Source organism: Protopterus annectens, chromosome 5.part0, assembly GCF_019279795.1.
Source record: "Protopterus annectens isolate FY-2018-M chromosome 5.part0, PAN1.0, whole genome shotgun sequence".
Taxonomy (NCBI): Eukaryota; Metazoa; Chordata; order Ceratodontiformes; family Protopteridae; genus Protopterus; species Protopterus annectens.
Window position 1 is genome coordinate 1,700,817,213 of NC_056735.1, and position 144,179 is coordinate 1,700,961,391.

Consider the following 144,179-nt stretch of genomic DNA (forward strand, 5'->3'; position numbering starts at 1 on the left):
ATTATTTCTCTTTATCATCTCATTAACCCGTGACCCCCAGATTACGCTGACCATGGTTTTAGTCTCCACCTGTGAGGCAGAATTATTCAGTTGGGGCCCTCGTGACATTGTGAATATCATTACCTCCAGATATGAGAAGTATTATATATATTACTTAGTCATTTGCTTTTGTTCACTGGGAAGATCTGACTTGGCCATGAGAGATCTCTTTATGGTGGATGCTCAAAGTGGAAAGCTCCAAAAACATTGTCAGATAATATATTGTAAAATGTTTACAGTAGTAATTCATATATTCTACAGAGAAACATGCTATATCAGAGCAACTTAGGAAAACCAAAGGTTGTTACAGGGATAATTAGATAAGACATAATACAGTATTTACACTACATACAAAAAGTAATGTAAGAAATCATAAGGGAGTACAAAAAATATTTTCACTACATATGTGGTACAAGGGAGAGCATACTAACTACTGCTAAGAGTATAGAGAAGAACTGGGTTATGGACATCCAGATATTCTGCAGGGAGCAGGAGATGACATATTAGGAGGAAGGATATTAACAGATGTTGATAAGAGTAAGGAGTCTCAGTCAGGAGGTAACAAGTAAGTACACAACCAGGAGTCTAGTAGATGGGATTTAAAGTGGGCTTTGAAGAGCTTAGTATTTGCCAATTGACTAATGGATTAGGGTGAAGAATTCCATACTTTGGATATGAATGTGGAACACAGGGCATCTGTATGGCAATTGAAAGTTATTTGTTAAGAGGTAAGGTATTTATCTTTAGAACACAAGTGTCTAGTGGGACTGCACCATTCTATGGTTGGAGTTATTGCTGAGCACTTCTAAGGCACATTTCCCTGTCATTGCAAGTTGTTTGCAACCTTCAGTTGTGAGAAAGTTGGGTAGTTAGAAGTTTAAAGTTCTTAGAATATTGCCATGATGGGTTTTATTTGGTATGGTGAAAACAGATTTGAATATTTTGTTGTATTATTGCTCTGGTTGGTTTAGTTGAGTGATCTGGATGTTTGTAAGGACTGGAGACATGTATGGTAGGTTTGGTAGGAGGTAAGCTACTGCAGTGGTTGTTTGGGCTTGCGCTGTCTGATGATGGTCTCTTCTGGTGAGGAAATCTAGTTCGTTGTGGGTTTGTTATTTTCTTTTGGTATGTAAATGTCAGATTTGAATTTGCTGCCAGTGAAAACTCATAGGAGTTTCGTTGGGGGCAGTTTCAAGCAATATATTGTTTAAGGAATAAATATGGAAGTTATTCTGTGACTCTGACAGATTTAGGGGTGAAGAGCAGAAGATTAGTTTGATGCTGGCATTGAACAGTATGTGATATTGGTCAAACAATTTCCCTGTAGAAGAGAAAAACTGTTGTGAAAAAAACTGTTGTGAGATGTCTTATGGCTCATGAATGGTGGTGGCACAGCAAATGAGTGTGGAGACACCTACGTACTGTATGAGTGTGGTCTTTCTACATGTTCTATATAGGTTGCTTATGAAGAGGTTAAACAGAGGTGATCAAAGATGGTGACTTGTGGCACTCAAGTTGACATAGGCCAGTATGCTGAGATTGAAGATTTTCATTTGATGCATTGAGTTTCATTGGAGAACTAGCTGTTGAACCAATTTAAACTGGAGGCAGCAATACCTAGGTGAGTAAGGCTGTTTAGCAGGACTGGATGTGATTTGGTGTGAAATGCTGTAGAAAGGTCAAGGAATATAGAAAAGACAAATTTCATTCTGGTTTCTAAATTGATTGTATCTAGGAAAGACAGGACTAGTGTGGCTGTGCTGTGATTTGGATAAAACTTGTGCAGTGAGGATGAGTGCAGTGTATTTAAGTGGTTTTGCAGTAGTTGTGAATATCTGCATCTTTCAAAGATTTTTTTAATTGAATGGTTTATTGACTTTTTATATTTAAACAAAGGAATGAACAGAACAAAACAACTAAACTCACTAAATATAATTTTAACAACAAAGAACCTTTGTAAATACTGAAACTCGATACATTGGTTCAAAATGGGTTAAACTTAGAAGTTAACGGGAGGTTTTTTTTAATATAATTGTTTGATTACTTGAGTGCTAATAACTTAATGAGGGTGTGTATATATGGCAGGTCGGTGTTTTAAAAAAATGTACTCCTTCAAAGGTTTTGTCAGTCGAGACATTAGAGACAATAAACAGTGTGTTATGGATAGCTGGCTGGTTGTTTTTTTGAATTTATAAGATGGTCTAGTGGGGTGAAGCTTGATGGCCAAGGAACAATGGGCCCCCAAAAACAAGCACAGATCTTTGAAAAGTTATAAAATAATATAAAATAGAATATTACTGTGCTCCCACTGTACTATCAGTGAGCAAATGAAAAAAAGTCATGCAGTAAAGTAAACCATACACATATTACACTCTAGCAGGATTAAAACAATGAAATAAGCAATCTATATGATTAAACTGATCAAATCAAGAACAGGTGAAAACACAAAGCATAACTATATTCATTATATTACTCTATGAAGTGAGCAGATCAATTATTAGCAATATGGGGTAGAGACAGAACATTGATAGGTCAAGTAATGCATTGTAAGATAGGGCTTAACTAAGCTTAAGGTGGAAGTTGGGTGGAATTAAGTCTAAAGTGGAACCTCGTAGAAGAACTACATTGCCAAGCACAAAATTCCTAAAATATAAAAATGATGAAATCACAACTGCAAGTGTTTATTTATTTATGTATTTATTTATTTATTGTAGGGTACACGTCCAAACACACCTGAATTCATATAAATCAATTCTACAGTCACACAAAATGAGGAAGGGAGAAATATCCCAAAAAAGCAGTCACTGAGAGCACATAATTAGAAACTACACTGGCTGTGATCTCCTATGAAATTAATTCAGCATTCTGTTCTTCGGCATCTTGAGATTCGAGCACTTGATGCTCAGGGATCTAATTTTGACCACCAGTAAATATATACTAATGTCAGGGGTGTAGTCCACAATATGCATTAAATGTAACAACATTTATTATGACACTAAGGCGTAGCTATTAAGCTGCACTGTTAATTCATTTTGCAATCTATATGGGAATCTTAAGAAAGCATATAAAGTGCTATGCCAAAGAAAAGCTTTCCTCAAATACAGTCATGGGTGCCGGAACCATAGACCCAGGGGGAGGGGGAGCCCCCCCACTTTTACAGCTGCAAGACCTGTCAATAAAAATTAATGAAGTGGAGTTTTCACGCTAACATGGATTCACACGCAAAAGTTAAACTAACTAAACTAGCTGTTCTTGTTCTCTTATTGCTCTGTGTGACAGGAGTCATGCTGCCGTTGTTCTGTTTGTGCTGCCAGAGTCATGCTAGTAAGGAGAGTTTTGTTCTTTTATTTGCAGGAGTTATGCTGCTCGTGTGTGTGTGTGTGTGTGTGTGTGTGTGTGTGTGTGTGTGTGTGTGTGTGTGTGTGTGTGTGTGTGTATGTAAAATGCCCCAGTTAGGTATACCTGGTGGTTAGTATTACTCAGGTTCAAACAAGAGCCTAAATTCTCCACCCATACCACCAGTTGTGATTCAGGGAGTTGAGGCCATAGCTCTCAACTGTCCAGATTTTCATAGAATATTTGGCTCATACGTTTGGTCTGTTCCTCTTAAAATTTGTTGTTTTCCTATAAATCAGTGGGAACTGAATTTACTAAAGAATGATAGCCCTTTATGTTTCAGTCTTCCTATCTTTCAGAAAAGATATGGTACCACATAACACTTTATTTTAACAACTTTCTAAGATTATACAAGCAATATTTAAAATGTGTCCCTGTTTTTTGGCCTTTGTCCCCCCCAAATAAATTTTGGCTTTTTCCAGATTTCTTATGCTGCAAAGTTGAGTGATTTAGTTGAGTGTCAAGTGGATTTTACAAGGAGCTGAGAGCTTCAGGGGAAGAGAAGTTTAGTGCTACTTATGTTAAATGATTTGCATTGTTAGTAGCACAACAGGTAGTACACTTGCATTTTGATGCAGAAGGCTGTGGGTTATACTCCCACAGTATGCAGATGGATCGCTGAAACTGTACTGTGTTGTACTTTAAAGAAAGTGGATGCGGCAGTCCTATGAATGTCATCCTTTGGAGGAGTTACCTAGTAACTATGTCTCTGTTATCAGTTTGCCATCCATTTCCCATTGCAAAATTACTAGCTTATCATTTTTTTTTAATATAGCATAGGCAATTTATTCTTCAAGAGAATAAGTATATTTTGTGATTATTCTGCACTTTTTGAACTGTACTTTACTGAATTGCTGCATTAATTTTGTATTTTTTTACTGTTTTACTGTTTGTGACTGCTTCATTCTCTGCACTTGATTTTCACTTTTCAGATACCTAGATAGAATAGACTAGATACAAACCTGTTATTGATACACTTGAGCAATAAACCAGTCATTTTACATTAAGAAAGGCTCTGCTGCATCCTTGTGGCAGAAGAGTGTGTATCCTGTCTTTTCTGAGCTGGAGATTGTCGAGGAAGGTTCATTGTGTGCTTTCCTATTGGTAGTTTAGCTTAAAGGTGTTTAATTTCACCTGTATTTAAGCCTCACATTTGTGCATCATTGTGCATCTTGCAGTGGGGGTTAATTGTGCCCTGTATAGACACAAACTCCTTAAAACACAATTTTTCCCTAAACATCTGTCAGTGGAATCCTCCCAAGCTTCCCTGTTGCAGTATGGGAAATCCAGTTGCACACGGAGCAGTGTTGCCACACTTATCATCGATAGCATTCAATATAACAAGTCCTTTGTTAGTCCTAGCAAAAAAATTGGTCAAACTACCCCTCTCCCTTCCCTAATAGTATATATGGTAAAAACCTGCTGTAATGGACAAGTGGTTTCCCATCATTTCTCTGACCAGCCTGATTGACACGGGCATCCTGAGGCAATGTAGTAATTGCCTCATGTATACTAACAACTACTTACTTCTAAAACATATATCCACTACGAGAGATGTAATTACACTATGAAATTGGAATCAATTCTCTCACATAACAACAAACCGGACATGAACCAGGTTGTCAGCACATGCACTTCACCTCTCACACAAAATAAGGTCATGACACATAAACCCACATATGCGGAGGCACTTACTAGAAGCCGACCAAAAGTTTAGAGACCTGCCAAATATAAACCACTTGCACACACTGCTATGGAAATAGAAACCACTACACATAACAACTCATACACCAGTGTCTCAGCAAATAAGCCTCAAAGGCAAAACACCTCAAAACCAAATGTCTTGGTCATAGGCAACTCCATATTGAGACACACAGATGTTCCCCTCGCCAGGCTGGACAAGGAGAAAGTCACGAACAGCTTCCTGTCAGGTTCCCAGATCCATCAGATCATGCACGCACTCAAGTTACTCAATAACAAGTACCATTATGTCATAGTCCATGTTGAGGTGAATAATTTGAGACATACCTCACTGGATTATATGAAGAGGTACATAAATGAATGCTCATATTATGTGTCCCAGGCAGGTATGAAACTAGTCCTAAGCAGCATTCTACCCTCACCCAGGATGATGCCACGATATAAACAAAAAATGATTAACTTCAACAATTGGCTTAGCTTCTGGTGTCATTCCAGGGGATCCAGTATCTGTCAGCCTGGGAAGTCATGATCGACAGTCCACACTGCTTTGCCAGAGAACATCTGCATCTGTCTCCTGTAGGCTTTTGGATACTGGCAAAGGTGCTTGCCTTCCTTATAGTGCCTTGTTTAGGCAATATCAAAACCACAAAATTTCCAACATAACAAATACCACTCAGGACAAACCCAAGGTTCTGCTGCTTATTGCTAGGAGTCTAAACATGAAACTGTACTCCCTGGAAGCACTCCTTACCGTAGAAGATGCTGATGTCTGTGCAGTCATTAAGACATGGTTCAAGGCCACAGAAAGGATGCATTCCAGCTGTGAAAGGCTTCAATGCCTTACAGACATTCAGACCTTAAAATGATCATGAAAGAACCAAGGTGGAGGTGTATCCATCTTCATTAAAGTCAAGTACACCTAGTGACTGGTCAAACAGTATGACTCTCTTGAACTACTCCATGCTCAATCAGCTATAGGCAAAAAACCCTACCACATCATTGTTAGCTATAGGTCCCTCACAATGAACCAAGAAAAACAAACCACCTACCTGGACATACTGGAGTCACTCACCATAGAGCCCAACACCTTAGTCATGGGAGATTTCAACTGTCTTTCCATCAACTGGGTGAACTATATGAGCACAAATATGCTTACCCAGAGGTTTCTGGATTTTGTCAATAGAAATGATCTAGAACAGATAGTCTGCACCATCACAAGGGGCTGAAATGTCCTAGACATAGTACTCACCAACATGGGGGGGGGGGTTGGTGCACTCCTCCCTGTGTGATACCCCCTCTGGTAAGGTTGGACTATAAATCAGTCTCGTTTGAATTAACTATCAGTCTTGACACCCTCACAGGAGCAAAAAAGCTAAAAATCTTTTCCAAAGCAAACTGCAGCCTAATAAGATTTGGTATAAAAAGTTTTATATCTCCACAACAATGACTCCTGTGCCAAGGTGTACACAAAGGCCCTGTATAAACACTTAAGCAACTGTATAGACTTGGCTGTATCTGACCAGATCAAAATCAGATCCTCCTGAAAAAAACAAGCCACCCTGGTGGACCTCAAGTATAAACAGGTTATATAACGAGCAAAATAAACTGATGTCCAAGAAAAAGAGGGAACTTACTCAGCAGAGGAACAATCCCCTCCACAGCTTGAACAAGCAAATCAGAAACCTTGTAAAGCCCGCTGAAGCTAAATATGAAGCTAAAATAGCATCCCTAGCTAAGAATAATCATAAGGCATTCTTTAACTATGTCCATAATCTAAAAGTGGATGCCCAACTATGTGCCAAACTGGTAGTAGATGATACCACTCATACTATACCAGAGGAAATTGCCAACTTGCTAGCTGATAGATTTTAATGCAAACTTCACCCCCTGTGCCCACCAGGCATAGCCCAAAGTGTACATGACACCAGTCCTCTGTCTAGAATCTGTAGAAGTCAGGTCATATCTGCACTCTTCAAGGCGAAAACATGTCCTCAGTTGGGCAAGACAACATTACAGATTGCTTAATAAACAATCTAAAACAGGACCTTGCAAGCCCACTTGGGGTTCTGTTCAATCATAGTCTGAGAACTGGCTTTGCTCTAGCAGAGTGAAGAACAGCAACATGAATTCCCTTGTACAAAAGGAGGCCATCAACTGACCCTGGGAACTATAGACCCATAAGTCTCACCAGCCTCATCTGCAAGGCCATGGAAAGAATCATCATGGCCCTTATCAACAAAGACATAGGTGACCTTCAAATTCTAGACCCAACACAATTTGGCTTTGTTAAGGGTAGATCATGCTTATTAAACTTAGTAGGCTTCTTCAAAATAGTCAAATCCCTGGATGAAGGCAAGACAGTGCATACTGTCCATCTTGACCTATCCAAGACCTTTGACATAATCCTCCACTCAGGTATCAATGACAAACTCTCCCAGCTTGGGATTAACCCTTATATCACTAGATGGGTAGCCAGTTAGCTCACTGACAGAACACATACTGTCAAAGTTGGTGACTCCACCTCTACCAGTAGATCCATCATCAGTGGTGTACCAAAGGGATCTGTGCTGGGCCCTTTACTGTTTGGAATTTATTTCTCGGAAGTCCAGGCTAAACCAGATGGCCTTTGACTCACCAAACTCACTGATGTTTGTAAGTTGGGTGCAGTCACTGAGTCCTGCAACAATGTTAACATGTTACAGGAGGGGCTAACACAGACAAATGACTGTTGCCAATGCCACAGTCTAAAACAAAATGCAAAGAAGTGCATTATTATATTTTTTGACAAAGTGGAATTCCCTGCTAATTACAGTATTGACAGTGGTGTGAGATCTTGGAATACAGGTAGACAGCAATATGAACTTCAACCACAAAGCTTACACAGTAGTAAGGAAAGCCTTCTATGTTGCACATCTCATAAGTAAGGGCACTGCATCCTGGTCTAAGGATGTTATAACTCCAATGTACCTTACCCCCATCAGACCGTTAATAGAGTACAGTGCTCCCTTTTACATGTACCTCCCCAGACACTTGCAGCAGCTGGACAGGCCACATACATTTCTCACCAGGAAAACACAGGGCCTGCAAACCATGACTTACATGGACAGACTGAAAGCCCTGGCACTGTACTCTGTATCGTATAGGCTGTTGAGAGGCAACCTGTGCCTGCCCAGATAGAAAAGCTGCACATCCACAAGTCAAATGACACAAGAGTGTCACTCTCTAGGGATCTTAACCTACCATGTGACATTAACAGAACATGCTGGAGAGACAGATATATCTCCCAGAGATTACCTCTCCTCTGGAATAAACTTCCAATTTATGTGAAGCAGAGCTCCTCACTGACCTTATTCAAGTGAAACCTAAACAAATGGATGGGAGACTACAAATTCACCCAAGGGGTGGAACTCATGTCCCTTATAGTCAGTATAGACCATAGACTCACCCTGCAAATTATGTGCATCTAACAAGGACAATTGGGCAACTCAGGATTAAGAACATAAACTTGCTATGTGAATTACATGCATCTAACCAAGAACAATTGGGGCAACTTGGGATTAACATGGTTAGGCTTGTAAGGGCTCAAGGACACATAGCCTAGTAACCTCCAAAGAACCTATGTAGAACTGTCTTTCAGTCCTTATAAAGCAAAGTATTTATTTTTCTCTATTCAAATGTAATTTAGATGAAGTAATGGGTCACTGCAAATTCATCACTGGTTTAGCACCCCTGTCCCTCATGGATTGAGGAAAAATGTAAATTCCCCAGCATATACTTGTTTGGCCCATCCCTGGGTTTTTGTATGCAAAATATAAGGACTAAAAACTATCATTGGAATGTAAAGCTGGGTTTCTTAAGATCCTCACAGATCAATAACCTAATGAGTAACTATGAACTTATAACTACATACATACAAATGTGTATATATTTATATAGTGAATGTATACACATAGATATTTACATATATATTTATATAGATAAATATTTTACACACAAACGCACACCAAAAAAACACACGTGCACACACACAGACACACACACACACACACACACACACACACACACACACACACACACACACACACACAAATAAAGATAGATAAGTAGATTGATAGATAGGTGGTTAGATAGACAGATGTGTATTCAGATAGACGACTAGTTAAAATTATTTGTTTAACAGTCAGGTTGCTGTTTTTTTTATTACACCCTGGCATATTGGTAGTATGAAAGAAGTTAAGGAAAATATTAGGGTCTAGATGAAAGAAACAGCACAGGGGGTCACTGGTTAAAAGTTCTGTATCAAAGATTCAAGGTTAGAGGTTTAATTCCCCCCGTCCAGATTACTGTGTTGATGTTATAACATCTCTGTGTGCCTGATTGCAGATTCTTTAGTTACACTGGTCTCCTTCCACTTTCTGAAAACCTGCTGGTTCATTGAAAGCTATAAATTGTATTGAAATGGTTTCTAGCTGCAGTAATAGGTGGTCTAGTGAGATGATAGCTTCAATTACCTGCCAAGCCTTTAGTTAAGAAGGAGCATTCTGAGGCAGAGCTCCCCTAGCACTAGTCAGAGTGCATTATCATTTGTAAAACACTGACACTGAAAGTTTCCATGTAAAGGTGAAGCAGTAGAGCTGTAGCCTGTTCAACTATGTTATGGTTATGACATGCTAAATCGTGCATAATGACTCGCCACATACAGCTAATTAATTTATTGAGACACATTTCTAGAAATATAGCCCTACATCTCAGGATATTTTTTAATGACCAAAATCATTTGCAGACAATGTCAAGTTAAAGCCACTCTAAGACCTAAGCTTCCTGCAAGGGTAGTCATGATTTTTGCGATCTGTTATTCGCAGTACACATTTTAAACCTCACCTTTAGAATTAGCTATCAATTTCACATAAACCTGAACATCAAGAAATGTATAAGCATTATATTTATCACTTAAGGTCTTTTATATATTTTTTTTATGCCTCACAAAATGTCTATAGCTATTCTTGCCTGCAGTTTCATTGTATTACTGTAAACGTCATGGTTTGAAACAACAAAGTGTGTTAGTTCTCTGGCGATGCATGTAAAGGGAAACCATTTGCATTATTTCACATGAAGTAAACATACTGATGTTGCAATAGTATGGCTCAGAGGAAGAGAAACTTTCATGGGGAAAGACTAGTGGAAATGCTATAAATCATGCAGGATTTTAGAATCTGATGACAAACCTAATTCCTTTCTGAAAAGAGCGGAGTTATCCCTTACAACTGTCATCAGTGCTGGCCCATAAAGATCACAGCTGTCACCTAACCATCTCTGGACTCCAGGGAACATGCCATCACCAGGTTCATCTGTTGTGTTTACAGCCAAATTTGGAGAAGCTGCAAATTCTAGTTTATATGTTGTCAGAGTTCTTGTTGGTGTATCTGGTCAAGGGCATAACTCTTGTAAAAATCACGTGATCTTCTTTTTTTTTTTTTTTTTAAAAATCAAAAAATACAAAAAAAAAATGAAATGTTCAAATGAGAAATAATACCCTTTAATCTTATGCTGATTATAACTCAATGGTGTAATGAAGTACTTAATGACATTGAGCTAAAATCTGTTATGGCTTATGCACTGTGTATGCATGAATGCACTTACACAAAAAGTTGAAATTATCAGGCTAGTGCAATTACTTTAATGAATTATTAAATTTTACATGTTTAATGCTTTAGAGTCGATGAAAAACTAAGATGGACTTAGTAGTATGACATACTCTATCATTTGAAAAGCAAGAAATCGTAAAAAAAAAAACTTAAAAATTCCCCCTTCTTTGAGAAGAAGCATAGCTGAAGTTGCTTATAATATAAAGGGGTTGTAGGAGTGGGTTTACCTTTCCTCCCATGCATATAACTTGCTAATAACTGCATTAGATTTTCTAGGTCTGTACATGTTGTTTCATCTGGTAGAGTTTTTCTATTGTCCCATATGTAGTATCAACCTACATCCAGAAAGCTTTCCTAATAAATGCAGATGTGGACATTGAATTCAATTTGCATGTTTGTAACCAGTAATGAATGGTAAACTATTCAATATGCATGTTTGTAACCAGTAATGAATGGTAAACTATGAATAAAACTCCAAGCATACCATCCACCTGAAATACATCTATCTACCTGTGAACAATTTAAGCATGTAAAGTATTACTGCATTAAACAAAACCAAAAGAGCAACTCCAGACTAATTATTTTGGTTGTATTTTGGAGGACAGTTGTTAAAATAATTTTAAGTGTTTCACATTTTAACAGTTATTTGTTAAACTGCTCACTTAAAATAATGTTATTCAGAACCTAGTCTATTTTGAGTATTTGTTTTGATTTTAAAATATGAATTCATCCATCAAGTGCTACAGTGTAATATTTTATGTTTCTCAGTTTTATTCATCTTTTTAGTAAATTAAAAAATACTTGAAGGCTGGCATGAATATGCGGATTTTGTTTTGATCTTTTGTCTTGAAATGTTGTGTGGTTCAGTGTGGTTCAGATTTAGAAATGTTATAAATCTTGCAACATGTTCTAAAGAAAGTCATTTACTCTTCCTGTGCTCCATTCCTGTGTGTTAAAAAAAGTCAAGCTGCTGAACTGTTACGCATTATTGAGGCATTGCCACACAAGCCATGCAAAAATGGCTTTAGTAATATGTACTTCGTAAATTTAGGTTATCGTACGTTCTCCATACACTGCATATCTGTATACTGTATTTGCCCTTCATATCCCAGCCACATGACATATGATATATGAGTGTATTTTAAGTGACAGACAGTAAGACCTCAGTGCAATGCCAGAGTTGTAGAACAGACTATACTATACTCACTTTCAAGTTTTGTAGTGCTATCACTGCTAATGTCTGTCAACACTGATGCTACAGTATTCTGTACACTGAAAGTTCGTTTTTGATTTTTCTGTACACATGAGTGCATTGAAGAATAGAATAATTTGAGTGGCACTGTATGATTAGATTCATTTAATTTCTTTTTTGTTTATTCAGTCTAAGTACATTTTAGCTAGCTAAGGACCCTCAAAGTGTATTTATATTGGCAAACATGGTCAGGACAATTGGGAAGCTATCTTGTTTTTCTAGCACAATGTATGTCTGAGCCTATCTGTTAATTAAGTTCATTTAAAGGGAATTTGCAGTATAGAAACATGAGCAGGAACATTTCCAAAAATGAGGAGTATCTGTAGAATGATGACATTCTTAAAAAAAGTTTGAATCTTTACTATGAATCTATAGCATCGGTAATCACCATAGCAGAAGAAAGATTTCTAAGTCAGAACTAACCCCACCATGAGACATATTTCCACCCCAGACCATGTATACACATAATTTATCAAAACTGTATTAACAGTATGCATAAAAAAATTAAATATTTCAGAGAATGAAACTGATGCAGAAAAAAGAAACAGAGAAAGGGGAGGTACTAGATACGGCTGCAGCACTGAGGTGGAGATGGGTGGGTGGGGCAGTTTGGGAGGTACAAGTTTGACACAATAAGGAAAGGGAATAGAACTGCCAATCAGAATCCCAGGTACAGTCAACCAACACATGAGATGAGTTAGCAACAATACCCAAATAGAATGAATTTAATACCCAAATAGAATTAATTTCACCGAATCAGAGATAGAAAATTTTGTAGATGTTGTTAGCGAAATATCCCTATCCTTTGCATTTATATCAGGAGCAATTGGTGTCAGGCTCCAGCAGAAGAATAAGTTGCAGGGGTCAGACAGATACCATGAGGGTAAATTATTGTTTTTGGAAGTGCCACAAGTTCAGACAAATTCACAATCCTAGCAGATCCATGGCTGCTCAATGGTTTTCCAAGGTAATATTCACACTTTTGCATCGACACAACAGATATGATTAAATTAGTTATTCCTTAATCACAAACTGATATACATAATCATAAACTGTATTTACTGTGGTGGTTGAGTTCCTCCCTCTCTCTTGGGCCAGGTTCTAAAAGAGTTGTTCTCAGTTTGTCTACCCTGATTCTAAAAGACCTGCTCTTAGGGTAAAGGACTTACTTCAGTGTAAGTCTTATCTTTAAACAGGCTTACTACAGAGACCAGATTCCAAAACACCTGCTATCAGTGTAAGTGGTCACTTACACTGAGAGCAAGTCTTTTGGAGTCAGGGCAGCTCTCTTTCACACACACACACACACACACACACACACACACACACACACACACACACACACACACGCGCGCGCGTGCGCGCACACACACTCATACACACATGCGCAAACATACCTCATGAAGAGGAACATTGTTGGTGGAGTGCCTTATTTAAACAATTTATAAGATTGCTACATTTTGGAAAAAGAGTAGCTTCCCCCCGTAGCAGTTTTTAACTAAATATCCACTTGTTAAAGTAATACTAGGTAACTACTGTATCAATGAGTTACACAGCTATCATTTTTTATCTAACAATGGAACACAGTGTCAGGTGCAACTTACCGTGGATACTAGATTCAGTTTTGAAACTCTATCAAAGAATGACAATTATGGAGCCAAGGTATGTGTTATTATTATTTCCTTTAACACACAGTATAAAATGTGACAGCAACTTGAACAACTGAATGAATGATGCAGTGGATACAAAGCAATTATTTCATAGAGAAGTACAGTTCATCTGATACCTAATAGAAAACTGATGAAATATGCACGGTGGAATTAAACTCAGACAAAAACCTTTATTGCAGAAAACAGGAAGTTGTTGTTGTTGTTGTTGTGTCTTTCGGCTTTCCCCGGTTAGGGGTCGCCACAGCGGAACTCTGGTCCGCTAATGATTGGCAGTTGAATTTTTACGTGCTGAATTGCCAGCCCTGAAGCACAACCTTCAACGAAGGTATGCCATTCACGCATGTCTCCATGCAGAAGACGCGCTAACTGAAAGTCGAACCGGACAGTGTCTCACTGTGAGACGACAATGCTACTGCAGCACCACCTCCGCAGTTATTGCAGAAAACAGGAAGTACTTTTATAAAATATGAAAACTGCAGGCTGTTCATTTCTTCTGGTACCTATACATATAATTGTTAATCTTATGACATGGTTTATAAATTCACATTATAATTTAGATTCCATTTTAATAATGACACAGTAGATATAAAACAGTATTATAAAATCAGGAGAGTCCCCTTTACTTTTTATTCAGGTCATCCTGCAGCTGACAAAAGTGTGGTAATACAGGAAGTGAAACACCACATTTCTGTTAATTTATATGTATAAATCAGGGAATAGAACATCCAGAATGGGTACAATATATCAGGGAATAGAGTATCAGCAATAGGTAATATATATAGATATATATATATATATATATATATATATATATATATATATATATATATATATATAGTTATATATATATATATATATATATATATATTGATATATTGATATATATATATATATTTATATGTGTGTGTGTGTGTGTGTGTGTGTGTGTGTGTGTATGTGTGTGTGTGTGGGGGGGTGTTCAGTGGGTGTGGGAGACTTGCTGCCCTACACTGGGGTGGAGGGGGGCTTGTTCCCCTGCAAAAACACATGAAATGTGTTTTCTTCTGCCACTTTAAGGGGGTAGACTTTGGGGATTCTGATCTTCAACGGGCTGAACTTTGTCCTCTCTTAGCAGAAGAAGAAACAAACATACATATGGCACTGTCAAAATAGGTTTCTGTTCTACCTTTTAACTTGAAAACTCAGCAGCTCAGTTGTTAGTTTTTAAAAGCTGATTTTCAGATAGTTTGATAATTATCAGCAGGTTTAACAGTTAGAATTCTGTGAAGTAGAGCTCAGTGAAATGGCTGTCAAAATTATGGAACGGATTCTTATTGATTTTTAGAAGGATGTTTAGTGACTGCATTTTACAAGATTTCAGAAGTAGTAGGCAAAAACAAAGAAAATAACAAAACAGACAGAGCCACAGATACTGCTCAAAAATGTAATGGTGTTCTGGTAACTCGGCTAAGTGCCTTCAAAGGAATGACTTTACAAACACCCAGCAGGTAATTTATATATATTCTTAACTGATTAACAACACATTAATCAAACAATCAGATAACTGCACAACCCTTAAAGAAACAATATAAAAAAGTCATCCAAAATGCATATGTTCAAATAACAAATTAAACATTTAAATTAATGCCCAAATTCAAACATCTAGGTGCAAGTGTTCTGAAATTTAAAATAAATCTACTTTCTATCTTTAATAGATTTTGTGCAAAATTGCTCCCTCTTGACATTGAGGCTTAGCTAACAGACTAAAAAACAAAGTATCATCATGTCCCCCATGTATTTTATGAAAATGATCCACAATAGGACTATCTAATTTTAAATTTCAAATGTCGCCGAGATGTTCCAAAATGCAAACTTTCACCATTCACTTAGCCTAACCAACATACCATTTAGGAGTTGAACATCCACATCCACAATGTAGACCACCCGACAAAAGTGACAATCAAAACAATCTTTAGCCACATACTTAACACCATCAATACTCATAACATAAATATTATTGACCCTCATACAAACATTACATTTTTCACATATACACATCCCTATATGTTCCTTCATAGGCCTCCATTTCCTTACACCATGTATCTCTTTAAAATTACTATACCTCTCATAGGAAAAAGTGACCTTCTTTGGGAAAACAATATCTAATTCATCATTAAAACATACAATAGGCCATACACTTTCCACCAAATTCTTCATAGTACGTGAAAAAGGGGAAAATTTAGTCACAAAAAGTAACTTTTCCCCTTCGTCCTTTTTTTCACCAAAAAAAGGCCTAAACGATTCATTCCCAACTAACTTTTATACAGGGAATTTGGAGGCCACCATCGAGCGAGCAAAAAATAAGCTGAATGATGATCAGAATAACCTTAATGCTTTAGTGGGGAATTCATTTGTTAGGCCTGTTTTTTTTTGGTGAAAAGAAGGATGAAGGGGAAAAGTTTTTTTTTTTTGTGACTAAATTATTTCAGAACCTTCTTATATGTTTGCATTATTATTCTTTTCTCACTCAGTTTTTCTTCTATTTCTACTACTTCTAAAATGTATTGTCTTTGTTCATTTTCTTTTTCCTTGCTGTTTTTTTTAATTTTTGCAATCCATCCATAAATGCCCAGTTTTGTTACATTTATAACATTTCATTTCACATTGTCCTGAATCATGTCCCATTTCCCCACAATATAACATTTTCTTTTGTCACAGTTACTTATCAAATGTCCTTCATTTCCACAAAAAATACACGGTTTGGGTTGTCCCCATTATTTTACAATACCCCCTTTTCCCTTCCCCATTTATCATGCTTGGTATAAGTATATATTTTTTGTCTTTCTTTTATAATCCCAGACACTAGTCTGTAAACCCCTTTTGTCATAAATGTCTGTAGTCTCCAGTACTTCTTTACATAAAGCTTTCAAATGTTCTTTGAAAGTCTCTTTTTCTACCTCTGTTTGAAACTATACATGCATCTTCTTCTTTGTTTCCCTTTTAAATGTTTTTATCACATAAAGATTCCATGGGTAGTAGTCTTTCTTTTCTTCATATTCTCCAAGAAAAATTTCCATTGAAAAAACAGTCTCAAATATAATGTCAAAAAATGTCTCTTTGTTAATAAGATTAAATGTTCTTATCTCATGTGCTTTTACAACCAAACAAGCTACTAAATTGTCCCATACTTCATACCTGTCCATTTCTTTGGCTTTTTTACTTTGAATCCTTACCATGTACTTCCATTTTTTTATTTTCTTCTGACTTCTTTTCTGCTGCTCCACATTTGTATTCTTTTACTTTCTCTGCATATGTTTTCTTTTCCATCTCACCACTATTCTTCAAGATTGTCTCTGCATTCTCCTTTTATATTTTCTCCATCATATCCCCCAGCAAACATCTCCTTCATTTTCTTGGCTCACTCTGCACCATCATTTATTTAAGTAAATCATCCCACAGTCCTCCTGAGTAGGGGGTTGTAATTATACATTCATCATTTTCTGAGTCATCTCCATCAAACAGGTGTCTTTGAAACATTTCCTCAGAATCCTGCACACATTCTCCTGTCTCAATATTTGTTTTCTCCTTCATTTCTATCACTACTCCATCATCTTCTTCTCTCACAGGAAATACTCCTCCAAAACTGGTCCCACTCACAACAATGATGAGTAAGGGATGTTCCTCCAATGTCCTTGCCAAATTTCCCCCAGTACTATACATACCATCTTAAGTATACCCTGAAAAGAGGCTACTAGCCTACTGGGACTAACCCAGTCAACTAAGAGCAAATATAAATAAATTAAATATTAAATATTAAAGAAATTGCAATAGTGAGTGTTGCTGTCCATATGAATGACTGTTTGCAATAATTTATTTGCTTGAGAAATGTATTGGGTATGACAAAATACAGACCATTTAAGAGATTTTATATATTTATATCTATCTATCTATCTATATATATATATATATATATATATATATATATATATATATATATACATACATAGTTATAGAAGTATATAAAATGTGGGCTCAGTGTATTTCACCGTATGCCCATCACATAGAACATTTATTTTGAAAGATTGTTTTGTCGAACTGCCGGTTCATCACAGAATGTTGGCATTTGTTTTACAGAATTGCTGTACAGTGGGGAGTGGGAATATACCCTTTCCCTACTGTTTTACAATCACAGAGTTTGCATATATAACTAGCAGGGGTGTGGTGAGTGCAGGGAGGCTACCCCCTGTATAAAAAATTGTTTCTTATTTTTCATTGACTAATATTTGACAATTTGTGATTGATGTACTGTATGGAGATTGAGTGTGTCATCAACTATAATCATATTATATTACTTGCTTCATTGTGTGCATTTTGCCCTGGTGGCCAAGTGGTTCCCTATCTGGTGAACATTTTTGATGGTTTAATAGTTCACTTTTGATATTTTGAAGTAGACCTATAGATATATATATATATATATATATATACACACACACACACACACACACACACACACACACACACACACACACACACACACACACATATATATAAATATATATATATATATGTGTGTGTGTGTGTGTGTGTGTGTGTGTGTGTGTGAATATCTATGTATAAATATATAAATATGGGGTTCCCTTTATAATTTCGAAATACTGAAATACTGAATTTCAGTATTTCAAAATCATAAAGCTGGAAACTGAAAATCGCACAACTGCATAATCACGAATTTGAATATCTCAAATTCGCTGTTATGGCTTACTGTATGGGGCGTGCGATGTTGGGAGTGTATCTTGTATGGATGTAGGTGCAATTGAAGGTGAGTGTTTTGTAAGGGTTTTGTGTGGGAGTTTGAGTGTGTCTGAATGTGTGGCTGTATGTATATATGTGATATTTGTGTGTGTGCGAGAGACTGTGAAATGTGTGGGTGTCGTTGCTAGTATATATAAGTAGGGGGGGTGTGGGGGGCACAGCTCCCCACATGGGGGGGTCCAGAAGAGCTTGCCCCCCTGCTTACATGTAGTGTAGGTTTGTTTGTTTGTGTTTTTGTGTTTGTGTGTGTTTTGTTTGTTGTAATGTGGGTTGGACGATGTATGTGTTGCGTAGTGTATGGTTTGTATGTGTTCATGATTGTGTGTTTCATGATTGTATGCTGTGGATTATGGACGTTCAACTTTATGATTTTGAAATACTGAAATTCGGTATTTCAGTATTTCAAAATTATAACGTGAATCCCTATATATATATATATATATATATATATATATATATATATATATATATATATATATATATATATATATATATATATATATATATATATATATACATATATATATATATATATAGATATAGCACATTCAACTTTATGATTTTGAAATACTGAAATTGCATTTCAGTATTTCAAAATTATAACGTGAATCCTATATATATATATATATATATATATATATATATATATATATATATATATATATATATATATATATATATATATATATATATATATATATATATATATATATATATATATATATATATAGATATAGCACTTTTCCGTTATTGGGGCAACACTTGCAAAGAGCACTTAGAATGGTAGAATGGGCTCACAAGGATATCACAGCTGTCACTGATGTGGTTACCACACAGACAGTCATTTCCCTGTCAGAACTGAACTGTCAGATATTATCTGCTTGCTGACATTTATCCTTTGTAAGTTTTTGTTGCTCCTTGCTTTGTTCTGGATGCATAACAATCACAGACAATTTGTTTTCTAAGATATGAGATGTGTGTGGAGCTAGTTCAGGAAACTCATCTTCATAATTTATAACACAGCAGTTGTTGACAGTCTGTATGCAACCCTCCTTTGAAGATTTATAGGTCTTGTTTCTGCTTTTGTAGATACATAGGAAGACCTGGGTTGTGATTGCCTAAACTTATTCCTCATCAAAGTATGAAGTGTAAAAGAGCAGCGCTGAAATCTGTTTGAATTAACTGATTTCCTTGCATGTTACTGCTTCTTTGTAAAAGTCGAGTGTACCAAATAAGCTGTGTTATTGTTGTACGCTATGTGGTGTTGCTCTGTCTTCTTCAATGTACAAGCCCCCACTGTCTTTTCATAACGATCGACTCCAATCAGCATATGCTCATATTGGAGTCTCGTTTCACAGGAAGTTGACAGGAGTGCTTGGATTTCAGGATCCCAGTGTTCTAGCTGTAGTCGGAGTTTAACTAACACTTCATGATTATGTTTAATGACTAACTTCAAAAATTGTAGGGTGACATTATTAAAACACTGCACCAGTTTGTGAAAAAAGAAAAAAGGAATCATCCATGCTGACAGCATTAGGCACTTTCAAAATACAGAGACCCTTTGGCACTCTCCGTGTTGTAACACAACTTTCAAAATAGTGGCTCTCCATAATAATGGAACAAGATTTTTACAGACCCTTCTCTAAATTAGTTAACACCTCATCCATGTTCAGACTGCCCCACCGACCTTCGTCCACTTCATTGTCCAAACAGAAAGGGTAATAACCCGAATTCAAAACCAATTTCACATCTTCGTAATTACTCAGCGGATGACAGTCTGTAGCAGAATAATCTAAAAATTCAGTAGAAAAATCAGAGAAACTGCCTTTACCAGCCCCCCCTGAGATGTTTTTGATTCAATGAGTACACTAGTTTCTTCTGATTATCCTGAAGAGAATACCACAAATCATCAAAGCATCAGTGGTGAAATCCTTGCAAGCGCATTCTACCATTCTAAGCGCTCTTCACAAGTGTTGCCTAATAACAGAAAAGTACCGTATATATATATATATATATATATATATATATATATATATATATATATAAAAATATAATTATATTTCACTACATTGATGATCTCTCTCTCTCTCTATATATATATATATATATATATATATATATATATATATATATATATATATATATATATATATATATATAAATATATATATATATATATATATTGTCTTTTGTCGAACATACATTTCGATGAAAAAGGCAAGGGGCATTAGAGATTGTTAAATGTTTGGATAGTCGAACATAGGACATCTCAAATATATGTTTCATTGACACAGGAAGGTGAGGTTCTTGCTTGCTGAAGTATACTACTATACATTTCTTGGCATTCAGTTTTAGTCCATGGTTTTGTCACCAGCAATTGATTTGGGAAAGTCACTCTGGGAGAATCATGGTGGCCTCTGGGGTTTTTATGATGCTTCAAATTTATGGTCATCTGCAGGCTTAGTCAGCCATAAACCCTTAACAGTAGCTTTGACCCCCATGAAGGAAGTGTCTAAAAAGAGTGGCTGATGGACTGAACCCTGGGGTACACCACTAGTGACTGGTCTTTTGGATGAGGTAGAGTAGTCCACTCTAATTTTCTGGGTTCCATTTGCTATCCTGTGAGTTACATAGGTATTCTTGGGTGCTTTCTTTATCATACTTGAGTGTGTGAAGCTGATAAATGATTTTACAGTGTCTAGATATGCAGTGTATAATGAGATTGCCACTCATCTGGAATAAACTACCAATTCATGTGAAGCATAGCACCTCAATAACCCTACTCAAGTGCAATATAGACAACTGTATGGGAGACTGTAAATTCACCCAGGAGTGACACATATGTCCCTTATGGACAGAGGCAGTCTGTGCTGATCATAGACTCGCTCTACACATAATGACCATCTAACCAATGTCAGTTAGGAAATACGGGTATAACATTGCTAGGCTTGTAAAGGCCCTTGGACCATTAGCCTAGTAACCTCCTATGAACACATGAACCTATGAACCTATAATGATTTGCCCTAATTCATTGCTTCAGCCACCTTCATAAAGAAGTCAACCAGGAAAAGCAGGAAGAATCTGCCCTTAACATATTCCAGGTGGCTTGGGTGGAAAGTTTGTAGGTTACCTATGTCCTTTTTTTAATTAATTCCATGATGATCTTTTCCATAGACTCACAGACAAAGCTGATCAGACTTATGGGTCTGTAATCTCCTGGGTCACTTGATACCCAACCTTTGTGTAAGAGGATAACAGTTGCTGTCCTCCATTCACCTGGCACAAAGCCTGTTTGGAGGTTTACAATAAAAAGTCGCTGTAGGGAGGCTGACAGGTCCTGTTTCAGGCTGGCCAGTAAACAGTCCAGTTTGTTATCTGACCCCACAGAAGCAGTGTTCTTGGCAAAGGATTGTGCTTAGAGGACTTGTTCATGAGAGATCTGGAAGAATATGAGGGGTAATGTTAGAACTAAATGTATCCACTAGTAGATTTACTATGTCCTCTTGGTCCAAGTATATGATATCACTTACTTTGCCTGGGTGGCTTGGGTGGCAATCTTTACATCATTTATGGCTTTGGTTTTACATTTATTTTTACATGCAATGAATGCTTCATTTTTATTATAGAGCTTGTTTACATCTGGGTTCTACCATAGAAGGTTATTTTTGAACTCAGCATTGTGTTTACTTCATGGGGGAACAGATGCATCTGTGCAGCTTTTCAGATGTGCATAAAATTCATCATAAAGGATTCTGCATAAGCGGTGGAGTCAACAATTCAGAAGGGGGTGTCAAATTTAGCCAGGTAATTACTGAGTTTCAGTAGATTAGCTTTGACATAATGTCTGAATGCAGAGATATTTGAGGAAGCTTCTGGCTTCACTCCTAAGGTAAATGTGTCTGATTTGACCAGGGACAGTTACAATTGGTAGGAAGCAGAGCTGCCCCATACTGGTGAGGACCATTCCAGGATTTTATCACCCCAATTGGGGTTTGGACTAACTGATCCAAAAAGTTTGTATAGAAGTCCAGAAATTTCTGGGCATACATGTTAGAGGATGCATATGCCTCCATTTTAATGAAGGAGTAGTTGAAGTTCCTCTAGGAGAATGATGTTTGGCCTAATGCATAGGGACTTCATACTAGTTAGGTAGGACTTATAGGCCATGGGGAGGGTCTTATAACTAGCCATGATATGGTAATGGCTCTTGTTAATCGAAAGATGGACATGGATGAATTCCAAATTGTTATCTTGTTTAACTAGTATGGAGGTGAAGTGTTTTTTTTTTTTGTTTTTTTTTAGATATGGAGACGCCACCACCTTTAGTGCTTCATCTAGTGCAGTGGGCTAAAATACGTGATAGGTATTTAAACCCTGCAATGATGGGATGCTTTCAGTGGTCTTGAACCAGGTCTCCATAATAATGCATATATCAATGATTTCCAGGATAAGGAGTACTTGAATGGAGTTGAGTTTTTTTTGTTTAATTCTCCTACATTGAGCAACAATATCTTTATGTTTCCAGGGATTCTGTTTTTTTTTTTCCTGAAACTTTTAAGGCTGATGTTGCCTAAAAAAGGCACAATGGGAGTAGACAAAGTTTCAGCCAATATACAAAAGCCTTGGGGGGGTAGGTACAGGCCATCCCTGGCCAAGCAGTTAGAACTATCAACCATCTCCTTCGAGGCTCAGGAAATTTGCACTGTGACATCATTATTGTTGATGGTAAAATGCTGCAGAAGGCAAGGTTCATACCTGCATGTCATACTTCAGGAGTTAAGCTTACTGGCATTAACACCACAGTCCCAGTCCATCACTAGAGTTAATGAGCAATGGTTCAGCAATAGCGTATCACAAGGTAGAAACCAGCTGTGAACAAGCAACAGTTAAGGCAGCACTATCACTAACAAGACTTCACTATCAGCAGGAACTCCTCAGGCTCAAACCGCACGGTAGTGCGGGCAGCTTTCCACACAATCAAAAGCAAGTTTAAGTACAAATAGGAACGCTGTACTTTAGAAGTGTATACTTACCTTTCTATGGAGCAAAGAGAAAAGCACAGCCTTAGCTACATCTGCTGAGTTGCATCAAATGCAGACAAGAGAACAAGCAGAACTGCAGCAGATGAGTGATGTGAGGCTGCTAATAGAGATGAGGCTGATTTAGTATGCAAAGACAGTTTAGCTAGTGTACTGCTGAATCAGTCATTCATCATGTCCGAGGTCAGTGGTCACGTTAGGCACTTAATTCAGATTCCAGTTGGGGAAAGGGTTTGATTGTAGGGCTTGTCTGCTCTCTTACCACATGTTGATCAGGCACCAGGGAGTGTTGTCAGCACCTCAGCAAAACGGACCTCTGACCCATGCAACTGTTCTTATTTTAAAGACAAACATTTGCCACCAAAACAGGAATCAGCTAGTCAATAATCATATTCAGGAAGACCCACGGCAGAACTGGCAAGGACAGGATCTCTTCTGTTCCTCCTATCACTAGGAGCAACCACTAACAACAGTGTCAGCCTAACACAGATGTAAGCAAATAGGTCCCAGAGATCACTTCAGGTGTCTATTTCAAGTACATGGTGGAAAAAGAGCTTAATTAATTGGTCTTTTCTCATATCTTTTTTCTATCACTTTTAGAGTCAAATGCTGAAGTGCACAGTAGTCACCTACTCTGCAGACATAAATAAACCCATAAATAGAAAATAGTCACAAAACACTTCTACTTCACAGTTTTCAGAACCCCAGGACCGCACCACACATTGACATAGGGAATCGTATTACCTGGAAAACTGCTGTGGATAGAATGTACTACAAACATTGAGGCTGTACTAGGCAGAGTAAGAATTGTATTTGTATTGGTAGAAGACGATTGCTTTGCCTAAATGAAGTTGTGAGCTCAGTTAGCAAGGTCAAAGGTTCTACTCTAGCTGTGCCCGTATGAGGAATGCTGAGAATAATATTGGCTAGTCAATGTTAGCACATAGAAATGAAACTGAATTGCAGTAAGCCCAGAAACAAATCTCACTTAGGAGAGTGGTAGCTTTTCTGTTGTGCCCCACCTCCAATTCCCAGATAAAATTTTCAAAACAGAAACAAAGAAAAGATAAGAGTAAAAACTGATCATGAAAAACAGAGCAGACAAACACAACAGGTCATCTTTTCAAGGTTAAAGGAAAGGGATGAGTAAGTTATCAGAAAACACTACTGAAGCAAAGCACCCGATGTCAAGTAAAAGGCAGAAACAGTTTTCAATGACTATTTCCATTCTAATAAGTCATTCTAGCAAAATTAAGTGTTCCTCAGTAGTAACAAGATAAAAAAAAATGAAAGAAAAATACTAACAGTACTACTAGGTGTATTTGAGTACTAATATTATTGTACATTCTGAATGTAAAAGCTTACTTGAGTAAAAGGCAAACATTTTTGTTAACCTTTAAAACATATTCAGCAGAGTGCTACAACAAAGGCACAAATGTAAGCAGATGGTAATATTTCAGAAAAAAAAAAAAAAAAAAACACAACCAAGGAGACATTGAATAAAATTTAAATACTTAGCAATGATAATATTAAAGTTTTAATTTTAGACGAGATCAACCAGTAATGAATCCCTGGCAAGAAAATCTCAAATATAATTTTGCTATTTTAATTCCCAAAAATGGTAAGCCCTGACTGTTCCATAACCTGTAAGACAATATGTAATAAAAAGCTAAGCCTATAATCTATAAGCCATTAAGTAGTACACGTTCAGTAACCAGAGAATTAATCAATCATGAGTGCCAAACTAGGACACACACACACACACTGAAAATTGTATTTGGGGAGCACTGCAATCTGTGAGCAGAAGTGTAGTTTGTACTTAAGACTGAAAATGGAGCTACTGAAAAGAAATAAAGTCAAATCTTGATTAAGGGAATTGATCCCATGGGACACTATTCTACAAATAAGAAAAAGGTGCATCAGTTATGAACAGCACCAATTACAAAATCAAGGAATTTAAGCAAACAGGCCTGAATGAAGTGATAAACATTAAGAGCATACAGTGAACCTGCATGCAAAAGCCAGCAAAGCCAAAAGGCGATTATACTCCTACAATGAAGCACCTAAAAGGTATACTTGAGGGGACACTTTCACTGGAGTAAGACCTCTGATGTAAAATGCAATTAATGTTTAGCAGAGCACATCTCTGAAGAAGATTTTAGCAGGAAAAACAGTGAAGTGACAAAGCTGTCTGGAAGTCACACAGTGCACCAGGAAAAGCTTAAACTAGTAAAAGGAAATGTCTCACTTTAAACTTGCAAGGGAATTACAGAGTTAAAATTCACTCAAGCAGGACAAGTACTGTCCTTCTTCTTGCAAGTGAACTGTGATCTGCAAAGGTAAACAAGGATATATGTTGGAAAGAGCATTTCAAATAACAAACTTACAGAGCTACAGTGCTATAACAATGATGCAGAACCTTTAAACCAACACTACATTAATTGGCCGGTGTTGCTCTAAGTGAATTTATACCTGTCCACTGTGTGTTATTTAAGGTTGCCATTCCAAAAATAATACTAGCCAGTACTGGTAATGAGGACAGACCAGGTAAGAGGGCAGAAATATATGGTGATGAAGCTAGGGATATTACAGAACTATATGATTATCTACCTATGTTCTTCTTCAGCGTCATCACAGCCTGTAACCTAATATAATCTGCCACAAATGCCAGTCTCAGAATATTACAGAGGCTGAAACACACATACTGCACCATTATATCACATAACTGGTTATTATAACATCAGGGGGCAAACAACCAAAAACTTCTGTGACCCAGTCACAGAAAACTATTATTTATTATATTTCTTAACCAGAAGGCATACATCTCAGTACCACAAATTTTCACAAAATGTTCAGATTTTTGTCTCATATTTTTGGTCTTTTCCTCATAACATTTGTGGACTGAAGTCACTAAATAATGAGAGACATCTGAGTTTCAGACTTTGCACCTTGATAAAATCCATGCTAAAGCAAAACCTGTTATTCTATTCTAAGCACAATATTTAAAACCTGTCCCTAGTTTTGGGCCTTTGCCCCCCCCCCCCAATTATTTTGGCTGTGTCCAAATTTCTTGCTCAAAGAAGTTGAGAGATATGCCAGATCTCACTAAGAAAATGGTTTGTATACAAGTAAAACATGATTATTAATAGTTAGTATTATGACAAAGGTCAAAGAGAACAGATTATGGTGGTTCAGGTACATATGCAGAAAATCAGAAGACAGTCTGGTAAAGTAGATTTGGGACAGACAGAAAGAAGGCATGAGAAAACGAGGATGTCCATCAAAGAGGTGGATGGATTGTGTGAGAGAAGACCTGTGACAATCAGGCATGAATGTGGAAAAAGGCAGCAGACTGGCAATGAACAGAGAGGGATAGCAACAGCTGATATAACACCCAGACTCCATGCAGAAAATGAGAAAAAGGGGGTTGATGATGATGATGATGAGGATTATGATAAATCAGTTCTGGTACTGCGTCACTTAACATTATGTGCATGCTATGTGTATGCTATAAAATGCATTACAATGACAAAGCTTAGTACAAGGCTACAAGACAATTAGGACCTAATATTCAGGCCGTATGCTGTAGTATGAAGTCTGCTGTCATACCTTCAAAACTAGGCTACCTGAGTCTTGAACTCTGGTAGTCAGTTTTAATAACTACTTTTGATAACAACAGAGATTTCAACCTCTTATATCCAAGAAAAGGTATCAAAACACACTACTGAATAAAAACACTTGAGGCCAAGTAAAGGGCTGAAAAAAATGCTTCATTGACAAAATCTTTATTCTACTGAGTCAAGAACAATCAGAGACAATTTTTAAAATATTAGTACTAATAACCTGAGACATTGACACAATAAGAGAATGAGAATTAACAGGCATTTTCTGAAGTGAAAGACATATGTAACTCTAATTATTGTCATTATTTATTAAGTGTAATCTACCACCTTTTCTCCCATAATTGCAGGTTGAGGAGAGTCTAGGAAGGACATAGCAAAATTCTGAGCCAAAATCAGGGATGTTCCTAAAAACTGTGGAAGGCTGAGATGTAACAGGCAAACTTACAGGATACTGAGCTGAAATAGAGGTAGACCAATATAACCAGAGGTAGTTCATCTGGCACCCCATGCAGATCGCAAAACTGGAAGCCCACCCCTCAACTTTGAAACACAAAAGCACTTCTCTACTCTTGCTACTGTAGCAAGCTGCTTGCTAAAACTGTAACAAGCAATTTGCTACAGTTGCTACACACACACACACACACACACACACACACACACACACACACGCACACACACACACACACACACATATACGCACCTCAAGCTACAGGCTTCAGCACTTCAGAACTTTAACCTCAATGTGATTGCAGTATAAGCATTCACTTATGAAGCTGTGATATTCGCTTGGCTTCATAAATCAATGCCAATATTCTTCATTAGATCAATTATATCACTACTGCAGTAGCTTTAACTATATGGGATAGTCTGCCAAGGACTGAATACGTGGCCAGTCTAGCAGCTTTGGTCTCCTTCCTTGTAAACCTTACATCCACCCTTAGGGCAAGAGGATGTGCTGGTGTAACAGGAATATATGGACATAAAACTCAGAGCTTTCTTGCTGTAAGTAGATTTAATCTCAGTCATTTAATGTCTTTCTTTACAGAGACCTTTGGTTTGGAAATTCTTCAGAAGTATTAAAGGAACTGGAAGAAAGGAGTAAGTTGATACAATGTGGAAACAACTCTTTTTGTTTCTTATTGTTAGATATCAAAGGAATTATTTGCCTTTTGCCTGTCCTTTTTTTCAAAAATGCTTTAAAACCTTCCAACAAAAGTAAGGTAGACAACAATGTAAGAAGAAATGTCAGGAAGATTCAAAAAGGAAAGACGATGGACTCCCAAGGATCCTCCTTTCAAAAGTTATCAAATTGACAACCTTTGCCACCGCATCTTCTTTTTCTATGCATGTAAATTCTGCCCAAATTGCAGGCAATGCCTTCTGGTGCCTTAATTTCTATAATAATATAACTTAAGTTGCCTGGGTTCTAAAAATAATCAAGTATGGTTACAGAATTCAGTGGAAATCACTTTTGTCTCAATCAGGGATCCATTATTCTCCCAAAAATCAAATACATCTGTTTCTTCAAGTTTTCTCAGAATTAATGTGCTGGGGTATAACAGGACCAGTGACTCCTAAAGGGGCAAAGGGTATTATTACAGAATGTTTCTGGTTCCCAAAAAGAAGGCATATGGAGACCAGTTTTGCATCTTTCAAAGCAAAGTATTAATCTTTTGGTTCCAAAGATGAACACTTTACAAATGTTCCCTTGTTTCCCAATATGTTTCTATTAACCTTGGACCTAAACAATGCCTACTTTTTTTTCCAAATCCATAAAATGAACAAACAGTTTCTAAGATTCTTTGTCTTGGGACTGCAATTTCAGTTTATGTCTTTGATTTTTAGTCTTTTATCTGCTTCAAGAGTTTTCACAAAATGCCTGGTCCCAGTTACAGAATTTTGCAGAAGTCAGGGCATCCATATTTTCCATATTTAGACAACTGCCTTATCTCAGGTCCATCAGCCCAAGTAACCTTAGCTACTCATCAGTTCAGCAAAAATCCTTTCAGTAGTGTGGGGTTCAAGTTAAATCTGAAAAAAATTGGTTTAAATCTTTCTCACAAGTTAATGATTTAAGGTTGACTACTAGACAACTCCCTATCCATTGCATATCTCCCACCAGACATTATCATCTTATTTTGCCCATTTTCTGAATGTGGCCCCTTGCAGCATGCCTACTGCAAGAGAGTCTCTCAATATTCTGAGCTTTGTGGCTTCCTCCATCCTAATGGCTCAATTTGCCAGGCTGTACTTAATGTTTGCAGATGACATTGTGATCTGTAGAGAGAGTAGGGAACAGGTGGAGGAGACCCTGGAGAGGTGGATATATGCTCTAGAGAGAAGAAGAATGAAGGTCAGCAGGACGACAGAATATATGTGTGTGAATGAGAGGGAGGACAGAGGAATGGTGAGGATGCAGGGAGTAGAGGTGGTGAAGGTGGATGAGTTTAAATACTTGGGATCAACAGTTCAGAGCAATGGTGAGTGTGGAAGAGAGGTGAAGAGAGTATAGGCAGGATGGAGTGGGTGGAGAAGAGTGTCAGGAGTGATTTGTGACAGACAAGTACCAGTAAAAGTGAAAGGGAAAGTCTACAAGAGGGTAGTGAGACCAGCTATGTTATATGAGTTGGAGACAGTGGCATCGACAAAAAGGCAGGAGTCGGAGCTGGACATGGCAGAGTTAAATATGTTAAGATTTGCACTGGGTGTGACGAGGGTGGACAGGATTAGGAATAAGTATATTAGATGGTCAGCCCAGGTTGGAAGGTTTGGAGACAAAGCCAGGGAGGCAAGATTATGTTGGTTTGGACATGTGCTGAGGAGGGATGCAGAGTATATTGGGAAAAAGCTGCTAAGGATGAAGCTGCCAGGTAACAGGAAAAGAGGAAGGCATAAGATAAGGTTTATGGATGTGGTGAGAGAGGACATGCAGGTGGCTGGTGTGACAGAGCAAGATGCAGAGGACAGGAAGAAATGGAAACAGGTGATCTGCTGTGGCGACCCCTAATGGGAGCAGCCAAAAGAAGAAGAAGAAGACTTAAGGAAAATCCAAAGGTTATGTTAAATCAGTTTGGCTTTAGCATCTCCAGCTTTTCTCTCACCAGGCTCCAGTGTACAATTTCATCAAGACATAATTCCTATGGTTGGCCAATAAGGTCTTGCTCATCCCAGGCCTCCTATTTTCTCTCCCTTCTCCTGCTGCATCAGTCATGGCAGATACTTCATTCTTTGCAAGGGAGGTAGTATTTGAAGACATCAAGATTCAGGGCATGGGGGAACCTCATTTCAGGAATAAGCATATAAATCTCAAGGACATGATGGCTTTAATAAAAGCTATGAAATTGTTATATCAGCTGTGGATCCCTGGACCTCTGTTAGTGATAACAAATATCAGACAAGACCACAATAATGTAATATATAAACAAACAAGGGTGAACAAAGTCATATCCCTTGTACAGAATAGACATGATTGCCTGGAATATGGCAGCACAGAACAATTGCATTCTTCAGGCTTCATGCATTCTGTCAGAGTATAACATATTAAAACAGAACACAACAGCAGACACATTGAACAGATCCAGTATAGACCCTCAATAGTAGATGTTATAACAGTGGTCTTCCAAATAAGTGTCCATATGTGTGTAACTCCTTGAGTAGGCATATTTGCCTCCTTTCTCAACAGACAACTCAACCAGTTCTGTTTCAGTTCATCTTGCAAAAAGGCCTAGAAAACATATATATTTTCTTTCCCACGAACATAAATGTTCCTTTATGTCTTTGCCCCCTTTACACTGACACCCAAAGTTCTTCTAAAGATCAAGATGGACTTGTCAAAAATGTTTCCTCTTTGGCCCAGACAACATTGGCTGTCCCTTCTCATGCATCTAGCCAAGACCATTTACCAAATCTCTCCTCACAAAGATGATCTTCTCACTCAGGGAAAGGGACCTTTAATCTACTCCAACATTCAAAATCCACACCTACAGTTTGAATGGTAGAATGTTGATCACAGTTAGGCACTTTGTTTTCCCAGAGGCATGGCAGGTATTAAAAGAAGCTAAAAAACTTGCTACTAGCAAATCATACTTAACAAAATGAAAAAGATTTACTAGATAGTGTCATGAAAAAGAGTAACACTCTGATTTCTCAGTAAAGGGACATCTTTTAGGTATTTCTGCTTATCTCCATTTAGTTCTCCCTTGTTCTTCTTTATCTCAAGTTAAATGTTTTTTGAAATTGGTTTTGCTTTTTAGGCGACCTAGAAAAAAGTGCCACCTCTTGAGAATGCAATTTTATTTTGAATGGCAAATAGTGCTGCTTTAAAATGTTTAACATGAGGACTGCTTTTCTTATTGCTCTGACTTCTATTAATGGCTATCTGGATTACAAGCTCCTATGTCTATGCTTCCTGTTTTGAATTTCCAAAAGGAAATTGTGAGCCTTAGAACCAACCCTTCTTTTATGCCCAAAGATGCCTCTGGATTTAATTTGACTGATCTCTTATCTCGTTGTGTTCTATCCAGGTCTAACTAATGCTTTATTGTTTTCTATGATATGGGATTATATAGCATTTTTCTTCCCAATTCGCTGTAGCCACACAGAGTCAATACTATTTCCCTTTCTTATGGGTATTAGCAAATTGACTTATTTTAGATAACTTTGAAATAGTGAAGGGACTCAGTATAGCTGCCAGTTAACTTGAAAAAAAGAAGAAAACATGAAATGCAGACAAGGAAACCAGACAAGTTTAATATTGTTAGTGCTTTTGTTCAATACAAATGTATGAACTTCTTCAGACTTCAGGTTACAGATAAATAAAGTTATTACAAAGCCTAATGCATAAGAATGACATATTAACTAAATACAAATTAAGCTTCAGCTCATACAGTTTGGACCTATATATATATATATATATATATATATATATATATATATATATATATATACTGCAAATATATATACTGCAAATATTTGGACAGCTATAACAAGCTATAACAAGCTGAACAAGAACATTGTCAATAGAGAGAGTATTTACGTGTTGCACTTCATAGAGATGACATTAAAAACAATTAGTAGATTTTTTGGAACAGAGATGACTGTATAATATAGCCTAGGTGAAAATATATTTGATCTTTTTCTAAGAAATAGATTTTACTAATTCCTTCTCTCTGAACATTGTCAAAGTATGCTGGTAGTGGAAAGAAGGAGGGACTAGTTCAGCCTGGGGTAGTGCAGGAGAATTGTCAGATTTTATTTAGGTCATTTTTTAGTTGAAGTTGTTTGAAGTTAGAGAGTTTAGAGGTAGGTCTAATTTTCAGAGTGTATGCAGTCACCTATATATTGTTAATTATAACATGTACAGTAGTAATAGGTAGGAAACAACTTGGGTTCTACCTATCAAACTACTGACTGTAGTGGTTAGGTCTCCAAGGAGTACTGACTAACCATTTCTTCTATAGTGCCAAGCCAGTTCAGTGGTTCCTGTTTCCAATAACAGTAGTTCTGTTCCAATAGGAGCATTCAGATGCAGCATTTTGTCCAGCTGGTGGACACAAATGGCCTTCTCTACTCATATCCAACAACACGATACTAGTCACGAACAAACAGCTTTAATGAGAAGCTTTTGGGTCTACACCCTTCATCAGCACATAAAATCATCTCAATTAAGGTACATTTAAATAGAGGAAATACTAAAAAACACATGACCAAGTAGTATTTCCTCTATTTAAATGTACCTTAATTGAGATGATTTTGTTTGTTCGTGACTATCGTGTTGTTGGATATTTTGACATACTGTGATTTAGTGTATTTTGTGATTAAGTAACTTCTCTATTCATATCCCAGTGTATATTCTGTAGACACAGTTATGATGAGGTTAGGCACCTCACTGACCACTCACAAATGACTTGTGCTAAGTCAGGCATCTAGTGCAAAGCATCTATGGTATGTCCTAAACAAGTAGAGGGAAGTCAGAGGGATCATATGGAATGTACAGGTCTGTCCATGTCTGTTAAACAGAGTGCCTGTATTAAATTATGGGCTAGCCTCAATTGTGATATATATATATATATATATATATATATATATATATATATATATATATATATATATTTTTTTTTTTTATTCCAAAGACGTAGCTCAGAAACAAACATTGTGTGAGTTTCTATAGGAAATGGAGAGGTTAGGGCATTTCCAGATATATGAATGAAGTTCAGAAAAGGATGCCAAGTCTAGTGCACAAGAAACTTAACTGGGCACCGGTGTCTCATGTTAATGGATCAGGAGGTAGGTAAGGTAAGCAGTGTCTAAAGTAGACCTCTCAGCTGTACAATTTTCATAGAATTCCAGATTTTTCCCTCTTATTTTTGGTCCATTTTTCATAAAATTGTTGTTGTCTGAAAAATTAGTGGTAAATCATTAAATACTAAAGTTAGAAAATAATGGGAGACATTAGAATTTTAGACGTCATACCTTTCAGAAAATTCATGCTAATGTTGTTGTTGTTGTCTTTCAGCTTTTCCCAGTTAGGGGTCGCCACAGCAGAACTCCGGTCCGCTAATGATTGGCAGTAGATTTTCACGAACGCCGAGGTGCCAGCTCGACATTCAACCTTCAACTAAGGCACGCCCATTTACGCATGTCTTTCGAATGCCCACCCATCTGCAGGGAGGGCATGCAGACTCCACACAGAAGGCACTCCCTGCACTCCAGCCAGGAATTGAATGGGAGAACCTCTTGCTTTGAGGCAACAACGCTACCGCTGCATGACCACGGATGTCCAAAATTCATGCTAATGTAAAATCTGTTATTCTTTCAACTTTCTAAGTTTGTAAGAACAATATTTAAAAATTGTCCCTATTTCTGTGGCCTTTGTCCCACTTTTATTTATGGTTTTGTTCAGATTTCTTGCTCTAAGAGGTTGAGAGGTATGGTCTAATGTAAGAGGATCTCATATTACATTGTTCTATGGACCTAATGTGGATGACTCATCTGTGTTTTCACAATATACCAAAGCCTTGTGGGAAATGGAGAGGTTGAAATATGTTATGATCATAGCAGGGGACATTAATATAACCCTAAAAGCAAAGTTGGTCAGAATGTCCCTTAAGACACACAAAATTATTAAGACATCCAAGGGTATCCAGAACCAGGGTCTATGTTTGGCTACCGAAAAATAAAAAAAGTCGAACAGCTAAATTACGAACTCAAAACAGAAAAAGGCACAATTACTGAACAATGACATCTGCAAAAAAGCATTCATCGAATGGCCATAGTTGATCAACAACAACAACAACAAGGAAGTAACGCAATGCATAAGGTAAGTGAAGGGAAACTTTTCAAATTTACCCTATTCCCCACTGTAGTGTGATCTTGGAGTTGTTATATATAGTTGGGGGGTGTGGAGCAAAGCCCCTCACCTTGGTTGGTTGTGTTTGTGATGTTGGCCGACTATGGACATTCTATGGATTTTTTTTGCAGATGTCATTGTTCAGTAATTGCTCCTTTTGCTGATTTGATTTCAAAATGTATCCATTTGACTTCCAGTCTAAAGATTTGCTGTTGATGGATATTTGGAGAGCCTTCCACCAAACAGAAAGAGATTATATCCTTCCACAAAGCAATGCATCAGGGTCAGATTCCAGGCTGTGTTATGATTTTATTAGTCCACTAAGCTAAAAGCAGTGGAAAGTGTAGTACATGATGTTTTAGCATTGGAACATACTTATGTCATTTACACACAAATTTCCCTGGTAGAACTAGCCCAAACACACCATGGAGGCTAGATATCTTATTCTTGAGATATATGTCAAACAAAGCAGATCTATGGCAGTTTTTTTAAGTCCTATTGGGAAGGAATAAGGGAATATAGTGGAGATATCTTTCAAGATGGGTGTGTCTTCAATGTCATATTAAGACATGGTCAATGGGGAGGAAACAATTAGAAAAAGGGTATCATCTAGAGAAAACTAACCACCTAATAACTCAGATCATGAGTCTAGAGAATAGATATAAAGAATCAGTGGAGGGCTGGCTATGGATTAGTATTCAAATTTTTTAGGTAAATAAGGAGTGCAAAACATTTAGTTTCATATGGATTCAAACAGAATGGGAAAGATGGAACCTGTACTAATGGGCAAAGAGAATAAATTCACTGAAATTGCTTAATATCAAACTGACTAAAATAAGGAAAAAGTGGCTGTCTTAACAATGAAGATCAACGCATGGGCAGTTCATTTGGATGCCTCTGAGATAAATGTCTGTGACACAAAATATTTTCAGCAGCTATACTAAGTCATGGTGAACCCCAGGGATGATATTAGGGATGAGTTCTTGTGAAGAGTCCACTTGCCTCAGGTGAGTGAGTCAGATCTCAGGGTATTAAACCATCCCATCATGATGGAAGAGATTAAAGCATGCATTCAGCTCCTGCTTAAAGAAAGATGCCAGGGCCAGATAGCCTCATGACAGAGTTTTATTAGAGTCATGTAAAGTAGCTAGTCAAATCTTTATTAAACATCTTTCAGGTCACCTAAGAGAGGGAATAGCTCCTTTCCCATTCCAGGTTAGTTACCATCATTTTACTACAAAACAGATGTACAGGCAGGCCCTAGCCCAAAGGACTTCTGGCCCATTTCTCTGCTGAAACTAGAGACTGAGATATTTACTAAAATACTGGCAGAAGGGTTGGAAAAATACTCATGGGGTTGGTGGGCCTGCTGCAACAAGGTTTTGTGAAGGGAAGGCAAGGGGGACTAGACCTGCTGAGGTTATGATTAAATATGGTGTATCTATGCTGCACAAAGCTACAGCAACTCCCCAAAGCAGCATAGTTTCTCAATCTCCTTAAGGCTTTTGACTCAATAGACTGTAGTTTTTTGTTGGAGGTGCTGAAGGCCTAAGTATTGTCAGCCCATCTACAATGAGCATATGCATCTACAATGAGCATATGGCCCAGGTCACTACACAGGACATTCTATGCTACACTTTTTCTGCAACAGGGAAAAGACAAGGTCACCCTCTGTCCCCATTGTTACTCATTTTGATTACTGAGACTCTTTCATGCACATTAGGGCAAAACTATTCACAGTAGGTTATCCCAATAAACCTGGAGAAGTGGATTCTGTCATCATGGTTCACAGACAATGGAGTACTGTGGCTGGCAAATCCAGACATGGATATTCCATTGGTTTTGCAAATAACTGAGCAATTTGGAGATATTTCTATGTTGATAATTAATGTGAATAAGTAATTTTAATATCTCTAACTGACTCTGGATGGAAGCAAGTTGCAAGCAAGGTGGTGGCATCAGTCCCTGCAACCTGGTCTGTAAAATAAATGGGAATTCAACTGCACTATGACCTTGACCAAATGAAAGACCCGAACTTTGTTAAAGTAATTGAAGCTGTGGAATATCCTTAAGATGGTCTGCTCTTATTCTCTTTTTTGACCAAAATAATATCAATTAATACATCCTGTCTGCCAAAATTCTTCTTTCTAATCCATTGCTTACCAAATTAGCTTTTGCACTCCTCTCAAGAAAATTATAAAGCTGTCAGCATACCTGCATATCTAAAAAAAAACTGTATGCATCAGGCAAAAGACGGAGTGACTTGGGCTGCCAGATTTCATATCCTATGCAAAGGTAGTAGTAATATCCACCTACTGACAGATGAGTGTGACTCCCAGGCCTATCTAGGTGCTACCAAAATTGGAGGCGATCACCAACTTAGGAAAGCTAACACAGATTTAGGACAAAAACAAAGTCTGGGACCCTGGTAGACTAAAGAGAAGAGTGTGATGGACATAACTGCATTAGTCTTGGACCAGGAAGCCATATGGCTATGAGAAAAAGGGTCTATATTATAATATCGATGGTTGAAAACATTGAACAACATATGGTTGACACCATATGGTCGATGCCTTCAAACATCAACCTTATAAACAGACAAAAAAAAGAAAAAAGTACCCTAATGGGTTTAAGATGTCAGATTCGACATTGTCGGCTTTCAAGAATATAATATAGACCTGAGAAAAAAGCTGGAACTCACTTTACTGTGTGAAAGATTCAAGTACTATTCACTGATATACATGGATAATAAGAGGTTTCATTTATTGGATGGATTTATTGTCTGACATCCAAGAGAGTTTCTTCAGGAACCAAGACAACAGGAGTAGAAAGGGATATGGCCAGCCTGGTATGTGGCAATATATGTAACTTAGGCACCTAGCACTGATTAAGAGTAGGAGGAAAGGGAGGAAAGAGACTTTTAAGACAGAAGTAGCAGCGGGATTGCTCAAAATTTATAAGGAAATGTAATGTGATAAACATGCTTTTGCATTTTGGTATGATACGTTAATAAACGCCTATTCAGCAGTATCCGACCACCTGAAAATTAACTGGGAAAATTTTATTCTGAAGGGCATTTTGACAAACCAGTGGGAAGACATTCTAATCTTATGGCAAAAACGCCATTTTCCCTGGCCATTGCATTTACACATTTAAATTTGTCTAACTGTGGCACTCTGCCTCAACAGTAATCGTTAAAGTGAGGCAAGAGAGATCCACAGCATGTCGGAGGTGTTCACTGCATAATGCGGAGTTGGTTCATCTGTTTTAGTTGGGACCTATGGTCTATGTCATATGAGACAAGGTGGTGAAGGCTTGTCAATGGGCAGGATCTCTGCTGGTTAGGCCTACAAGTTCCAACAGTTTCATTAGAGGCTACTGACTAGACCTGGCTAAGAGCAGTAGGTTTTTTTTTTTTCTGTGGCTGTTATGTTCAGGTCTTGAAAATTTGGCCTCAAAGCATCGCTTCTGCAATACTCACATAAGAGTTCAAACTCTGGAACTGCTATAAGGGCTTTAGCTTTGCAAAAGAGTTTAAGAACCTATTGGAACATTGTAATGGTTGATTTCATAAATCCAATCTGAGTTTCATACAGTTTGATTTGTTGGTCAGAGCAAGGTATAATCTGCTGTTATTCTATGGTACTGCTGTGTGAATCTTTGTTTCTGTTAGTTTTAACTGTTTTAAAAAGTTCAATAAAACTTGGTTATGAAAAACATTACAATATGACCAGATTAACCCTCCAGTCTGTGCAAATTTAGAACATAAAATATTAACTTTTTTGTGTCTCCATGGGCTTTTTATTGCTATAAAGTCTCTCTTCCTAACACCTGAAATTTTACAATTTGGAAACAGGCATGTTTAAATTTCTGAAATGTTTATATAAGATGTTTCCCTCAGAAGCCGTATGGACATGGCTCAACAATTTCTCTATGGAGATGTCCAGTTTTAAAAATGGATAACACACTTATTTCAGACAAGTAATAGGAGTATTTATCCCAAAAAGCATGGAATAAATGGGAGTTTGCAACCTTTCAAAATCTGCAAGAAATATGAGAACTCCGTAGGCATATGGACTGGAAGTATATAAGTTATAGGCATGTCATTTTAACATCATCTCTAAAGAACCATGTTCATTTCTCCTTTTTCCCCTTTTGGGGGAATTTAGCTACCCGTCGGTATAAACCTTGGCTTGAGATGATTGTCACTGTTGAAGTGACACCTCGGTCCCATGTGCAACATGGGAAAAAGGGGTTGAAGATGGATGGATGGATATGCTCAGCTCTTGGTTTGAATGACTGAATGAACAATCATAGAGCATCAATTATTTATAAATTTCTGCTCACACAAAAGGCTAAAGAAGATAACTTTGTCCTTCAGAGTTTGGTCACTAATGTTAATTCACTTACCTCTCTTTCTACACTGAAAAAATATGGCAGTATGCCCACAAATTGGCCAATGATTATATCTTTAAAAAAAAAAAGTTTACTTACTGTTAAAGGGGTACTGGACATCAGAGTGGACCCTCAATAAAGGATTCATTCATCATAGTTTTTTTCTAGTGAGTTTAATAAGAAGGAAGGTTCCTTTTTATATAAATTCTGGTATTGTACCCCCTATTTGCAATATATGGCTGGAACTGTCAAGATCAAATGGCTGTCTACTGAAATGTTGGGATTTGAAATGCAGAGTGCAAGCCTGCTGAAAGAAGGCCAAAAGTGTGGAAAGACAAATATTAAATATCCCTCTTCTCCTTTAAAATTCTTTTTTGCAGGCCCCCTGCACCCCTGATGTGGGAGGCAAGCCCCCCCACACACACACACACACTCCTCTTAATATTATATATACCATCTCTGAGATCACCATACGTCAAAGAAAAGGCAATATTCTGAGGAATGGCCATCTCGGACATAATATATGTAAGTACAAATTTTCAGCAATTCAATCTCCACATTATAGGACTTGTAAATGTGGCTCCTAACCTTACAAATTTTTACCAATTAATCTGTTCATAGAAGGGATCTAAACTACATACTTCCAAAGGTATTTATTCATGCCCCTCTTCTTTACAGAAACCTCTTAAGGAAGGAAGATTATGTATTTTACACATATGTATAGTGGTTTGGGCATATATAACATCTAAATGAAAAACTCTGCAAGATTTAAAAAAAGTCAAAATAACTAAATTAGTTAAAGCAATATGCAAGCCACCTAGCCATTTACAACAGTCTGCAATCAGTAAGAGTATAAAGAACCTGGTCATTCCACTTCCATACTTATAGTGAAGAAACAGCCTACATAAGTATATTTATATGCAACTCTTTGCTACTAAGGTACTGCTTTGAATAACTGCCTATCTTTGGTAAAGAATTTGTCTTTCAACACTGTGGCTATTAGTTACCCCAGATTACATATCAGCTGTACAGGGTTCATATCACAGATTATTAAAAGTGTAAATAGTTGTTTGGAATTACCTTTGATTAAACATGATATATTAATGTCTTACATACTATAGATGGAACTTTTTGTGTGTGTTTTTTTTTATTCTTTTTAATAAAGTTCCAGTTTGCAAAAAAGAAAAAAAAAAAGTGTCATTTGATGTCAAAAAGAAAAGACAGCCTGTTTCTAATCAAACCATTTCTGGGTTATTGTGTCTGATTGTCCCATTTGGTTACACTTACTGTAGAAAATCCCACCTCAGGAAATTAGGAGTCTACTAGAACTGTGACTATTTCCTAGACTTTCTGGAAAGGTGTGATCTGTAGCTTAATCCTAGTCGTTGACTGCTTGGTCTTCCATGCACACCATTATTAGGCACCACAAACCTAATTTGGAATGCTGTGAAAAGGTCATTGGCAAAATGCCATTGACCGATACTGGCTGCAGCTACAGACAGTCATTCAGCAGAAAGCCAAAATTGCTAAAACAAACTTTATTCAGTATCCAGAGCTTCTCCATCTACCCTTTCTTCCTCCACTCTGGCAATTGTCTCATACACTTACAGCTCCTGCAATAGCGGTCTAGTAAAAACATAGTACAGTTGTGAATGTTAACTCACCATAACAGAAGATGTTTGAATAGATCACTGTTGTGTTATTAGCACTCTTTTATCTTTCCTCCATTTCTTCCTTGTCTTTCCTTGACCATGGAAGGGTGTCCTACTTTACTTTTGCCCTCCTGACATGACAATATTTTCTGGCTTTGACATAATTGTTATAGAGCTTCAGGTCTCAGCCTCCTCACAGGGCAAGAATGCTCTGAGCTTTACTGTACCCCATATGTTCCTCTTCTAACAGGAAATACTGTCATGTTAAAGGCAGATGCACAGTTTGCATGAAAGGAGCCTAAACATTTGTAGGCTGTCCGGACATCCAATCCCTGGCAGGATACATCCCATATAGTTGCAACTACAGCAGCAGTGGTCTGTTCATACATCTACTGTTATAATAAGGTAACTTGCACAACTGTACTAAAGTGAACTTCCACACCATCAGCATCTGCTGATCAAGGCTTCTGACAAATTTCGCCCAAAGCAGCCTCTCCCTTCATCCCGCTCTAGTTACAGCAGATGCTGTTATTGATACCATTAGTAACCTGCTTTCTTATGGACTATTTATTATTTTCCATTAGCTGCTACTAGCAGTACACTAGCAGATTTTTTTCAAGCCTTAAACTTTTGAAAAGGACACTACTATAACCAAAAGCAGTATACTCTAAACAGTGCTGTTAGGCCATGGCAGTCATTGTAATATCGATTTCCAGGAGTCAGGCAATGATCATAACCAGTCTACATATATAACACAAGGAAAAGCAACATATTTACTGTTTAGAGTTCTCACCATGGAGTTGAGTGCAACAGGTTCAGCATAGGACCTTAACTAGCATATCATCAAGTACTTAACTAGTGATGCATTAGTGGACAATGATTCTCACAATATTACAGAACCTGTTTCTTTTAGTAGAGAGACTAGTTTAGGCACTTAGAATACAGACGTTACTACCTGAGCAGCTAACTAGCGTTAGCATTTGACTATTAGCATCAAATGATCTGAATGTCAGGTGCAAAAGTGGGATCGACCCCGTGATTGATGCAGTACATTCAGATCTCAATCCAGTAAGCCACCTACATGAATCTAGAAATTAATAATAAAAATCAAGCAATTATTATATTTTATCTTGAGTTTAACTCATCACACAGCACATAGGGTGAGGTCAGATGACCTGGCTATAAAGGAAAGAACAAGTAAAAAGTGCATTTATAGATGCAGGCAAAGAGAAATACATAAAGATACTGTAGACATCACTTCAGCAGTGTCACAGAAGTGCACATTTAGAAAATAAAACAGGTTCAGATATAAATAAATGAAGATAATAGGTTCCGTGGTAGTATAGTGACTTACTTAAGTGGGATTGCTAAATGGCTGAGCAACAATAGTGACAGAATAAGCCTAGTAACTGAGAGGGACATAAGAGAGAAGCAATGACTTATTCAAATAATCCAGATGCACGCAAGTCTAAGGTGAAAATTACTGCTCCTGTGGCTTTTACTTTTGGTGTTTTCTTATAGTTTTTGGCATTCTCCACTACCATGTTGATATGAGTTGTCCATGAACTTCATTATGGAAAATTCCAAACCAGATATGTGTTCTTTGTGGATGTAACTCAAAGTATACATATATATATATATATATATATATATATATATGTATATATATATATATATATATATATATATGGGTCTACTTCATATGATCGACAGCTCATATGATTGACAACCATAACACTGACACCAAAACACTGAAAGCTCAAAACACCTAAAGCTCATATGATCGACACTCATAATATCGACACATGAAATCCAAAGCATTATGCCCTTCCCACTGTAGCATGACCCTGGAGTAGGAATAAATAGTTAGGGGGGTGTGGGGGGCACAACCCCCCACATTGGGGGTGTGGGGGCATAGCCCCCCACATTATTTACATGAATATAGTCAATTCTGTTAAAAGTATCGATATGTATGTATGTTTAAAATTTATGACATATGTGGGGTGCTTCTCCCCCATACCCCCAAATGTGGGGGCTGTGCCCCCCACACCCCCCCTAACTATTTATTCCTACTCCAGGGTTGTGTTACAGTGGGGAAAGGGCATGATGCTTTTGATTTCATGTGTCGATGTTATGAGTGTCGATCATATGAGCTTTAGGTGTTTTGAGCTTTCAGTGTTTTGGTGTCAGTCAAATGGTTGTCGATCATATGAGCTTTCTATGAAGTAGACCCATATATATATATATATATATATATATATATATATATATATATATATATATATATATATATATATACACACACACACACACACACACACACACACACACACAAAACAGGACATCTCAGATCAAAAATTAATCACATTTAGCTCCATTTAGCAAATAATTTAAGGTCATTCATTTTTGGCACAGCCCACTAATTTGTCACCTCTCAAAGAACACATACCAGGGGAATGGGAGCACCTGCTGTCCAATCAAAGTTCAGTCTCCTTGCTCAAATAATCAACATCCATCATGGTATCCAGCATTAAAACAGTGCTATATATTCCAGCATTGCCTGGTAGCCCTGATAGCTTGAACTATGGAAAACAACCTGCCTAGCATGCAGATGACATGAGTGCTCTGCTAAAAAAAAATGTGCATTTTTGAAATTTTGGCTTGTAGTTTGCATTTTATATACTTACATTGTTTGCCTCTTTTTTACTCATGCTTTAATAGAATATTATTTTACTTAAAATATGTTTGGAATTAAGTGCAATAAGATAGAGCAGAAAAACTTTGCATTTCTTTCTGTGAGGCCAAACAGATTAAGTTTTCCAGTATTTTGGGAGGAGCTGAGAAATCATACTTTTTATTTAAGTAAATGAAAACAGGTCAGAGCTGCCAAAAAGCTTTATGGTGTGTGTGTGTGTGTGTGTGTGTGTGTGTGTGTGTGTGTGTGTGTGTGTGTGTGTGTGTGTGTGTGTGTGTGTGTGTGTGCGTGCGTGTGTGTGTGAAAGAAACTGTTTAAGGGAGGGTTGCAATTTGCATGCTTGTATTTTTTATTTATTTTAATATGTATTTTTGTTCATTTGTAGTGCTTTTTCAGTTTAAATATTTTTTTCTGTAAGATTTAAAACTTATAGGTTAAAGCATAAGACAAGCATTATGATTGCTTCTTTGAGACCATATAGATTAACTGGTGTAGAATAAGGGGTGTGTTGTACCTTTAAGAAGCTTTTCTAAGTCTGTGTGTGCATATAAATTCCAAGCACGTGTTATCTTCAGTGCCATTTTGAAGGTGCAGCCAGAGTGTTAACATCTATATGCATGATAGCTAGTTTGTTTATAAGTAAAAGTTACTTAACTTTATTTATGATGTTTGTATATAATAACGCTGCTTAAACAAGAACCTACAATATTCACCTGTTTCTTCCTGACATGGCAAGCGACATGGTGTCAGAACCGGGATTGTGAAGACTATTCTTCAGAGCCACGAGGTGCAGAGGTAACGAAGGCAAACTAAGTGAACTGAGAGCAAAATAGGGCCAGAAACAAGCTAAAGGTAAAGAAAATACTCACAAAATATGTATTTATTAAAAGAGATAAAATGGAGCATTACAAGGCCACAGAAACATTTATTAAGCAAAAGAGAAACATGAAAAAGTTCATTATTTATTTATTTATTTTATTTATTTTACATTTATTGACCAGAATAGTCTGACTGGATTCATGTCCATTTTCAGCAGAGGCCCGGGGAGAAAAGTTCCAAGGTAACAGATACAATAAGAAAACAATGAAAACATTATACAGATATGGTATTGGCAAAGAGTACATAAGCAAACATAAATAGAAGTACAACAGGTTAGAGTTACTCCCTGGTGACAGTCAGAGGTATATTAAACAATAATTTGATTAATAGATTTTTTACATTCTTGATGAGAGTTAGCCAAGCTTGTTGCAGTGGCAAAGCTAGTTTAGTGTCAGATGTTGTTTGAGTCTAGTTTTAAATTGGCCTAGGGAGGAAAGCAAAGTAATATGAGCTGGAAGTGAGTTCCAGGCTCTGCCTGCAGAATTTGCAAAGATGGAGTCGCCAGCTGCATTGTTAATTTTGATTTTCTGAATTAGTAGTCTATTCGGGGATCAAAGCAGTCTCGGATTGTTGTAGGGGTTGATAATATTTTTAAGAGCTGGAGTATTATCCGGATTATAAAGGATTTTATTAGCTATAATCAGAAGGTTAGATTGGATTAGACTGTGAAGTTCAAGCCACCCAAGCTGGTTAAGGTTGATGCAGTGGTGTGTCCTAAAAGGCAGGCCAGAGACAAACCTGGCAATGTGATTATAACAGGTTGATAGTCTATTAAGTACAGTCTTACTTAGATGAGCGAGTAGGGGGATGCATATAGAAGTGTTGAAAGTAGGTGAGAGCGGGCTATGGCCACTTTGGCTGGAGGGGTTAGGAAGGCTTTTATTCTGTACAGTGACCCTAGTTTTTTATTGATGGTTTTGATCAATTGGTTTACATGTAGGTCAAATTTTAAGTTATTATCAATAATGACACCTAATAGTTTAGTTTGAAACAAGGTTATTTGAGAAAACTAGCATGTTTAAAGTAAAACAAGCAGGTCTAGAGTTAAAACAAGTATAATAAAGTAAAATGGGCATAAAAAGAGATTAAATGAGCAAAACAATATAACAAAAGGGCAGAAAGGGCCCATTAAGAGATTAAATGAGCAAAATGAATATAACAGAAGGGCAGAAAAGGGCACATTGAGAATAAATAAAGCAAGACTACTGCATGTGTTTTGGCAGATTACTGTGTTTTGGCATAAATTACTACTTCCCATTGACTGAAACCTTGAATTGCATAACTAGAGTTATTTGAAGTATCTTACAGTGTGAAAGTGTGTAAAAGTGCTTACAGTGTGTCTTTATTACTGTGCATTTATTCTGAAGAGCTTGTGTGCAAAGTGCAACTATTTCATGAAGTGCAGTCAAATACAGCTATTTCGAAAAGTTTCTTGTGCATGGGTGTGTGATTCACAGAGTGCTGCCATTACAGACTGTTTATTGCACTGTACATAGTTATTTGGCATAGTGCAGAACAGATGCTGCTCAGTACATTATGAGTGAATCAGCAAAACCCAACTGAGCTTTATTGTTAACTGTCACAATTGTAGTGCCAAACATGAGTCCAGAAGAGAAAAGTGCATAGCATTTGGTCAGCAATGCCACAAATATAAGAAGTGGAACCATTTTCAGAGATTTTGTAAATCAAGTAGACCTAACACAGTTACAAAGAAGGGTCACTCAAAACAGCAAGTTGATCGAGTAAACCTGCAACAGTCCACTTTCTATGTAGATGGTGTCAGTGATTGGTGAAAAAATTAATGCAGTAGATTTATTGGCATGAAATGAAGTGTTTTGTGCTGTTCGAATCAATGGTAAATCCACTGAGCTCAAAGTAGACACTGGTTCAAAGTGTAATATTATGTCTGCAGATACTTTTGCAAGGGTCAGAGCTGGTGAACAACTAAATGTGATTAGTTGTGTGAAACATGTCGCTTATGGAGGTTAAGAAATTTAAACTGAAGGTTCAGTAGTGCTTTCACGTTATGTGGCCAACCACTGTTATAGCCTATTATTCTATGTAGTTCGAAGGCCTGAGCAGTCATTATTGGGTCTCAGGAACAGTTTGAAAATGAATCTGCTTTCTTTTACCAAAGTAGTTCATCAAATAAGCACCTGTCCAAGTTCCAGCTACACTAACACTATTTTTTCAGAGTATGTTGATGTTTTCGACAACAAGCTGGGCAAACTTCCAGTGGTATATTCTATTAAACTAGACCAAGAAATCAGTCCACTGGTCAAACCAGCAAGAAGAGTTTCTATGCAGCATAAAGTCAAAACTCAGTTGGATAAAATGGTGCAACAAGGTGTAATTTGCCCAGTTACAGAACCTACCAAATGGGTGTCGTCCATGGTAGCAGCATATAAAAAAGGCGCAGATGAAATCAGAATGTGCACTGACCCAAGAGATTTGAACAAAGCGTTGAAGAGACCGCATCATTCTATGCATACAGTTGAAAAAGTTGCATCCGTGATAATGAATGCCACTGTTTTTTCTGTCTTGGATGCAAAGAGTTCATTTTGGCAAGTGATGCTTGATCACAAATCTTCACTACTGACTACATTCAGTACCTCATTTGGAAGGTATAGATTCTTCAGGATGGCATTTGGAATAAATTCTACAAGTGAAGTCTTTCAGTGTGTAATGGAGCAAATTTTTTGGGTTATCCTTGTGCCATAATAGTAGATGATTTATTGGTCGGAGGCAATGTTGAGGCCGAGCATGACAGAAATCTTAAGAGAGTTCTAGACAGAGTATGTGAAGTAAACTTAAAGTGCAATCCTCTGAAGTGCAAATTCAGATTACCAGAAGTTACATATGTAGGTAATTTGTTTACAAGTATTGGCTTGAGACCTGACCCGTCCAAGCAAGCAGCCTTTCTTGAAATGCCAGCACCAGATAAATGTACAAGCTCTACAACATTTTTTTGGTATGGTCAACTATTTAGGCAAGTTTATACCAGACTACAGTGAATTAAAAGTGTCTTTGAGAGAGCTCACATGTAAAAATGTTACATGGTCATGGCTAGAACAGCACTAGAAAGCATTTGAAACTCTTAAGCATAAAATTGCTATCCCACCAACATTAAGGTACTATGATGTCAACAAACCAGTAACTCTTTCCTGTGATGCTTCAAAATTTGGTTTAGGTGCAGTTATTCTTCAAGAGGGCAGACTAGTAGCCTTCGCATCTAGAACAATTACCTAGACTGAGATGCAATATGCTCAAATTGAGAAAGAACTTTTGGCAATAGTGTTTGCATGTTCCAAGTTTCATGATTATATCTATGGTCGAGATATCCAGATTGAAACTGATCATCAACCTTTGGTTACTGTTTTAAAGAAGCCTATGCATTCAGCTCCAGTGAGATTACAAAGAATGATGCTTAAATTGCAGAAGTACAACTTCAAAATGGACTATACAAAAGACAAACTTCTTTATCTGGTTGATATCTTATCCAGATCACCCAGAACTACAACGGAACTGCTTGATGCAGAAAATTTTGACTTTGATGTCATGGAAGTGCATAATTTTTCTACCAAATGACTTGATGACCTACGAGATCATACTATGACTGATCCAGTTTTTCAAAACTCAATCACTACATCAGTGTTGGATGGATTGGCTGTCAATGCAATCTAGTGTACCACCCAATGTGCAACCTTACTTTCTTTACAGAGATGATTTGTTGATGGAAGATGGCATTATTTTCAAAGGTCCTAAAATAGTTGTTCCTGCTTCCTTACAACAAGAGTAAATCCAGATTTTGCATCATGGTCACCCAGGCTCCGAATATAGTAAGAGAAGGGCAAGAGGACTTGTGTTTTGGAGTTCTCTAGCAAAAGACATTGATACAATATTTTCTTCCTGTTCAGTATGTAATAGTACTAAACCACATTTGCAAAAAGAACCACTTGAGCTAAGTCAAATCCCTGAACTACCTTGGTCAATAGTAGCTATTGACATATTCGAGTGGAACAATCAACATTATTTAGTACTGGTAGACTTTTACTTTAAATGGTTTGAGATAGATCTACTACCTGATCTAACTTCTACTGCAGTCATTACTAAGTTGAAATGCCATTTCTCAGTCCATGGCAGTCCACAGAAATTACTTTTTGACAATGGTACCCAATTTACCAGTCAATTGTTTCCGGAATTTGCAAGAGAATGGGACTTCATACATGCTACTAGTAGTGCAGAGTATCCGCAATCAAATGGACTTGCTAAATGTGGAGTGCAGAGTCCAAAGCAATTACCTGAGGAGTCAAAGCATGATAATACCAATGTCTTTTGAATTTACTCAGAAACATATCCTCTGATGATATACTTGGCTGACCAGCTCAAAGACTTCTATCCAGGCAAACCAGAACATCATTGCCTATCAGTTCTAGTTTATTGAGGCCTAAAGCTAAAAACGACAAAGCCATTAGAGTCCAGTTATTCAAGAAGCATTCTTTTCAAAAGTCCAGCTATGACATAATGAGCAGATTTCTTCGTCCATTGAAAGAAGGCGAGACAGTGAGGATACAAGCAGCGAAAGGTTTAGACTGGATAGGTTAAGTAACGAGTATATGTGCAGAACTGAGATCCTATTTTGTTAAAACTGAGGTTGTGGAGTACAGAAGAAATCACAGACATCTTCTTCCTCTAGCAGAATCAACATCACCGCATTGTTCCTATGACAAAGACTATAACTCACAGAGCAATCCAGATGATATTCCTGTTCCAGAACGTGTCTTGACTCCTGATACCGTTCTGGCAAATGATTCCTAAAATTGAAAAGTCACCAGAGACAATTCCAGTTGGTAAACCAGATCCCAAATTTTATGTCACATGATATGGTCACATCTCAAAACCTAGTGTGAAATACACAGCAGCTTGCACATAGTTGCATATATGTACCTGGCTTTGTATAATTGCTTGATGAAAATCATTCCTGTCTAAATTGCATATTTATTAATTCCAGTGACAATAACTGACTCATTTTTCAAAGATGGAGGATGTAGAATAACAGATTTTATCTTTAAGAAGCATTTCCAAGGTCTGTATGTGCATATAAATACCAAGCACGTGTTACCTTCAGTGTTATTTTGAAGGTGCAGCCAGAGTGTTAACATCTATGAGCATGATAGCTAGTTTGTTTATAAGCTAAAGTTACTTAACTTCGTTTATGATGTGTTTGTATATAATAAAGCTGCTTGAACAAGAACCCACAACGTTCGCCTGTTTCTGGTACTTCATTAGGAGAGGAGCTGGAAAACTGCAGTACCGTCTTCATTGAACTCGTTTATGTCCAATTGCTCTTAAGCTGCTTGCCATTCCTCTTATTTTAGCTAAATAAAACAAAGCAACATTTTATTGAGAGAACTTCAAGAAAAAATAACTGTGGTGGTAGTATTGCTGATATTAAGATGTGTTTTAGTGCAGAAAGCATACATTGTACCCTCTTCTGCACTGCCAAATAGATTCAATGCTTTTGAATTATGGGAGGAGTAAAGAAACAGCAGTTGTTGTTTGAGCTAAGAAAAGCAGGTCAATGTTTTTTGAGAAACCCAGTGTCAGAAAAGGTGGTTATGTTAGTAATTCTAAATGTTCCTGTTTACCATCCCTTTCCTTACAGTGTTTCTTAAATGAAAACTTCAAATTCTAATGTAGTTATCTCAGAGGTATTTTTCTCCTTATAAAATCATGTAGATGTTATTTAATGCACAGAAAACCTTAAGTACCTCTTATTTTTTATTTACATATTTATTTACAAATTTGCATATTTTCCTACTGAAGATCATAAGATCCTATCTTTTTTTTTCTATTTATATATCACAGTGTTTCAGAAAGGAATGTTTCCCAGATTGCATTGCTAAGGCTAAACAGCATACAGTCTGTAGTTTTCACTGATGGCAACTTCCAACAATTTTACATCCTCACACTGTCTCCTGCCTGCTGAGATCAGTACAATCTTTAAACAGTTAACATACAGCAATTTTTTTCAAACCGTTACTTACAGGAGAATTTCTCATGCAAAGAACAAGGATGAGTTATACCGCAACACTGCATAACTAAACTGGCAAATACTCAAATGTTTAGCCTTTAAAGTTTTTTCTTTTATCTAACTACAAAATTAAGAATTTTATCAAAACATATAGGCAGCTATAATTTGATAAACTAGCCTTTTGAAATGGTAACTACCAGTGACTGATGAATTAACAGAATTGGCAATTTTCACAAGTAGAAAGATTGTGTAGGAGAAAGTTAAGCCTCTTCGACTGCAGTTTTGAGCACACAACAGAGCCCTACGTTTTTTGCCTGTTGTGTATAGAAGAAAACGTAAATTTGTCATGTATGGCTTTAACCAACTTGCAGTGAACCAAGATCAGAGTACTGTGATTAAAAAAAAAGCTATGACATGCTTTCCACAGCCTATCTAACAGAAAAAAAAACTTACTGTACCATCACTGAGGCTAAACAAGGAAAGGAAAAAAACTAATTTGCCTAGGCTAGGTCATATTGAAGGTACAATGTTAAATTCTGATACTAAGACAAACTGGAAAGGCAACGTCTGATCAACATGAATGTGCTCATAATGGCCATTTTGTGGTATATACATTTGAAATGGTTGCTGGCCTGTGCTCAGTCAAGTGCACTTTCAGCAGGTAGCTTTTATATGAGTGTGTTGTGTATATATACACACATATGTCTATGTTGTTTTTTGTGTGTGTGTGTGTGTGTGTGTGTGTGTGTGTGTGTGTGTGTGTGTGTGTGTGTGTGTGTGTGTGTGTGTGTGCGTGTGTGTTTTCAATGCACATGGCCAAAAACTCATATGCTTCCATTGTTCATAGCAGTCACACCATTTGTGTGAGACCACTATCTGGTCAGATTTCTTCACTGTTTTGCAACTATGAAATAGTACATATAAGTTTAGGTGTGTGGGTGATTTGCTTTCAAAGCCAGGGTCACTTGCACTTGCAAAAAATGTTTCTTTCTCTTTGTGTTTATTTCCTTACAAGTTATATTTCTCTTGATTTAAGAAAACTGATGACTCATAATTTATATTCCAAAGATTAAAACTAATTCAGGTAAATCAATCAAAATGTAACATGCGGCATGCTGTTGTACTGAATGGAATAGTAAATCTAATGAAAAATATGTATTTTCCAGTTTTATAATGGTGTTTTTTTAAGCCCGGTGGGTCTTGCGTTTTCTGCTATTTTTTTTTATTAAGTATGAAAACCTTTTCACTCATCTCATTTTGTCCTGTTAGTGATTGCTGAAAGATTGCATTATGAAGACCTTCCCATTAACATAAAGCTGACACAAAACATACGTACTTTGTTTAAAAAGTTCATTACAAAACTTACCTCTGTAGTGGCCCTTTCACAAAGGAAACATTTTTTTTTTCTGACAGTGCACATTTATCTACTGACATTTTCACATAGGCATTCTTAATTTGGGTTAGGGATTAAGGCACAGCCTGAACTAGCATTCTTTAGCATCTGCTTTTTTAACAGCTTAACACTTCATCTTTTCACCTCCATTTATTCTTATTAACATCTGCAGACCATGAAGAAATGATCACTGGTGATGTCTCGAAATGCCATATTCCAAAGTTAAACTGCAGTTAGATCCTCACCCAAAACCAGGATAATAAAAGGTAGCCCTGGAACCAAGGGTAAGTGATGGTGGGGGCCTGGTACTTTGGTGACCAATGTACCCTGCCACAGCAAACCCAAGAAATCTGTGTAGAGTGATAATGCAGCCTCATCACAAACAGAGCTAAATGGGGGAGGGGGGTTGATGAGATGTCAGTCAATTAGTATGCAAGATAGGGATAGAGTAAGGTAGGCTAGAACCTGACACAGAAAACAGACTTCTTGAATATGGAAAGTCACGTCAGTGCTAGAAAAGGAACCAGAGCTTGTGAGAGAGGTTGAAAAGTAACAGACAAAATTAATTAGTCTGACCTCCGTACACAGCATTAGTTCATAGAGGCCAGGGATCTGTGTGCAGATGCTGACAAGATGAATGTCATAGGGCCGGATTTACGAAAGCTTGCACGGAGTTGTAGAGTAGTGTAAGACGTCAAACAGGCAATATGTCTGCCGTGCGATCCAGGAACAGCCGGAAGGGGTGTGCACGAGAGCTGCTAAAGCTACTCTTGCACGGACAGCGTCATGGTATGCAAATTACCTCATTTGCTGCTGAAAGCTATGCAAATGAGATAAATGAGTACCATTCTGCAAATAGCTAAACGGAGCTATGGCAGCTCCAAATAAAGGATGCATACAGTTGAGGAAGCATGTCAATGGCCAAATATAAGGCCATTGGCATTTATAAATGTTTAAAAATATAAAAATCAAACTTTTTTTCCCCCGATCTCTGAGGTTTAAGCATAGCGCAGCACCCTGCAAACGTGCGGCGCTTTAAAAAACAAGAAAATAATTTAAAAATAGCCAAAAATAGGCATTTTCACTAAAAAGCTTATCCTGCCATGCAGGTGAATGGCAGGCTGAAAACAACATGGCCACTGAGTAGTAGTTGCTAAAGGGGGGAAGCTCAGTGTGAGAGATGTAACCATGCATTAGTAGGCAATCCTATGCAAATGAAGATAAGGATAGTGAATCCCAATTTTCCCCAGCATGTGAGCCATGTCCCAAGAGTGTAAGAGTAGGAGTAGGTGAGTAGTAGAGTAGAATATAGGTGGCATCATGAGGGGGGGTGTCAGAAAGGCTGTAAGCTAATTGGAGCACAGTGGCTTGTGTTTGCCCTGAGTTTCTCAGGATTGCAAGAGGCATGCCTACAGTTGTCCTGTTTGAAAACCTGAAACCAAAGGTGCACACTGTTAAAATATCTGAAATTTCTTGCAGACATGCACACAGCGTGTGCACGCATGTGCGTGCATTTGCACTTGTTTGCGTGGCGCTGCCTCGGGTAGAAACAGAAAGGCAAAAGGAAGGAAAAGAAGTAGTAGGAAGTTAACCAAGGACAACTAGCAAAGTTGCCAGGTGAAATACATCAGAATCAGCCAATTACACAGGCAGCAGACTATCCCAGCCCAGCCCAGCACTTTAAACTCTGCAAACAGCATTCCCCCCTGTTTTTTCCCAAGAACTCTGCAACACTGCAATATACAAAGAGGGAAAGCTTAAAAAGCTTAAGTCAGACAAAATGTTAGGGGCTGCTCTTGCTATCATAAACCAACATGTGCAAAGTGCTGAGGGTGGTGATGTTGTGAATGCTGCTGAGCAACCCACAGTGAGGAGACGGAGAAGAGTGTACAGACCCAGGGTAACCTATCAGGGGCTACATGAGCTGGAGATAGTGGAGCACTATAGGGTGGACAGAGACCTCCTGCAGCAAATTGTTGAGCTGTGCCGGCCACACCTCACACACAGAACCAACAGAGGGGAACCCATTCCAGTGGATACCAAGGCATGTGTTGGCATAAGAATACTAGCTACAGGTACCTTCCAGAGACCAACTGGTGATATGATGGAGATTTCACAGGCATCAGCATCCAGGGTACTCCACCAGTTCCTGGATGCCATGTCAGCACATGTCGGTGACCACATATATTTCCCCAATTCCTGTGAGGCATTGGCCAGCAATATGCATCTTTTCCACCAAATATCAGAATACCCTGAAGTAGTGGGTGCAATAGACTGCACGCACATACTCATCAAAGCACCACCCGGTGAGTGAGGTAGGGTCTACATCACCCGCAAGGGCTTCCCCTCCTTCAACTGCCAGGTTGTGTGTGATGCCCAGGGCATAATAATGAATGTGTATCCTGGCTGCCCTGGAAGCTATCACAATTCCCACATCTGACATCTGACGCAGCTGTACCAGAGATTTGCCAATGGGGACATCCCTGATGAACACCTAGTGGGGGATGCTGGATATGCACTGGAGCCATGGCTGACACCCATCAGAAATGCACCCACACCTGAACAAGAACTCCATAATGAGGCACACCCACAAACAAGAAACGTAATTGAGAGTGTGTTTGGGATGTTCAGGTCATGGTTCCAGTGCCTGGACACATCTGGTGGAGCCTTGCAGTACTCACCAACTACATGTACCCAAATTGCTATGGTATATGCCATGCTACACAATATGATCCTGCGGAAACAGCTGCAGCAGAAACAGCATGGGGCAGAGCCAAACAGCCCCCCACCATTGCCAAGGCCTGCACAGGAACAGTGTGACTCAGAGGAGGAACAACCTGAGCCTGCCCCAGTAGGCAGAAGAAGGCGTGCCCAGTATGCCCTGGCCTTGGCAAAAAGGCAACACATAGCACATACACTGATTCAGTAGGAACCCTGGAAATTACACCTCTCTCTGACTTGCACATACAATAAAAGGGATGCCTAACTTGACACTACCTGTTTTCAAACATGTATAGGGAGTGAACTATATGCATCTGACATAGGCAGCCCTGCAGCACCACCTGAGGCATGGGTGCCCTATTTTAAGCAATATAAAGCACTAATAAGCACATTTTACCAGTATTGAGCATATTTAAATACAAATGTGCGTAGCTGCGCACCGCGCTAACCAGCGCAACGTCAGGCAACATCGGGCAACGTTGAGCAATGTTGGGCAAAGTCGGGCAAAGTCGAGAAAAGTCAGGTAAACACACTCACACCTGTTTTACTGTTCCTTAACCAGTCAGGTCTGCCCAGCAGGAAAATAAAAAGCAGTGATAGGGCTCGAACTCAGGATACTGTGCACTACAGTCACAATACTGAACCACTAAGCCATGACAGCATTTCACTGGCACAGTCACAACTTAAGTCACTCACACATACCAGTTGGGGGGGGGGGGTCACATACCTAACAGTCACAGCCAGCAGGACAATTGTAGACAAACGCAAACACAAACAAATGCTGTATCATGCCCTCTGAAGAGGTATATGAGTAACCTCCCCCCAGGCCTATGCAGACAGATAACAGCAGGCCAGGCAGTGTGATGTGGGTTGGGTAGGCTATGAAGTCACAAACTAATATGCGTGTAATTGGAAGCTAAGGTCTGTAGTACAGTGGTATGCCTCAAGCCAGTATGATAGGCAACAGTGCAGACTGAAATGGAGTACCTGACATAGCAGTGCAGGCCTAGCAAATGTGTATAAGTGTCAGATATACCTCTCATCCTATGTACACCCACAATCAGGTGTGCCCCCCCAGGTAGAAATGTACAAATAATAGTTGCCCCCCCTGTATGTAGAAATGTTGATAAGTCTATGCAAATTGGCTCATGGAAGCCCTGCAGGCACAGCATGCTTCCTGTCGATGTACAACACAAAGGTGAGCCCTGAAGTAAAAAACAACTTGATTTTTCACACACATATAGTATATATGCCCATAGTGGGCATGCTCACACACTTAAACAAATTTGGCAAATTTCAGTCAGCAACATACTCAAAGATCATACTGGGCATGCTCACACACTTAAACAAATGAAGTAATGTCAGTCAACAACATACTGAAAGGTCATACTGGGCATGCTCACACACAGGCCATGTCTGAGTACAGCAGTGGGCCACACATATCTGGCAGTTGCAGTTCATACTCCAGACACTTGTCACTATTCACCAATCCTGCCTTGCGCACACAGTGATATGAAAACAGACCCATATAATATATTGGACCCCTGTCATAATCAAACTATGTACTACAAGTACTTAAGTTGTTCAAAGAAAGTGAAAATCCAAAGAAGATCAATAAATCTCTGATCAGTATCATCAAGAAACAATGAGCACTCCTAACATTATCCAAGCCATGTTCTGGCAAAAATATTGCGAAAGAGTCCATAGAGAACCATGAAGCTTTCTTTCGCTATGTCATAAATATCAATGTAAACTCATATATGTTCTGAGTCAGTGCAAAGTGTAAATGAATACATGCACATGACTGACATTGCCAACATCTTGTCAGACAGGTTCATACATATTTACCCCCCCTCTCACTGACAAGAGGGCCCATTACCATACCTGGAGATTGTGAAAACCCAGAAATCACATATACAATGGTTAAACTGCTCTATCCAAACCTAAAAACATGGTGTCTATGGGATGACATGGTTTCCCTGGCTGTGTCATATGTGAACTCCAAAACAAACAGACCCTGCACGTGAACAGTCTGTTGAGACTCACTCTCTGTACAGGATATGAAACTGTTAAATGGGTTACAGCAATGTTTGGCACACTCCACAAGTGTTGGTGCACAACAGACCATGGGAACTATTGTCATATAAGCCTAATAAGCCTGATCTGTAAGGCCATGGAGTCCATCATTATGGAACTCATAAACAGAGCTATTGGGAGCCTACAAACACCCAACCCTACCTATTTTGGATTGGTCAGGGGCAGATCATGGTTCCTAAACCTGCTAGACAGTTTTCAAGGCAGTTACCCAGGACATACATCAATGAAATGAGCTATTCACGGCCTACATAGTCCTTGAAAAGCCCTTTTCCAACATCCCACACACATGTCGCATCCACAAAATCAACAACCTGTGCATAAACACGTATGTCATCTGATGGATTGCCAACTGGGGCACATATAGATCCCACAAGGTAAGAATTGTGGTCTCCCTGTTGGACTGTAAGCTGGTAACAACTGCTGTCCCCTATGGCTCAGTCCTGGGACCCTTCCTGTCTGATGTATACTTTTCAGAAATACAGTCAAACACACGAGGGCTATGGTTAGCAAAGTTTGTGGATGATTGCAAAAAGGTTGTCATAATCGATGTTTGGGACAACAGTGACATCCTTAAAAAGGGTCTCAGTCAGACAGATGTGGTGTCAAAATTATGGCCTCGAGCAGAAGTCATACAAATACCACATAGGTGCCAACCCCTAAATATGGAGGTAATAAGGGATCTATGGACACATGTGGATAGTCATCTCTACTTCCAGAAACACAATTACAAAGTGGTTAGAAAATCATGCCATGTGTTCCCACAAATTGCCAAGGTGTTAGAAAAATATGTATTAATGTGTGTATGCTTAATGCCAAATTAATAATCAAGTATTTTAAAACGCTTTTCATTCTATTTTTCATGCACTGTGTTTTATATAAATTGAGTTTCATATGAGACTGAAAAAGATGCCTTTTGAAAACTGCAGTATGCTTTCTGAAACTTGCAAGTTGCCCTCTGACCTAGTAACTGCTAGCACAGCAATATTCTTGTTTATGCCTTGTGGAAATGTACTTGAGAAGCAGGTGTCTAATCTGCTAGGTCAGAAGTAAATGAATGAACAATGCCTTATGTTATAAATGTAATGATTCTAGACAAACAGCTTTGTCCAGAGGATGGGAACCTCTGCAGCTGTAGTAATTTAGAGATAAAGTAGACAAAGGATTATTAGAGAAATGAACTGCTAGCATTGTGCTTGATTTAGCCATAGTATCTTGAATGTAACATAACAAGTATCTAACTGAAAGTAACCAAGGCAATGTTGTTTTCCTCAGGAAGTTTCACATAAAAATTGTTTAAATCAGCAGAAATTCATGGGAAAGATGGTCAACAGATGATGATGAAAAGGTGGTAATCTGTTACGTCAGCATGGTAGGACAAGATTAATTTGAGAATCTATAAAAATGAATGTATTTCCTGTTTCTGGTTAGACAAACTCTATATTAGCACGTTTTTGTCTCCTTGCTGCAAGATTAAAGTGCCTTCACCTGAACCTACCATGTTTTGATCATTTTTAAAGTATATTTTTCCTTTAACAGATTGGTCCTTCGGACCGGAAACATATCTCTCGCTCTAGGCTTAGGTCAGAATTGGGCCCGGTGGCATTTATCCGTACGGAGAAGAGGCCAAATCGGCTCTTCTGTTTTGAAAGACCTCCAACTGAATTGTCGTTCGAAAGAGGCCAGCCACTGTTTCTGATCTGGGATTGGTGGACTATTCAATGATCCGGTGGATCAACTCACGGTGGGTCAGGTAAGGAGGAATTACCTTATTTCTGTTTTGAGATCAGGGACTAAGTACAGAACTGTTTTTTGTCAGGTAGATTTGCATATGCAGATCAGGGACAGAAAAAGGGGTTACTGTTTTTGTCATAGATCAGAGAAACAGAATAGGTAGACAGTTATTCTAGATAAACTGTGAAAAGGTATAGATTTGTGGTACCCCGTGATAGAAAGGGTTACGTAACAATTTACAGCTTAGCTAAGACAGCAATGGGAAATCAGTGCACAAAAAGTTCCCGGGACATGCCCCTAACTGAAGACGCGAAGTATATGCAATTACAGCGTGCCGATAATGTTAAATATTGCACCAAATGGGTCGATAAGTATAAATTCGAAGGTAATTTAGATAAACTAGCACTTGTGAAACTTGTAAAACAGTTAAAAATAGACGCGAAAGGTCAACTGAAAAAGCAGAGACAATTAGGAGTCCCTCAGGCACATAGGCGGCTCGAGGAAGCAAATCGTAGGGAGCAGAGAATTAAAAATTCAAAGACAATGTTCTTAGACAAAGAAGACAATAACTTAGTAATAGCAACAGCCCCTCCTTCGCCCCCTCCACTTCCGTTACCAGAATATGAAGCGAGTGGACGAGCTGATCCGCCTCCGCAATATCCAGCTGTCTCTGCAAAAGCACAACCGTTTGTCAGGGATCCTATCGAGACCAGGTCTCGAACACGCGACTTGAGGAGGGAGATTGAATTAAATGAATTAAATAGAAGATCACAGGCTATGAGTGAAGAAGAGATATGTCCGCTCATAGAAGTACCGAACCCTCAGGTAGGGCAGGCAGGACAAGATCCAACTCTTTTGGTTTATAGACCATGGACACCGGAAGATATCTGGAAAGCCACGGAAGGTATTCCCCACCCAAAAGTGAATTTTAGAAAAATTTTAGAAGACTTACAGAGTATGAGATTAAGTTACCATTTAAATGGAGAGGAAGTAGAAAAAGTAGTTAGACAAATTGTGGGTCTAGATTGGCACATGATCAGTGGCGACTGGAATCCTCGCGACGCACAACTTAGACCACTCCCACATACTAATGCAGAATTGGATGGCAGAGTGAAAGGTCTGACAGACCGAATCAATGAAAAGTGGAAGCCTAGGGCTGATTGGACTTGCATTAATCAATGCATTCAACAGGAAGGTGAAACAGTTGATAGATATTATGCTAGACTGTTAGAGTGTTTTAATAATCACTGCAGAATGCAGATACCAGAAAACCAGACACATGATTCCTCATATGAATAACAGTTAAAGAACGCATTCTTGAAGGGTAGTATAACTCCCATTAGTAGCTTTATTACAAAGCATATGGTAGATCATCAAACAAGTAGACTACAGCCATTACTTGAATATGCTAGACATGTAGAAAGACATTTTAATAGTAAAAAGAAAAAGAAAACTCAAGTATTTTCAGCAGAAGATGGGTCAGAAGTATTTGTAGTACAAACTGGGAAAAAGGGTAGGAGAAATACCCAGGGAATAAACAATCTGACAAACGATCAGAAGATTTCAAAGAAAGAAAGAAAAAGGGTGAATGTTTTAAGGGCGGGAAAAAAGGACATCTAGCAAGGGATTGTAGGTTAAACAAGAAGGCGACTACAGAAGATAAGGAGGATGAGGAATGACTATATGATAGTCAGGAATCATTGGAAGAGAGTAAGCAAGAAAAAGTAAGTACAAATATGATAGCAGGAGTAGAGGATGTGACACAAGGAGTAGAGGATGTATATGAATTCACAGAAATAGAAGAAGATGAAATTTTAGACCTAGTTCTTTTGAGCTTAGAGCTTTACTTAGCAGACACAAAACCGGAAGTGACGCTTCTGGTAGAGGGGAGGGAAGTTAGATTTTTGTGTGACTCAGGGGCTTCACGGACCCTAATACACCCTTCCAAGTTACCGGAAGATACAGAATCACCAGATTATATACTAGTGAAAGCCAATGGACAGCTGTACCGGGACCCACTCTCCCATGACATAACAATAACAGACCCCGTTTCAGGGATGACCCAGAAAAGTAAAATTGTAGTTTCTGCAAAATGCCAGTAAATCTTTTGGGTAGAGACTTGATGCAGATATTTGGCATAGCCGTAGTTCCAACCATGCAGGGTATGGAAGCACAGCGACAAATGGATACTTTTGTAGTGCGACCGGAGGGTGAAATGTATTATTGGTACAGCCAGGACTTGGTTACGACTGGTCCAGGGGCAGTAACCGAAGAACTGATGAACGTAGTCATCAGCAAGTTCCCCTCCCTCAACATTGACAAACAGCATTTGTTGCATTGTACTCTATATTACTGTAACAGACCAGGACCTGATAAAGATTATGAACAGGAATTGTTTCAGAACCATGCAAACAGGCTAGTATTGCGAAACTTGTACTGGGATGCAGAGGGGAACAGTGTAGTAAGCTGTTCATTGCCCCAGGAATTTTTAGCACTTTACAAATCTAATCAACTGCCACATGTTAGTTTAACTAAGAACAAAGCTTTGAAATGGGCAGACTTGGGTGAAAACGTCACAAGGTGGGAGAAGCAGACAGAATTAGAGCACTCCAAACAAGGAGTACAGAAACAGAAATTAAATTGGATTACACAGACACACCCAGCTGTACACTCACAGGCTAGTGAGAATAGCTGAGTATTACTATTGTTAGAAGAAGAGGAAAAAGCTTTGCGAGACATACCAGACATGCCCTGGTCAGCAGGGAAATCAGATGTAGGACTTATACGAACAGCAGGACCAGTTACCATAATGCCAAAGTCAGCATTTAGGCCCCAGAAAAGACAGTATCCCTTGAGAAAGGATGCAGAGGTAGGAATCAAGCCTATCATAGCAGCCTTACTTAAGGAAGGAGTCTTAATAGAATCTCCTGATTCACCATGTAATACACCTCTATTTCCTGTCAGGAAAGCAAACGGGGAATGGCGTATGGTCCAAGACTTACAAGCTGTAAATAATGCAGTTATACCCAGGGCACCAACGGTGCCAGATCCACACACCTTACTGAATGATTTAAAGCCAGAGCAAAAATATTTTTCAGTGGTAGACATTAGTAATGCATTTTTCTCGATACCGATACACCCTGACAGCCAATATGGGTTTGCATTTACATTTCAGGGAAAGCGGTACACATATACAAGATTACCACAGGGATATTGTGAAAGTCCAACAATATTTGTACAGGAAATGGCAAGCAACCTAGCGGGATTTATTCCACCGAAAGGTAGTCAGATTCTACTTTATGTAGACGACATTCTGCTGGCAGCCCCCACCCAGCAAGAATGCAAGGAGGACATGATAGCTTTATTACAATTTTTAGCTACTCAAGGTCACAAAGTAAATAAAGACAAGTTACAGCTTTGGAGAAAACAAGTTAAGTACTTGGGATATGTAATATCCAAAGAAGGTAGAATATTAGATGACAGAAAAACAGCAATTTTACAAGCACCTAAACCAACTAACAAGAAGGAAATGATGTCCTTCCTGGGAACTACTAATTTTTGTCGGAGTTGGATACCAAACTATGCTTTGGAATCTGCTCCACTGGCCGATTTAATATTTAAAAAGCCAATGGCAGCACAGGATTTATTACAATGGACACCTGAAGCAGAAGCAGCTTTCTGTAAGCTGAAACAATTGATAGCATCATCCTTAGTTTTAGGATTACCAAACTATAACAAGCAGTTTATTCAAACTGTAGATTGTAAGCAAGGTTATATGACATCAGTATTGACACAGCAACATGGGGACAAACAATGCCCCATAGCTTACTATTCATCACAGTTAGACCCAGTTGCGCGATCTCTGCCCCACTGTGTACAAGCAGTAGTTGCAGCTGCAATGGCAGTGCAGGCTTCAGCCTCAGTAGTGTTATTCCACCCTCTCACATTGAGAATGCCTCATGCAGTCGCAATTATTTTACTGCAAGCAAAAGTAGCATATCTTTCTCCAGCTAGGCATCTTTCCTGTATGACCATACTGTTGAGCCAACCTCATATGACAATTGAACAATGCACAACTTTGAATCTGTCAACTTTTCTTCCGACCCCTGCAGATGGCAAACCACACTGCTGCCTGCAGGAGATTAAGCAAAAGACATTACCTAGACAAGACCTTACGGATGTTCCCTTGGATGATGCCGAGGTGACATGCTATGTGGATGGCTCATGCAGGAGGGGTCCTACAGGACAGAACCTAGTGGGGTATGCAGTCGTTTCTGATACTGAAACTTTAGAAGCAAAATCTTTACCACACAACTTATCTGCACAAGCGGCAGAATTGATTGCCTTAACAAAGGCATGTACCTTAGCAAAAGGTAAGAAAGTGAACATTTATACTGACAGTCAGTATGCTTTTTCTACTGTACATATTTTTGCGCAACAGTGGAAAAATAGAGGAATGATAACATCTACTGGTAAACCGATCAATCATGCGCAACTTATTTTAGACTTGTTAGATTCAATTCAGTTACCTAAAAAAGTAGCTATTTGCAAATGCGTTGCTCATACGAAACAACAGGATAGAAATTCAAGAGGTAATGCACGGGCTGATACAGCTGCAAAGCAGGCAGCCTCAGCCACAGAAACTTTTCTTTTGAGTGAGGAATTACAACCCTCAGAGACTTTAGATTTAGAAATGTTAAAAACAATGCAGACACTTACTACAAATATTGAGAAACAGAAGTGGATAAAACGAGGAGCTTAGGGGACTGAAGGGACTGAAAAAAAAAACAATTTTGCCATCTAATTTATTTAGATATGCAGCATTGTTGAGCCATGGGCAGAGCCATGTCTCAACAGGGGGGATGGTACAGTTAGTGAATCGAGTGTTTACAACCTACGGATTTACAAATTATACAAAATTTTTTTGTGCAGCATGCCATGTTTGTAACAAGCATCATGCACAAGGGGCATTGAAGCCTAAGCGAAGGAATTTTCCTACACCACCATATCCATTCCATACTATTTGTATGGATTTCATAGAATTGAACAAATGCGAAAATAAGAAGTATTGCCTTGTTATTATAGACATGTTTTCCAAATGGGTAGAAGCGTTTCCAACTAAAAATCCAGATGCAGCTACTGTTGCAAAGGTCCTTGTTAAAGAAATTATACCCAGATTTGGTATACCGGAAAAGATTTATAGTGATAACGGGACACATTTCGTGAACCAAACGATTCAGCAACTTAGTCGCTATTTCAGGATATCGTTGAAGAACAACTGCGCTTATCACCCCCAATCTGCAGGGCTAGTAGAGAGGCATAATGGGGTATTAAAGAACAAACTTAGGAAGTTGATAGCGGAGACACAGAAAAACTGGGTGCACTGTTTGCCTTTAGTACTGTTGAGTATGAGAACTGTTCCAAATGTAAAGGGATTAACTCCTTTTGAAACTTTGTTTGGGAGGGCATATTATATACCTCAGTGGAAACCTCTCATGTCTACAGAGCAGGAGGCTGACAGTTCACTTGCAGGATATATGAGGCGATTTTTGAATAACAAACTTTTGCAGTTAAATTCTGTTTCAGATAAAGAGCAACCGAAATCAGAAGCACCAGTAGTCCCAGGCACCTGGGTCTAGGTGAAGATTGTGAAGCGAAAGAATGGGAGTTCTCCAAAGTGGGCAGGTCCGTACCAAGTACTACTGTCGACACCCACTGCAGTCAAGATCGCGGAGCGAGCTTCCTGGATTCATTTGACGCACTGTAAACTGGTTAAAAACTTTGAACTGGACAAAAACTTTGTTACTGTTGCACAACAAGAACAAAATGGCCAGATACAGAGTGAGTAGAGACATTGAGCAACCTCAGAAAACTTGTATGATTGTTTTCATTGCAATATTAATCACACTGTTCTTTTTGTTGTGGCCGTTCCTTTTTCCTGCCACAAAGGTTGAACTGATTAGATGTAATGAACCAAACATAGACTGGCATCCGAACTTTAACACTCATCAGGCAATTACATGTGTATACGCAGAGACTTTTAATGTTTCGAACTGCTGGGTCTGTACGGCCATACCAACAGCATACGGGGGTTTATTAATGACTGCTATGCCCCTAGGGGTCAATGAGACCTGGGAAAATCTGTTTTTTGACACAATTGCTATTAAAGCACAAGATAAGGTAGCACTGTATTTGCCTGTGACACAAAAAGGAATTGTATGTTTCTATAAAAATTATACCATCCAAGTTGGATGGAGCAAGTGTAATGTTACAGTACAGTAAAAATGTTATAGAAAACCAAATGATTTGAGTGGATCTTGTAGTACAGATTATGACTCATTTTTTAAATCTATGCATAAGACTCTTGATCAGGTACAATGCAATCCTGTACTTTTCAAACAGTTATCTGTAATAGATAGGAAAATGTTTCATTCAGGGCAGTCATTTCGTAATAAAGTAATAACTAAGGTAGAAGACTGTTATTTTGTGTGTGGTAAAAAGGCATATAAATGGTTACCTGAGAACTGGTCTGGCAGTTGTTTTTTGGGGTACCTGGTTCCGGCCATCCGACACACTACAGCTTTGCCTCAGGGGAGTATTCGAAATACTCGAGACGTAACTAAAAAGACTGCTAAGAAACCTGAGAATCCAGTGGGACGAATTGAAGCAGGGTGGAAAGACCATCATGATGTGGGAACCAAACTTGTGCACATGGACTTGAGTGATGCTGTTATATCCTGGGCAGATATATCACCCATGTATGGCGGAGTTAAATCAATATGGAAACTGCGAAAACTGTCCAAACTTCTCGAAGTAATGAGTAATGCGACTTTTTCTGCTCTTGAACTGATAACTGATGAACTGAATGCCATGAGAACTGTAGTGCTCCAAAACCGAATGGCTCTTGACTTCACCCTAGCGGCGAGAGGCGGAACTTGCGCTTTGATCAAAGAAGAATGCTGTGTGTTTATTCCTGACCATCAGCATGAGATTAACGATCATCTCGAGGTGATTCAGCAAGTGTCGGTCATGACCAAGCCAGGCCCAAACCCTCTGACAAATTATTTCCAGAATGCCTTTGGGGGGGTGGGGCTCCATTTTTATGAACATATTGATTGCTATTGGGGTAGGATTACTCCTAATAGGAGTTTGTATTTGTTGTGGAATCCCCTGCATGAAGAGATTAATTAAAGAATTCATAGATATATCCGTATCTGAGACTATGTATCAAAGTACTGAATTTGAAGAGCTGCTAGAATGCAAAACACTTTCATAAAAGTTTAAACTGAATGACTTTCTTATCTGCAAATCCTGAATGGAAGAGGTTAGGAAAAGAAGCAAGCTGTTTATTCTTTTTTGAAAATAGAATAAAAGGTATTAACAGGAGGGAAATGTTAGAAAAATATGTATTAATGTGTGTATGCCTAATGCCAAATTAATAATCAAGTATTTTAATACGCTTTTCATTCTATTTTTCATGCACTGCGTTTTATATAAATTGAGTTTCATATGAGACTGAAAAAGATGCTTTTTGAAAACTGCAGTATGCTTTCTGAAACTTGCAAGTTGCCCTCTGATCTAGTAACTGCTAGCACAGCAATATTCTTGTTTATGCCTTGTGGAAATGTACTTGAGAAGCAGGTGTCTAATCTGTTAGGTCAGAAGTAAATGAATGAACAATGCCTTATGTTATAAATGTAATGATTCTAGACAAACAGCTTTGTCCAGAGGATGGGAACCTCTGCAGCTGTAGTAATTTAGAGATAAAGTAGACAAAGGATTATTAGAGAAATGAACTGCTAGCATTGTACTTGATTTAGCCATAGTATCTTGAATGTAACATAACAAGTATCTAACTGAAAGTAACCAAGGCCATATTGTTTTCCTCAGGAAGTTTCACATAAAAATTGTTTAAATCAGCAGAAATTCATGGGAAAGATGGTCAGCAGATGATGATGAAAAGGTGGTAATCTGTTACGTCAGCATGGTAGGACAAGATTAATTTGAGAATCTATAAAAATGAATGTATTTCCTGTTTCTGGTTAGACAAACTCTGTATTAGCACGTTTGTGTCTCCTTGTTGCAAGATTAAAGTGCCTTAACCTGAACCTACCGTGTTTTGATCATTTTTAAAGTATATTTTTCCTTTGACACAAGGTTTTTGCATCTAGGTCAAAGGAGGTTCCCTCTACTCATCAGTCATCAGACCCATCAGAGAGTATCATGGCACACTTGCGATGAATCTGGCTAGGCACCATCAGCAGCTGGAAAGACCACTGAAGTACCGCAACAAGAGGATTACTGGCCTCAAACAGTTGCCCCATGCAACAAGACTGAATTTAACTCAATCTGTACTCTGTTGCATACTGTCTACTCAGGCAATCTCTGCCCAACAGAAAGGTCCATGTCCAATGCAGAACTGATGTACATGCGCTATCTGAAGTAAACCCAAGATCACTGTGCCACATGCTCTAGGGATATCATCATCACAACAATAAACAGAACATGTTGGAGGGATACATTACTAACTCACAGACTCCCCTTGCTTTAGAACAGGCTCCCAACCTACATTAAGCTGAGTCGCTCACTGACACTCTTCCAGAGGAGCCTTGATGAGTGTATGTGAAACTGAACTGTCACACCATGGATCACTTCATCAGCTCTACTACACAGAGGCCTAGGGAACTAACCCTATGTGTGGTGATAGCTGCACACTCTGGCCATACTAATATATGCCTTCAGGCATATAGCCTATTACCTACCTATGTGTCTAGATATAGATATATATATATATATATATATATATATATATATATATATATATATATATATATGTGTGTAGGGGAAACACAATATAATAAGCCAAAGATGGATGGGCAGAGATGTGTGTAAGAGGGTGACCATGACAGGGAGCCATCCAGGACTGTCCCAACCAGCACACATCCCAATGGCACAAAAGACATGAGGTGCACATCTCACCCACTGTACCTAACAGCCACCGGTATCTGTAAGCATTACAGTGTATATGGTCCATGTGCCTGCTGTACAACATGACTGTACAATGAAGTACACATCTACTATCTGTAGACATGTACCTGTCACATAGATTCATAGGTATGTAGTAGACTATCTTCATGAAGGCATATATTAGCCTAGGCAAGTTGTGCAGCTTTCACCACCCCATTGGGTATTCTCCTAAGCCCTAGTTTTAATAGTTAGTACCCTAAGCCCCTTTCTAGTGGGGCTGCTGATGTGATGCTTGGCATGAATTGTCTGTTTCCCATCCACTCATCAAGGTTCCTATTGAAGAGTGTCAGTGAGGGGCTCTGTCTGATGTACATTGGGACTCTGTTCCACTGTAAGGCAAATGTCTGGGATGCTAATCTATCCCACCAGCATGTTGAATTCATTGTTGTGATGAGGTTCATATCCCTGGAGTGTGTAGTGTGACTCAGTTTTGTTATCCGTAGATGGAGCATGTTCAACAGTTATGTGTTGGACATGGCTCTGTATGTTAGGCAGAGTGTGCCTCTGAGTAGGCGGCACGCAATGGAGAACAGATTTAGTTTTACCAGTTGTGTTGCATAACACAACTGTTTGAGGCCAGTAATCCTCTTGGTGAGGTACCTCTGTGGTCTCTACAGCTGCTGGATATGCATAGCCGAGTACATCCAAAATGGTGCATTGTACTCAATGATGGGTCTGATGACTTAAGAGTAGAGGGCCACCACTACCTCTTTTGATCCTGATGCAAACCCTTTGTTGATTAGATGGGCCACATAGGATTTCCTAATCACTTTGGCAACATAGTTGTCAAAGGAAAGATGACTATCTACTTGTGTCCCCAGATCCCTTATTACCTTGTCAGTTTTTAGGGGGTAACACCTAAGTGGTAGTTTGTGGGTAATTTATTTTTCACCAAAGGGGATTACTATGTATTCTTCCAAACTGAGCTTGAGGCCATGATTCTGACACCACACATCTGTCTCATAGAGTCCCTTCTGGAGAATATTTGTGTCATCTGGGGAATCTATTATGGCAAACACTTTACAGTTCCCAGAAAACTTAGTCAACCACAACCCTCCTGTGTTGGCATGTACTTTTGAGAAGTCTATACCAAACAGGAGGGACCCCAGGACTGAACCCTGGGGGACACCAGTTGTTACCTGTGTAGAGTCTGACATGTAGCCAGCAACTCTTAATTTGTGGGATGTATCTGTGAGCCAGTTTGCAATCCATCTTGTGATGTATGGATTCATGCCCAGGTTGGTGAGTTCATCTATGATACCTGACTGGGGAATGGTGTCAAAGGCCTTAGCGAGGTATAGGTAGGCTGTGTGGAGCTCATTTCAATCATCTGTAGCCTGGGTAACTGTCTCAAAGAAATCCATCCAGTTCAGGAGGCGTGATCTGCATTTGACAAAGCCAAACTGGGTGTGCTCAACTGTGTGAAGGTTCCCAATGTCTTTATTGTTGACTTCCATTATGACTGGCTCCATTGCCTTGTCGATCAGACTTGTCAGGCTCATAGAGCGTGAATACCAAGGGTCTTTTGTGGCCCCACCCCTGTGGAGTGGGAAGAACGTTGCTGTGCAACATTCTATGGGTACATATGCTGTAGAGAGGATGCAGAGAGAGGTGTAGGCATCCTTGATGAATATGGATACATCCCCACCCTATGTGCTATGATCCAGGTTCTGATGCTGGAAGGTATGGAATGAGTATTATCCTGGTAGTGCTGGTATGCTCTCTGGAACCTGGAACTAGGTTTCTGTTACTGCACAGATATCAATATTCTCCATACTGAGGAGTGCCTCGAGTGTGTGCATTTGGAGGCTGAGATTTCTGGCAATGAGTAGGATTTAGCTCACTTTGTCATTATTTGTGATGGTTATGGGGTTTGGTTTGCCCTGAGTGACCAGTATTCCACACCTGAAGTCAACACCTCATTGGTCCGATCTGACCATAAGCTAATTACCCTACATATCCACATTCTGCCCCCACCCCTCATTAAGGAAACCATGTTAAAAAATTTCTCCAAAGCCAACTTCATGCTTCTTAAGACAGAAGTGGTGAACTTCAGGACACCCATGCAGATGGACAATACAGTTACGACTACTGAATCCTACACAATTGCACTTCATAAGCACTTACATGAGTGCATGGATCGTGCTATCCCAAACAGAACCAAGATGCTATCCTCCAAGAAAAGGAAGCCAATCTGGTGGTCCCCTGCCATAAACAAGCTGTACAACAGAAGGAAGAAACTGTTGCAAAAGAGGGTAAAATCCCATGAGTGGAGGAGCTCCCTGGTCAGCCTCAGTAAGAAGCTGCGATCCCTGATAAAATCCTCCAAAGCAAGTTATGAAAACAAAATTGCCACTGATTCTAAAGACAACCACAAAGCATTCTATAGCAATGTCAAAAATCTCAATGGCAACACTCAGATCTGCTCTGAGTTACAGCACAATGGCACTAAATATACAGACCCAACTAATATTGCCAACATCCTGACAGATAGGATCAGTGCTAACTTTATCCCCCTCTCACCCATGAAAGAGCCCATCTCTATACTGGAAGAATGCAAAGTTGCTGTCATCACGGTTGCACAGGTAAAAACCACACTCTCAAAAGCAAGGAACACAGCATCCATAGGACCAGACAACATCCCAGGCTGCGTTCTACATGAAGTACAGAACAAACCAGCACCACATCTAAGTACCATGTTCAGTCATAGCCTCACTTCAGGCTTTGTGCCTGCTGAATGGCTCACAGCGACAGTTATCCCACTACACAAGGGAGTAGCCACCACCGACCCTGGAAACTAGCACCCCATTAGCCTGATGAGCCTGGTCTACAAGGCCATGGAATGTCATCATGGAACTTACAAACAAAGACATTGGTAATCTCCAAACTTTGGACCACAACCAGTTCGGGTTTGTAAAAGGCAGATCATGTCTCCTAAACCTGATAGACTTCTTTGAAGCAGTCACCAAAGCCGTAGACAAGAGTAATGTGGTTCACACAGCCTATCTAGATCTTGCCAAGGCTTTCAACACCATCCCCCACTCTGGAATTATAGATAAACTCACTAAACTAGGTATAAATCCCTATGTCACAAGATGGGTTGCCAACTGGCTCACTGACAGAACCCACACTGTGAAAGTAGCAGACTCCAAATCCAACTTCAGACCAGTGACAAGTGGAGTACCACAGGGTTCAATCCTGTGTCCTGTCCTGCTTGGTATCTACTTCCCTGAAGTACAGGCTAACACAGAAGGTCTTTGGCTAATGAAGTTTCCAGATGACTGCAAACTAGGAACCATAACTGAAACTACTAACGATGTGAACATCCTACAAAAGAGCCTCACTGAGACAGATGCCTGATGTCAAAGCCATGACCTCAAGCTCAATGCCAAAAACTGCATTGTCATCCCCTTTGGTAAAAACTCTGTACCCACGAACTACAACATAGGCGGTAGTATACTTAACACTGAAAGTGTGATAAGAGACCTTGGGACACAGGTGGACAGTATTCTCTCCTTTGATAATCACATCGCCACAGTAGTCAGGAAATCCTTCTACGTGGCACACCTCATCACAAAATGTTTCGCATGCAGAAAAAAAGAGGTCATTGCTCCCCTCTACTCATCACTCATTAGATCCATTATAGAGTACAATGCCCCTTTTGGTATGTACCTCACAAGACATCTACAACAACTGGAAAGCCCGCAGAAATACCTCACAAAGAGGATTACCGACCTTAAATACATGCCCTACATAATACATAATACATAATGCTTAATACAATGGCTACTTACTTAGTGCTGGGGCATTAGGCATTGCACAGGATTCCTGGATCCACTGGTCCAGTTGATCCTCCCTACATTGTTTCAGGTCAGAATAATGGTGCCTGACCTGCTCACCAGTCCAAGGAACATCAGTGGCACTGGTGAGATCACGGGCAAGACTGTTCCAGGCCTCCATTTTATATTGGGTAATGTGGTACTGGCCCCGCAGGAGTCTTTCCTCATGATTGTGGACAAGGAGCCAAACCATCACTTTGGACTCCTCAATACCCCAGCGTTGCACTCTAAATTGAGTGCCTTCTCCAACACCGGCCATGCTGACTGCAGAAGGAAGCTACAACCAGTTATAGCAAGTTTTCCCACCTGTGGAGCTTAAATATGCCTCATTTCCCACACTTATTTGTGATTGGCCAGTTTTGGAAAAACTCAGCTGTAGGCACACCTGCTTAGCTGATGTTGGCAATGTTTAAAATTCCTTTGATAGATATGTGTCTGTTGAAAGTGCATGTTTATGAAATACTATCATGGCTTAGTGGTTAAGTACTGTGACTATAGTGCACAGTATCCTGAGTTCAAGCCCTGTCACTGCTTTTTATTTTCCTACTGGGCAGACCTGACTGGTTAAGGTACAGTAAAGGAGGTGTGGCCATGTTTAACGGACTTTGCTCAAGTTTGCCCGACTTTACCCAACATTGCTCAACGTTGCTCAACGTTGCTCGACATTGCTCGATGTTGCCTGACATTGCGCTGATTAGTGCAGTGCGCAGCTAAGCGCAAATACGTTGTGATTGCGCTGGTTAGAGCTGTGCGCAGCTACGCGCAATTGTATTTAAATATGCTAAATACTGGTAAAATGTGCTTAGCAGTACTTTATATTGCTTAAAATAGGGTACTCATGCCTCAGAATGCATAACCATTTCACCTTCATATATATATATAATTCGTTCACTGCTACATTTAACTTTTCAATGCTTTTTACAAAACTTATACATAAAAAATGTCAGAAAATATTTTTGTATACAGATTTCCAACAGAAAATGGAACGTGCAGTAGTGGGACTCGAACCAGGAATGCCTCAGCTTTGTGCGAAGGCTCTAACTACTACGCTATTGCTATTTTGCTGAATTTGCATATATTTTTCTTATTATCCTCTTCTGGTGTCTAAGCTGCTAACTGTAGCTAAGCAATGGGCAAACCCTTGCAAACACACGCAAATACGGGCAGCTATATCGGATGAAATTAAAAAAATAAAAAAATCTTTCTATTTTTAATTTTGTCAGTTGTTTAACATATGGGGGAGTGTAGTGTTACATTGTGCACATGTGAGTGGACTCTCTCATGTCACTTGAAATTGCGGCATTTCTTCATTGCAGGGGCATGGATTTTTGGACTGCTTGGTAGTCCGACACACCCCCTACACTCGTCCACGCTCCGTGTAAGCTTTAGAGTTGAGGCAGCGCACCCTCATTAATATGCATGGTGCACTGCCATCATACTCTTAGACTGGTGTTTCCGTGTAAGACTAATCTAGTCTTACACGGAAGATTAGTAAATCCTGGGGATAAGCTTGAAGTTTGTGTCTATAAACAAGAGGGTCACTTAATTGTAATTGCAAAATACAGAAAGGAAAATTTTGTTTAGCACATGAAAATTGTCTGCCAGATGTCAGAAAATCTCTATTTGGCATACTTTCATAAGAGCTATTTAAAGTGTTTTCCTGTGTAGAGACATTAGGTGTGAAGCTAAATAGGCTATCACCTACTGGTAGACAGGTATTTTAATTAGAAACATCATGGAGATATCTGTAATGGTGTGACTGCAAAGAATGGTTAACTTAATCTGAGCACAACTGGTGAGCTGTGTTTAGACTACTGAGCAAGTCATAGACCCTCATAATAAGCACTATGTTCAAAAACAAGGATGCTCATATGTGTACTTGGTGGAAGAACAACTTGTGTCAGAATTTGATGATTGACTTTATAGTCATGTCATCAATCTAAAAATCATAAGTTCTGGAGATTACAGTTGGGAAATGTTGAGCTGTCAGCTTACCACCATTATGTGATGACACGCATTAGACATGACAACAGCTGGAAAAACCTGGGGAACCCAAACGTGTAATAAGGATGTTCTAACCGATGCCTTGCCAAAGCTTCTGTGATGGATGAGTTTAACTCCTAACTCTAGAACTGTTCCTTCTATGCATCTATGGAGATTAGGGATGTGGAGCCTAAACAGACCCTGATTGTGTCATTTTTTATGGTGTCACTAAGGAGTAGTGGTCAAAGGCTGACAGGTGCTTCTCATGGCAGTAATCTTGGGACCCACTGGTGGCACCAGCACCAAGGAAAACCATCAGATCAATGTTAATGACCATTTGTAAAATGTTAGAGGGGTGGTGTTTAAAGTTAACAGATAGGTACAGACACAAAAAAGGAAGACAGCAACTGCTGCAGCTGCCAAGGTGAAGGCCAGGGTATAGTATAACTTTGGTGAGGTTATTGAGAATGACTTTTGGATGGTCTCAATGAGGTTCTGGCAAATCATCTATTGGTTCAGCAGGGGGAGCCAAGTCAGTACCAAGGCTATTTGCAACAGTAGTGGAGAAACACTGAATGCAATGGTAGAAATTGTCATCAGGCAGAAGAAAAACTCAGAAGAAAGTTTGACTCCAATAGACATGATCTTTTCTACACAAGCAGTTCCAGAAGCAGCTACTGCAAAATGAATAACTTTCTGAAGATAAGGTCAATGTGGTGATTAAAGAGTTCTGCTGTGGCAAGGCTGTGGGATTGGATGACAGCCAGAAAAGGTGAAAGTGATGGACACTGTCAGTATGTCATGGCTTTTCAATGCTGTTTAAATGCTGGAAAAGCATGTTTGAATTACAAAACTGGAGCAGTGGTTCCCATTTTTTTAAAAAAGGGCAGGATGGGAATGGAAAACAATACAGGAGGCTGCTGGAAGGAAGACTTCATCTGCTAATCAAGCTATTAATTATAGAAAAACAATTTAGATTCCATCCCAGCTATGAAAACGTGGTTAGTGCTGCCTCATGATATATGCACATACAGAGGTGCATGATCATTTACACAGGATTATCTTATGAAACAAGCTGTAAAAATATAGCTCCTAGGACTATTGCTGCAAGTATTTTAGAAGCAAGAACTGTGTGATCATTCTTGGAGTTATTCTGAATACTTTTGGTGTGAGGATTGAACTTTTCTAAGGCATGTCTTGTCTTCACTTCCATTTATTTTTATTTGCTTTCCATATAACCCTACTCAAACCATTAGCTCCATTGCTTTCCACCAACTGACTCATTCATTCCTGTTTGAGAACAAGAGCCAGCCAGATTCATTCCCAGAACAACTGGGATCCCATTGGCACATTGACTCCTGGCCCAGAACAGAGCCTAATCAGCCAATCAATTCCCATGTGGTGAGAGTTGGGAGCTAAGGAGCACTGTAGTGTGGCTGCATATCTCAGCTATTTAGGAGACTAGATGTGCATCAGCATATATTACCATTCAGAGTACTTACAGCATACAATCATTATGGCCCAAACTGGCTGAATCATGCTACACCTCAACTTGCCAGTTGGGTCAGAATTGCAGCAAGTCTAATCACCTCCCTTCATTCACCTCAGGATTGCTGAGCCTATATTGTCTGCTTAATTCCACTCACTCCATCTGACATTTGTAAAGCCCAAATCTCTATCTGAACTCAAGTCAAGGAGCAGTCAAGGCTTTATCCTTCTGTGTCACAGAGCCGGGGCAAGTTTGTGATTTTCACAAACAACCTATTGAGATGTAATAAAGGTCCGGAAGTATCGATTTGGGATATAAAAGTTGCATCTTTGTTGTTTCCACATGAAGTCCTCTTAGTCTCAAGGGACTGTTAATCCAGTAAGTACTGTAGCTACTCAGTTTTGACCGTGAAGTGAATCGGAAGAAAATCAACTAAGTGACTTGCTCAAGTCACACAGTAGGCAGGAATACTGCAAGGTCTAGGAGGAAATAGGCATAAACATCTGTGCAAAGCTCAACATAGCTATTAATTCTTCCACTTCAGGCAAAATATGTGTCTTACTGCTTGCAGCCTATTTAACAGCAAACTTATAATCATCACAGGGCTTCCCTGTAGGTCCTCATTCCATGAAACGTAAATCACTTGCTTGATCTTGCAGAGTGAAACAATGTATTGCTTGAGACTGTTGTTCACATTTTGTTGGGTTTTTTTTCCCTTCTCTTATACTGTGCTATAATAAAGTCGGCATATGCAAATTTCTGGTGTGTGTGTGTATATATATATATATATATATATATATATATATGTGTGTGTGTGTGTGTGTGTGTGTGTGTATGGGGGAGCACTTGTTTTGAGCTGTGTGATTACTTTGTATGAAATGAGTAGTCTTACAGGTTTGAGGAGTGAGCACTCATGTTAGTGAGAAATCATCTTATGTACAATCCTAAAAGAAACTCATAGATTTATATAGCAGTATGGGTAAAATCAAAAATGCCTGCTGCGTATAAATGTACTAATATCATCATCTTTTTCAAGCCATGCCAGCCCTTTATCTACTTTTTCTTTCACCACAAATGTTAATGATCTACCTGTATAAAGATGCTGGATTAAATGCAGCAAACTCTTCAGTTCTTCATAAAATAGTTCAGCACGCCTTTCAAGCACTTTTTCTGTTGATTTGCACTAATGCAATAAGTTGGCTCACAAACTTAATTTGTTTATAATTTGACAAAAGTTTCTATAGCCAGTTTCTCCCACACAGGCTGGTCCTTTTACCTTTTACCAAAGCTAAAAGCAAATATACATTTGGCTTTTCATACCATACTGTCACAGATGAGGCTAGCTTTTTCGCACTCAGTGCTGTCACACTATCTTACACTTCACTCCCCAAAAATTTCTGACCAAGATGAGCAAAAAACAAAAAAAAAGCTGTTTTCTTCTTTAAAACTCCAGCACATTGCTTTTGCTACATTTATAGCAAACAGGTGCTGTTGTTTATACCATGCATAGGGTACTACAGTGCTCAGGTTTGTTGCAAAGTAAAAAAAAATAAATATTTTTTTTTTCTTTTAAACTGTGGCAAATTATTTGCTACATTTTATACCATACTGATTTGACTGGCATGCACTAAAGAGCAATCAGGATGAACTGATCACACTCCCTAATACTTTACACTTGAGGGGCTGCACCCTTCCCCTCATCCTACCTGCTCTCCTTCATTCTGTGGCCATTATTTTACCTAACACAGACAAGCTGTCTTCTGTGTAAGTTTGGCTTAATATTAGTGCTCTATAAACATGCTCAACGAATGGAATATTTGTTTATTTTTATATATTTATTCAATTTAGGAATTGTGGTAGAACACTAATCCAAATGGACCTATTTCCATCTCAGTCTAGACAAATATAGCCATTCTTTCACACACAATAGACACTGCTACTTCTGTATCAATCATAGTCAGACTTTCATCTTTTGTAACTTCAGTACACACGAACAACCATTTTTCTTTCTGATTACTTATTTTAAAATTGGCAATGTAGTCATGTCTTCACATATTTTTTCCTACATATATAATAGTTTTGGCTATAATTTTAAATTTTTACTCTTTACTTTTTATAATCATCCAAGCAACCATGAGTGTGTTTTCATTTTCTGGCCTAACCATGTAGTAGTGACTGACATGCAAGCTTGTAGATGCAAGAGCTGGCTATGATTTCACCTCTAGGTGTGTGTGAGTGTGTGTGGGGAGAGGGACTTCATGTGTGTGTGTGTGTGTGTGCCTCTGTATGTGTGCATGTGTGGGTGGGAGGTGTCTGTGGGTGTGTGTGTGTGTGCGAGCGTGTGTGTGTGTGTGTGTGCTCATATAGTCAACAAAGTGGAGGCACCTTACAGATCCAAGTGCACATCCCCATACTATATGACATATGCCATGCGTCTCTGTCTCCAATGAGTCCTGCCAATGTGGAAAAATGTGGATAAAATGTGGAACCTTATTTCCTTTATCCAGGAAGTGTGTGCCAATGTGCACCCATATGTCTACCTTCCTTTTTTGGCTCCTCCAGTGTTCACTTCCAGCCCCAGTGTTGACAATTCCCTCCCACCCTTCCTCACTGTCTCCTCCATTGTTCATGTTGTTAGCTAATCCCTGGTCACCTGGCCACAGTCATGACTTTATCATTCTGTGTCATAGCAACAACAAACTGATAACAAAATATTTCACCTTTTGCAGGCTTTGTCAGAATTTCTGTTTTCTGAGCTCCACCAACAAGTAACTCATGTTTCCTTAGCTATTGTGTATCTCTGACTGAGGTCTCCATCTTCATGCAAGCTCAAATGCCTTTGAAAGTATTGACTTTGATCCCAAAGCAGTTTCTTAAGTAAAGTTTTACTAAGAATGCCACTGATGAATCAGTGTCTTAGAGCTTTATCCAAATCTGTACCAGAGTCACAGTTTACAGCATATTGTTCCAGTTCAGCAGCGTACTGTATCACTTTCTCATTGGCTTTGTAGTTGCAGTGACTACAGCAAAGTCTTTCTCGAAAGACTAGTGTTTAATGCTTAGAATGTCTCTAACACATCCAGGATGTGTTCATAGGTTTTATCCATTGAGTTTTATGGCTGAGACAGGTTTAAATAATGCTCATGTGGGTGCACTCACAACACCAAATTTTACATTAGCTTGCGTTTTTCCTGAAATATGCTATTAGAAAAGCCAGAGTTTGCAAGAATACACAACATTTTAGTATTGTGAGACAGAAGGAGAAGTTTTCTGCACAACAACCTTGTTGCAGCTGGGCAAAAGAGGAATGTTACTGTCACAATACATATTTAACTTTTCTGATGATCCCTCTACTGAGGATTTTCTAACAACAGATTGAAATCAGATGGATAATGGTATGGGAGATAGCAGGGAAAGGTTAAATGAGTGGATTTTAGGGACTTTCCAATTCTCCTTTCCTGTTCAGCATAAGGTGCTATGATCACTTGGATAACTAACTCATCAATGTGCACTTTCATTAAATTTAGTGCTACACGGTTGCCCAGAAATGTTTCTTGTACAAGGAATAATCTCAACAAACTCAGAGTTTGGTGCTCGTGTGGAGGTTTGAAATAATGGGTGAGGGTCATATTTTTAGACCAAAAATGCAACATCCAAAGCTCTCAACCTCAGTGTTCAGGAATTAGTGATAAAGCCAAAAGTAATGGAGGAACAAAGGGAAATCTAAGGGATAATTTTGAATATTACTCTAATTCACTTAAGTTAATAGAACAGTAGGTTCTGAGCAGTAAGAGGTATGAAACTCAAATGCCTGCCATTACTAACTTAATGTCATCTTCTGTGATTTACCCCAAAATCAACATTTTATGAAGGGCAGAGCAGGAATATCTGGAAAAGTCAGGAATGTTCTGCAAAATTTGGAACAGTTAAGGGGCATTGTAAAACCTCTGTGAAAATCTGGAGGGTAGGTTATAACTACCATAAGTGATTATCGAAAGGAGTAGTCACATGTCTTTCTAACAGGAAGCTGTAGCTTTGCAGCTGTCCTATGCATATAGTGCCCAAATGTGATTTAAACAGGTGCTCATAGCTATCATTAATATTCTTTTGTAAAAGTAATGGATAAAGTGACAAAAAGTTTAAAAACACTGGAAAAAGCTTATCTCTACACTAAGATTATGTGGTAGTTGCTCTGTTCCTCCCTATCCTGAGACAGAATATGGGACCTTTAAGATGCAGCCTGCATCAGAGGAACCTGTAATTGTCATATGAGTATACTGGCTATCTTTCATTGTGAAAATAATGATAGACACATTTTTAAAGTATGGCACCAGTCTCATAAGCCACAGAATCAACAATAAATGTGCCAAATTCATGCATAGGTGAATTATATATATATATATATATATATATATATATATATATATATATATATATGTGTGTGTGTGTGTGTGTGTATATATATATATATATATATATATATATATATATATATATATATATACAGATATGTATATATCATTTGTATATATCCATTAGGCCTCCACTATAGGTGGTTTACGATATTACACAATGAAGGTTTTAGCCTGACTGGGTCTTTTTTAAGCAGTCTTTTACTGAACATGTTTCTGTGTGATTTTTTTGCTTTTTGGTTTGTATGTTATTTGGGATATATTGCAGAGACCCTAATGTTTATCCACATCAGGCTTGATTTTAAACTCTGTGTTACTCAAGTATTGTCAAACAATCCATGCACTCTATGCTGAAGAGGTCAATTAAAAGGCCACAGCATGCATGTCTACAGCTACTGATAAATGACACAGTCCTGCAGGAAGAGGCAGAGTTCATAAATAAACCACCAGGGGATATATCCACAACTGAATTTTATTCCACACAAATAAAATAAAATTTCAGAGTGCGGACTTATCGTGATATGGTGCCAGCACTGGTAGCTTCAGTTTCCCACTTACTCAGAATTCACCTAATCTATCTGCTCCTACAATTTCAACTAGCAGTCAGTGGGATTTTCAAGTCTGGAAGACTAATAAATTCGAGTTTAATGGCTCAGATAATGTGCTGAAGGTTACAAGGACATCTAATACTATTGGAGATCAACCATATAATTTTGAGAAAAAATTAGCTGTTTTTAAAAAAAAATTACAATTGGAGAATAGGTATCTCCTTAAGAACATTTCAGTCAATATTGTCCCTAGGGAGTCTTCCGTTTTGGAAGTTCCCTAACAATGTTCACAATGGGACTGAGATGTATGATGAATTAATATATTTAACAGAGCTGGCTTAGAAATGTTGATGAGTATGGTGAAGTACAACAATCAATGGATAGAATAACTATCTGTTGAATTGGATAGTTTGAATGCTTCCTTAGTTAATGAAGTTATGTTTGATCATTATGAAACTAATTATGGCAATATTTTTGCTAAGATAGACTCCTTGTGCAATGGTATTCTACAGCATAAAATGAAAGAATTCGAAAGGGATATGAATGAATATAGCAAAGGACTGGCGCACCTAAATCCACCAATGGAGAGAGGTAATAAGATGATGGGCAGATAGGCTCATCCAATCAGAAGACAAGAGGATGTGGAAGTACGGGAAGTTATTAATACAACAGAGGCTGTGTCCACCCTTTTAGAAGTCAACGGTGTTCAGCGATCCTAAAGGATTTCCCAGAAACAGAAGCAGCAGGATCAATAGATGATCAACAAGGATGGATTCCCGAAAGAGGGAGCCAGACTCAAGTGGTTTTATGGCAGGAATCACAATAATTATCAATAGAGACCAATGGTATAGGATCAAACAGTTTTTCGAAAATCGTCACAAACTCAGCTGGTGACTTTCATTTATATAACTTTACAGACAACGACATTCACATGTATCATGCTGATGTATTATACAAAGGATTAAGTTTTATACCAGCTAGATAAGGATGGTTAGCTGATAGTTTAATAGATTTAAGGATGTATGTTCGAAAATTGAATCTCGCATAGTAATTATGATTCTAATGGACTGTGAAAGTCTAGTACATTTAATCTGCCTTAAATTATGCTATCAATGTGTTTGAAAAGTTACGTGAAGGAGAAATCTGGGGTTTGCTCTCAAAACTGGCTAATAAGAAATTTTATAATTTCACTAATTCAGAGTTTAAATACATGAAAGACATATGTGAGGATTGTAATATTAGAGTCATGAAGCAGGATGAGAGGAAGGATTAGTTATAATGGATTATGGTGAATATAGTAATAAAAAGAATGCTTTGCTATTGGAAGATGAATATGTGGAAATCTCACGTAACAAAATTAATATATCATATTCCAAGGTAGATGTGGCTTTATCTGACATGTTGATGAAAGGTCAGATCACAGAGGAAGAATTTGTCTTTTTGGAAAATACTGAACCAGTCATAGTGAGGATTTCTGGTATTCCGAAAATCCATAAGTTGCTGTCTGACCCACCTTTTAGACCAATAGTTGATTCTAACACACTTTATAGCCAGATTTGTGGATGCATTAGTCAAGGGGTCTGTGCAAAAAGTGTTGCAAATATGTAGAGATTCCTGGAAGTTTTTGACCAGGATGGGAAACCACAAATTTGTCCCACTGACAGGGGCAACGCAGACTGAGGTTTCTTTTTGGGGATAAACTCTTGGTTAGGCTTGTAAGGGCCCCAGGGCCATTAGCCTAGTAACCGCCTATGATCCTATGATCCTATTAATGAGCTGGACTTTGTTGCCAGTAATTTGTTAGTTACTCTAGATGTTAAAAATTTGCTTTCTGTCATACCTCATTCAAAGGGGTTGGAGTAGTTTGAGGAGATACTATACCAAATAAGGGACTTAAACTCAGATAGGGTAAATTTAGTTACAAGTCTTATGGAGCTGGTTTTAAATAATACTTTTTTTAAGTTTTGAGGGACAATTTTTAAGCAGAGGACAGGTGTTGTAATGGGGGCAGCTTGTGCCACTAGTTTTGCTAACCTTGTTATGGCCTGGTGGGAATCAGAGTATTTGTTTAATAGTGAATTTGTACATTCTTGGTTATATTACACACATTTTTTAGATGATATATTTATTTTATGGACAGATAATGAAAAAAGTTAGTAGAATGTTTTGAATATATTGATAATACAACAGAATTTCTAAAATTCTCCTACCAGTATGATGCTGAGAAAATCACCTTTTTACATGTTGAATTATGTAAAGCTATGGTTTCTAAAATGTATTTATCCAATATACGCAGGAAATCTACCTTTTCTAACTATATCTTTATTTTAATAGCTGGCATCCAAATCACCAGAAGAAGGCTGTGGTAAAAGGCCAGCTGGTGAGGTTAGCCAGAATGCTTACAGTAGATGAAACATTTCGAAAATAATTTGAAAAAGTAGTGGAAATGTTTCTGAACAGGGGTTACCCAATGGAGTTTTTATTAGAGATCAAAAATGAAGTCCTGTTCAAAAGGAGTCAGGGGGTATATAGGCCTCTGTTCAGTAGTGTAGCAGTTGAAGCAGATATGAATTTAAGCTCTAATAAAGATAACAATCAGGAAGAAAGGGAAGTGGATGAGTTAAGGAATCTCAAATATAAAAACATTATGGAGCAAAAATTGTTTGTTTCAACGTTTGCTGTAGATAGCTATGATATAATTAATGCTTTACAGAAGAATTGAGTGATTTTAACAGCGAACAGTGATATTTACAAAATGATAGGTGAACAACCTTTTGTAGTGTTTAGGAAAGACAGGGCCTTTAAACAATTATTAGAAAAACAAAAATCAGTAAGTGCAGTGAGACTGGTTGGTATGTATAAGTGTGGACGGTGTTACCAGTGTCCCTATTTGTTAACTAATCAGTAAAAACTAAACGAAAACGCTAGCAAAGCCGAAACTTCCACTGAGTGACCTCCCAAACCTCTTGTATCAGAGGCAAATAGGATATATTTTACTGCCCAACCTCCTAACCTACAATCAGTTCTGCCTCTGTCATTCTATTACCTCCCCAATAAGTGTCCTGCCCTCAAAAACCTAGTACAACATCACTCAGCCAAAAGGCCTCTTAGATCATCAAGCAAACTACTACTAGAAGTCACCAACAGCTACAATAGCTTTGGAGATGCACTATATAGTAGTTCAGTGGCTAAAAAATGGAATTCTGTCCCTACAAGCATTCAAAGCACATCATCCAAAGCCTCCTTTAAAGACCTCATCAGGCAACAGCTCAAGGAAAGTTGGCAGTGCCATGATTGCTCCCCAGGCTAGTGAAAGCAGATAACACATACATACAAAATCTAGAGCACTTGATAATAGTTTTCAATCTTACTCACAAACACTGGCTAATCTACAGTGTATGTACTGTACCTGTGTACTATGTATGTATTCTACCTATGTTCCAAATTTCAGCTGTACACCACAAATCTATTAATTACCTTTATTTTTAAAATTAATATTTTTTTGTTTGTTCTCTCAACTGTAACTGTTTATGTGCCGCATACCACTGTAAAAACATGTCTCCTGTAATTTGTGTGTATACTGATCATGTCTAAATAACTAAATGTGTCTGTAATTTTTCTTTGTGGAGCTTTTCTCCCTGGGCCTCTGCTGAAAAAGGGCCTTTTCGGCTCAGTCAGACACCCCCGGTTAACAAATGTAAAATAAATAAAATAAATATGCAAATGATCCTTACGAACATCAGGTGTTTTAGCTAATTGGTAATTCTGAATGCCCATGACTTGTTTCGTCATTTTAATGGACAGTTTAGGTCAATAAAGCCAAACCCCACTAGCTGTAGATATGCATATTTCAGCCTTGTTATGACCTCATTAGCACAGCACAAGCAGAGTGTTTGACTAAGCATTAGAAACACAGGGCTGTTATACCCAGCTGATGTCCATTATCATTAGGGTCGGCGTCGCCAGCCCTCACCGCGCTCCCCCCCTCCTGGGGGGGCAGCGGGTATTATACCATGTCACTGCATTTATGGGCTGTGTCTGTAACTGAAAGATTGGAGGATTGCAGTCTGACAGTATACTCAAAGTGGTTAGAAAAGTGTTTAGTTTCTCAGCAAGTGGAATGTCTCTTTGCTTTCATTTGTCATTCACTATAGAGACTGACTTGAGTAAACCCTGTCAGTCATATGCAGCTTGTTTCCAACATGAGTCAATGAGATTTCACCAAACTATTTCAGATCGGCCTATGCGGAACACAGCAGTCATTCAATGGGATCCTCAAGTTCTTAATATATGTTTGTAATTAGAAACTGGAATGCTTAATATCTCATCTCTACAGGGAGGTAAACATTAATCAACTTCAGTTAAATGTGTAGGGATCAAAATGTTGCAGCCTAATCAAGATGAGGTAGTCCCGCCAAAAACTACAGCAATGTGAAGTAAACTGAACTTGCATATTGAACTCACTATGTCCTTACGTTTTAAATGACAGCATTCATATTATAGTTATTTATAGCTTAACCATTCTTAGTAGCTTTTCCCTTACTAACTCTGATTATGAAAACATGCAAACAGCTCAGCAGAAGAATACCATGTTCCATCTTCTTGGCTGTGGTGTCACATCCGAGGCATACACAGCTGTTGCTTCTATCTCCTCTTTCTACCACATATCCTCAGATCTGCTGAAGACCTCCAACTGCTTGTGTTTCATCACCCTCTCTAGCAGGCCATTCCAGAGCCCTACCTCCCTTTTCCACAAACTATTTACATAAGTCTGACATAAGTTCCGCCCTCAAGTTACTAGTTATAATTTAGTAATTATGGCCCCATTCTGAATACACTGTGTTCACTCCAAATCTACCTCCTTGGTCTTCCTAGTCATCCAACAGCCCAGAGTTCAGTGCTGTATGTTTTTCTATAGGAAATGGCACTCTCAATGTGTAACTCTGTTTCACAACCTTAACCTGTGATATCTGTCACCAACTGTATATCTTTCCCCTGCATTTACTTGAGTGACCAAATGCATTCCTCTGTAAATAGTGATAGCAACTGCATACAGTGCTTGAGAAAGAAGGGAAATGATGTTTAAGTCATTTGAACCTTTCACTCAACTCTCCCTTATACCTTATATTACCAGGCTTTGGGGAAAATGTCAAATGGATATAATTATCTTCCTCCATTTTCCATGTTTAGGCATCTCTGCCTAATAGTTATTTGTTTTTTATTACTATTATTGTTATTGTTATTATTATTATTATTTAGTTAGCTAGATATATCCTGATTATTATCAGTTAAACCTAATGTATATTAAAACAATATATATATGTTAGAAGAAAGTAAATGATAATAAAAGTATATTTAAATAAGATAAAATAAACGTTTCTTTAAAGATGGAACTTGAGGTACCTCCTGAATAAGTCCTTGGAATTACATGCCTGAATGATGAAAAGTTGTAGCTTTGAGAGTACCAAAGCCAACAAAGCAAACAGTAGCTTGTCCTGAAGTGAGTACATGGAATAACCAACAGCTCCACACTTGATGACGTAAAGAACATCCCTGTGGAATAGCACAAGAGTTAGTCCTAAGATGATTTTTTACTTTCCTGACTTAAATTCTAAATTCCACTTGTCCATATTTCTGCCTTCATTTCCAAGTAATGCTAAAACAATCCCCTTTCTCACTAACCAAGTGATATCATCACAATATTTTATATAATTCTTTAATTGTTATGCCATTTCAGACACAGACATGTTTGACAGCACCACCTAAATGCTGACCTATGAAGTACTTAACTTTGACCAGTTTCTCTCTGAACAGGGTTTGCTTTGCCAATCTTTGGTGCTTTCTGTTTGTCTAGCAGTTCCCAAGTAATCTAAAAGTCCAGTGTTCAATGTTGTATGTTTAAGCTTAAATTGAAAACTCATGCTTGTCACTCTGCTGAAAGCCTTACTAAATGCAAGTAATTTCATTTCTGAAATTTTCCTGTCCATTTCTCTTAATGCAGAGTTGTAGAAGTGCATGAAGTGAAACTGGGAGGTTTGTCTGCTGGAGCAGTCTTGTATAGCACCACTATATCAAATATCATGAGGGCAACTGAGAGACAGAACTGTTGAGCAAGGTGACAGATGCTTAATTTACATCTCCAGTGAGTGCAGAAAATAAGCAATCAATACAACCCTGCATATAGTTCAGCATTAGAGATCTGTATAAGCACAACCAGTTGGGGCCATTCTGTAAACAGAAACTAAGAGTTTTTGGTGTCTAGAGTGGTCTAAACTGCCTCATATAATGGATTCCATCATGGAAAAGGCAGAGACCATACACAATAAGGTTGTGACATCCACAAATCTCCTGCTGCTAAGCCTAGAAAACCAACCTGAGCTTTTAGCCACAATAGTAAAGCAGGTACTGCCCAATACAACATTACAAAGTACAGAAGACATCCAGGAGTGGGCTGCCAAAACAAAATTCATCGAGTCCACTTTTTCTATAACATTCGTAAAGGAGATGCAAGTTTATGTCAGAAGGCAGAAAGTTACTGTCTGTGTACTGCAACTAAATCTAAAAGATACTGGTCATGATGGAACAATTTTTGGCTGGTAGACTTAAAGGAGGGAAAAGAAGGAAGAAAATACTTTAAAATTATTGGAGGAACAGCTACCTACAGCTTTAACTATGTCTCTGATTTTTTGCAATGAATGGGCCCAGAGATCCCTCAATCCTAGACAAGAGATCACCTGCCATTCCAACAAATAATATTTCATTTTCTGAGCTTCAAGGACAAAGAATTGCTCTTTCAAACATCTAAGAAGGCAGACAATGAATTTTGTGCAATCAGAAAATTCAGTTTTACCAATATTTATGAGTGGAAAGAATAAATGAAGGTGGGCATTGACTAATGACCAGTCAGTATGCTATCAGAATACCACCCCGGTTACTTTTAAATATCTAGCCACATCACAGATCAAATCAAATTTGGAAAGAGCTTTGGCAGTGCAGAAGTAGCCATGCACTTTCCTCAGTCATTCCTCTACTCTGGAGAATTACCAAAATGGCAATAAGCCAAGAAGAGGTGGATATGACACAAGTTGGGAGTAGAGGTCAAAAGGACAGAACCAAGAGGACTACTGTACAAGGCAAAGTTGGAAAGTTGCCTACCTCATCAGACAACATGATTCAAGTTGGCCTGATTAAATGTGATGAACCTCTAGCCTGAGCCAATATTTCTGTGGGTCAGCACTAGAAGGAGGTAGCGAGGTAGTTTTTTTTGATCCAGGTAAGGAATTTCTCTGAAACCCTAGAGCATATCTCTTCCATGCCCACTGTGGAACCAGTGGTGCCATCACCACAGGAATTGGAGGAAACTTCTTAGGATCCTATCCCTGAGCCACATAACCTAAAATAAATTAATCTTTTCTTTAAACTTGGACAATCAATAATTCAGCCTATAACCTGAAGCAATGCAAGGCTAAAAGACAAGTCAGGTTAATCTCAACTGTATTAGGCATGTTCTATGTTATGCCCAGGGTTATATGAATTGTTTTAACATTGTCTAGGTACTTTACATGTTAAAAATACATTAGCCTAGTGGACGTCAGTGTGGTTCTACAGGCTAACAGAGATTGTATCACACAACAACAACAACAAGAGAAACATGGAAGATCATGAATAGTTATCCATAGGAATATACAGTTTAATGGTCTATGTGACCCTTTCAATTTATTCTAATAGGGCGATACAAGGTATACTTTTTCAGCTGTCAGGAGGGATCTCTGTCACAGCAGACATTTCAGTCTTGGAGTTTTCTACTAACTCTTTCATGTTTCCCTACCCTCTTTTCTTCATTCTGGTCAGTTTCGGCCATCTTCTCCCCATGGCAAAAAAACCTCTTGTATGATTCAAACTTTTGTACTGTTTTGTCCCCTTCCAGTTTTAAGTTTTTTTTTTTTTTTATGGTTTTGACTTTAGTACTCAGCAGTCTGATAATGGTTATTTCTGTTTCTTTACAAATGCTGTCCTCTGTCGTTATGCACCATATACAGAAACCCAAGTATGCTCTGCTTCCTTTTGAAACCTGTCTCCTTGAGTGCTTTATGCATGCTTTCAGACTCCTTGTGTCCTCCCACAGTCCTACTTCATGTGGATAATTATAGTTACTTCCTTCTGACACCTGCAACATCTACTATCCTCCTTTCTGCCTTCCTTTATCAATCTCACAGTGGTTACAAATGCAGTATTTTCAGGCCTAGATCTCCCACTGCATGGACTTTCTGCATGTGTCTCATCACCTGAATTGTCTTCTGCCAGTTACCTTGCAGCACCCCTACCTCCTTCCACCATCCATCACTATTTTCTCATTCTCTCTTCTTCGAGCTTGTCCCTTCTTTCCCTCAGCACTTCATCAAGTTGTTTGAGCCTTTGCCTCTTCCATTTCCTGCAGAGTGCCATCCTCTTTCCCTTTGACTTCCTTTCTTGCCTGTTACTTTCTCCTGTTGCCCTCTGCGTATTTTTCCAGGTTTACCAGAGTACCAGGAAGTTCCATCACTGGGCTTCTGGTATTTCACTAGTACCTCCTCACCGTTTTCTCTGCATACCATTTCTTCCCGATGAGTTATTCCACATCCCAGATTTCTTCATTTTTCTTTTCTATCTTTTTCCCACATCCTTCTACGGGTTCCCTTTACCCACGTCTTGCACACCAGCTCTTTTAGTGCTAATTCATTCATGTTCTTTAGTAAGAAAGCCAGTGAATGACATTACATGTTAGCACATAAGTCAGGATATGTGGGAGGGACTAGCCCCAAATTGTCCTAATCACTCTCATGTGAGCCCTGCTCATTCTTTTCTTCTAATGGAGTCCTCTAGATCTTTTTTGCATTTTGTAGCTTTTTGTCACTCGATCTGTTTGTATGTTGCATAGTAGGTGCAGGACTATTGGTAGTATTATCATCTTCGCTGCACTAATTCTCCAAAATAATGTATGAATCACCCACTGAAGAGAATCCCTTACTTTTCTTTCAACTTCCTCTAGACTTTTCACTATTGTTTCTCTCACCATGTTTCCAAAATAGAGACCTAGTACTTGAGAAACACGACCTCTTTTATTTCACTTATTTCTCCTTTGCCCTTCCCCTTTCCTAATTTTACCACCACTGTCTTTTTGTTGTTGATCTTGAGTTCCACCAGTTCCTTAAACTTCTAGTAGATCTCTTTTATAGTTCACATTTCTGCAGCATTAACACATAGTCATATGCATATAACACCACCTGAGATTTTATCACCTCCTTTTCTTTTAGCATTAATAAATTATGTCTGACTTCCACTGTCAGCTTCTTAGTCACAAATGTGAACAGGGTTGGGGACAGTAGGTACCCCTGTCTGGTCAACCTTTCTTACCTTGTCTCCTCAGATACTCTTCCATTTACAAGTATTTTGGTTTCTGGGTTTTGGTATAAGGCCTGTATCAAATGTATAGATTTTTCCCAACCTTGTTTGCTGCAGTGCCTTCCATAGGAATTCCCATCTCATCATAATAAACACCTTCTGTAGGTCAAAGAACACAACCCAACTTTTCCTTTGCTGCTTCTGTTACTCCCTGCCAATAGTTCCAGCAGGTACTACTATTTTTTTCTACCTTTCTGCCCTCCCTTCATAAGGCAATTTTAGCCTACTTGCATTATTTTTGGCAATACTTCTTCCAATATTCCTGCTGATACCTTCACCAAAATATTGATATCTACATTAATCAAAGAGATAAACCTATAATTGCCCACCTCTTCCCATTTTCTTCCTAATCCTTTAGGTATCATTATTATTCTGACCCTGCCTATACTTTTAGTTATTTTGCCAGAGTCATGTATTTCTCCTCTAGGGCCTTACATACTTCCTCCCTGAATGATTTGCAGAACTCTAGAGGGAATCCATCTGGCCCCCCAGTTTTCCTCTCCTTCATCTTAGATATTACTTTCTTTATCTCATACCTTCTCACCTCTGCACTCTGTTTGTTTCTTTATTTATCCTCCAGTATATTATTATTTTTTATTTATTTAACATTTGTTAACAAAGAAAGTCCGACTTGCAACAAAGCCAATTTTCAGTGGAGGCCCGGAGAGAAACACTCCAGATGCATGTCTTTGTAACGTGGGAGGAAACCGAAGCACCTTAAAGAAACCCACATGAATGCAGGGAGGACATGCAGACTCCACACACAAGGCTCCCCAGCTGGGAATTGAACAGGAGAACCTCTTGCTATGAGGTAACAATGCTACTGCTGCACCACTGCGCCGTTCAGTATATAGCCTTCTACACTTTTCACCAGTTCCATTGTGAGACTTCTGCCCCTTTCTGGTATTTGAAAACCTCCCTGTAGTATTCTTTGAATCTTTCCCAGATTTGCTCATACTCTTTTAAACATTCTCCATCTCTTCCCTTTATATTATATATATCTGTCTGTCTTCTTTTTCTTGTATTTCTTAGGTAACTGTTTCCTTTGTACTTCCACCATTATCCAACAATAGTATCATTTTTGAATTTCTTGCTCTGTAATTTTACTCTCTAATGGCGTTCTTATTGCCTTTCCTCTGATCTGCAGTGCTTTCATTCTCTACTCAGTTCTTTCAGCTGCCTTCTGTACGACTGCTAGCCCTCTCTCTAGTTCTTCAGTCACCCTTCCTTCCTTCTTTTCTTCTCTTCTTTCTGCACTCAACAGCTTTCCCAGACAGTGACCTTTATCCCATCTCACCAGTATTCTAACTGGTCTCTGTCTTTCAAATTGTTCTGTACTGACGCCTCTATTAGTCTTTGCAGTGTTTCCGTGTCCTCCATCTCCTTCCATTCACAGCTAACCCCCATTTATCTTCCATTATTTCCTGTTCCTGCACACTTACCTTTAGCCTCACTATTGCATGACCTGACATATGTCTTTCCTGTATCTAGATATATTCCATTATTTATATTATTGGTAGGCAAAACTTAAACTCACCACGACTATTATCAGTAAAAGAAGAAAGACTTTATTTTAACAAAGGTAAGCGCTTTTGCGTATCTCCTGATATGCTTCTTCAGACCATGTATACAGTGAATGAACTTTCAGAGAATATATAGTGAAGATACATTCAAATTATTCAATTAATTTAGCAATAAAACAATCAACCCTTAAAAGGGAAACGCTTCAAGCAACATGACTATGCATGCTAAAAGCTTCATCTGAGCAAAACACTAGGTAATGCAGAACTTTTTCTATTTATAAAAAATTTTATAATTTAAAATTTAAATAAAAGCATTAATAAAAAGTATGTAAGAAATCTCACTGCTTCAAATTAAGGCATATGAAAACTCATATAAAATATGCCTGTGAAATCTTAATGCACGTTAAATATACAAACTTAACAGTACAAAATTCTACAGAATTCATAGGTTAAAGTCCCTGGATAAAAAACTTAAATATTTATGCATAATATTCAAACTATTCTATGAGCAATCTTCTTATTTACTTTTAAACTATATTGCTATTTATAGAAACAAAGTAATGTATATGTATAGAATTTATAAAACATTTTCTAATTATAGGGCCTTGTCTGCAAGAAAAATGTAATGCTGTAAATCCATGCTAAAATCAGTTTAAAATCAGGTTCCATGTTATAAATATGTATAAATATATATAACAATTAGATGAATGATTAAATAAATAGAAATATATGTATAGATAAATAAGTAAATATGGATAAATAAAAATACAACTATTCATCTGCGTGTATTCAAAAAAGATCTTAATGAGACATAGGCATTAAGTCCAGGGGGATAGTGACCTTTTAACCTAAGGATCCATTTCAGTTCCTTCAACTCTAATAAATTCATATAATCACCACCTCTAGTGTTCGGTTCTACTATTTGTAATACTCTAAACACAAAGGTTTGACCAGGAAAAGTTGGATATGCTTTGCTAGAGCATTAAGCTCATTTTATTTTTGATGTCATATTGATGGTTATAAATGCGATTTTTCAACTTCCTCTTTGTCAGGCCTACGTAGAACACTGAACATTGTTCACAGGTGGCCAGATATATTATGCCTGTGGTATCACAGGTAGCCTGGAATCTAGGTACAAATGTATAGGAAAGATCTGGATGTATGAATTCTTGTTTTTTAGTTAGATACTTACAATAATTGCAATGGTTGCAAGGAAACGTACCAAAATTATTCCTTAAATGTACTATATCAAGTCTTCCATTATTTGCCTTATCACATAAAAGTCTTTTTAAATTCTTGTTGTTTCTATAGATAAAGTGAGGGTTCTTACCTACTAAATTCAAGGTACGGTCATCTATTAATAAAACTTTCCAGTTATTGGCAATAATTTTCTTAATATTTACACTATCATTGGTGTAAGTAGTCACAAAGCTCACCCTCAAATCTGTGCTTTTTTTATTTTCATTTGCATGAGGAGGAAAAAATGAGTGTTTGTATCTAGTTGCAGTTCTAGGTGTTTCTGCTCTATCTAAAACTTGCCTTCTGATATTCTTTACTAACTCTTGATCATAGCCTCTATCTAAAAATATTTTTTCCATTATGTCAGCCTCTATTAATAGATCCATGTTGTCTTTACAAATCTTAGAGAGTCTAATAAACTGACTTTTAACTATCCCACTGAAAACATGACGTGGGTGCATGCTATCATAACGTAAAATTGTGTTTCTCCAACATAATTTTCTATACAATGTTGAAGTCAGTGTACCATCTCTAATATCTAGAGAGACATCTAAAAAACATACCGAGTCAAAAGAAGTTACTGCTGTAAATTTGAGAAAATTTGTCGTGCTTTCAAGATAATTTTTAAATAAATAGAATTCTTCTGTGGAACCATCCCAAACAATTAAAATGTCATCTACAAAACGTTTATAGACTAGAACTTTTCTAAAATAAATACTTGTAAAGACATATTCCCTTTCCCAGTGATATAAGACTAGGTTTGCGTACGTATTCGCACAAGGGGTGCCCATGGCTACCCCAGATACTTGTAAGTATAGGTTGCCTTCAAATGAGAATACATTATTATTTAAAACTAAATCTAATAGATGACATATTAAAATTTCCTGATTCCTATCCACAGAAGGAAAAACTTGGAGTACTTCTCTTATTGCTTGTATCCCTTGATCATTAGGGATAGAAGTAAAAAGACTTTGAATGTCCATAGACACTAATAAATGTTTACCTTTTATAAGAGGTGTCTCTAATGTATCTAAAGCTGATAATAGCTGATAAGTGTCTTTAAGGATACTCAGGACCTCATTAACTAAAGGTCTAAGTGTGTCTTCTAAATATATAGAGATATTTTCTGTGACCCACTTTTCACTAGACACAATTGGACGCAAAGGAGGGGGAAAGGTACCTTTATGAAGTTTTGGTAAACCATTGATGATTGGAACAACTGGGCTATCATTAAGTAAAAACTCATAAAGACTAGGTGATAACTGACAACACATAAGTAGATCATATAAGTTGTCTTTGATAGCATTAATGATTCCTGAGAGCTTTCTTTGATCTATCCTTAAATAAGTCGCATCATCATTTAACATGTCTAACATCAGGGTTTGATAATTCTCAGAATCAAACAGAGCAATACCACCGCCCTTGTCTACTGGTCTCAATACAATAGAAGAATCATTAATCAGCTTATTTAAAGACAATCTAATATCTCTAGACATGTTAAAATACAAACATTTTCTTTCACCGCTAAAGAAATATTGATATAAATCTTGTTCGCACATTTTTATAAAAGATTCAACATGTGCTGGCAATGGAGGTGTATAAGAACTTTTCTTTTTATGGAAATGCAAACCAGATACATTCTCAGTCTTATGTCTTGAAGCGTCTGTATAAAAATATAGCTTTAGAGCAACTGCTCGCCCAAACAAGCGTAAATCAATAAGTATGTCTGATAAAACGCTGCCCTGTGAAGGGACGAATGATAGCCCTTTGTTTAACAAGTCTTGATCATTTTTAGAAAGTACATACCTTGACATGTTAAAGAACAATGGTTCTAATGTTTTTGTCTCCTTCTCTGATACGACGCGTTTTCTCCCAAAAACTTTCGTTTCCTGGTCTCCCAACTGCCAAGATGTTCGCGCGTTGAAGCTTGCTTCCTTATCGGAAAGGGTAAAAAATGATAACTATCCTGGACATTCTGTTTTGGTATGGCACCTAAGTTTTTTTGAAATTCAATAGCTCTGTCCGCTTCTTGATTCGGAAGTGGAGTTGAAGTCGCTGTTGCAGAGACTACCCTTGTTGGTATCTCTGGCGGCGTGGTGAACGCTTCTTCTGTGACATCATCCTGTGTCAATGGCATGGGAACTGAGCTCAAAGGACCAATAGAAACAGGGGCTGTGAGTGTTGAATCAAGAGGCGCCAAATTATGAATTTGGTTGGTAGCTGGTGAGTTAGAATCAGTGCTCCTGGGCCATACGAAGACTCGCCCAGTAGAAAAATCTCTGAAGTCTCGCTGCAATTTCTTCAGCTTAATTTGTTGTAGTCTAGAGGCATAAGAACTTACTTGACTATAAATGTTATCAAATTTCTTACAACAAAAATCTTCGCTGAATTTCTCCCTCAGTTCTTTGCTAAGTATATTAACTTGAGATAACAGTTCATTTTCAAGAGGGGTGAAATAATCAATTAGTAATTGCATGTATTTGAAACTGGCTTCAAGGTTAATCTCCTGCCATTTCTTCAGGAGAATGGGGTGAGAATCACCATATGAAGGCATGCATAATATACGCATGCCTCGTGGAACTAACTTAAAATGCAAACACGCTTCCATATGTTTGCGTTGCCACATAAATCGCTGAAGTTTGTATAAGTCATTTTCAAGCATTTTTGTTTTTGTGTTAAAAACTTCTAAGTTATCTATAGTGGCATTAGCAGTATCAAAAGTGGAAACATTTAAGTCCAGAGCCAATAAAGGATTAGTTTTACAAACTGTGATAGCAGTCCATTGTTGTTCATTCAACAGGTTCCTCGGTTCTGGGTTGTAATCCAGTTCCACATTCAGGTTTGCCATGTCGTGTGTAGATGCAGTTCCAATAAAGTTGAAGAGAAGGAACAAAAAGGCGGACCACAGCTACTGAAGAGTTTTCAGTTAAAAACTATGCAAAGTACTGGTAGGCAAAACTTAAACTCACCACGACTATTATCAGTAAAAGAAGAAAGACTTTATTTTAACAAAGGTAAGCGCTTTCGCGTATCTCCTGATACGCTTCTTCAGACCATGTATACAGTGAATGAACTTTCAGAGAATATATAGTGAAGATACATTCAAATTATTCAATTAATTTAGCAATAAAACAATCAACCCTTAAAAGGGAAACGCTTCAAGCAACATGACTATGCATGCTAAAAGCTTCATCGGAGCAAAACACTAGGTAATGCAGAACTTTTTCTATTTATAAAAAATTTTATAATTTAAAATTTAAATAAAAGCATTAATAAAAAGTATGTAAGAAATCTCACTGCTTCAAATTAAGGCATATGAAAACTCATATAAAATATATCTGGCCACCTGTGAACAATGTTCAGTGTTCTACGTAGGCCTGACAAAGAGGAAGTTGAAAAATCGCATTTATAACCATCAATATGACATCAAAAATAAAAATGAGCTTAATGCTCTAGCAAAGCATATCCAACTTTTCCCTGGTCATACCTTTGTGTTTAGAGTATTACAAATAGTAGAACCGAACACTAGAGGTGGTGATTATATGAATTTATTAGAGTTGAAGGAACTGAAATGGATCCTTAGGTTAAAAGGTCACTATCCCCCTGGACTTAATGCCTATGTCTCATTAAGATCTTTTTTGAATACACGCAGATGAATAGTTGTATTTTTATTTATCCATATTTACTTATTTATCTATACATATATTTCTATTTATTTAATCATTCATCTAATTGTTATATATATTTATACATATTTATAACATGGAACCTGATTTTAAACTGATTTTAGCATGGATTTACAGCATTACATTTTTCTTGCAGACAAGGCCCTATAATTAGAAAATGTTTTATAAATTCTATACATATACATTACTTTGTTTCTATAAATAGCAATATAGTTTAAAAGTAAATAAGAAGATTGTTCATAGAATAGTTTGAATATTATGCATAAATATTTAAGTTTTTTATCCAGGGACTTTAACCTATGAATTCTGTAGAATTTTGTACTGTTAAGTTTGTATATTTAACGTGCATTAAGATTTCACAGGCATATTTTATATGAGTTTTCATATGCCTTAATTTGAAGCAGTGAGATTTCTTACATACTTTTTATTAATGCTTTTATTTACATTTTAAATTATAATTTTTTTTATAAATAGAAAAAGTTCTGCATTACCTAGTGTTTTGCTCAGATGAAGCTTTTAGCATGCATAGTCATGTTGCTTGAAGCGTTTCCCTTTTAAGGGTTGATTGTTTTATTGCTAAATTAATTGAATAATTTGAATGTATCTTCACTATATATTCTCTGAAAGTTCATTCACTGTATACATGGTCTGAAGAAGCGTATCAGGAGATACGCGAAAGCGCTTACCTTTGTTAAAATAAAGTCTTTCTTCTTTTACTGATAATAGTCGTGGTGAGTTTAAGTTTTGCCTACCAGTACTTTGCATAGTTTTTAACTGAAAACTCTTCAGTAGCTGTGGTTCGTCTTTTTGTTCCATTATTTATATTATGTTTTACTTCCTTAGGAAAATGTCTAACTTACTTGACTTTGCCAAAATGTTTCTTGTGATGGTTTATTTTGTCTCATTTGGATACCTTTCCCATCATATATCTAGTTATTCTATCTCATTTGGATAACTTTCCCATCATATATCTATTACCCCTCCAGCTTTCATTCCTTGAGCATGTTCTTATCTCATCTTTTTACTGCAGTCCCTCTTTCCATACAACCTGTCTTTTTTTCTGGTTTTGTGGTGACATTATAGTTCCCCCAAATATTTATATTTTACCTCTTGTTGTGTGTGCCCAGTTAGCAAAAAAAGTTATTGTGAATTCCTTCCTCATCCCTGTTTGTTGGATATATGATTCCTATTTTCCACCGTGCACCTTCCATGCTTCCCTGCCCAATGATTCATCTACCTATACCACTTTTATCACCTTGTCTATAGTTATCTGAAGCCCTCTATAAAATACAATTGCTACTCCCCTCTTTCCTCCACATGCCTTGTTGCAGTGGTGGCTGGCGACTTCAAATCAAAGGGGGCTGCAGGAGACAGTCGAATGGGTGAGGCCAATGGGAAAGGGTGTGACCAATTAATAAGGGGTGGAGCTATGCTGAAAATCACAAAAACTGGGACTTTAATTAAATACACTGCCCTGGGTGCCAAACCGTCTTTATGAGAGTCCAAGCAAGACAAAATGAAGCGTAGAAGAAAAAATATTTCAATTCATTGGCTACATGACATCTTATTTAATGTCTAGATGGAAACAAAAAGGTTGTGAGGCATGAAAAAATAAATCACTTTTTAATACATTACTGGAATGCCAGTCAAAATCATGTATAAACAAAACAAGCAGCACTCAACTCAAACCACTTCTCCTTGCACTGCATTTCTAATTATAATTCATATTTAGCTTTATAAAAGTACCAAGTATCATGCTGAAAGTAGCAATCTCTGTGATACCCCCACTTGTAAAAATGTTTCTTATCCAAAAATGTCCTGCTACCTAACAACAGCTATCTACTTGTTTCATGGGGAAAACATGATCAAAGTAAAATATGAACAGCAAACAAGAAACTAGCTCAATATAAATTGCTTAAAGGATTATTGCACAGGTTATGGACTGCACATGGTAGATTGGCATTCTGTTTAGTTTACGGGTAAAGTCTGCAAAAATGACTGCAAGTCTCCAACAAATGTAATAAGCTTCTGAAAATACTGTAATCCTGTCCTTTATTACAAATACTGTCATATGCATTTCAATACCTAAGGCTTATACGTTATCTAGTTATGTAAATATTTTCTGCATGGCAACAACAAAAAGGCTTTCAATGTTGGCAATTCTTTAACAGTATGCTTATTAAAGCTTACTTGCATCTTACAATCTCAGGCAAGCTTACCTGATGGTCATTAAAGCACTGCTACTTAAACACAGAGCAGCAGACACTGCAACAACATGAATTTTCTGAATAACAAGAAGCATAAATCAACAGTATAAAAATATGACAGAAAACCAGAACATTCTGCAAAATCAGGGACAGATGAAAAGCCACTGTAGTACTTGTGTCTACCTTGGTTGGGTGGATACACTGCACACTTACTCTGCATAACTGCTCCTTGCCTTGTTTGGACACATCCATAGACACTACGTGAGGGAGTGGGTTGCAACAAGTATGTCACAATTTGAAATGTCTCTGGCTGACGGTGATAGCCCTGACACATCTGTCATATCTCTCAACATCAGAGCAAGAAATCTGGACAAAGCCACAAACAGGAGTTGGACAAAAATCACAAAAATAAGGACAATTTTTAAATATTGCTCTTATAAACTTAGAAAGATAATAGAATAGTAGGTTTTGCATTAGTATGAATTTTCTGAAGGGTATGAAATCTGAAACACAAATGTCTGTCATTATTTTTTAACTTCAATCTTTAATGATTTGTCACTAATTTGCCAGAAAACAACAATTTTATGAAAAATCAACCAAAATGTGATGCAGAAATATAAAATAGCCACACAACACAGCTGGGAACCTGTCAAAGAAGGGACACATTTTTTAAAATTAGTACTGCTGTGTTGAGCAGCTGATAAAATAAGAGAATCTACATGCATTTCTGAAATAAAAGTAACTTATAACCCTGATCATTACAATTATTTATCAATTGTAAACCCTCCACATTTTTTTCCAAAATTACCATTTTATGGAGAGATTATTAGGGGGAACAGCAACATTTTGAGCCAAAATCGGGGACAGTTGAGAGGTTTGGATATACCTAATTCTATAAAGTGATTTATCTGCACGCACCTCTCATCCTCTTAATGCAGGAAATCTGGACAAGGCCAAATATATTGGGGGAACATATAGACAGTACTAAAAATTGCTCTTGCATAAACTTAGGCAGTTGACAGAATAACAGGTCTTGCTTTATCATGCAATTTTCTGAAGGGTATGAAGGTTGAAACTCAATGTCTGTCATTGAGTGACTTCATTCCTAAATGATTTGCCAGAAAACCACAAATTATATGAGGAACAAACCAAAAATAAGAAACATAAATCTATTCATTCTGTGAAAATCTGGACAGGGGAGAGGTATAGTTCAGTCAGGGCTGTCTTTGAGTTTGCTGCCCTTCCCCCCTCACAAAATCATGGTCGAATTGGGCCTCCCCCCTGCAGCCATTCCAATGTCCCATTACTTGGCTATTTCCTCCCATTACCATAAACACTGTAATGCGCAAACTGCTTTACTTCTATGATGATTTGGATTTCATTTAAAAGTTTTATTTTACATTTTACAGCACAAACACTAATAGACATGTGCTAAACAAAGCAATGCAGTTTCACAAAGAAAAAAGACTTAGCATTAAAGCTTCACTGTCCTTGAAACTCACATTCATTGAAACAGCATTGAAACCCACATTCAAAGAAAATACATCTGGCCAGTGGCAGATAACGATTAACTATGGGCTATTTTCAAATCATAGGCCTCTTGCACATGAAACATACATGTGTTGTTTGATACAAATTCCTGAATGTATTAAATTATATTCTTTGTATAATACAGTACAGTTGTGAGAGGCCATTTTAAGTTTATTGTTTTGAACATTTTTCCAGTAAACAATGAAACAAAATGCATGCACCAGTAATGACAAAACTGCCCATTTCAGAACATTTCCATCATAAAAGTCTACTCAAACGTCTACAATCCACCAGTCTCAGTAAATATGCACAATCTCTGCAGAAGTAAAAGTCATCTAAATAATTCCACATTAAAGAGATCTGTAACTAATAAAGAGGTTGATGCTAGCAAACAACTTTATATTTCATTGTTTCATCTACAAATGAAGTGCCTGTTGCCCTTGAGGAATAAATTGCCCATGTTACATTAAAACAATGATCGGCTAGTAATATTGCAATAGGGAATGGATAGCAAACTGATAACAGGTTGATAGTTACTAGGTATCTCCGCCAAAGAGGACATTCTCAGGACTGCAGCATCCACCCCGTTTAAACCTACAACACAGTATAGTATCAGCAATGCATTTGCATACTGTGGGAGGAGAACCCACTGCCTTCTGCATCAAAAGCAAGTATACTACCTGTTATGCTATTAACAATACATGTAGACTCAACATAGGCAGCACTAAACTTCTCTTCCCCTGAAGATCATAGTTCCTTCTAAAATCCACTCAACACTCAACTGTATCTCTCAACTTTGCAGCACATGAGGACAAGGAATCTGGAAAAAAGCCAATATTTATTGGGGGGGGGGGACAAAAGCCCAAAAACCAGGGACACATTTTAAACATTGCTTGTATAACCTTGGAATGTTGCAAGAATAAAATGCTGTGCTACCGCCATGCATTTCACTTCCATGTCTTGAACCCAGGACCCTGTACACTACAGTCAAAGCAACATACCACTATGCCAAATCAGCTGTTTTTTGAAAGATAGGAAGACTGAAACTTAAAAGGCTATCATTTAATGAATTCAGTTTTCACCATAGCTCTCAACATCTTAGCACAAAACACCTGGACAAAGCCAATAATGGGGGAATACAGCCCCAAAAATAGGGACAAATTTCAAATATTGATCGTTTAAACTTAGAAAATTTCTAGAATAAAATGTTTTGTGTTACCATGTACTTTCTGAAGAATATGAAGTTTGAAATTCAAATGTCTGTCATTATTTAGTGAATTCAAAATTCATAAAACCACAGATTTTATGAGGAACACACACACACACACACACACATACCAACACACACATACACACACACACACACACACACACACACACACACACACACACACACACACACACACACACACACACACACACGCACACACGCACACACACACATACATCCATTCACGGACCAATACACACACACACTACAGCTCCCCAGTTGAATGAATAAATAAATCTTCCATGCACCTGAGTAAATACAGAATGCATGCCTCCATTAATTTCATGAACCAAAACATCAAGTTTCCTGGTGCTGGCATCAGGGTCCTGTTCATCTGCAGCTCCCTCCTGTTTAAATCCTCCATGTTCCATCTTCGACAGTTTGCTGGTGCTGGAATAGTTCCACAGAATAAGCTTCCATTCAAAACAAGAACATCAGCAGCTCTTGTTTCTCGGTGCTGGAATGCCACACATGCATGAGCTGCTCAGCTCATTCATTCTGAGCATGCACAGACTGCAGACCTTGCAGTCTGATCCCCTTCTAGTCTATGCGGTTCTAACCACATAGACTTCTGGGGCATCGGTAGCCTGCTGCCTTCATTTTGAATCCAGACTGGTTAAACAGCAGCCTAGATTTAAGTTTCCCAAGCATGTATGGGTGATTTCCGTGATTTTTGGTTACAGCTGGGGATTTGGTTTACAGCTGGGGGGGGCTGCAGTCCTGCAGTCCAATATCACGAGCCGCCACTACCTTGTTGTCCATTTCCACCACTGAGAAGTCATAATGTAGTGTCTTCAACCCTATCTCTGATTTTCAGTTTTGTTTCTTGTAATAGAACAATGTCTCCCTTCATTCTCTACCTTTTCCTGTATTGTCATTCATCTGATGGAACCTCCAGTGTTCCATGTAATTATCTATATTTTCCTTGTTGTTTTTGCACACTGCTCTCTGCTCTCCCTGATACTGCCATCCAGCTTAAGCCTTTATTCTGAGCCTACCTTCCAAGCTGAACATTGTGTTTTTGGCAGCTACCTACACTAAGACCTTTCTTCCCTATCCCATGCCTCTAGATTTTTGCCTTTTGCATCTTGAATATGCATGGGTATACCTCAGACATGGACATTTTACTTCCTTTCCAGTGTCCCTAACATTGATAAGTTACATGCCAACCTTGTTTTGATGTCACAATATATTTTATAGTACAGCATTTCCATTCATTGGTCTCCCTTCCCCACTGTTGCTCACTAGTCTCATGTAACAGTCCAACATGTTTTTATTATCTGTACTTTTACAGCTCTTTATCATGCAACTTATATACCACCACATTTATCTGTGGGCTGTTCTTTATAATACATTTTCACTGATTCCCCCGTGCATTCCTCCCAACCCAGTTATTATATATTCAATTATTACTTATTTTTGAAGGACCTAAATATTAAACGTCTGTTTCCCGCAGTTAATTATATTTCAGTAAGAAGTTATGAGAAATATATTGCTATGATCCCTGGAATGTTTCACAAAATAAGGATGTGTTTCATTTACTACATCTTCCCTGCACTTCCTACAGTCACCTGCCGGTGTCCCTTCATTATACTTATTTATTTCTTCTCTCAATCTGTGGTTACTGTCAGTCCTTCTGACGTCATAACCTCCACCACTATGACCCTCTATGACCCTGCTAAATATCTGAAATACTTCTGTCCAGCTTGTTTATTCCTTCATGTGTCAAGCAGCTCACTGCTGAGTCACTTAAACTATCTGAACCAGCATCCTTCTTTCTCTTCAGAGCTCTCCTTGTCTGTCTCTCTTTCTGCTTTTTCTCTTTTGTGCCTAATCCTCCTTTGGGAGAAGCTTCTCATTCTTCTGTCCCTTTGATATAATACATGTTTCCCATCCACCATCTTGTTTCTTTTGTCATCTCCACGTGGTTGCTTTTTCTGGTTTGTTTATTTCCTACACATCTCTTTCTCTGGGTATGGAGCTTCCCTGTACTTCTTGGTCTTGTCTTCTTCCCTGCAGGGGATTCAGCACCTAATATTGCATATTTAGATAACAGCAGGAACCAAGTAAAATCACATTAATCAAATTACTAGTCATGTGCCAAAGCCTGATTAAACTAACCCCCCCCCCTTGTATGAAACTGCACTCCCAGTCTATGTCTTGCAGATGGTTGAGATTTTTACTATCTGGGTTGTTTGTCTGTGATACCTTTGTTTAAACTTTTGTACATCCTCCATCTTGTGTATCCTGAACCATTCTCCTTCCTGCTGTACTTCCAGAATTGCAGGGTATTTCAACCACACAGCTGTCCATTCATTTTTAGTTCATTTAGTGCCCTCCAGCATAACTTTCCTTCTCTTCTAGAGTGTTTCTATGCTATGTAATCCTCGACCATCCTTATGAATATGTCATCAAATCGGATAACTTTACATCTTTTTGCTTGCCTTATTATTTCATTTGTTATATAAAATGAATGGAAACGTGCAAAAATGTGCTTCAGTCTGCCTTCTGTTCCTGTTTGCTGCCATCCCACTCTGTGTATCCTCACTATTAGTGATTCTTGATTTCCTGGTATAACAGATCTCTTGTGTAATAGCTGCACTAAAAAATTTCCATTTCACTGCTGCTCACTCTCTCTCTCGTATTCCATGTATCCTAATGTTACTCCTTGAGTGATTTCAAAGATCATCAATCTTTTCTCCCTGTATCTATTATGTCTGTCAGTTCCCTATAATCAGCTTTAATTACAGATTTACCTTCCTTTAGATCTTATATCTTCGCTTGTAGCTTTCTACTTCTGCCTGTTGCTATTCTGTTGTTTGTTTCAAGGAGATCACATCCTGGCCTACTGTGATTACCTGATTACAAAATACAAACGTGCTATTCATTACATACATTGTTATAAGCAGTCAACTGTTTATCCTTTTGTTCCTGCTCACTCATCTTTCATTTTGATTTTTTTTTTCTTCTGAGCACACTATTTTTAACCAAATGTCTGCAGGCCTTTCTCCGAGCTTTGCACTTAAGCATCTATTTTGCTTGGCCTCTGTAGCACTCTATCCCATCATTGTAGTATTGATGAAGCATAAGAATGATTCCCACAAAACTGAGAAATATAGACTGGTTTCATTAATTAAAATAGGAGCTAGGCATTATGTTAAAGTACTAGGACAAAGAATCCATTCTAATCTATCCTCTGTCTCACAAATCCTAGCCAAAGGTGGTCTACATAGGGCTGATTCAACATGTATCATGTGAAGACCTTGTTAGACTTTATGCAAATTAAAAAACACTCATAAACCCAACAAACATCATTTTGATCAACTTTGAAAAAGCATTTGATTCTGTTTCGTGGCCTTTTATGTCGCTGGAACTGGAAAGCCACAACTTTCCCCAAGCATTCATAACAGCAGTAAAAGCAATAAACCACTTACTGCATGCCAAAATTCATAATAGCAGTAAAAGCAATAAACCCCTTTCTGTATGCCACATTCTTTTCACAGGCCTCACTGTCCTCTTCCATTACCCTAATGGCACTAGGCAGGGTGCCCTTTATCCTGTTAGCTACTCTTATTAGCTATTAAACACTCAATCCATCATAGGAAATGTTTAAAAGGATGGGCGTTCACTGGGACAGAAATAAAGATGCTTATGTTTACAAATTATTCCTTGATTTTATCAGATAATCCCATCCAAGATGCCTGTGGAACAGATGAAATGACAGAAAAGTTTTTTGCAGAGGAATGTGCAAACATGAAATTCAAAATATTTCTCCGAATTATATAGTTATATGGATGGTGCAGTGGTGCGGCGGTTTGTGTTGTCACTTCACAGCCAGAAGTACTCCAGTTTGATTCTAGGCTGGGGTGCCTTCTGTGTGGAGTCTGCATGTCCTCACTGCATTCATGTGGGTTTTCTCCGGATGCTCCGGTTTCATCCCACATCACAAAGACATGTGTCTGGATCATTTCTTCCCGGGCCCCTGCTAAAAATTGGCTTGTTCCAAGTGAGATTTTCCTGGCAAACAAATATTAAATAAACATTCTTCAGTATTTCAGTCACTCACAAGTTGTTTTCCCCATCCCTTTCCAGTATGTAATGTTCATCGAAGTTTCTAGGCATTTATCTGCATCTCTCCATGAACTGCATGTTACAAATGAATTACAAGCCTTAATGGTAATAGCTACTGTATATATTATAGAATACAAATGCAGATGTCTCTAGTTTTCTCTCTTAAGCAGGATCAGTGCTATTAAGATGTTGCACTGCTCCATACCTCTCAACAGCCTAGATTTTTGCAGAATATCTAGCTTTTTGTTTCATGTTTTTGGTCTGTTCCTCATAAAATTGAAATTTTCTGTCAAATCATTGACAGCATTTGTGCCTTATGAATCATAGCTATTGGACCCCAGTACCTCACAAAGATAAGAATAGAGGTTCTAAGGGTTCCTGTACTGAATGTCCAAGTAAGGCCGTGGATGAGGGACAAATGTTCTGGAGATGAAAAGAAGTGCAGGAAATTTGTAGAGTTGAAGACAAGCTGGCAGAGAAAGTTATATTAGCCAGTGTGTAACAGCCGACAGCTTTATATAGAGAACAACTCTATATTAAGTAGAATACAGAATAAAACACAAAAGAAATAAACTTCTGTGTATCCAGGACAATGCTTATTGATACAAACTTAGCACTTCAAGTACAAGCACTCTTCAAAAAGTAAAGAAAAGAGCCAACCAAATCATGTAAATAACAAAAACCTAGTAAAATCTCATTTATTACTCAACCAGTCATAAGGCAAACTTTGTTTAAACTAACACTCTCTAAAGCATTTCCCGATTAAACCCTTCAGGGGCTAAGGTAACAAACTGCAAGATTAAAGTGAATTCTAATATCTGGAGCAACATATGCCTATAATCTAAACTGTACTTATTCATTGACCAAATGCATCTCAGTACAAAAAATTCAGAAGATAGATAAATCCCTGTTGTGTTTCATAGTAAATTGTCTGACAGCACTGCTATTCCTATTTTTTACAATCTTTTAAATATTCAAAAATTCTGATACTTACAGATCTAATGTTCTTTTTTTTCCTGTATAAAACGTGTTAAAGGCATAAACAATATTGCAAACCACAAAGGTTTAGAAACAATTGAAAAACACAAAGACATAACTTTAAATCACTTATTATTAGTATTCCATATACCCTTATTGCATATATTACTGCAAAATACACCATGGCCCTAAGATGAGGTTCCTTGTGATAAGTTATTAAAAGGACCTAACAAATCTGTTTGTAAACAACTAGAAACCAATCTATCACTTAAATTTATTCCTACTACATACAAAAAGGAAGAGTGCTTGCTGCATATTTCCTTACAAGAAGCCTTACAAAATTTAGAAGCAAATTCTGTCATAAAGAGTTTGTGGCTCATTTGGGGCCACCATTTTTTCAGATGCCCAATGTAGGTAATTTTATGTGGAAATTTGAGTATTTTGCACTATAAACCACACCAACAACCATTGCAAATGACCAGGCTTATTTTTTTCACAAAATAACAGCTCACTGTCACAGAACTAGAGTTGTTTCTGTTCTTTTTGTCATATTTAGGCATATAAGACACAGCATAACTCTTTCATGTAACTAAGATGAAACTTACAAAATATTTTGTGCTGAAACGTCAGACACTAGAGGCTTCTGAGCTTCCTAAACACCATAAGGTGTCTGTTTTCTTGCTTATTTTTTATTTATTGCTTATTCTTACCATTTATTGCACTATTTTATAGTCTGCTGCAAACTTTTTTACTGTATTTTATTACTATAAACAAACTGCAATGTTGTACTGTAATTGTCTGCCTTAGTGGACCTGTTAAATCATTTTAGTTACTGTTTTCACTGGTTGTAAAGCTTGTTTAGCCATTTTCACTTTTTGAAAGGTAGTAAGTGGACATCTTCTCCATTTGTTAAGCATCTGTTTGTTTTTTCTGATTTTTCCTGCCAAGGAGTGTATCATACAACTGATTTGTTTGCAGTTAAAAGCATTCTCTACAGTATCCTTGCTCTTTTTTTGTTTGTTTGTTTAAAACTTTTATTTTGGGTCTCACTGCTGTTTTTCTCCTGTGGTAAATATTTCTGTAGTGTAGCTAGTAGCTATAGCATAGTCCATACTCAGGGTTGCTGTTTCTGGGCCTGGTTGTTTGTTTGTAGTGGCTGTTTGTTCTGAGCACATTTTCCAGGTCATCTTGGATTAGAAAGGGCCCTTCTACATTCTAGTGAGCTAATTCAGTTAACTGGTCCCTGGCTGGTAAAGACTGGCTGGTCTAGGGTTTGGAGTAAGTACCTCATTGGTTCTTTTGAGCTTTTTTTAAAGTTGTTTTGGGTTTTAACCTTCTGGCATTTATCCCTCACCGTTGAGTGGGTTTCTGCTTGTTTGCTCATTGCTTAGCACTGCAGACTGCCTCACAATTGTGCTCCATAGCCAGACAGATAATTTCTACAATTTTTCCCCTTAGATACAACTGTATCCCAACAATGTAGTTCCTCATCATTAGCACATTTCCAGGCAAACAGGTAGTATTAGTGAATCTGTGTAAGCACCCCATTGTAATAATGACCTCAAGAGTTTTTCTACGGGCCCGCTCTATCTACTAGTGCAGCATTAAGCCTAACCTTTGAGGTTTTAACCCAGCTCTCCCACTATTATTTCAACATGTACACAGACAACCATCTACTTCTAGTCTACACAAAAACAGCATGTGAGAGATGCAACTATATTAAAAACCTTGAATCAGTGCTCTCTCACATGCCAGTCAATACATTTGTCACACATACTTACATACGCAGAGGACCTTACCACAAACTTACCTAAACACAAGAGAATTCCCAAACACAAACACAAGCATGCTACACATAATACTTGCTCTGCAGAGCACATTATACACAATAGCTCATGCACCAGTGTCTCACCTGTCAAGCCCATAAGGCTAAACACTAAACCTAACATATTAGTCATAGTAGACTCCATCATGAGACACACAGATGTCCCTCTCACCAGGCTGGATAAGAAGAAGGTCGGGGTCAGTTGTCTGTCACGTGCCAGGATCCACCATATCACACATGCACTCAAGTCTATCAACAACAGGTACCGTTATGACTCTGTCATAGTCCATGTTGGTGTGAATGATTTGAGATGTACCTCTCTGGACTATAAGAAGAGAGACATGACTGAGCTCTTGGACTATGTGTCTCAGGCAGATTTGTCCTTAGCCTTAAGCAGCATTTTACCTTCACCAAGAATTATGCCGCAATACCAAAGAAAATGATTGACTTGAATAATTGGCTTAGTTTTTGGTGTCATTTTAAGGGGATCCAGTATTTGTCAACCTGGATGACATGATCAACAGACATCGATGCTTTGCCTCAGATAGTCTTCATCTGTCGCTCCTGGGATTTTGGCTACTGGCTAAGGCTCTTGCCACCCTCATAGTGCCTTTTTTAGGTAGTGTCACAAGGACAAAACACCCAGCATAAAAATACCAACCAAACATAATCTCAAGGTCATGTTGCTACATGCTAGGAGTCTTAAAATGAAACTGCACTTACTGGAAGCAGTCCTCACCCTGGAGGACATAGATATTTGTGCAGTCATGGATACCTGGTTCAAGGCTGTGCAGAGCACCCCAGCCATACTGGGTTACTCCTTCTTCCTCACTTTCAGACCACAAGCTGAAGGCAAGAAAACTAAAAGATGCAGTGTATCACTATTCATCAAGGATAAATACACCTCCAGAGTGGTTAAACAGTATGATGCCCTAGAGATACTTCAGGTGCAATTAATTGTTGGTAGAACACCTATTCAAGTCATTGCCAGCTACAAAACCCCCTATGTGAAACAGGACACCCACTCTGTCTATTTGGATCAACTTGAGTCTGTCAAGATACATCCTAACACCATAGTTTTGGGCAACGTTAACTACCCTAGCATTGACTGGGTGAATTACTCGTGCTCAAGCTCACCTACCCAAAGATTCTCTGACTTTGTCAATTCCAATGCCCTGGACCAGCTGGTTGACACCCCTACCAGGGTACCTATATCCTGGACCTAGTGCTTACAAATATGGGAAACTACTGTAGCTCTCCCACTGTGAGTTCATCCCTAGTGAGATCTGACTTTAAACCAGTCTCATTTGAGGTAACTATCACACCTGACCCTCCACTAGCAGCAAATAGACTAAAAAACGTCTCCAAAGCAAATTATAACCTCTTATGGAATGGTATAAATAGCTTTTTTGCACCTCTCCCCTCAGACGGAACCAGTAACTATGCCAAGCTCTACACCAATGCCCTGTACAATCACCTGTATAATTGCACTGATTCAGCAGTACCTGTAAGGACCAAAACAAACTCTTCAAGGAAGAGCAAACCTGCCTGGTGGACAACCACCATTAACAGGCTTTACAATAAAAGGAAGAAACTGCTATGTAAGAGTAAGAAGGAGCAGGCGCTAAACTGGAGACACTCCCTCCACAGCTTAAATAAGCAAATAAGACTTCTTGTGAAGACCTCCAAGGCAAACTATGAATCCAAGTTAGCTTCCCCAACCAAGGACAACCATAAGATGTTCTTTAGTTGCATCCATAACCTAAAAGGTAAGGCTCAGATTTGCGCCAAACTGGTAGTTAATGGTAACACATACACTGAGCCGGTGGACATAACTAACCTTCTAGCCAACAGGTTCAATGAAACCTTTACTCCCCCATCCCTGCCACATGTACTTCATGACATTCCTATCACCTGTCCCCTACCCTGTATCTCTAAAGAGCATATTGTAAATACCCTCTCTAAGGCCAAAAACACAGAATTAATGGGTTCTGATAACATCCAAGGCTGCATCCTACATGGGCTCAAATAAGAATTAGCACCGCCATTGGCTACTCTTTTCAATAACAGTCTAACCACCAGCTTTATACCAGCTGAATAGAAAACAGCCACCGTTATCCCCCTGCACAAAGGTGGTGCTTCTACTGACCTCGGGAACTACAGACCTATTAGCCTGACTAGCCTTATCTGCAAGTCCATGGAGAGAATCATCATGGACCTTATCAACAAAGATATAATCTCCAAACACTAGATCCTACCCAGTTTGGATTTGTCAAGGGGAGATCATGGTTCTTAAACCTGGTGGAATTCTTCAAGACAGTTACAAGGGCCCTGGACGAGGGGAAGTCTATACATATAGCCTACCTAGAACTGACCAAGGCATTTGACACTGTCCCTCACTCAGGTATCATTGACAAACTCTCCCAGCTAGACATCAACCCTTATATCATAATGTGGGTTGTGAAGTGGCTCTCTGATAGAAGCCATACAGTCAAAATAGGGGAATCCACCTCCAAAAGTAGACCATTACCAGTGGTGTTCCACAGGGATTGGTCCTGGGACCTCTACTGTTTAGAACCTATTTCTCCAAAGTACAAGCTAAAACCAAGGGGCTGTGGCTGACAAAGTTTGCTGATGACTGCAAACTGGGTGTGGTCATAGTATCTCCAAATGATGTCAACATCCTTCAAGAAGGTCTTATGCAAACAAATGATTGGTGCCAAAGTCATGGCCTCAAACGCAGTGCAAATAAATGTATTATCATCCCTTTTGGTAAGAGCAATGTTCCTGCAAATTACCACATCAATGGCACTACCTAAGTACGCACTCAGTGATGAGAGATCTGGGCACTTAGGCTGACAACAACCTTGCCTTTGATCACCATGTCTCCAGAGAGGTAAGATGGGCATTCTATTTGGCTCACATCATAAGTAAGGACATTACCTTGAGAAAAATTGAAGTTATCACCTCCCTGTACTCTTCACTCGTTAGAACAATAATTGAGTACAACTCCCCTTTTGGCATGTACCCGACAAAGCACCTGCAGTAATTGGAGAGACCACAAAGCTTCCTCACAAAGAAAATTCAATGTCTTCAGCAGCTATCCTATGTGGATCAGCTAAAATCATTGCCACTTTATTCTGTTTCATACAGACTACTCAGAAGTGATCTCTGCCTTGCATATAAGGTGATCTCTGACCCCGCTTTATTGGAAGTCCTGCACATCCTCAAGTCAAATGGCACACGGGTTACTCACTCTAAGGACCTAAACCTGGTATGTGACAATGACATCGATAGAACCTGTTGGAGGGACAGATTTGTCTCCCAGAGGTTACCACACCTTTGAAATAGACTCCCACTTCACATCAAACAGAGCACCTCATTCTCATTAGCCTCCTTCCAACACTATCTGGTTGATTGGATGGCTAACCATAACTTCACCCCAGGGTTCCCACTTGTGTCCCTCTTGGACAGGGGCAATAGGTGCTGATCATGGTAACAAGTGTAAAATTTGGCTAGGCTTGTAAGGGCCCTCGAGCCATTAGCATAACAACTTTCTATGATCGTGAAATGTCAGGACATTTACTATTTTTCATGTTTTTCAGAAGGATGTGCATGCCTAAATAGAGATTGTCTTGGGTAAAGAGGGACAGTTGGTAACATTAGGTCTTATGGTGTGAAGAAATAAAATGCTGTATTTCAGAAAAGGACCTGGAAAAATGCTGCAGTGTCACAAATGGATGAAAGGAAGCACAAGAGTTTGGTCTAGGTATACATAAACGTTTTAGAAGATGAATTCAGGCAAAATGAAGAAGAGGACTGATTTAGACTTTAATTATATGTCATATGGTATTTCATATTGTTGTAGCTGCTCTTAATTCTTAGCTTGAACTTTTGGATTTTCACTTGCAGGTGTTTGGGTTAGTACATCATTGAGTAAGAACGTTATCACATTTTATTTGTAAAACTAATTGATTTTAATGGGGATCATCAGTGGTAAATCTGTTTTGTCTTCTTGGTTACTTATGTTTAATCATTACTAGAAATATTTTATCTTTGCATAGGTAGCTTATTCTTTTAAATGTCCTAATTTGTTACTAGTGACTAATATTTAGATAAGACTTTACATTTTACAAGGTTAATTTGATGGGATAATGTTTAGTGTCTGATTATGATGAAGGACTGTTTGTTTATGGAACATGTTTTAGCAAACATTGTTTTGGTTGGGCATATAATGCTGATATTGCCTCTAAAGTTGGGAGGGGTTTTGAGACACTGAGTCTTTGGTGTCTGTAGTTTTCTGATCATTTTTTCCATATGATGTGTGGATAATTTTACCAAAACTAAGAAATCTGAATATGTTTGCATACTTGGACTAAATGTTAAGAGGTGGCCTCCTGTATTAAATATATACATTTGCAAGAGATTTTAAAAGCACAGAAGATAGATTTCTTTATTACTCAAGACTTGCACCTAAAGATGAATGCAAGAGCTCACTCGCATTTCTTTGTCATGTCCCTGAAATGAACACTCCCCAGTTAGAAGTAACCATGCCTGTGGTCCTCCCATCAAACTAAGCACTTCTGTTACACAGGCCCCTACAAACACATTAATGATCACAGACACACACACACACACACACACACACACACACACACACACACACACACACACACACATACACACACACACACACACACACACACACACCCACGCACATGGCACAGCAGCTGTTGTGCTAACAGCCCCAATTCTGCCACTGACATTAATAGGTTTACACTTTTGGCACTGGACATTTTATTGCTTTCCTCTTTTAGATAGTCCTGCAGAGTTTTTTCTTTAATTCAATGCACTGCACTATTCCATTCCCAGCAAAAACTCTTGAAAAAACACACAGCTCATTTGCATAAACTGCACCCTTGACCTGTTACATCTGTATGCAAATTTCTCCAGCATGATCATTGCGGTGCTGCAAGCTGGAACCTTTTTACTGATGTGATGTAGAGGAATTTGAAGTGTTTCAACATAATGCACTGAGCAATCCTGCTAGAAACAGCATTACACAATCTGTTATGTGCTTCTGAACCCAGGGTCCATTTTTGACATAGTAATATGTCATAAAATCAGAGAGCCTCATAAATATATGTTAAATTTATTGTACTAATTCATTTATTTAATGTTTGTTCTGTTTTATTTTTTTTTTCTGCATCTGCTTAAGCCATCTGAGGATAAGACACATTTTTTTTAGTAATCACAAAAAAACAACATAATATGAACTACTTTACAAATAAAATTAGGTGCGATTTAGCATACTATATATTTGTACAGATCAGCTACCTAGCATTTAGCATTATATTTTAAGACACTATATTCTTCTTAAGAGTATAGTATGCTTTATAATGTAGATATTTTTAAGTAACTGCAAATCAGGTAAATGTTCAGAAACATTTGAACATGATATTAGGGCACAATTTTGGTTCTTTGTAATATGTCTAATTTCTACGGGCACTTTTATGTTTGCTCAGTTATTGAACAGTGTTTGTATGTTAAACATGCAACTATTTATTTGTCTACAAATGCATATATTTATATTAATTAACAAGAAATATGTTCTGGAAATGTCCATTTGCATAGGATGAATAAGGAGCAAAGCTCCATGGCACAGTTAAGCATAAAAAGAAAAGAAAAGAAAAAAAGACAGTGCAAAAAGAGAGAAAACAAGCAAATCCATGACATCCACATACAAAAACACAAAATAAAATGATAAGTGGAAGTAACATCAATTGCATTATACACACAGACACCCATGTGTGTGTGTGTGTGTGTGTGTGTGTGTGTGTGTGTGTGTGCATGTGCGTGTGTGCGTGTGTGTGTGTGTGTGTGTGTGTGTGTGTGTGTGTGTGTGTGTGTGTGTGTGTGTGTGTGTGTGTGTGTGTGTGTGTATGTGTGTAGGAAACCAGTCACAGGAAAACAATTTTGTTTGTACAAAAGCATAAAGATATGTTTGTGACAAAAAAAGTTATGTATTAACACATGTTAAAGTAAGTACCTTCAGTACAGTCCCATTCAGCTATGATGTAGACCACTCTCTCTCTCTTTCTGACCATCTCAGTATGACTTTCTCTTGTTAGGATTCCTATAACAAGAAGTGAAGTTTGGAACAGACAAATTTGTCATAGGACGTCCTTGGTATGACTGGAGTAGGGGGGAGCTGGGAAGTAGGGAGATAGGTAAGTTAGGTTTGTGTGGGTAGGGAGCGGCTAGGAAGAGTTAATTAAGTTGGGAGCTGAGGCCAGAAGTGAGATAAGGCTAAGGGGTGGGTCTTAGGGGTTTTGAAGGGGAAACTAGTGTGAGTAAGCACATTTTGGTGTGGTGTTGTTGAAGCAGGATCACGTCTCTGATGACCTGAGGTGTTAGTAAGGTAGGCCTTGGGTAGTTATAGGACGGTGAGGTGAGTGCAGTTATGGGTTATATTTTATTGTTTTTTTTTTTTTTTTTTTTAAATATAGATTATGGTGGGTTGATGGAAAAGGCATATATATTGGAGGTTATGACCTGTTTGACAGTATTGTTGTAGATATATGATTGTAGACATTTCATAGGGGGTAGATTAGGAAGATCAGTGGTTTTGTTATTAGTTTGAGTTTTCCTCGTTACATCATGGTGGTGAGTGGTGTGGGTTTTTTTCTTGTAGCTGTGTCCATGGTGGTTTAGTGGTTATTCATTTATTTATAAGGGTTTATTTCTTCATATTTGTGTTCCATGGTGGTTTAGCAGCTTATTCACCTGGGCGAGTGCATTTCCTTTCATTTGTTTGTTTTCCATGGTGGCTTCGCAGTTATTTTGCTGGGTTGCTTGGTTTTGGTTGCTTTCAGGGTGTTCCATGTTGGTTTAGTGGATGTTTGCCTTGTCGTGGTGGTTTTAGGTTGCTGCTTGTGTTCCTGGTGGCGTACCAGCTATTCGCGGGCTGGTAAGGCCGTTCACGGCCAGGTGTGCATGTGCAGTAGCACTAGTGTGGCCAGCTGCTAAGTTATATAAAAAAAAAGAAAAGAAAAGAAAATGTAGAACAGGGATAGAAAGGTCAATTCTGTGCAGGCCGGTGGGTGCCTTGCTTGGTGGTGTGCGGAGGAGTGTGTCGTTCATCCTGGTTTGGTGGCTTGGCATGCCGGTTGTCTCCTCGAGTGCAGCAGGTAAGTGCTGATTCTTGGTGTTGGTAATGGCTGGTAATGAGGTAGTGTCAGTTGGTGTGTCTGTGTTTTTCCTTAGATTGGGAAGTGAGGCAAGTGGCGTCTTTGTGGGGTTTGTGTGAGTGGTTTTCGTTTTCCTGGTGGTTAGTGGTATGTCCCTGGGACCTGGGGGAGTGTAGTGGCTTTGTTTAGATGTTGTATCCCTGGTGGTTAGTGGTTTCCGGGCCAAAGGTAAGCCGTTGCAGCTTTTCTTGTATGGTATGTATAGTGCACACATGCACGGTAGTGTCGGCAATTGCAGATTGCCTTTTAAGTAAAAAAAAAAAGAGAGAGAAACTATCTAAAGTAAATGGCATGTTAGGTTCCTTAGTTAAAGTAGGGTTTGGGTGTATGAGGAGGTTGGCAGATGGTGGGCAGCTGGTCACCATAATGCAGGTAGGGTTACAGTTTTACATGCAGAGGTGCCTGGTTCAAGTCCCAAGACAGCCAACTTAGGTTAGATTGTAGTTGCAGGGGGTAGGATGTTACTTGTGAGTTACAGATGAATGAGTGGTTGGTTCTCTGATGGTGGTGTTAAGGGCCAGAGGGTCAAATATTTATTTTTCCACAAGTTCTGGGCTGAATCAGAGCAGGTAGTAAGGGGGCGAGTAGATAGTTGGGTGTAGAGGTTTAGGAGATAGGTAATAGGCATAGGGATCTTTACCACATGCCCCAGGCTGAATCAGAGAAGGTAGTTAGGGGGGAATAGTTAGTGGGGGGGTAGGGGTTTAGGAGATATGTGATAGGCATAGGGATCTTTAGGATTCATGTGTTGAATTTGTCTGCAGGCACTGGTTGGTGCTAGTAGGTCTTTCTTTATGGGTTGTTTTAACAAGTTTTCTTTTGTTTCTTTAGGTTATCATGGCTGAAGCGTTGAGACAGAGGTGGACCAGTATTGTGGAGCAGGCTGTGGACCTCTTCAAGGACATATCTACTGAAGTTCCATCAACTAGTCCGCAGGATCTGAAAATCTGATGGAAGAGGCAGACGGTGCCTGCAACCCGGGGGTCAAGGGTGAAGAGAGCCAGATAGTCAGCAACGGAAGATGTGGCCCCTTCGTCTTCTGCAGGTAATTCTTTATCAGGTCTGAAGGGGAGTGAGGAGATAACAGCAGCTATGGCGGGGAGCCAAGGTGCAGTGAGGGGGTCCAAGGTGAGCTACCAGGTAGGGGTTTAGAGGCATTGGTTGATTTTGATGTTTTTTTTGATAATACTCTGTCATTGCTTGATCCGGATTTGTGGTCTGACTTAGATGTGGTGGGGTCTGACTGCGTGATGGACAGGGGATTGATTGGTGATGCAGGCCTTACGTCAGGAAGGGGCACCTGTTGTATTCACCCCCACATGTCTCTGGTGGTGAAGGAGAAGATTTGGAAAGGGGAATTCATTGATATTTTTGAATTGCTTGATGCTGATGGGGTTCAACGTTTGACAGAGGCAGAGTTGGCTAATGGGAAGGACCTTTTGGTGGCACTGGCGGCCATTGGTTGCAGAAGGGTAGGTAGGTTTTGGCCTAGGTCATGGGATAATTGGGTCCTTGGATTTAGATACTACATGGCAGTTTGGTTGGAGAGGGATACTTTGCTGGCTCTTCCGCTTTTGGCCTATTTTTTGACTATCAGGGAAGCACAGAGGTTGCGGCCAGGCTATGCATGGTTTTGGTATGATCAGAAGTTTTGTAAGCGGAAGGCGGTGGATAAATCCATGCGGTGGGAGCTCATACACCTAAACATTTTGCTTTCTACCGTGATGGACACTAGTGGCTGGAGTAGTAGATTGGCTCAACCATCTGAGGGAGGTTCCAGGATATGTTGGGCTTTTAATGTAGGGAAGTGTTCTTGGTAGGTTGTAAATTTTCCCATATTTGCTCTAAGTGTATGGGGGCTCATGCCGTTACACAATGTGGGGGGGGGGGGCTGTTAGTGGTCAGGCATCTTATTCTGTGGGTCCTAGAGGTTGGGTTGGTTCTTGCCAAGCATTGCTAGGTGGATGAGGCCGTGCTAATTTTCAGGGCCAAAGGGAGGGGTCCTTTTGTGGAGTTAGGGGGCATCCAGGGGACTCATTCACCTATTAAGGTCCAGGTTTTGGAGTCGTTCCTGACCCATTACCCGTTGCCAGTTGTGGCAGGGGAATTGATTGAGTGTTTTTCAAGGGGTTTTTCAATTAAGTCCACGTTGGTGGGGGAACGGTATGGTGAGTAAAAATTTGAAGTCGGTAAGAGGGAGGGATGGGATTTTGCAGGAGGTGCTTGACAAGGAGTGTCAGGCAGGGAGATTGTTGGGCCCATATAGTTGTCTTCCATTTTCTAACTTTAAAGTGTCACCATTAGGTTTGGATCTTAAGAAAAAGCAGAGTGAATTTTGGTTAATTCAGAATTTGTCATACCATGGGGGTAAGTCTGTGAATGACCATACCCAGTGCAGAGGTTAAGGTCACGTATTCATCTTTGGATTCTGTGGTCCGAATTATCAGGAGTTTTGAGGATTCCCTGGTTAGTTAAAGTAGATACTGAGTCGGCTTTTCATTTGTTGCCAGTGCAGGAGGAGGATTGGTCTTTGTTGGGCATGGTGGTTGGGGATAAATTTTATTTTGACACTGCCATGCCTATGGGAGGTGCAGTGGCGTGTTCCACTTTTGAAAAGTTTAGCTCAGCACTCCATTAGATTTGGCAGCAGAGGGTGGAGAATCAGCAAGCAGTTCACTATTTAGATGATTTTTTGTTGGTGGGTGATGGTCGACATAAGGCGCAGGCAGCTCTGAATGAGTGTGTGGGGATGTGTGAGTCCCTTGGAGTTCTTTTGGCTAAGCATAAGTTAGAGGATCCTGTGAAGCTGTTGGACTTTTTGGGCTTGACGGTATATGCAGGACAAGGTTTGTTTTGTTTACCGCATGACAAGTTGGTTCGGCTGCAGGAGAAAATCTGCTGGGTGAAGTCCAAGTTCTGGTGCGAGAGGTTATGGAATTGTTGCTTTTGATGAATTTCGCTTGTTGGGCTGTGCATCTGGGGCACATGTTTTTTTTGGTCTGTAGCATTTCTTTTGAAAGGAGAGAAGAGTAAGCACCACAGAGTGTAGGTCACTAAGCTAGTGCGAGAGAATTTAGAGTTGTGGATGAAATTTTTGGAACATTTTAATGGGATTGCATTCTGGCAGTCAGACTAAGTAGAGCAATGGGAACTGCAGTTGTTTACTGATGCAGCTGGGGGGCTGGGCATGGGAGCTTATTTTTCAGGCTAATGGTTTTCGGCCCCTTGGCCGGAGCATTGGTCAGAAGAGTGAAAATGGGATGTTGCCTGTTTGGAGTTGATGCCAATTTGGGCGGCTTTGATGGTTTGGCAATATCGTTTAAAAGGTAGGAGGGTGTTTTTTTATTCAGACAATACTACAGTGGTGAGGGTGTTCCAGGTTAAGATGGCTAAATCTCCTCATTTGTTACTTGTTCTCAGGAAACTGGTATTGCAATTGTTGATGATTAACTTTTACTTCACAGCATTGCATGTGCCTGGGGTTAAAAATGAGATAGCTGATAGCTTGTCTTGATTTCAGTTTTGCAGGTTTCAGCAGGTGGCTTCAACAGCATTGTATCTGGCAGTCATTCTGGTGGACATTTGGCAGATTGGTCCATAGTAATTGGCAGGTTGGTGCAGCAGTCATGGGCGGTGTCTACAAGAAGAGCTTACGGTAGGGCATTATTTGATTTTGACCAGTTCTTGAGGCAGTTACCGGATGAGGAGTGTGAGTGGTCAGAGGTTTTGTTGTTGCATTACTTGGCCATGTTGAGGGAACAGGGAAGGGCAGTTAGGATGGTGAGGGTGGTGTTGGCAGCTATTGCTGCTTTCACTCATTAGGCCAGATTACAGGATTGGACTAGGTCCTGGGTGGTGAGTCGAGTATTAAAGGGTTGGGGTAGAGTTGAATGTGGGGTCATATATAGGAGATGCCCGGTAACAAAGGAGATCTTAAGCCAGTTGCTACGGGGTTTAGATAAGGTGTGTAGATCCTTGGAGGAGTATGTGGTATGGAGCATGGTTAGTGTGTAGATGTATTGTGGGGCGTTTAGAGTGTCTGAGTTATTGGGTTCGTTAGTATGGGAGGATGTGTTGATGTTACCTACGGCAGTGCACATTCAGCTGCAGTCTTCAAAGATGGATCAGGAGGAATATGGGGCCCTGATGTTATTAGAAAAGGCTGAGGTAAGTTGGAGATGTCCTGTGGTGTGGGGAAAGAGATTGTGGGTGGTTCAGAGGGGTAAAGAGTGCAAGGTTTAGTTTTCACTTCAGTAGGTGGTAAAGGCTTGATGGGTGAGCAATTGAATTTGATTATGAGAAGGGCTCTTTGTAGTGTTGGTTTAGAAGGGGATAAGTTTTCTTCTCATTCTTTTAGAATGGGTAGGGCATCAGACTTAGCGAAGGAAGGAAGTTCTAAAGAAGTCATCAAGAGGGTGGGAATGTGGTCTTCCAATGCCTTTTTGTCTTGTATTAAGTAGCTTTGTGGTAGGCTTTGTTTAAATTTTTTTTTTTTTTTTTTTAGGTAGCAGAAGGATCATCATCTTGGGTTATTCTGTTGTCTTTTGAGCAGCTAGGCGTGCAGCAATTAGACGCAATGGAATGGATTTGGGGCCGGACCGTTTTGGATGGAAGGTCATCTGGCATGGAGTTAGAGGGTTGGTGTGGAGCAGGATATTGCAGGTATTTATTGAGTTACATAGTCAATGGGGGTTGCTGCAGCTTTTTTTGATTCATTTAGGGGGGAATGATTTAGGTAGTGTTCCAGAAAGGCAGTATTTGTGAGGATGTGTTAGCGTTGAGGAGGATGTATCCGGCCTTGGTTTTAATATGGTCTGAGATTATTCCCCAGTTGGTGTGGAGAGCGGCAAGGAATTTTGTGGTGGTGGAGAGAACTCGGAGGTGTGTTAATTTTTACGTTGGCAAAATATTTGAAGGAAATTGGGGTGCATACGATACGTATGGCATGTGGAGTTTGAAAGCAGGGATCCTGTATAGTATAGGTTGGATGATGTTCATCTCAATGAATTTGGGCTTGATTTATTTAACTTTAACCTGGCCTTGAAGGTGGAGGATCTACTTAAAAGTGGTTTGGTCTGAGGGGGAACAGCCCCTTGGGCTAGTGGGTGGAGAAGAGGGTCAGGCTTGTCCCTCTTCTGTCCCCCCTCAGTAGGATATTTGGAATTGAGGTGGTGATTTGATGGTGGATGCCTTGGAATGGATGTATGGAATTGATGATATTAAGGTGAGCGGGGACGCTACCTTCATGATTACTATGATAAGTGAGCAAGTGGGGGATGCTGCTTATCCAAGGGTGAGCGGGTGCACTGCCCTTATGTTTGCTATCTTATTTGTTGCAATGTGGGAGTCTGTGTACCTCAATAAAGTTTGATGTTTGTTTTTCATTTTCCATTACAATAAAAGTCATCAAATGTATTTGTGTGTTTGTGTAGTTTTATTAGGACCGTGACAACAGTGGGTCTATATTACCAGATCGATTCAGCGAACACCACAAGACCAACACGTATAGCATGAACCGCAAATAAGCTGAACCCCCTAAACCGCAAAATTTCAAATCTCGAATTGTCATAGTCGGCCAACACCACCGCTCGCTATACTATACTATATACCCAAACATAATAAATAAAACACATACATGCACTAACCAAACCCTTCTTCTAAAACTCCACTAAACCTTACATACATTACTATCTGTTCACTTACCTTAACCCGCACCCTAACCCTAAGGTCCGCAACTATTGCACACTCACCCTACAGACATATACCCAAACAAAACAAATAATCCACACACATAAACTTAACAAAACCCTACTTCTAACCCTACACTAAACCTTACATACATTACCTATCTATGCACTTACCTTAGCCCGCACCCTAACCCTAAGGTCCGTAACTATTGCACACTTACCTTACGGAGCTACACAACCATGACACTTCGACATTTTGTGTTTCGAGGTTTTGAATGTTCCCCATTACCGTAGTTCACGCTATATGTGTCGGTCTTGTGGTGTTCGCTGAAACGGGTTTTCGATCTGGTAATATAGACCCGACAACAGTATCTGGCTTCTTCTTTCTGATGTCTTCTTTAAAGACTTCATTTACTGTGCATCAAATCTCCCTCCAAGAAGGGCAAACAACTCTGTACAGGCTTAGCTTAGTCCTCACTGTTCCTAAAGAAACACTTCTATTCACCTTGTATGCTTACAGGAAGCATTTCTTATTTATAACAACAGTTCTGTATGAATCCCATATATAGAACCCACTTTGTTTTGCTTAGGTTCATGTACTTTGGCTTACCAATCAAACAAATAAAGGTTTTTTTAAGCATATGTAAATAAAGACACACAGATACACACATATGCTGAAATGCTGAAAGACAGAGACACTAGATACAGGCCCCTTTAGCTAATGTTGTCATATTATTAAAAAAGCCCAGTAATATTGGTATTAATAAATATTTTAATGGAGCAATGGAAATGCGATGCATTAGAAATATTTGCAAGGCCCTTCTTGATAGGATAAAGAATAACTGGAAAAGAACTATATATTTAAATTGTTATACTTCTAAATTGGGAATTGCTCCAAAGTTTGTAATTAAAAAGACAAAATATAACAAATATTTTACAGAAAAATACTAATATTAATACAGTGACAGCAAATCAGAGGGTTGTAAGAAAATGCAGGGAATGTAAAAATTTTAAATGCATGCATAAAGGTCTATATATGACAGTTTATAATTATCCTAGAACTATTGCCTATTTAAATCAAGCTACAAGTAATTTTAAAAGAGAGATTTACCAGGCCAGCTGCCTATCATGTTATGTTTTCATATAAAAAAAATGATAAAATGTTGTGCCATTTTATTTGTGAACATATGAAAAGTTATGATATGAGAAATGTGTTAGATAACCATAGTTTTTCTTGAGTCAGCATTAAAAAAGCAGTTTATTAACATTTCATTTTATATCCTGGTTGCGACATGTACGTGTATATCTGTGTGTGTGTGTGTGTGTGTGTGTGTGTGTGTGTGTGTGTGTGTGTGTGTGTGTGTGTGTGTGTGTGTCTGTATGAATATGTGTTTTTTTATTTTGAATTACAAAATTTTCAAATTGTTCACTGTATTATGGATTGGCAGCTTGTGCACCTGTTTGTGGTAACCACTGATATATCATTCCAGGATTTAATTATGAACAGTCTTTTGACAACAGATAATTTGCAAGGGAATTTGACTCATCTGATACAACTTACTCAGTGCATTAATGATAAAGTAAAATTCACTGTGAATATTTCTGGCACTATAAATACAAATAAAACAATACGAACGAATCGACACACGGCCAGGGTCAGATAAAAACAAATAGTATAAAGAAGTGGGCTTTTGACCTGTGAAAGCACTAACTGATTCAACTAAAACTATTTGTTTTTAAATTAATCAGTTAGCCTTTTCACAGGTCAAAAGCCCACAAGAAGCTGTGGTGGTCATTACCCTAGTATAATCCTATGAACCTATGATTTCAGTCATCATTTTTTTATATTGAGACATTGTTGTTGGTGAATGTAGGATGCTGCTTAAGGCTCTCTTTATACCTACCTTGGATGTATAATCCAAGACTTCTATCATATCACACCATATAACCCACTGCTATATATGTCTGAAGTCATTCACACCCAAATTTACAACAAGTATGCCATACATGTATGTAAAATCAAATGACATGGGAACCATAGGCACCTGCCGCATCTTGACTCCTGAGATGTAACTCATCCTCAGCCTTTGTTTGCCAGGTCTACTGAGTGGAGTATCTGTGCATCTCACTATGACACTACTAATTGACTGGGCCAGTTCCTTGTGTTTTGGCTGGTCTGTAGTGTCTTACAGGTTCAGATGGGCTTGCATGATTGCTCTTCTGAGTAGAGTTTATGATAAGTGGTGATAAAGGTGTATTGCATTAAGTTACATTATGCTGAGGAGTGTTAGAGTTAGGCTTTTGCCTCAGAAACCTTTGAGGCTTGAAACAAAAAAAGATTCCTTGAGTACCTCAACATAGGAAAACTTCTTTATAGATGATTGGCATGCAGGTGCAATGTCAGTGTGGGCTCTGACAACCTCCTTTGTGCTGTGTGCATGTTTAGATGGGAGGCTAGCCACTAACTTCAATAGATAGTCACACCTTTCATATGTGGCTTGTACTGAACTTAGAAGTAAATGGATGTCAATGAGTATTAAGCAGTTACAACACTGATTCAAGATACCTAATGCTAAAAAGCTGGCAAGAGAATCTGAGGAAGTGCTCTGCAGTCACATGATTTCAGAATAAGGTGAGTTGATAGTGCCTGGTACACAACTGGTTGACTCATAAGATCAAAAGTATTATCATTAATAATAGGAGGATTGTGAGCAGCTTATGTGTTTTTGGTAATAAACTAGCATTTACTTACAAATTTTGCAGAAAAAAGGCTTGGGTCCTCTTTGTAATAGAATGGGGAGGACTGGTAACTGGTATGGATAGATGTGATTTTGTGTTCAATTACCTTTTATTAAAGTCAGACACAATTTTATCTTAATCAAGAGTACTTTTCATGAAATGGGGTGGGGGTGCAGCAACTCTGGTAGCAGTGGCTATCATGATGCTACGGGAGAAGGAGCTGCACCCTAGCAAAGTGCAGGAAAATATCAAATGATGTGGTGGAACATGCCAGGACAAAAGCTAGGCAAAATGGTGGTGACCTTTCCAGGCATTTTCTGTACTTGCAACTATATTTGTGCCTTTTCCATATTTCTTGCCTTCTTATTTGAGTCTTCTCCTTATATTATTTATTTTGTTTTTGGCACATTGCTCTCTGAATGTTGTCTGTTTCTGGTTTGATTTCCATTTCTGCTTGACACCGATATGCTTCTGCTAAACTAAGCAGGGAAGTCATCTTAGATTTGTTGTCTTCATGTTTCAGAACTTTCACTACTTTTGGATCTGGTGAGGTTAGTAGATATGCATGCAGTCCTATGATTGCAGATCTGTACAAGTAATCAATTTCGAGGAGGCCCATACATCCTTTAGAAAGAGGAATATATAATCTTGATGTACACTCATTTTTATATATCATTTGATAAGCGTGAAATATTTTTCTTGTTTTTCTGTTCATCTGATCCAATACCCTTTGGGGCCAGTCAATCACCCCAAAGTTATAAGTTAGAACAGGAAGAGAAAATTGGTTTATAGCTTGGACTTTGTTCAGAGATGTCAGGGCTGTTTTCACTATTAATTTTAGTCTTCTAAAATATTCCTTACTGAATTTTGTTCGCATTTGTTCATGTTTTATTATAAATTCTTCATCAATTCCCAAATATTTATACTTTCCCTCCTGCACAAGTTCCTTTATATCACATTCCTATCCCAGGCTGATATTTTCTTGGTGCTGCAGCTTTCCTGCTTTAAACGTTGCTTTTGCATGTTTATCAAGACAAATTACAGTCTTATATCATCTGAGAAAGTTTTGGCCACTTCCCATTGTGCTTTCACCTCCTCATCTGATGAACTATACAGTTTTAAATCATAACCAAAAGATGAGCAGTTGTCTTGGCCGTTTTCCGGTTTGATTCTCAGCTAGAGCATCTTCTGTGTGGAGACATGCGTGAATGAGTGTACCTTCTGAAGGTTGTGCATCAGGGCCGGCAACTCGGCATGTAAAAATCTACTGCCAATCATTAGCAGACCGGGAAAAGCCGAAAGACACAACAACAGCATCTTTGTTTGCTACTTCAGCCCATTTCATATCATGTACATTTGAACTTTTTACTATTTCTTCTAGTTCTTCTATCCATTCAGCATCTTTGTTATGTTCCACAGGGTCTTCATAGATATTTATCCAAAATGCATCTATTTCTTCTTTTTGGTGGTTTCTATTTCTTTTGCTTTGTTTCCCAATTCTCTATAAAACATTTTTTGGGTCATCAATAAATTGCTTATTTTTTACCTTCCTTTATATTTATCTGCATATCTTCTAAGTGTTTTCTGCTTGCGCTGATATCTTTAGTTTATTATTTGCAACAGTGTATGATAGATCCTAGTCTTTTTTAATCCTGCATGTTGCTTTTATTGTCTATTTATCTAAGTATATTTGTTGATCTGTTCCCACTTCTATACACTTCTGACAGTGACACTTCTTATCTTAATTGCTTTGTAATTTTCATTACGCAGTACTTCTGTGATGACATTTGATTTCTTCCCTTCCTTTCCCTTATTGCCCTGCATTTTTGTGGTAAGTCGTTATCTGTTATTAGTTTAGCTGCACAGTAATGTATCTTATTTGCTTCTAGGTTATCACACAAATTTATATTAATAGTCTTGATTACTGTGTTCATTTGTTTTATCAGAATTGCAACATTTTGATTCTTACTGACATTTTGTAATCTATTTCTTTCATTGCTCTTAATGTGTCTATCCATCTATTTTAAATCAAGCATCTCTTCCCTTAGATATTTTTCTTCTAAACTGAGGGCACATTCTTTATTTTCCATTTCCCCTGGGTATTCTACAAAATGTTCCTGAACATCATCCTGTGACATAGTCTCTTCAGCTGCATCCATCGTCATCTATTGCTCTTTCATATGGGAACTCTCAGGCCTATCACTCCACAACGTTTACTACTTCAGAGTTGCCACCATTTCCTGTCCCTTCCCTTGCAGTGCAGCTCCAACTGAACTTTTACACTGGTTTCCTACTGAAGATTCCAGAGTATCATGTGGCAACTGATTAAATGCGTCCAGGTCCAACTGTTTCTCTTTAATTTGAGGCCTCGTTGTTTGATCATACTGTGATGTTACCAGAGTTGCAATTTCTACACTAAATCATTAATTTTGCAGATAATCCATAACATCAGTTTCTATTTTTTTACCTTCTCCATTACTAATAATTTTTTCTATTTCCCCCCTTTGTTTTCTTATTTTTTGTATTTTAAAATTTTCCTTGTCCTGATACATTTGCCTGTATTTCTCTTCAAATATCTTTGGTGCTGTATTTTGCATAAATTAGTTTTGCTTTCCCCTTTGCATAAATATTTCACCATATTAAATCTCTTTTTCTTTCTCGTGTTCATATTTGTTCTTCAGATGTCTATCACTCTACCTATTTCTCCTTACTTTGGGGACTCATTGTTCCATCATGCTGTGCATGACCTGTGTTAGACTTTCTTCACTAAATTCTTCACTTTACAGGTATTCTATAACTTTAGCTTCTATTTGTTTAACTTCCTTCATTAATCTTCTGTTTTACTTTCCCTTTTTGTGATCTTTTTTTTTTTTTTTTGTATTGTGAAAGTTTCCATATCCGGGGTTAATGATCTGAGCATAGATGAGGATGGTGCTGGAATCATAAGAGGAGGGGTTGACCCCGGTATATTCAGACCCCCTACAAAAACCACAGTTAGGCAGTGTGGAAAGCTAGAGTGTAGCTCATTTTTATTAAATTATACTAAAATATATATGTCCACCATAATTATCCTTACATGTTTCACCATCAAGTAGGCCATCAATGTCAGATGTGGCAGAAAGTCTACAGGTAGTGCATGGTAATTTTTGTCATCCTACCTATCTGTCCAAATAATTCCACTAGTCTCAGGTCACATTAACTGCATATTTACATATTTCTTCACAAAGTCTGCTATTACTACACTTTGAATATGAAAAATGCAAAGCAGAGAATACAAAAAGGGAGGAGAAAAGAGAAAGAGAAAACCAACCCTCCGAGTACAAGTAGTTTGTGCACACTAACAGCACAGTCTGTTCTGGCTGCTGCAAGTAAACATAACAGTATAGCCATAATCATGTGTCACAACACTTGCTTTTTACCTCTCATTGCCTGGTAGTATAAATAGCAGTTCTGCCGCTAATCCTTTATCACTGTATAATTGATGACTGAAGGTATTGGTATAAAAAAACATGTCTACTGTTGAAAAATAAGAAATGTGTGAGGTACAGCATAAGTTGATCATGCACACCACAACACATTCCATAATTAACACTGCATGCATCAATCATCCATGAGTTTTTGTTTTTCCACTGTTACTAAGTGAATGCCTGTAGGCTAGATACAGCACAGCCCCTTTACCTGCTCAGCCAGATACCATCCATAAGATGGAAGAGTTGTTGTTCTACTACCATTGGCTGACCACCATCACTGTCATAGGAAATATATTATGTCCAGGAACTGCTGTAGTATCCTCGAGATAAAAGTCTCTGAGATCTCCATGGCCCTGTGTTTGTTTCTGGAATGCATCTGTGGCAAGGAGAGTGATGGCTATATATATATATATATATATATATATATATATATATATATATATATATATATATATGTACAGGAACTCACATCATTCTCCTCAGTCCTTGTCTGTGGGCCATATAAACTCGTCATAGTCTGTATTATGTCTCCGTCCACTCTACATGTATCCAAAACTTCCTGATCAGTAAAGTTTAGATGGGTCAACTTTTGCCTATATTTTCTTTTTCTTTTTCTTCGCCAGTGAGTGCCTATAAGTGTACCTGGTTTTGCTGCAACCAAGATGAACACTTCAGAATGATTAACAGCTAAGCTAGCATCCAATCCCAAACATCTATGCGAATTGCAATATACATCAAAAAGGTGCAACTTTGCTTTTAAAAAGCCTTATGCACATGGCACACATATGAAATAAATAGCAACTATGAGTCCACAAAGGTGGGGAGGGCTAATAATTTGCATAACATTGTCGAAGATTGTTTGTTCATTTTCCTCCTTTCCATCTCATTCTTCCTTCATTTGCCTACCACTTTGTCGTACTGCTTGGAATTGCTGTACTTCAGCACAGTTGGTATCTCTAAATCACACCTTAACTGTGCTTAGGTGCAGCCAAAGCAAATGCCCACTACACATAAGTGTAATATTGATGAGCATCGCCCACTGCCTTTTACTTCAGGTGGAGGTCACCTCTGAGAAGCCTGCAATAAATAGAATATGATGGCAATTTCTAAAGTCTTTCTGAATAGTTCACATTTCCCATGCATATGACTTCTCTAATAAGGAACTTTCATACCTTAGTTGCGTTTGCTTGATCAAAGGCAACAAAACAAAGAGTTGTTTTTAATAATAAATCAGATCAGTGCAATGTAAAGTGATATGGTGATCTCCCTTGAATGACTAGACATAGTCTTTAGAATAAAGTGAGTTACAGATTATGCTTTTCTAACTTAAGTAGATAAACATCAAAGTTTAACTTGTGACTTACCCTTGCGTGATTCATTTTCGTGATTTGATCATGTAAGTGGTAATTATAAATTGCATCCTTTTTGGTTATTTTCATGATAGTACGCTTACAGGCATTGAAGGTGAGCTTTTCAGCATTGTATTAAGTGTACATTTTTGTACAGCACCTTACTGTACTTTGACAGTTTTTGGAATTAATTATGATGATTGGCATATTTGATCATCCAATTTCCTACTTTTATATATGAGAGGAATAGTACAAAAGGAAATGGCCAAAGCACAAGGTCTTGGAGGATACCACTGAGAGCCCATATCAAGATAGACAGGTAACCTTGCAACCTGACTCGTTCTGTCCTGTTGCTTAAGCAGTGTTTTACCCATGTATGCATAGATTTACATTTAATGTGTTTAATTCATCAGTGTATTGTCTTATGTAGAACAATGCTGGAATGTTCTACATCAAATGTTGCTGCTGCATCTCCAAGGAATGACATGGAATTCAAAGGCAAGCTTGCCTACAGAAGAACAGTGAAGTGTTCCAAATCTTAAAAGTGTAGGTCCACTTTGTTATCGTGAGCAAGTTCCATTCTGATTCCCTCTATCATTTACATAGAATTGTGATCAGGCTGATGGGTATGAAATTGTTTAGATCTTATGTAACCTCATCCACCTCAGTGATCTGGTGCAGTTATATTTTGATGACATAGGCAATGGATGTGTACACATGCTGGCATTCCGTTTAGTGTGACTGAAGGGTTTTGGTTAACTTTTCCATAATTTTTAATTGGAAACTGGAAAATGAGTAATTAATTTTATGTGTGACAGCAGAATCTAGCAGCTGACACAGAGGGCAAAGGTTGCGAGATGTAATTCCTGTGGAATATGGTTTGATTCCCTCAGCCCTCATTTGCCAACTTTGTGACGCTGAGCAGGTCACTTAGTCAGACATTGCTCCTTGGTCACCTGTGAAAAGGGATTGTGTGTCCAGTGAACATACCTGGTTAGCAAATGGGTACTATTATTGCATCATATCTGTAGTTATATAAGGTTTCTCTACAAGTCGTCAATTAAAAGTTTGTCAAGGTTCAACCTGACAAAGCACCCAATTAATCCATCCACTCAATGAATCCTACCATCCTTAAATTTATATACATCCATTCAATGGTCAGACCAACAAGGAGAAAAGTCTACACACTGTGTTACTTGTGTATCAGCAGTAAATTTTTATGGCAGAAGGTGACAGAGAGGTACAAAATCAGCAATTCTAAACCAACAAGTAGAATGCTCATCTATTTAGACCTCATTGACTAGTAGCCACAATATGAAGGATGTTTCCCCTTGCCTCTAGCACTCTGTCATATGTCTTTGATTTCTGCAAGTGCATTCACTAAGTCTGGCATCTGGTGATCTCTTCATTTCTTTATTTGTTTGTTTGGTAACATATACAATGATATTTACAAAGACGTGTACAAAGACATGCATCTGGAACATTTCTTCCCGGGCCTCCACTAAAAATTGGATCGTTCCAAGTTGGACTTTCCCAGTAAACAGATGTTAAATATAATTAATAACTAAATAAATAAATACTACATTCAGGTTTTTCCTTTTCAGTTTTATGCTGTAATCAAACAATATAGTTTTGCTGTTTTTAGCCTTTAAATGCAAGCTGAATTCATAGTTAGTGCTGTATTATGATTAATCGAAGACTTGCTAAGAAACATAAATAGTTTATGTTCTTAATTTAATTTAGATTTGTTTTTATAACTGAAATAGCTTCTAAGTGCAAAGTAGCACTTTTTCCCCTTTTGTTTGCCATCTTAATATTCTGGTTCTATGAAAGTATTACTTTTTTGAATTTACAAATATATTTTATACAGGTATGAATAAAGAAACACACACACACACACACACACACACACGCTATGTAAATATTAAATGTACAAAAAGAAATGCATACTTTACACTTCTTGTAAATGTTAGATAACTTACTGTTCAGACTGAAACATTTGAAATGCAATCTCACATCACTGGGAACCTTGTAAAGTCAGACACCTTATATTTAATTTGTCTGTGTTTATCACAAAGAAAGTTTAAAATAAAATCACATCTGTTATTTATTTGAGGAAAACCAAATGGATGCATTTAAAAACTAGTACCTAAAGTATTAAATGAATGCTTGCCCCACCTTTCAAGCTTTCTTTATGTTAACCCTAGCACAGTCAATTATCGTTTGTTTTTGTCTTTTGTTTGTTCAATTTTTCAGTAACCCAGTAAGACCATCTAAGCTATTCCAGTCATGGCATGTCCGAAGTAAATATTACACTGCCCTTCACCATTCTTATTTTTGGAAACTCATATACAGACAGCTGAACTGATGTTGCATAATTATTTGTGATGGATATGAAAGAGAATCATGATATAAATTAAATTAATTATTAAAACATTTATTTTATCTATATATCCCTAAACAATGTCACTGGCTGAAATGTATTAAATGATTTTTTTCCATTTATTAGCAATGCAGGGGTGGCAGCACTGTGGGGTGTGATGCAGAGGGCAGTATTACAGCTATGGAGATTGTGAATCAGTAGGTCTGTTTATTCCTGCACAGAATGTATTATTTTATATAGTGTTTTGTCAATTATACATCTATATCTTTATCTAGCTATATATACAGCAGACAGTTCGTAATAGCATTTCTGTATCTAGAGCAGGTACAAAAATAATATTAGAAATGCACTGTGTACAGCAACAGGAAAGGAAGTGCAGAAGTGAAAGTCACTGTATAATAGCATGTCTCTCAGTGGAGGTAAATGTACACACTTCTTCATCTTGTACTACAAACTACTGCAGGACTGTTTATTATACTTATCGTATTCATTTTCAGGCTACTGTCTGCCCAGGTTTCTAGTTTCAGTTTTCGGTCACAGCTCATCACAGAAGTGTGAGTATCCTGTCATTGCTGTGACCTCCATAGCTTTGTGGAGATCTTTCTTTTATATGTAATTCTACATGAGAGTAACAAGCGCAATATAATCATTGTAATAGTTGGGAATAGCAAGGAAAGCGAAAGGCATCCTCAAAGTTGTGAAACATATGCTTTAGCACAAAGAAACCATGCCATTCTGGTAGTCCATAAATTTGAACAATAAAGCTTTATACAACATGTATTATTAACAGAATCATCTAGTTTAACAAACGGGTCGTGATTATGTGCAGCAAGGCAGCTGAAAAGTAATCCAACAAGATTAGTCCCCTGATTATTTTTGCAGGGATTCCTATTACTCTATAATATTGTTATTCTGGTGTGCCTTTTCTTTTGTAGTTAATCAGTATGTTTTTTGTATTTCTAAGTTTAATGTAAGAAATTACTGCTGAGCAGTTTAACAACTGTAGCAAAGCCAAATGCTGCCTAAAAGAGATTTGTTTTTAGATTAAATTTATATTAAACTCCATTCACTTATACGCCACTTGACTTACTGTTAGAACTACCAGCTACTGCTCAGATCCTTCTAAATCTGCAATACAGACTTGTTATAATAAGGTGTACAGCACTGACTTACCACACTTTGACCAGAGCTAGGCAAATCATTGCCAAACACTTTAAAACAGTTAAATAACCAAATCCATATTTCTATGCATAAGCAGAAACAATTCTTACCATGCAACAAAATTAATATATACATCAATCATCATACAGATTTGGCTCAAGACCATTGAAAGTTCTCCTTCTGAGCAGGATTTCAGTGCTTATCGCATATTCAGCACGACCACATTAGATGAATGTACTAAAGGTGGTCATGTCTCCGTGTTCTTATAAAAAAAACATTTCCTCTCCAGACTCATTACACAAGATAATGACCCAGAATGTCTCCATGTACAACTTACTATTATCAACAAGACCTTATCATATCATGACCAACTATAGGATCCTGTCCTTCTCGGGCAATACCTCCTATATAACTAGCATGGATATATTAAGCCAAACACCATTCTTCAACTGCCTCTCCATAAAATGGAAGTTATATCTTCTCAAACACACATACTCAGAGATTTCTGGACTTCTTTAATACAAAATCCCTAGACCAGTTACTCTGTACCCCATTCGGAGGTAATAAAATCTTGGACTTGGTCCTTACTGATATTGGAGCAATTTTGCTACTCATCTATTGTTAACTTCCTTCCCGATCAAGTAATTGTCCTCATGAATTTTTATGAGTACATTTTCCTACGTAAGAGATACACCCTTGTTTTTTTCTTATATCACTCTTTATCATGATAAATTGATGCTTTATGTCAAATTACTAATTGTGACTCTCATTCCATGAATGGCTTGCCCCAGTCAGTTCATTTTCCTAATATACTCATGTCAGCCATGATCTATTTGACGTAGTCTTAGATGATAGTTCCAGGAACTCATTTTTCCTTTGCTACAAAAGCCTAAGTTTATAAATGTTTTTAGTCTTGGTTATTGGCGCATGTAACTGGTGATTACTATATGTAATTGATTTCACCATTTCACTGTCCCAGTCTGTTTATAAATGAGTCCAACTATCTTTTTAATGTATAAATAAACTGACGCCAAAGGGTTTAGAAGTCACTTTGATGATGGCTATCAATGCAGTCAACAAATAAGGAGCAAACACTTGCTGTAGGCACAGTTTGTCTCAAATAAGTGTAACTTAAAGTTAATATTGATTCTCCAACTAACTCCAAATTCAGGTTCTTCTAAAAATGGTGTGGTCTTAGACATTAGAAGAGAAACCTAGTTTCAGAAGTATCAAATCCTGTCCACAGTACTCAAGCCTGTTCAGCCTCCTAGCCACTTAGTGTAATGCAAATAATATAACATAAAGTTATATTTGTCATGCTCAGAAAGCTCTTATTTTCTTCATTGCAGATGTAACCAACAAGAGAGAAATGATTCCAATTTTCCAGATGGCTGTGTCATTCATATTCCTACTCTAAAGCCTGGCACTTGCTCACTAAAGCAATTATATAAGTCAGCACTAAAAATTAAAAGCACTACACCCTCACAAACTCTCCTTGAGTACCTTGTTCCCCATTGGCCCTTTTTTTCAATTATAAAGGAATTCCCAATACTATTCTAGCATGTCCAAAGGTCAGTTGTCAATCTCCTCTCCGGTCCAGCTGGTGAATCTGTGAATCTTGAGGCAATGTTACAACTGCCTCATGTACACAGACAACCCTCTCCTCCACCCAACAAATTCCATCACATGTGAGAGATGCAACCATATAGCCAAACTGGAGGCTAAGTTCTCTCAACTCAGTACTGGCGTAACCAGTCAGGAGGAGAAGGAAACCACACTCACTACAATTCCAGTCTCACATAGACCTACCACAACAGCAAACCAAACACATAAACACACAAAAACATACTCGGAGGCTCTAAATAAAAATCTGCCTAAGCAGCAGAGACCTCCAAAGCAGACACCCAAGCAACCGCTACCCCAAAACAAAACACGTGTAACACATAGCTCACAAAGCCAGTGTGCCGAACAGTCACAGCCCTTAAGGCTAAACAACACACCTGATACACTTGTAATAGGTGACTCTATCGTCAGGCACACTGACGTCCCGCTTACCAGGCTGAACAAGGAGAAGGTCACGGTGAGCTGCCTGTCGGGTGCTAGGATCCACCACATAACACAAGCACTCAGGTCACTCCAAGGCAAGTACAAATATGACTCAGTCATTGTCCATGCTGGTGTGAATGACCTGAGATGTAACCTCCCTGGACTACATGAAAAGAGACATAGAGGAGCTCTCTGAGCATGTAGCCCAAGCCGGTATGACCCTGACCTTGAGTAGCATCTTACCCTCACCAAGAATGATGCCACAATATGAAGACAAGATGATCAAGTTCAACAATTGGCTTAAGTATTGGTGTCATTCAAAGGGGATCCAATGCCTGTCAGCCTGGGATGACATGCTCGACAAGCCACGATGCTTCGCTAGGGACGGCTTGCACCTGTCACCCCTGGGCTTTTGGATATTGGCAAAGGCTCTTGCCACCCCCATAGTGCCTTTATTAGGCAAGGTTCAAAAGACAAACCCACCTCCATAGGTATCACAAGGGATAAGAAACTAAGAGTAATGCTACTCAACGCCAGAAGTCTAAACCTCAAGATGCATGCACTCGAAACTCTCCTTAGAATGGAGAACATCGATATCTGTGCAGTAACAGAAACCTGGTTCAAGGCTTCCGAGAGCACCCCAGCACTACCAGGTTATACCTCATACCATGCTTTTCAGCCCCAAAACTTGGACTGAACCACAAAAGGAGGGGGAGTATCAATATTCGTCAAAGATACCCACACCTCCAGGTTGGTGGCACAGCACGAAGCATCAGAGACTATCCATGTGCAACTAACAGTGGGTAAAACTGCCTTCCAGTTTATAGCCTGCTACAGACCACCCTCCCAAACCCAGGAACCCCACTCGGCCTTCCTGAGAACACTGGAAAATATGAAGGTCTCTCCAAACACCATTATATTGGGTGACTTCAACTACCCAAACATAGACTGGGAGCATTACTCTAGCCCCAACACCCTAGCCCAAAGGTTCCTAGAATTTATAAACTCAAATGCTATGGAACAACTTGTTACCACTCCCACAAGAGGGGAAAACATACTGGACCTGATCATCACCAACATGGGGGCTCTATGCTCCAGACCAGAAGTGTATCCCTCACTGGTAAGATCAGACCATAAACTAATCTCACTGGATATTCACATCATGACCCCACCCCCTGCCCAGAAAACCACAGTGAAAAACTTCTCTAAAGCAAACTTCACACTCCTCAAAACCAAGGTGGAATCCTTCAAAGCCCCCGGGCCTGTGGAAAATACGGCCCAGGCTGCAGAATCCTTTATAAACGCATTCTATGAACACCTTCAGGAATGCATGGATCATGCAATCCCAAATAAAACCAAGACCCAATCCTCCAAAGGCAGGCGTCCTGTCTGGTGGACCCCAGCCATAAACAAACTATACAATAGAAGGAAGAAGCTACTACATGATAGAGCAAAATCTCAAAAAGGGAAGGCATCTCTGATCAGTATTAGCAAAAAACTATGGGCACTCATAAAATCGTCTAAGGCCAGCTTCGAGAGAAAAATTGCACAGGACACTAAGGATAATCACAAGGCTTTCTTTAGTTATGTTAGGAACCTGGGTGGGAATTCCCAGATATGCTCAGAATTAGTCCAAAATGACAAAAAATACACCGAACCCAAATACATTGCCAACATCCTAGCTGACAGGTTCAGTGCAAACATCTCACCCCCTCCCCACCAAAAGGGCAAATATCTATCCCAGCAGAGTGCTGCCCCCCGACATCTCAGATGCTCAGGTAAGAGCCGCCCTCTCCAAAGCAAAAAACACAGCATAAATGGGACCAGACGGTGTCCCAGGCTGCGTCCTAAATGAACTCCAAAAAGAGCTAAACCCAAACATAAAACTACTGTTCAATCTTAGCCTTACTACAGGATATGTACCCAAAGAGTGGCGTACAGCAACAGTGGTCCCTCTCCACAAAGGTGGTGCCTCAATGGATCCTGGAAACTATCACCCCATAAGCCTGACTAGCTTGGTCTGCAAAGCTATGGAAAGGATCATCATGGACCTCATAAATAAAGATATTGGGGACTTACAGATACTGGATCATACCCAGTTTGGCTTTGTTAAGGGCAGATCCTGCCTCTTAAACCTAGTCGATTTCTTTGAAACAGTCACCAAGGCCATTGACGAGGGGAAGGTGGTCCACACAGCCTACCTGGACCTCGCAAAAGCCTTCGATACAATACCCCACTCGGGCATTATAGATAAGCTCACCAGCTTAAATATAAACCCCTATGTCACTAGATGGGTTGCAAACTGGCTCAAGGACAGAACCCACATGGTTAGAATTGCTGGAGCCATGTCAGACTCCAAACCAGTTACAAGTGGTGTCCCACAAGGCTCAGTCCTGGGACCTCTCTCATTTGGTATATATTTCTTGGAGGTACAGGCCAACACGGAAGTACTGTGGCTGACCAAGTTCGCAGATGACTGCAAACTAGGTGCCATAATCGACTCTCCAGCCGACACAAGCATCCTACAAAAGGGCCTCATAGAAACACACAACTGGTGCCAGAGCCATGGCCTCAAGCTAAACGCCAAAAAGTGTATAGTCATCCCCTTTGGCAAAAACAAAGTGCCCACAAATTGCCACATAGGTGGTAATCCATTAAGTACGGAAGAAGTAATTAGGGACCTGGGGACCCAAGTTGATAGCAATCTCTCATTTGAAAACCACGTGGCCAAAGTGGTTAGAAAAACATTTTATATAGCCCACCTAATCATGAAAGGATTCACATCTAGATCAGGGGAGGTCATCATGCCTGCTTACTCATCCCTCATCAGGCCCATAATTGAGTAAAATGCCCCTTTTGGGATGTACCTTACCAGACACCTGCAGCAACTGGAAAGACCCCAAAAGTGCCTCACCAAGAGGATCAAAGGGCTCAAACAGATGCCATATGCTGCCCGGTTAAAGAAACTCCAGCTCTACTCAGTGGCATACCGCCTGCTCAGAGGCGATCTGTGCCTGACGTATAAAGCTATGTCCAACCCAGAATTAATGGACATGCTGCACCTCAGAAAATCCAAATCCCATCGAGCTACACGCTCGAGAGACTTGAACCTCAGCACTGAAATAAATAGGACATGCTGGAGGGACAGATTCATAACCCAGAGGCTCCCTTCACTCTGGAATAAAATCCCAGTCCAAGTTAGGCAGAGTCCCTCATTGACTCTCTTCAAGTGGAATCTTGATGAGTGGATGGGAGATCGTAGGTTTACCCCGGGTATCACTTCTGTGTCACTGTTAGACAGAGGCACAGTATACTAACCTCGAAAAAGGGCATAGCAAAATTAATTTAAAATGCGTGGCGAAAGCCAAACACACTCTGGCTAGGCTTATAAATGCCCTAGGGCAGATAGCCTAGTATGAACCTATGAACCTATGAACCTATTTATCCTGACCATTTTTTGTTATTTTGCTCCTAACCATTAAAGGACATATTTCCAAAATAGAAAATTAACCTGACCACTGTCAAGAACAACATCAAAGAGTTTATTCAGTAAAAACACATAAGCATGATATTGTATTGCTGTGAAGCTTTTACCTCCAGAATTAGGTACAAAACAAAAAATAACCGGGGAAAGCCCCAAATTAGTATAATTTTGTAGATACTCTAACTATTAATTTAGAACTTCTTAGAGCTACAGTGCAAGATGGCTGCCTGTCTCAGTGGCTCTGTGCCTGATGGACATTAAAAGTTAATTGTTCATTGAGTTTGAAGGTTTAAATGACCAACATGTAGAAGAAATTGTGTTTCAAGAAAAAGTCAAAATGGCCTACATGGAGATTCTAAATCACCAAAATGGAAGGAAAAGTCAACAGGATCCTGCAGAATTTTGAGGAGATAATTAAAGAGCTCATGACGCTGCAATTGGAGGAAGGAAAACTTAAGTCTTTTTACTTGTTTTTTTCCTGTTTTCATGTCTGAGGCTTAGAGCTTAGAGCACACTATCAAATCAACAACAATACCCTAAGTACCCATGAAGTAGTAAGGGACCTGGGATCACAAGTTGACTGCGACTTTAACTTTGACCACCATGTATCTACTGTAGTGAGGAAAGCTTTCTAAGTAGCATATGTGATTAGTAAAGGCATTGCCTTGAGAGCAAAAGAAGTTATAACCCCCCCCATACTTGGCACTTATCCATCCCATAATTGAGTATAATGCCCCATTTGGCATGTACCATACTAAGCACCTGCAGCGATTAGAGAGACTTCAGAGGTTTCTAACAATGAAGATCAAGGGGTTCTAGCATGTGCCTTACACACACCGACTAAAGTCCCTGTCACTATAGTCTGTATTGTATAGACTTCTTAGGGGCAACTTATGCTTGGACTATAGAGCAGTCCAAGACCCAAACATAATGAACTTGCTACATATCTGTAAATCAAATGGGACTAGGGCTACTCGTTCCAGGGACCTAAATATGGCCTGTGACTTAAATAGGACATGCTGGAGGGACAGATTTATCTCCCAGCGACTGCCGCGTCTTTCGAACAGGCTACCAATTCATATGAGACAGAGCACCTCTATGACACTGTTCAAGAGGAACCTGGATGATTGGCTGGGACACCATAAATTCTTGCCAGGATTAGTGCCCACAACCCTCCTGGACATGGGCAGTCATCACTAAATGTGACCATGGGTACTGAACAGCATTTCTATGATATTACATTGGAATGAAATGGCTAGGCTTAAAATGACATCCAGGTCGATAGCCTAGTAATCTCCTATGATTCTATGATTCTATGAAGGAAAATAATGAAAAACAACAACAAATGTTTGACTGCATGCAGCTAAAGGTTGACTGTGTGGAAACTACAGTAAAGAGTCAGAAAAATAAGATTTAAGAAAAATTGCATGCATGTATAGAAACTTTAGCAGAGAAGCAGCAGGACTTGCAATTCAGAACATGTAGTGAAAACTTTAGACTCATTAGGCTGAGAGAAGGGCTGGAGGGGAAAGAAGCAGTATTACATGTAAAACAGTGGACATGGCAAGTAAGTGAAGAAATTCTACAGGATTCAGCAAGCTCTACACAGCGTGCAGGAATAGTGCAAGAGCTGCTGCATGCAATACGGCTGACTAGCAATCCAGGAACGAGCTCCCAGGACATGCACAAGCGTTCCTACACTATTCCTGCATAGACACAGCTCCTGTATGCTAATTACCCCATTTGCTGGTGAAAACCATGAAAATGAGGTGAATTAGTGATCCTGGAATCAGGCAGGCATCTGTGCAGGAATAGTGTAACCTGCAGAAATGTATTCGGTTACTAACTGAATACATTGCTGCACATTACAAAACGGAGGCATGACAGCTCAAAAAAAAGCATGTATTCAATGTAGTAGGCATCCCAATGGGCAAATATATAGCCTTTGGTATGGGAAATAGTCGCAAAACCATAAAAAAAAACTTTTGTTTGGCCGATTTCGGCCATTTAAGCGTAGGGATCGGCCCAAAAATAAGAAAAAAAGTTGGAAATAAGCTTCTAAACCCAAATCAGCATTTTGCCATGATAGTCAGTGGCATGCATAAGACAGCAATACCAGGGAACAGTGGTTGCTAAGGGGGAAGGTTCAGTGTGAGTGTGTTAACTATGAATTAGCATTCTGTTTTATGCAAATGAGGGGACTGACACTGAATCACAGGTTTTATCTCAGTGTTAGCTTGCAGCCAACCGTGTAGGTGCAGCAACACCATGGGTAGATAACCTCAAAAGGAGGAGTGTCATGCATGCTGTAAGCTTACTGGAGCTCTGTGGCCCATGTTTGCCCTTAGATAAGCACAGCAAAGGAAGGGGGGTGTATGTCTGAGGCTGCCTAGCAGTGTTTACATTGCCTAAATGGGTGCGCATGCTGCGCACCAGATTTTAAACAAAAAAAAAAACAGGAAATAGCTGCTCTGTTCAGATCTGAGCACTGGGTATGTGCGGCACGCCTCGGGGCTTAAACAGGAAGGCAATGGAAAGGAAAAACAGCAGTAGGAAGGCAATCGATGAGAACTAGTATAGCTGGCAGGTGAAATGTATCAGAATCAGCCAATTACACAGGCAGCAGCCCAGCCCAGCACACTACTATAAACTATGCAAACACCTTTCACTCTGGTTTTTCCCACAAACTCTACACCACCAGTGTACACAGATGGAGAAATTTTACCTGACAAAACTAACAAAATGTTAGGGACTGCTGTTGCTCTCATACATCAATATGTGGAAGAGACTGAGGGTGGTGAGAATGTGAATGCTGACAACCAACCCACATTGAGGAGGGGGAGAAGAGTGTACAAACCCAGGGTAACCTACCAGGGGTTACATGAGCTGGAGATAGTGGAGTGCTCTATGGTGGACAGGGACATTCTATAGCAAATTGTTGAGCTATGCCAGCCACGCCTCACACAGAACCAACAGAGGGGAACCAATCCCAGTGGATACCAAGGTATGTGTAGGGTTAAGAATACTAGCCACAGGTACCTTCCATAGGCCAACTGGGGATATCATGGGGATCTCACAGGCATCAGCATCCAGGGTACTCCACCAATTGCTGGATGCTATGTCAGCACATGCCGGTGAGCACATATATTTCCTCAACACCCATGAGGCGTTGACCTGCAATATGCATCTCTTCCACCAAATAGCAGAATACCCTGAGCTAGTGGGTGCTATAGACTGCATGCACATACACATCAAAGCGCCACCCAGTGAGTGGGGTAGGGTCTACATAAACTGCAAGGGCTTCCTCTCCATCAACTTCTATGTCTTGTGCAATACCCAGGGCATTATCTTGAATGTGTGTGCTGGCAGCACTGGAAGCTATCATGACTCCCACATCTGGCATATGACACAGCTGTACCAGAAATTTGCCAGTGGGAACATCCCATATGGCCACCTAGTGGGGGATGCTGGTTACGCACTGGAGCCGTGGCTGATGACACCCATCAGAAATGCACACACACCTGAACAAGAACTCCATAATGAGGCGCATGCACAAACCAGAATCATAATAGAGCATTTGTTTGGGATGGCCAAGTCACGGTTCCGGTGCCTGGACATATCCGGTGGAGGTTTGCAGTACTCTCCAGCTACGTGTACACAAATTTTCATTGTATGTGCCTTGCTACACAATATGATCCTGCGTAATCAGCTGCAGCAGGAACACCACGGGGCAGGGCCACACAGCCTCCCATCATTGCCAAGGCCATCACAGGCACAGAGGGACTCGGAGGAGGAACAACCTGAACCTGCCCATGTAGGCAGAAGGAGGCATGCCCAGTATGCCCAGGCTTTGGGAAAGAGTACACGCATACCACATACACTGACATGGTAGGGACCCAGGGAATGACACCTCTCTCTGACTCGCACATACAGTAAAAGGGATGCCAAACATGACACTACCTGTGCTTTACCATGTATAGGGAGTGCACTATGTGCATCTGACATAGTCAGCCCTCCAGCCACAAGGTAAGTCACTCTTCCTATCAATTGATGAATGGAGTAGTATGTTCTGCTAGTTGTATCTATGGTATGGATGTGAGCATGCAAGGGAATCGGGTGGCTGAATGGGATGGCAGCAGATAGTGAACACCTATATGGCCAGCATGAAATCCATAACAAATACTGGTGTCAATAAAATAGGCGGTACTAGACAAGGTGACAAATCCCACTGCAGTACATGTGGTGGCCCACATGTGTGTCCATAGGACACACACATGCATGTCAGTGAAGCTCACATACCCAACACCAGCCTCAGCCAGCAGGACAGGTGTAGATGACCATAAAGAAAGGCTTTGCTAAGGCCTCCAATTGATGGCAATGGTAAAAAGCCCCCCTCCAGACCTACACAGACAGACTACAACAGGTCTGGCAGTTGTATGTTAGTTCTGAAGTGTAAGAAGTCTGAAACTGAAATGTTGGTCAATAAAACCTAAGATCTGTACTCTACTGATATGCCGCTAGTCTGCATAATAGGTCAGAATACAAAATGAAATGGAAGCCAAAAGAGTACCTGAAATACCAGTATAGTCATAGCAAATGTTTACAGTTGTCAGGTGTAACACCCCCCCCCCCCACAATCCTATGTAGAAATCCAGTAGCATGTATTTGTGGGGTTAATAACAGTGGAGCACAGATTACCTGAGCTGGCCCAATTAACAGGATAGATTGTTGCATGTGTACAATATGCAGGGGTCCGTGAGTTAGGTTGTTGTGTGTTCTATATTGTGTGGAAGTGGTCAGCATGTAGGCATGGAGGGTTGTGTCTTGGTGGCCTATGGCCAGTACTGTTGATGACAGGGCCATGTTCTGACAACTGTAGTGCCAACCACAATGCATCTCAGCAATACCCAATTCAGCAGTCATCCATACTCACTATCCAAATGTCAATATCTGTCACCATCTGAAAGATGGACATGCCATGAATGTGGGCCCAGACATGCACATAATACACAGGTGGAAGTACCATAGACAGAATACATAAAATGTAACTGTCAACTGCACATACCTTTGGGATTGTACATACAGGTTAGCAGCACATTAGTTGTCTGTGTAGTATGGAATACTGATATAGCCTGGCCAATCACTGGCAGACCGCAAAAGGCACAGTTATGAAGTAATGAGAGACTACCTATGTCCCCGCACAAGGCAGCATAATGTGAATGTCCCAGGTATATCTGTGAGTCAGCTGCAAGAAGCTTCCATATCACACATGCACTCAGCTCACCCCACCATCAGCCACAGCTTTATCACAGGTCATATCCCTGCTGTTGGGAATGAGTACAGTATGACCCCCATGTCTGTATGGGAATACCCACAGAATGCAGCATGCTGAAAAGGTGTCCCATGCAGGTGTGTCCCTAGCTGTAAGCAGCACCCTGCCAGCATCCAGACCAATGGATTAATATGGACAGGAACTATTGCCATTAACACCTCGCACACTTACTCTGTCACCCCAGGGGAATCCAGTAGCTCGCAGCCTGGGAATGTATAAGTGACAGAATGCACTGGCCTGCTACAGATGGCCTGCATCACTACCAAATGCCCTACAGTCCTCTGTCAAAGGTCTGTGCCTCACCCATACTGCCAATGTATGTTATCTCATGGGGTCCCAACTAACAACATAACACAGTCCACAGAACACAAATGCAAGGCCATGTTGACAAATCCCAATAGCATGCCCACCATGTCCTACTGTGTGAACTGTGGACCAACCCCTAAATACTGTTGGGATGAAGGGACAACTATAGGGATACTGCTCAAATATCACTCGCATAAAGTTAGGAAGAGGATAGAATAACAGAGTGGGGGGTGTAGAAGCATGGATGTCATGGAGTGTGTGAAGTCTGAAACTCTGATGTGTGCCCATGCTACGCCTGCCTGCAAATCCAGTAATAGGTGGCTACAAACCTGCTTGTAAACCACAATGTGAAGGGGAACTTACCAGATATATGAGCCCTGCCTCTAGGTAACCTGGGTGAATCTGTACAGTCGAGGGTTATGGCCATAGCAGGATATGGCCATTCTGTTGCATCGATATATGTACAAGCAGGGGATCCTCAGCCACCACAGTACCAAGGTGCTGGACCATTTACACAAACCCATCAGCAAGTGTCTGCAGCTACCCCTCCAGAATGGAATGAGCGTGCAAGGATATGTAGGCTGCAGGCCACAATACTGGACACAGCTTCATTCATCTTGTATTTCCCAGGAAATAACTGTGAGCAAATAAGTATATCTGTCAGTAGTTGATGACATAATACAACACAGTGTAAAACAGTACATATGTCTGAATATCTCTGCTAACACCAACTATGTAACACAATCCGCACAGACACAAGTTACAGTGACCCACTATCTTTCACCCATTGTAACTCCATATTGTCAGCCTATTTACAGATATCCTGCAGAAACAGGTCACTAGCTGTAGGTGTAGAACACCAAATCCTGGACTGGAGTACAACCTACCTAGAATGGATTCACACACTCAATACAGAAGGTCATACTGGGCATGCTCCTATACATAGAGAAATGAAGCCCATGTCTGACAACAACAGTGGATTATACATATCTGTCAGTCGCAGATGTCTGTGCAAACACACCACATTGCACACCATTCATGTTTTGCACACACATTGGATAGGAATACCCACACATATCCAAGGCCAACATACTATACTATGTCAAACATGCACACACAAAAATGGGAAGAGAGAGACAGACAGTGATAGAGAGGTTTCCATCATGAGGCCTGTCCACCCACCACACATCCAATTGGCCAATATCACATGATGTGCCGATGTCAATCACTGTAGACATTGTTTTTGGTAGCCCTCAGCCCTATAGTGTCTGTGGTGCTTGTGATAACTGTGTAACATGATAGTTCATTTAGCATTTGTATACCCAGTCCTGTCAAATGTAAAGTTGTGTGTGTGTTTCCAGAGGAATGGTTTATGGCCCATTCACACACACTGCACTTCTCATTGCCCATGTTAGCACTCATACTGATGTCAGTCACCTTGAAATAACCCTCTGGCCAGATCTCAGCCTTATAAGCTCCATGGATGCTTTCAATAACTGTGTAATGCTATAGTGTAAAATACTAGTTAGGTGGGAGTTCTAATCCCTGACATGGCAACTGTGACACTGTGTGTGTGTGTGTGTGTGTGTGTGTGTGTGTGTGTGTGTGTGTGTGTGTGTGTGTGTGTGTGGAGATTAATGATTTTGAGGCCATTCACAGTCACTACACCTCCCAATGCCCTACTTTAGCAAGCCTGCTGATGTCAATCACCTTGAAATAACCCTTTGGACAAGGGCCAGCCCCATAAACTCCATGGTGCTTCCGATAACTGCATAATGCTATAGTATAATATACTAGTTAGGT